Source organism: Schistocerca piceifrons, chromosome X, assembly GCF_021461385.2.
Source record: "Schistocerca piceifrons isolate TAMUIC-IGC-003096 chromosome X, iqSchPice1.1, whole genome shotgun sequence".
In the NCBI taxonomy this organism is placed as follows: Eukaryota; Metazoa; Arthropoda; class Insecta; order Orthoptera; family Acrididae; genus Schistocerca; species Schistocerca piceifrons.
Genome location: NC_060149.1, coordinates 526,177,560 through 526,321,738, shown reverse-complemented (window position 1 = coordinate 526,321,738; position 144,179 = coordinate 526,177,560).

Below are 144,179 nucleotides of genomic sequence, written 5' to 3'. Positions count from 1 at the left end.
TATAAACGATTTCTTCTACCAGATTCCGTAATTGTTTCAAATTTTCAGTAAAACTTAACGGAAAAATTTAGGTCTTGTCAGTGGCTGTGAATTTTCAGAACATGTGTCATATTCATATTTTAAGTTTTAGGACCATTCTTACACATAAATACATCTTTAAAAAGAATGTTGTGCATAAAAGACAACGAAAATTAACGAAATCCGTATATCTTTGTGTTGGTCATATATTACGCCCCTGTTTTGTAGTACATGTTATGGAAAATCCGTTGGTACTGCTAAGTTTAATTCGAATACGTACCATTACCTTTCATTTAGTTTCATTCAGGGGTATTTTATATTCCTTTTTCAGGGCACTATCTGTTCCATTCAACTGTTATTCCAAGTTCTTTGCTGTCTCTGACAGAACTGCAGTGTCACTGGTAAACTTCAAAATGTTTATTGCTTCTCCCTTATATTTAATTCTATTTACAAATTTATCATTGTATGCTTTACTGCTTGTTCAGTGTAGATGTTGAATAACACCCAGTGTAGCCTACCCGAATGTATCACTCCCATCTTCCCATTGCACAACTAGAAATTCATCGGATGGAGTAGCAGAATTTGTGCTTCAACAAGATTTGTTCTTTGATGGGATGGGGCTGTGAAATACATGTCCAGTCCCATTATACCTCTCTTCGTTTTACCTGAGGACAGCAAAATTCATATTTCAGTGCATACGCGGCAAAAATTCAAACTTTCATTTAGGACAACATGGATTCCCAAGGATTCACGTGTTACCAGTTGTGGAGGAACATATAGGAAACAGCGTCTCCCCTATTTCAGAACATTAAACTTTATTTTTGAAACTTCCAGAAGAGCAGAGTACATTGAGATAACTATATCTAGATCGAAAGGTAAGCCAGTTCCATTCGAACCAACTAGCGAGAACAAAGACAGAAGATGGTTGGAGATGCAGTAAAGGGAAATGTCGTTAGAGTATATTGTGGGATTAGAGAAGTGTGAGGAAGGAAAACTTTTGTATTGTATTCATGACTTTACATCTCTTATCTTCAGATATAATTTTTAAATGACGAATGGTGGCCAGAGGAAAGTTGCTACCTCACAGCATCCCTGGACAATAGCTTTTCATCTAAGTATAATTCGAGGCGTTTATGTAAAAGTGCAATTTCAGAAGCTTCTTTGTCCTGCGGCGCCTGACTCAAATCCTTTAACATTGTCATTGTCCATGTCAAAAGCAGGTGCCGTGCAGGTGATTTCTCCAGTTCTAATTCCTTGGACGCCGGTTTGAAGAGCTACAAAAATCCTTATGTTTTAAAAGCTATAAAATAAACGATTCCGTATAAGAATTACAGTAATAGAATTGCAAACACACCGTGAAAAGTTCTTTCATCAGCGTGATATCAGTTCCTTCATTTCTGGCTATTTCTCCCTTCTCAGACAGCTTTTCCCACAAAGACATTCTAATATTGTCAGCTGCTTATTCCAGCGACTATCGTTAGACTGGCACATTTATCTATCAAGAGCATTAAGAAAACAACTTCTCTTTACGTAAGTCAAGCTTTCTTTCGCCGCTTCAAAAGACCACGAACCTATGGACAATTGACGCGTATACAGGGTGAGTCACCTAAAGTTACCGCTGGATATATTTCGTAAACCACATCAAATACTGACGAATCGATTCCACAGACCGAACGTGTGGAGAGGGGCTAGTGTAATTGGTTAATACAAACCATAAAAAAATGCACGGAAGTATGTTTTTTAACACAAACCTAGGTTTTTTTTAAACAGAACCCCGTTAGTTTTGTTAGCACATCTGAACATATAAACAAATACGTAATCAGTGCCGTTTGTTGCATTGTAAAATGTTAATTACATCCGGAGATATTGTAACCTAAAGTTGACGTTTGAGTACCACTCCTTCGCTGTTCGATCGTGTGTATCGGAGAGCAACGAGTTACGTAGGAATCCAAAGGAAACGGTGATGGACCTTAGGTACAGAAGAGACTGGAACAGCACATTACGTCCACATGCTAACACCTTTTTATTGGTCTTTTTCACTGACGCACATGTACATTACCATGAGGGGTGAGGTACACGTACACACGTGGTTTCTGCGGCAGTACTGCGGCGTGTACGACATTCATTACGCCAGAGATTGCAATTGTGTGCAGCAAATGATGTCCACCACATTGAACATCTATTGGCCTGACATGTCGGGACACACTCAATTCCACTCCGTAATTGAAAACGGAAACCATAGCATATGGCTGGAACCATTCAATCGTGAATAATCATGCAGTGCAAAGGCAATGTAGTTACCGTGATCAGCCGTGTGCTGCATGTCTTTCAAAGTAGAGTGTTGGATACCTAGAGACATAAATCGTCTAAACAATTCTCTTAGAATATTACCGCACGTTTTTGGTTTATCTGAAAACTGAGTTGTAAAAAAATGCGAAATCTGAGAGTCCAGTCAATGAGACAGGAGACAGTAGATGTCAGATAATTGTTGCTTCTCGCACTGGATGTCCACATGTCTGTGTTTGCTGAGTATTCACCTTCTGTTATATGAGCAATTACCTCAGGCATAATTATATGTCGTAGGCTTTTAGCACTTTCTGCTACGTACCACCACACAGTTGTGGGGTGAGACATAATTGCCCTTGCAGTGTTGATAAACGTCTGAACAAGATCCATAAGACCTTCACATGTTATAGCTCCGTACGACCTTACGTCTCGTGCACATATAGCCGCGCATTTATCGACAGTTATCTCCCGAACAGGTTTAGGAAGACGTTTCTCGTCCACACAAGACCCTTGTTTATTAGACACACATGGATGGCGAGCAATGTGCGGAGTGCCACTTGACCCTTCAGCATGAGAGTAAATTTCATTGCACAGCGAACAGCACACAAAATGAACGCTTTTCCTAACGCCATCCACGACAAGCATTAAAAGGGTCCAAACCGAACATTTAAAATTTGCTTCAGGCTGTATGGTTCTCCACTCACCACTGATTATTTTTCCTTTTACTTCCCTCTTATTGACATGCGCACCTTCTTCTGCAAACCACTTTTAGTTTCCAAGCTCATTTTGTGCGTTACGAAAAAATGAAGAAATCCTACCACTCCACTAAACAATGGCTGTCTAAGGCGCAGCTGTCATGGACTGTGCGGATAGTCCAAGTGGAGCTTCGAGTCCTCCCTCGTTGGGTGTGTGTGTTTGTCCTTAGGATAATTTAGGTTAAGTAGTGTGTAAGCTTAGGGTCTGATGACCTTAGCAATAAAGTACCGTAAGATTTCTCACACTTTTGAACATTTGAACTAAACTCTGCTCTACTCACCGCTCGCAGCCCGTAGCTCACAACTGCGGTCAGTGCTTCTAACAGCCCGTAGGTAGCAGCACGCCAGCGTTTGCACACGGCACTGGCGCAGTGACGTCACGCGTTCGCTTAGTACGGAGCAGTGAGGCTGCAGCCCGTGGGCTGCATCTCCATGCGCGACTCTGCCGAGCCCGTGGCATACAGCTGTTTCGCAACAGCACTGCTCGGCCCCTGGGGTGACGTCAGGGACTCGCTCGGTCCGAGGCTGCTGTAGCCCAGTGCGGCCAGACGACTCTCCTGCGTGCGGCCCGTCAGACCTCAATGCGACTGCACCGGCTCAAACGGCAGCGCTAGGCAAGACTCGCACGGCTGTCCTGGCTGCGCTCCTCGACGGGCCACGCCTCGATGTCCACCTCAGCTGCAAACTGCACAACCAGAGCTCGCTCTCAGCCGGTTGTCACCGTCCAATTCACATCATACAAGCCAACTGCGACGTCACTCCAGCAGTGGCTGCATCAATTTCCACGGGCAGACACGCCCCTGAACTGACTTAACCTTGTGCACGACTTGATGACTAATCATTTAACAGCCAGTATCGTAGTCCAATATACCGTAGGAAAATGTAAGACACCGAGAAAATTTTTCTTTCTTTATGTTTATGAAATATTTGTGTACCAGAAAGTCCACAAATGTTAATAAGTACATGTAATACTCTCTATGATAATGAAGAACGTAGAAGCCTTCACATTTTTTTCTGCGACCAGCTAGGAGATGCCTTCCTGTTTCGTATCGTCCTTTGTTCTTCAGATTTCGCTATGTATGCATCTATCTTGTTAGCTCTTGTTGTTCTTGTTGTTGTGGCCTTCAGCCGAGAGACTGGTTATAAGCAGCTCTCCATGCTACTCTGGCTCTGAGCACTATGGGACTTAACACTCATGGTCATCAGTCCCCTAGAACTTAGAACTACTTAAACCTAACTAACCTAAGGACGTCACACAACATCCAGTCATCACGAGGCAGAGAAAATCCCTGACACCGCCGGGAATCGAACCCGAGATCAAGGGCGTGGGAAGCAAGAACGCTACCGCACAACCACGAGCTGCGGACTATGCTACTCTATCTTGTGCAAGCTTCCTCATCTCCCAGTACCTATTGCAACCTACATCCTTCTGAATCTGTTTAGTGTATTCATCTCTTCGTCTCCGTCTACGATTTTTACCCTCCACGCTGCCCTCCAGTACTAAATTGGCGATCCCTTGATGCCTCAGAATATGCCCTACCAACCGATCCCTTCTTCTAGTCAAGTTGTGCCACAAATTTCTCTTCTCTTTAATTCTACTCAGTACCTCCTCATTAGTTATGTGATCTACCCATCTAATCTTCGGCATTCTTCTGTAGCAGCACATTTCGAAAGCTTCTATTCTCATCTTGTCTAAACTATTTATCGTTCACGTTTCACTTCCATACATAACTACACTCCATACAAATACTTTCAGAAACGACTTCCTGACACTTAAACTTTACTCGATGTTAGCAAATTTCTCTTCTTCATAAACGCTTTCCTTGCTACTGCCATTCTACATTTTATATCCTCTTTACTTCGACCATCATCAGTTATTTTGCACCCCTAATAACAAAATTCCTTTACTACTTTAAGTGTCTCATTTCCTAATCTAATTCCCTCAGCATCACCCGAATTAATTCGACTACATTCCATTATCCTCGTTTTGCTTTTGTTGATGTTCATCTTTTATCCTCCTTTCAAGACACTGTCCATTCCGTTCAACTGCTCTTGCAAGTCCTTTGCTGTCTCTGGCAGAATTACAATGTCATCGGCGAACCTCAAAGTTTTTATTTCTTCTCTATGGATATTAATTCCTGCTCCGAATTTTTCTTTTATTTCCTTTACTGCTTGCTCGATATACAGATTGAATAACATCGGGGATAGGCTACAACCCTGTCTCACTCCCTTTCCAACCACTGCTTCCCTTTCATGCCCCTCGACTCTTACAACTTCTATCTGGTTTCTGTACAAACTGTAAATAGCCTTTCGCTCCCTGTATTTCATCCCTGCCACCTTCAGAATTTGAAAGAGAGTATTCCAGTGGACATTGTAAAAAACTTTCTCTAAGTCTACAAATGCTAGAATCGTAGGTTTGCCTTTCCTTAATCTATTTTCTAAGATAAGTCGTAGGGTCAGTATTGCCTCACGTGTTGCAACATTTCTACGGAATCCAAACTAATTTTCCCCGAGGTGGGCTTCTGCCAGTTTTCCATTCGTCTGTAAAGAATTTGTTTTAGTATTTTGCAGCCGTGGTTTATTAAACTGATAGTTCGGTAATTTTCACATCTGTCAACACCTGCTTTCTTTGGGATTCGAATTATTATATTCTTCTTGAAGTCTGAGGGTATTCCGCCAGTGACTTACATCTTGCTCACTAGACGTTAAAGTTTTGTTAGACCTGGCCCACCCAAGGCTGTTATTAGTTCTAATGGGATGTTGTCCACTCCCGGGGCTTGTTTCGACTTACGTCATTCAGTGCTCTGTCAAACTGTTCACGCAGTATCATATCTCCTATTACATCTTCCATTACTATAATATCGTCCTCAAGAACATTGCCCTTGTATAGATCCTCTATATACTCCTTGCACCTTTCTGATTTCCCTTCTTTGCTTATTACTGGATTTCCATCTGAGCTCTTGATATTCATGCTAGTCGTTCTCTTTTCTCCTAAGATCTCTTTCATTTTCCAGTAGGCAGTATCTAACTTACCCCTAGTGATGTGTGCCTCTACATCCTTACATTTATTCTCTAGCCATCCCCGCTTAGCAGTTTGGCCCCTCCTGTCGATCTCATTTTTGAGACGTTTGTATCCTTTTTTGCCTGCTTCATTTACTGCATTTTTGTATTTTTTCGTTTCATCAATTATATGAGGGGAGTTTCAAAAGTCCGTGCAAAAATAAATACTGCTTACATGTTTGGGGTAAACCTTTTTTATTTTTCTACATAGTTTCCTTTTAGACTTATAGACTTCGTCTACAGCTGTTCTAATTTGTTGATCCCTTCCGAATAATAGGAATTCTATAAGTCTGCAAAATAGCTAACAGTTGCTGAAATCACCTCCTCGTTTGAATAAAATCTTTGTCCCGCCAGGCATTTCTTCAAATTGGGGAACAAATAGTAGTTCGAGGGAGCCAAGTCTGAAGAAAAGGGGGGGGGGGGGGGTCGGATGCGAAACTAGTCGAATCCGTTTTCCACTAATTTTGCGACCACAACTGCTGAGGTGTGTGCTGGTGCATTGTCGTGATGGAAAAGGAAGGTCCAATAACGATGAATAATATTCACCTGTAATAGTTTTACCGTTTTCCAGATGGTCGATAATAATTATTCCTTGCGATTCTCAAAAGACAGTCGCCATAACCTTTCCGGCCGAAGGAATGGTCTTCGCCTTTTTTGGTGCAGAGTCTCCCTTGGTAACATATCGTTTAGATTGTTGTTTGGTCTCAGGAGTATAGCAATGTATCCATGTTTTATCCACATTGACGAAACGACGCTCAAAGTTCTGCGGATTCTTCTGAACACCTGCAAAACATCCTTGCAACACTTCGCACAATTCCGTTTTTGGTCAAGCGTGAGCAATCGCGGAACACATCTTGCGGATAGCTTTCACATGTCCAAATGTTAGTGCAAAATATTATGTACCCGTTCATTCGAGATGCCCACAGCACTAGCAATCTCACGCACCTCAACTCTTCTGTCATCCAGCACCATATTATGGATTTTATCAATGGTTTCTGGAGTGGTAACCTCCACAGGGCGTCCAGAACGTTCAGCATACTTGTGCCCATATGGCCACTCCTAAAATTTTGAAATTACTTATAAATTGTTCCGATCTAAGGCGCAGAGTCACCGTAATGTTTATCTAGTTTCTCGTTAGTCTCCTGAGGCGTTTTGCCTTTCATAAAGTAATGTTTAATCACAATATGAAATTCTTTTTCGTCCATTTTTGACAGTCACTCGACTTCCTTGATTGACGCGAATGCCAAACACAAAGGAATAGACTAATATTACTGAAACTTCGTGTGCGTTCTTCCCAAAGATGCTACTAACTAAACATGACCTCGATAGGTGCCGGTGGTGGCATGTCTCGGACTTTGCACGGACCTTTCAGACGCCTCTAGTATTCGAGTATATTTAAATTAATACCTTTCAAATGTATTAATTTAACAAACTAAACATATCTCTTTGTATTAATGTCTTTATCAGCTTTGTATACAGCTATTCCTGAAAGAAATGCAAAAGTGCTGACGTGGAGCCCGTCCGCCACTGGTGTGATCCAAACACTGATTAGCAATTTATCAGATTTTTTATGGTGCACCAAAGAACCTACAGTCTTTATGAAACGAAGTCCGATACTCAATTAACTACACAGCATAATTCGATTGACCGATCGCGTTATGCACTTGCCTTATGAAAATTACATTGGAGCCACATCTGTAACTGCGTTTCTCTCGAACACCAACCTGGAGTAATAGGAAACCCCAACAGGAATCATCGAGCACTGCTCGGTTATTTTCAATTGACATTACTAAGCTGACTACCTGCTGGTAAGTGATAGGTGATCACGACTATTTTCTTTGCATTGTCCGCAGCTCGTGGTTGTGCGGTAGCGTTCTCGCTTCCCACGGCCGGGTTACCGGGTTCGATTCCCGGCGGGGTCAGGGATTTTCTCTGCCTCGTGATGACTGGGTATTGTGTGCTGTCCTTGGGTTAGTTAGGTTTAAGTGGTTCTAAGTTCTAGGGGACTGATAACCATATCTGTAATGTCCCATAGTGCTCAGAGCCATTTGAACCATTTTTCTTTACATTCTCTATCTTCCTTCCACCTTCGCAAGCAGGCAAAGTAACAGTTACAGCTCAGAACTTCCACTTGCTCATCCACCTTCGAGAGAGCTTGTTTCCATTGACACTCCATGTATGGTGGCAGTTTAACGTCATTCCAGAGACACTTCTGTTTACATCAACAAAATAATACATGATCTCTTACATAAGTTGTTTGAATCGGCCAACAATGTGAGATAAATAACTCCCCAACACCCACATGCACACCCTTCTCTCCATTACCCAACTGACAATTCCTTGTTGCCTCAGGATATGCCCTATGAAACGAAGTCATGCATTAAGTTTCTTGTTTTTCCCGAGTTCGACTCGGTATCTTCTTATCAGTTATTCGATCTGCAGCGCCAGCACTAATTTTCAGCGCTACTGAGAAAATTGTGATTGTGATATCGATATAGCTATGATGCCACGGCGTAGGTGGAAGTTTTTAAGTTGGCACTACGACAGACAACGACGAAGCACCCTCTAACCGGTGCTGTGCAGGTCTACGAGCTCCGCGACAGATTCTGCCGATTTTGATCAAGAGCAGACGGCCAGGACATTTCGCTTGCTATTGAGACTATTTACTACTTACGACGGGTCTAAGGATTCGCAGCTCAGTGCAAAGTTATGTGTTCAGTTAATATTGTGATATAGTAAAACCATTTCTAAGAGCGGTACCGAGAGGGTTTCACCTTTTCCTGCTCCTACTCACTTCCGTCATTCGGCCAACCTTTAGTTTACAGGAGCAGACCCACCCGCCGCCTTCGAGGCGGGATACAAAACTTGGACACGAACTGGGATAAAAAATTTTATTTTCCTCTCCTCTCATTTCGTTTTTTGCTCGGTAATGCTTTAGCTTTTTTGTGATGTCCCCGTGTGGCTGATCGGGCATGATGTGTGTGATGTCCGTAGGATAGTTAGGTTTAATTAGTTCTAAGTTCTGGCGACTGATGACCTCAGAAGTTAAGTCGCATAGTGCTCAGAGCCATTTGAACCGTGTGGCTGAGTGACTGCCTATAAGTGTTCCCACCATTCGCTACAAGACTTTCATTTGTGGAAACCATGGCTCAGCAAATGACGCAGCTGCTTGCTGCCATAAATGGACTGGTCACACTACAAACTGCAGCTACTTCGGTGCCTCCGACGCCACCGCCTGTACCGACGCCGTCGCCAACGGAGTCGCCATTTCGTGCCTTCAATCCTGACGTTGAACGCTGGCCAGAATACATCCCACAGCTCGAGGCACACTGCGCAGCTTACAACATACCAGGTACAGAGGGGCTTACGTTTTTCATTGCCAATGCGGGTATTGTGTTGTACCGTGTGCTCGTGAAATTGTTTCCCACTAGCTGCCCAGAAACTAAAACTTACGGTGAAGTGCCGGCCGGAGTGGCCGAGTGGTTCTAGGCGCTATAGTCTGGAACCGCGCGACCGCTAGGGTCGCAGGCTCGAATCCTGCCTCGCGCATGGATGTGTGTGATGTCCTTAGGTTAGTTAGGTTTAAGTAGTTCTAATTTCTAGGGGACTGATGACCTCAGAATTTAAGTCCCATAGTGCTCAGGGCCTCTCGAACCATTTTTTTACGATGAAGTGATTGATGCTTTGAACTCCCACTTTCGTGATAGTGTAAATGTGGTAGCTGCACGCTACAAATTCCTTCGCCTCACTCGTGGCTCTAATCAGTCGAATAAAGCTTGGTTAGCGGGCCTTCAGGGAGTAACTTCTGATTGTGACTTAAATTGCTCTTGTGGACGCTCATATGCGGATGTAATGATTACAGATGCTATTGCGCAGATTGTGGCGGATCACCGCATCCGCGAACAATTCCTCAGATTTAAAAACCCGTCTTTGTAGGAAGTAGTGGACTTGCTAAACAGACAAGATACATTAGACATGGCTACATCCGCGTTTGACGTGACTCCGGGTGTGTGTACTGTTAGCGCGGCACAACACGTGCCCTCCCACCCGCCAGCACGTCCAGCCACGCCGCGCCCTCGCGCGCAAGTATACAAATTTCAAACCAGGCACCCACTAGGAAACTGAAATCATGTCCGAACTGCTTTCGTGCCCACCCACGGCACAGTTGCCCATCCCGTCAGGCACTGTGTTATTTTTGTAGTAAGAAATGACATGTCCAAGCTATGTGTAGTAAGAGAAACTCTAATTCTCCAATTCTCTCCCGTTCGCGTGACTCGCGTGGGACTCACCGCAACGCCAACCGCCATGACCATGATTCACATCAGCCTATGGATATTAAAGCCATTAATTCAAAGCCTTCTACTTCACGTTCTTCGACAGCTCGTCGTGTGAATCAGGTTTTACCAGACACTTCCTCTCACATTCAGGAAACTTTTGTCACTTTGCTCATTTGTGAATGTTCTGTTCGCATGCAGCTGGACACTGGTGCGTCAGTTTCTTTACTGAACAAATCGACGTATGACTTGCTTTATTCACTCCCGCATCTTCGTTCACATTCCACGCTGACTGCACTTACTGGACAGGAGATCACTGCTTCGCGTGTGTAGTTTGCTAGCCACATATTGTGCCACGATCCGTACAGTGTCTTTCCATGTGCTCTGCTCTAGTGATGCTACGAATATATTTGGCATGGACGCATTTGAACTTTCTGGTCTCGCAATTCAGGACAATGTACCTTGCATCAACACTATTGACCATGCAGAAACTGTTACCACACTATGCGATGATTTTGCTGAACTCTTTTCTAATGGCCTTGGTTGTGCCACAGACTTTGCAGCGCATGTTGTAGTTAAAGACAATGCCATGCCTATTTTCCGGCGTGCACGCCTGGTACTGCACGCTTGCGCGACGCCGTAGCTTCTGAACGTAAGCATTTTCAAGACATTGGTGTTACTGCACTTGTTTCTACTTCGCCATGGGCTTCGCCTATAGTGTGTGTGAAGAAACCAAACGGTCGTCTCCGTATTTGTGCTGACCTTAAGTCTACAGTAAAACCCTAGACAGTGGTAGCTACATTTCCCTTACTGCGTTCTGATTTTTGATAAGCTTGGTGCGGGAAAATTCTTTTCCACTTGCGGGACGCATACTTTCAGATTCCGCTTTAACAACGGTCGCAGCGTTATTTTGTGATACACACCCACCTTGGATTGCTGAAGTTTCGCCCCCGTCCGTTCGGTTGTGCTTCGCCTCCTGCTATTTTCCAGTCTTATTTGCAGCAGTTGTGGACCAGTGTCCCTGGTTGCTCAAATTATCTGGACGATATAGAGGTATAAGGCCACACCCCTCACGAACATTTGCAGAATGTACGTGCCTTAGTTATTGTACTTTTGCAGGCAGGACTAAAGTGTAAAAGAGGAAGTGCAAATTTTTGCAAACTGAGATTCAGTATTTAGGACATATGATTAACGAACAGGGTATCCACCCCTCGCCCTCAAATCTCAGTGCAATTAGAGACTTGCCAGCACCCAGGAACTTGAAAGAACTTCACTCTGCGTTGAGAAAAATTTCATATTATTTTCAGTTTATAACAAATGCAGCGCAGATTGTAGCGCCTTTGCATAGCCTTTGGCGTAAGAACGTTTCTTTCGTTTGGTCTTCGGTATGAGAGTCGGCTTCCCACGAGATCAAATCTGCTTTGTTGAGTAATCGCTGTTTGATTCCTTTCGATCCCTCTAAACTCGTTGTTTTAGCTGTCGATGCATCTTCTCACGCCATCGGAGCGGTTCTCTCACACCGCATGTCTGTCGATCGCCCGATAGCTTTTGCGTCTAAGTTGCTCAATTGTGCCCACCAAAACTATTCTCAAATCGAGAAAGAAGCTTTAACTATTGTATATGGCGTGACAAAGTTTCATGATTCTTTGTGCGGTCGCAAGTTCTATTTGGTCACCGACCATAAGCCTTTGATGTCGTTGTTCCGCCCGTCAAAGCCAGTTCTGACCCGTACTGTACAAAAGTTCCAACGCTGGTCTTTGTTTCTGTCTAACTACAATTACGAAATCTTGTTTCGGCCCATGGCCCGGCATGGCGATGCTTATGCTTTGTCTCGTCTACCTGTCGGTCCTGATGAAGTGTTTGATTCTTGCGAATTGTCCTGCATGTTTATTGATTCACAAGATAAGGAATTAGCTGATGGTTTACCGGTGGATTTTAGTCGCATTGCTTCCGCGACAGCCGCCGATGCTTCTTTGCAGATTATTTTGCAGTATATTCGTACTCAATGGCCTCCATCTGCTATGCTGATTCTCCGCTTGCTGTACGCTGGTCATTGGGGTATAGTGCGGATGAAGCAACTAAAGCATCGTCACTGCACTTGGGTCGGCATTGATAAACATATTAAGAATTTGCTTGATAACTGTTGCTCTTGCATGGAGCATCAATGTGCTCCTCGCCAGCGCTTCTTTGCGTGGCTGACTCCTACTGCGCCTTGGCAGCGCGTTGATATTAATTTTGCGGGTCCTTTCTAGGACACCTGCTGGTTAATAGTCATTGATGAGTACAGCAACTTTCCCTTTGTTGTACCTCTGTCTTCTTCTACATCTGCCAGGACTATTAAGGCTTTGACGTCTGTTTTCTGCATTGAGGGCCTCCCTGAAGCTATTGTCTCCGACCATGGCCCCCAATGCATGTCCTCAGAGTTTGAAGTGTTCTGTGCTGCTAATGGCATTCGCCATCTGACCTCAGCCCCATTCCACCCTCAGGCAAATGGCGAGGCTGAACGCTTTGTGCGTATGTTTAAGTCACAGATGAGCAAATTGCGCGCCACGTACTCTCGCGAGCAAGCGCTCTGGACTTTCCTTGCTTCATATTGCTGGCAGCTGCTCGGCACCCGTTCCCCAGCGGAATTGCTACATGGTCACGCCCATCGGTCGCTCCTGCAGCCGTTGCACCCGCCGCCGCGCGTTCCCGCTGCTTCGTGTCGTTCTGGCTTGGCGCCACATGATTTAGTGATCTATTGCGTTTACTCTGGTAGGCAGCGCTGGGAGCAGGGACGCATTCTTCGCCAGCTTGGCCGCGCCTTAGGTGTCATTTCTGGTTTCTCAGGCACTGATAAGCGACACCGGAACCAGATCCGTTTGTGCCATCCTCGGTTTTCTGCCGCTGGTTGGTGTCCGCCAGAACTGGAAGCTTCACGGATTCCGCCGCCTCAGCCCACGACTCCACCGAGGGCCCCTCCGCCACTCGCGCCCCCGCCGCGGGCGTGCCTGCCGTTGTCGAAGTCGCCGCTGCCAGTCCGGTTCCCCGCACGGGACGGCCGCCTCTCGCCGCCACCACGGCCCCATCTCCGGCCGCCGCCGCCGCCGCCGAGTTCCTCCGTAGTGCCGGTTCTGATGGACGCTGAGGCTGCCTCGTCACACACAAAATCATGTAGGTCTTTGCTCCGCCTCCTCATCCGAGCATACCCAGTGGCGGAGCGTGAAGTGGGCAGGTTTTCCATGGGGCGTTTTCCTCGTCCCTGTCGTGAGCAATTCGGGTTCGCGGGTGGTTAGCAAGCATCAGCAGTTCCGCAGTCCGCCCCCTCAGCTGCGCCCCTCTGGCTGCCTCCACCTGTCACCGGAAGCCACACTCAACGACAATGCATCGTTTCCGGGGGGAGAGATGTGGTACCGATAGGTACGATGCCACGGCGTAGGTGAAAGTTCTTAAGTTGGTACTACAACAGACACCGACGACAGCGCCTTCTAGCCGGTGCTGTGAAGGTCTAAGAGCTCCGTGACAGATTCTGCCCATCTTGATCAAGAGCAGATGGCCGAGAGACTTCGCTTGTTATTGAGACTATGTACTACTTACGATGGGTCTAAGGTTTCGCACCTCAGTGCAAAGTTATGTATTAAGTTAATATTGTGATATAGTAAAACCAAGAGATGTTCACCTTTTCCTGCTCCTACTCACTTCCTTCATTCAGTCAACCTTTCTGTTTACAGGAACAGACCCACGCGCTGCATTCCAGGTGGGATACAAAAGTGATATTGCCATGGCTGTTGCAAAAGACTTAGTTAGTGGGCCAGCTCAGGGCCGACTAAACACCATTTCGTCAGATGCACCAATGCCATTGGCACATTCCCACACATTCCCACTGCCATAACAACGACACAGCAGAAAGGCATTTGTAGGCCAGTTGCTACACATCCAATCAACAGACTTCTTATGGTCTATATGGTTGCGAGCTGTGATTTGCAAAGCAAGAACGGTCTGACCCAACATAAATTATAATTATTTTCAGTCAAAAGTGTCTCAGTCTGGTAGCTACTATTTACCAGGAGAGGTATATGCAGCTCCACGAGGTGACATGATACTACAAGCAGCCACCACGAGATTTGGCGTCCACTAACTGTGGGCCCCTGCTTCTGGTCTTAAGATCAGTGCTGTGGCTTAGTATCTTCCAGCCAGTGGGCCACCTTCAGGCCAACTACCAGGTGCAAACATCCCTCCGCCATAGAAGGCAGTCACTTGAGACCATGACCACCTGTTTCATCAGTTCCTTAACACTCGCTGTCTTCAGCACACATTATGGAGTACGTTGCACCACAGAATGTTCTAGTTTGTTCTTCAGCAAAATGTATGACTAATAGTGAAGTCTTTATGAGTAGCCATCTATCATCAACCCGACAACACTCCACCACCTCAACTCAGGCCTCCACATGTACATCTACATCAACATGGATACTCTGCCATTTCACATTAAAGTGCCTGGCAGAGGGTCCATCGAACAACCTTCACAATTCTCTATTATTCCAATGTCGTATAGCGTGCGGAAAGAATGAACACATATATCTTTCTGTACGAGCTCTGATTTCCCTTATTTTATCGTGATGATCGTTCCTCCCTATCTAGGTCGATGTCAACAAAATATTTTCGCATTCAGGGGAGAAAGTTGGTGATTGGAATGTCGTGCGAAGATTCCGTCGTAAATAGAAACGCCTTTCTTTTAATGATTTCCAGCCCATATCCTGCATCATTTCTGTGACAATCTCTCCCATATTTCGTGATAATACAGAACTTGCTGCCTTTCTTTGAACTTTTCCGATGTACTCAGTCAGTCCTATCTGTTAAGGATCCCACACTGCGCAGCTATATTCCTAAAGAGGACGGACAAGCATAGTATCCGCTCGTAGCGTAGTGTCCTCCTTAGTAGGTTTGTTACATTTTCTAAGTATCATGCCAATAAAACGCAGCCTTTCTTGAGCCTCCCTACAACAGCTCCTATGTGCTCCTTCCAGTTTAGGCTGTTCGTAATTGTGATGCCTAGGTATTTAGTTGAACATACGGCTTTTAGATTAGACTGATTTATCGTGTAACTGAAGTTTAAAGAGATCATTTTAGCACTCATGTCGATGACCTCACACTTTTCTTTATTGGAGGTCAACTGCCACTTTTCCCACAATTCAGATATTTCTTCAAAATCGTTTGGGATTTTGTTTTGATCTTCTGACGACTTTATTAGTCAAAAACGACAGTGTCACCTGGAAACAACCGAAGACGGCTGCTCAGATTGTCTCCCAAATCGTTTATATAGATTACGAACAGCAAAGGGCCTATAAAACTACCTTGGGGAACGTCTGAAATCACTTCTGTATTACTCGATGTCTTTCCGTCAATTACTAAGAACTGTGACCTCTCTGACAGGAAATTGCAAATCCAGTCACATAACTGAGACGATATTCCATAAGCACGCAATTTCACTACGAGCAGCTTGTGTGGTACAGTGTCAAAAGCCTTCTGGAAATCCAGGAATACGGAATCGATCTGAAAGCCCTTGTCAATAGCACTCAGCACTTCGTGTGAATAAAGAGCTTGTTGTGTTTCACAGGAACGATGTTTTCAAATACCGGCTTGACTGTGTGTCAATAGACCGTTTCCTTCGAGGCAATACATAATTTTCAAACACAATATGTGTTCTACAATCCTGCAGCATATCGACTTTAATCATATGAGTCTGTAACTTAGTGGATTACTCCTACTACCTTTCTTGAATATTGGTGTGACGGGTGCAACTTTCCAGTCTTTGCGTACGGATCTTCCTTGGAGGGAACGGTTGTATGTGATTGTTAATTAAGGAGCTAATGCGTCAGCATACTCGGAAAGGAATCTAATTGGTATACAGTCTGGACCAGAAGACTTGCTTTTATTAAGTGATTTGAGTTGCTTCACTAGTTCGAGGATATTTACTTCTACATTACTCATATTGGCAGCTGTTCTCGATTCGAATTCTGGGATATTTACTTCGTCTTCTTTGTGAAGGCATTTCGGAAGGCTGTGTTTAGTAACTCTGCTTTGGCAGCACCGTCTTCGATAGTAGCTCCGTTGTTATCGCGCAGAGAGGGGCATTGATTGTTTCTTGCCGCTTACGTACTTCACATACGACCAGAATCATTTTGTATTTTCTGCCAGGTTGCGAGACAAAGTTTCGATGTGGCAACTGTTGTAGGCGTCTCGCGCTATAGAGCGACCTTCTGTATGAGATCGCCAATCGTGGGGATTTTGCGTCTGTTTACGTTTGGCATGTTTGTTTCGTTGTTTCTGCAACAGTGTCCTCACCCGTTATTGTACCAAGGAGGATCAGCTCCGTCGTTTGTTTCAAATGGTTCTGAGCACTATGGGACTTAACTTCTGAGGTCACCAGTCCCCTAGAACTTAGAACTACTTCAACCTAACTAACCTAAGGACATCAGACACATCCATGCCCGAGGCAGGATTCGAACCTGGGACCGTAGCAGTCTCGCAGTTCTGGACGGTAACGCCTAGAACCGCTCCGCCAACCCGGCCGGCACAACTTTAGGTTCTTCGCAAAAATTTCGGCTGAGCTTATATCCGATTTTAGCGAGTTTTCAGTGCCTATAACGATTTGAACATCAGTGCTTTCTATTAGCACTTGGAGCTCTGGTACATTCCCAACACAGTTACGACAATTTACAACTGTTATACCAATGATTCATGTATCTACTTTCTTCCTGTGTTCAGCTTGCACCCTTTGTGACTGAAGCCCTTCTTGTGTTTTCCCGTGACCCTCTAACCTAAAAAACACAATCCACGCCACACTGCCCCTGCTACCCGTGTAGCCGCCTCCTGCGAATAGTGGACACCTGACCTATTCAGCGGAACCTGAAACCCAACCACCCGTTGGCAGAAGTCGAGGAATCTGCAACCTACACGGTCGCAGAGCCGTGTGAGCCTCTGATTCAGACCCACCACACGGCTCTGTACCAGAGGTCCGCAATCGGTCTTGTCGACTATGCTGCAAATGGTCTGCTCTGCTTTCATCTTGCAAGCAAGAAGGCAGCCTTTACCACTTCTGTTAGCCGCTCGAAACCAGAGAGAATCTCTTCTGGTCCAAAGTGTCACACATCACTAGCACCGACGTGAGCAACCACCTGCAGTTGGCTGCACCCCGTGCTCTTCATGGCATACGGGAGTACCCTTTCCACATCTGGAATGACTCCACCCGGCATGCACACGGAGTGCACATTGGATTTCTTACCCTTCTTGTCAGCCAAGTCCCTAAGGGGCCATATAACGCGCCTAACGTTGGAGCTCCCAACTACCAATTATCCCACCCTCAGCGATTGCCCGGATCTTTCAGGCTGAGCGGTTTAAGCACCTAAAGTAGTAGTCATGAGTAGACGCTCAAGCGAAGAAGTTAAGTTACAGTAAGTGTTAGGATAGAATTAAATTAAGTGTCCTTGCCATCGTACTGTTTTGTTCTCCTCCTTTGTTGTTTGCATTATTAGTGGGGGATACCATGGCGGAGAGGTTGCGAATTTCTGCTACCTGGACCAGATGTTCAGGGAAGTGCATGTGCCGATGATTTTTGTGTCCTGCAGAGTGCAACTGCTGACAGTAATTTTGTTGTAGATACTTAGGAGATTACTCAGAAAGCTATCAATAAGGCTGATTGTATTGCAGATGTTGCGGGTACAGAAATGGTACAACGCATTTAGTATTTCCGAAGGACGCAGATTCAGCTCCATCTGTGACGGCACTGCCTCCTCAGAACGTGGGAGGAGAAGAAAGAGGAAATGTATTTGTAAGGTTAAGGATCGAGCCGACAAGGCTTGTGCCAGTGGATCAGGAGATTGACAAAAGTGACAACACTTGCAGTGTAATGCGTGATGCAGGCGAAGGCTGCTGCGCAATTCTAGGGTTAGACTTTCTGATCAAGCATCATGCCGAAACTGATTTTCGATGAAGCGCCTTGGAACTCTGGGGGAAAATGTTCAAGCTGGATGAAGTTGTCACCAGTGAAATACTGTCGCAAGGTTCGTTTTTCATGAAGGACAAACGCGGGCAAAATCACTGAGGCTTAATTTGCATGATATAGTGCCACAATGCACTGGGCAGTTTCTTCAGGTGACAGAATATGTTGCTAACTTATACGATTTTGGTCTTCGCCTCCGATTCGGGAGTCGTCGCTGATTCCTCATCGTTCAGTGATTGAGAGCACTTCTCCTGTCTATACGCACGTTGAGAAGTTATCTGAATACCGACGTGTGGCTTGGATTTCGAGTTTGTTTTCTGTAGAATACAGAGAGGACAATATAGTATTAGATTATATTAGTCAGAGGACCGCCTTCTTCCGTCCTAGTGTTTAATGAGTTTTTTACTTTGTGGCTGGAGTTCTTCCATCGTCGCAGACGTGTACGAGAACCATCACTCAGTCGCACGCGACGCAGTACTTTCGGTGATATTGCTAATTGCTTCGGCTTATTAGGGTTACAAAGCTTAACAGCTGTGATCACGTAAGTTTCATTTCCACTGACGTTGCACACTACTGTAAATCTTTTTTGATAGTAGTGTCTTCTAGTGTTTGGGACATAGATGATGTCAGTCATGTCGCGTTATTTATAATTGATGGTGTAGCCATAATAAGGGTCAGTTCGGGCAGTTGATCAATAATATTAGTCATGAAATTCATTTGCATCTCTTTATGTCCACTGCACATCGTGATATATCATTTTCAGTGTCAATTAACGTCTGAACAAGATTCACAAGACCTTCACCTCTTGTAGTTCCATACGACCTTACGTCTCCTGCACATATAGCCACGCATTTATCGACAGTTATCTCCTGATCAGGTTTAGGAAGTCGTTTCTCGTCCACATAAGACAGTTGTTTATTAGACGCGCATGGATGACGAGAAATGTGCGAAGTGCCACTTGCGGATAGCTTTCTCATGTCCAAATGTTAGTGCAAAATATTATGTACCCGTTCATTCGAGACGCCCACAGCACTAGCAATCTCACGCCCCTCAACTCTTCTGTCATCCAGCACCATATTATGGATTTTATCAATGATTCCTTGAGTGGTAACCTCCACAGGGCGTCCAGAACGTTCAGCATACTTGTGCCCATATGGCCACTCCTAAAATTTTGTAATCACTCATAAACTGTTCTAATCGAAGACGCAGAGTCACCGTAATGTTTATCAAGCTTCTCCTTAGTCTCCTAAGGCGTTTTGCCTTTCATAAAGTAATGTTTAATCACAACACGAAATTCTTTTTCGTCCATATTTTGACAGTCATTCCATTTCCTTGATTAACACGAATGTCAAACACAAAGAAATGGACCAATATAACTGAAACTTGGTGTGCGTTATTTCCAGAGATGCTACTAACTAAACATGACCTCAATAGGCGCCGGTGGTGGCATCTCTCGGACTTTGCACGGACTTTTCAAACGCCTCTCGTATTCGAGTATATTTAAATTAATACCTTTCAAATGTATTAATTTAACAAACATAACATATCTCTTTTTATTAATGTCTTTATCAGCTTTGTATACAGCTATTCGTGAAAGATAGGCAAAACTGCTGAGGTGGAGTCCGTCCGCCCTTGGTGTGATTCAAATATTGATTAGCAGTTTATCAGATCTTTTATGAGGCACCAAAGAACATACAGTGTTTCAGAAACGAATTCTGATACTCAATTAATTAAACAGCATAATTCGATTGACCGATCGCGTTATCCACTTGCCCTAGGAAAATTACGTTGGAGCCACATCTATAACTTTGCGCTTCTCCGGAACACAAACCTGGAGTAAGAGGAAATCACAACTGAAAACAACAAGCACTGCTCGGTTAATTTCAATTGACAATATTGAGTTGACTACCTGCTGGTAAGTAGTAGGTGATCACGACTATTTTCTTTACATTGTCTATCTTCGTTCAACCTTCGCAAGCAGGCGAGGTAACAGTTACAGCTCACAACTTCCACTCGTTGCTATTGTTGGATATTGACCACTTATACTGTATGGTTGCAGATTAACGTCATATCAGAGACACTTCTGTTTACAACAGCAAAATAATATAAGAACCGCTACATCACTTGGTAGCATCGGCCAACAATGTGAGATAAATAGCTTTTCTCATACGAGAATGAGCAAGCCGTTAATTTAAAGCAATATAGAAACATCTTTTGCTATGTCAACAGCCGAGAGCGCTGAATCACACGAGATCTACCTTACTCATGAGTTCTCCCATTAAAGAACTTGCAAAATTGTGGACCAGAAGCCTACCTCTCCCTCCTGCCCCCTTCCTCAAAGTACTTGTTGTGGTCTTTAGTCTAAAGACTGACTTTATGCAGCTGCCCAAGCTAATCTATTCTGTGCAAGCCACTTCAGCGCTGCACAGCTAATGCAAAGTACATCAGTTTGAACCCGCTAACTGCATTCAAGAAATCGTCTCCCTCTACAATTTTAACACAACCCTCCTCCCCAATACCCACATATACATTCTTCTCTCCAATACCAAACTGACAAGACGTTAATGCCTCAGGATATGCGCTGTGAAACGAAGTTGTGCCATAAATTTCTTGTTTTCCTCACTTCGACTCTGTATCTTCGTATCAGTTATTCGATCTGTAATGCCACCACTATTTTTCGGCGCTACTAAGTAACATTGTGATGTTGCCCTGGATGTTGCAAAAGATCTCGGGAGTGGGCCATCTCAGAGCCGATCACACGCCATTTTGTCCGATGCAGCAATGACACTGGCAGATTCCTACATTGTGCTACAGGAAAGGGGCTGACACCGCCATAACGACAACAAGGCAGAAAGGCGTTGGTAGGCCAGTTACTACACATCCAATTAACAGACTTCTTATGGTCTACATGGTTACAAGCTTTGATTTGCAAAGCAAGAACGCTCTGTACCAACATAAATTACCATTATTTTCAGTCAAAGGTGTCTCAGTCTGGTAGCGACTATTCAAGAGGAGAGGTGTTGCTGCTCCACAAGGCTACATGAGGCTACAAGCAGCCACCACGGGATTTGGCCTCCACTAAATGTGGGCCCCCACTGCTGGTTTTAAGATCAGTGCTCTGAGCTTGGCATCTTCCAGCCTGTGAGCCAACTACGAGGTGCAACCAGCCTTCGGCCATAGAGAGCAGACTACAGAATATTCTAGTTTGTAGTACAGTAAAATGTATGACTAATAGTGAAGTTTTTATGAGCAGCCAACGGTCATCATCCCCGCAACAATCCAACCACCTCAACTCAGACCTCCACATATAGAGGTCATTAATCCTGGACCTCTACATTTTGATGTCAGAAGTGTGTGTCACGGCTAAATTCCAGTGGTAGGGGAAACTTACCAGCCACCCTCCCTGGAGACGATGACTCTCGACTACCTCAGGGTTGCAGTTTGGTCGACACACAGCATCAGTGTGCAGTGGGTGAGTGCACTGCTTTGTTCTATTTCTTCCCCTGCGAGTATCACGTCGAGTCAAAGCACCTTTTACCAGCTTTTCAGTTCTGTTTTCGTCTGTCACATGTGTAAAGTAAACTCAGACTGTGTTCTGAGGATGAGTAAATATGAACGTTATTTTTGCCTATCATGAATGAGTATGGCTCATTGTCTGGAAGTGTACAAGGTGTTAATCATGCGTAGCTTCCTGGGAGGGGAAGATGAGTTTTGCCGAGGGTTCGGAGTTTTGTGTTATTTTTCGCAGTTTTTAATGGGCAATGTATTTCATTTTGAGCAATAAATGTGGCTCACTACGTTAAAGCACGTGAAGTAGTAGTCATGAGTAGCCTCTCAAATGGAGAAGTTACGTAACAGTAAGTGTTACGATAGAATAAGATTAAGTGTCCTTGTCGTCATAGTGTTCTGTTCTCCTCGTTTGTTGTTTGCATAATTAGTGAGGTATACCCTGACGGAGAGGTTGCGAATTTCTGCAGCCTGGACTATATGTGGAGGGAAGTGTATGTGCCGATGATATTTGCGTCTTGCAGAGTGCAACTGCTGACAGTAATTTTATTGTAGATTCTTAGGAGGTGACGCAGAAAACTATCAATATGGCTGGTTATATTGCAGATGTTTTTGTCACTGAAATGGTATAAACGCATTTAGGCCGCAGATTCGGCACTATCTGTGATTGCACTGCCTCCTCAGAAGGTGGGAGGAGAAGAAAGGGGAAATGTGTTTGTAAGGTTTATGATCGGGCCAACAAAACTTGCGCCAGTGGATCAGGAGATTGACAAACTGACACACTTGCAGAGTAATGCGTGATGCAGACGAAGGCTGCTGCGTAATCCCAGGACTACACTTGCTCATCATTTTTGCCGAAACTGACTTTCGGTGACTTGCAGTGGATCCCAGGGGGATAATTTTCAAGCTCGGGGAAGCTGTCACCTGTGAAATACTGTCGCAGGGTTCGTTTATCACGATTTGACAAATGTGAGCAAAGTCACTAAAGCTTAATTTGCATGACATAGGGGCACAAGGCACTGGGAAGTTGCTTTAGGTGACCGAAGGTGTTGCTAACTTGTACGATTCTCGACTTCACCTCCGGGTAGGCAATCATCGTTGAGTACACAGCGCACAGTGCACAGTGATTGAGAGCACTACTCCCGTCTATACTCAAGTGGACAGTTATCTGAATTCCGTCCTTGCGGCTGGAACTTCGTTTCTTGTCTGTAGAATACAGAGAGGAACACATAGTAACAGATTATACTAGTCGGAGGACCGCCTTCTTCCGTCCTAGTGTTTAATGGTTTTTTTTTATTTTGTGATGGAGTTCTTCCATCGTCGCAGACGTGCACGAGAACCATCACTCCGACGCACGGGACACAGTATATTCGGTGATATTGCTAATTGCTTCTGCTTATTAGGGCTATAAAGCTAAACAGCTGTGATCACGTAAGTTTCATTTCCACTGAGGTTGAACACCACTGTAGATCATCTTTGAAAGTAGTGTCTTCTAGTGTTTGGGATGTAGATCACATCAGTCATCTCGCATTATTTATTTTAGACGCATTGCCATAAAAAGGGGCAGATTTGGGCAGTTCTTCAATAATTCATTTGTATCTCTTTATGTCCATTGCACATCGACATATAACAAATGTAATATATAAAGTGGTTTTAATTTACAACAAATGTATAAGCAGAAACAACATTTATTATTTAGAAGTTGCTAGTTCCCTTAATCATTCATTTATTTTTATGTTGTAATTTATATGTTAAGGGCAAGGTGGAGGAAATAATATCACCGTTAAGAGATCCTAAGACTTGCTTTAGGGGGTAGTCAGACAGGGCAAAACTTTCATTTTCGCGTTCAGTATTTTCCATTGCGCACATTCATTGTTACATCCGCCTGGAGTAGGATCATGGAAACAATACAAATACCTTCAAGAAATACTTCCTAACACTTAAATTTAAATTCGATGTCAGGAAATGCCTCTTTCTCATTAATACTTTTCTTGCTATAGCCAGTCTTCATTTTATATCCTCTCTACTTCGGCCATCAGTTATTTTGGTGCCCAATAGTACTTTTAGTGTCTCATTTCGTTATCTGATTCCCTTAACAACCCCTGATTTAACACTCGCAATACCAAGGGCGAGGGAAGGGATTCTTTTTGTCTACCTTTTCAGAATACTGTAATCTAGTCATGTATATTATACTTGAAAATTCTGAAAAAAATATATCTGTGATTTTAATGATTTCTTCTACCAGATACCATAACTGTTTTAAATGTTTCATTAAATTTTAATGCAAAAAGTTAGGTCTTGTCAGTGCATGTGAATTTTCAGAACAGGTGTCATATTCATATTTTCAGGTTTAGGACCCTTCTTACACATAAATATATCTTTAAAAAGTTTGTTGTGCGCAAAACACAACGAAAATTAACGAAATCCGTCTATCTTTGTGTTGGTCATATATTATACCTCCCTTTTGTAGTACACGTTATGGATAATCCGTTGCTACTGCTGGTTTAATTCGAATATGTTACATTACCTTTCATTTAGTTCCATTGAGGGTTAACTTATAATCCCTTTTCAGGGCACTGTCTATTCCATTCAACTGTTATTCCAAGTTATTTGCTGTCTCTGCTAGAACTGCAGTGTCACCGGTAAACTCCAAAATGTTTATTGCTTCTCCCTGATATTTAATTCTATTTACAAATTTATCTTTGTATGCTTTAATGATTGTTCAGAGTAGATGTTGAATGACATCGAGTGTATGCTACCCGAATGTCTCACTCCCATCTTCCCATTTCACAACTAGAAAACCACCTAATGCAGTAGCAGAATTTATGTGCTTCAACATGGTTTGTTCTTCGGTGGGGTGGGCCTGTGAAATACATGTCCAGCCTCATTACTCCTCTCTTCTTTTTACCTGAGGACTGCAAAATAAATATTTCAGTGCATATACGATAAAAATTCAAACTTTCATTTAGGACAACATGGACTCCCAAGGATTCACATATTACCAGTTGTGGAGGAACATGTAGGAAAGAGCGTATCTCCTATTTCCGAACATTAAATGTTGTTTTTGTAATTTCCAGAAGAGCAGAGTACATTGAGATATATATTTCTAGATAGAAAGGCAAGCCAGTCCCGTTCGAACCCACTATCGAGCACAAAGAGAAAAGACGGTTGGAGATGCAGTAAAGGGAAATGTAGTTAGAGTGTATTGTGGGATTGGAGAAGTGTGAGGAAGGAAAACTATTCTTTCGAATTCATGACTTTACGCCTCTTATCTTCATATATCGTTTTTAAATGACGAATGGTGGCCAGAGGAAAGATGCTACCTCACACTATCTCTGGATAGCTTTTCATCTAATTATAATTTGAGGCGTTTATGTCAAAGTCCAATTTCAGAAGCTTTGCTGTCCTGGGGCGCCTGACTCAAATGGTTTAACACTGTCATTGTCATTGTCAACAGAAGGTGCAGTGCATGTGATTACTCCAGTTCTAATTCCTTGGACGTCTCTTTGAAGCGCTACAAAAGCCCATATGTTTTAAAAGCTATAAAATAAACGATTGCATATGAGAATTACAGTAACAGAATAGCAAACATCGTGAAAAGTTCTTTCATCAGCATGATATCAGTTCCTTCATTTCGGGCTATTTGTCCGTTCTCAGGGAGCTTTCCGCACAAAGACATTCAAACATTGTGAGCTGCTTATTCCAAACACTATCGTTAGAATGGCCCAGTAATCTATCAAGAGCATTAGGAAGACCACTTTTGTTTACGTAAGGGAAGCGATCTTTCGCCGCAATTAAAAGACCATGAACTTATGGACAATTGACGCATATATACTCCGCATTAAAATTATTGGATAACAATGGACATAAATCATGTGAACAATTCTCTTAGAATGTTACAGTCCGTTTTTGGTTCATCTGGAAACTGGGTTGTAGAGAAAACGCGAGATCTGAGAGTTCAGTCAATAGAACAGGAGAGAATGCATGTCAGATAATGGTTTCTTCTCGCGATCGCGCTGGATGTCCACATGTCCCTAGTTGCTGAGTATTCGAGTTCTGTTATATCAGCAATTACCTCAGCCATAATTACATGTCGTAGGCATTTAACACTTTCTGCCATGTACCGCGGCACAGTTGTGGGGTGACGTATAAATGGCCTTTGCAGTATCGATTAAGGTCTGAACAAGATCCATAAGACCTTCACCTCTTATAGTTCCGTACGACCTTACGTCTCGCGCACACATAGCAACGTAATTATCGACAGTTATCTCCTGAGCTGGTTTAGGAAGTCGTTTCTCGTCCACATAAAACCTTTGTTTATTAGACACGCATGGATGGCGAGAAATGTACGAATTGCCACTTGACCCTTCAGCATGAGAGTAAATTTCACAGCACAGCGAACAGCAAAGAAAATGAACGATTTTCATAACGCAATCCACAATAGACTTTAACAAGGTCCAAACTGTACTTTTCAAATTCGCTCCAGGCTTCGTGGTTCTCTACTCACCACTGATTAGTTTCTTTTCTTGACATGTGCTCCTTCTTCTGCAAACCACGTTTAGTCTCCCGCTCTCATTTTGTGTGTTACGACAGAAATTAAGAAATCACATCACTCCACTAAACACTGCTCTACCCACCGCTCGTAGCCTGTAGCTCGCAACTGCGGCCAGTGCTACCAACTGTTCGTAGGTGCAGCACAGCAGTGCCTGAGCAAGGCACTGATGTAGTGACGTCACGGGGTCGCTCACGGAGCAGTGAGGTCGCTACGCGAGGGCTGCGTCTCCATGCGCAACTCTGCTGAGACCGTGGCATACAGGTTCTTTCGCAACAGCACTGCTCGGCCCTTGGGATGACGTCAGGGTCTCGCTCAGCCCGATACTGCTGTAGTCCAGTGAGGCCGCAGCTCGCGGTCCGATCCTCTTCGCTCGACTCTCCCGGCGGACCTCGATGCGGCTGCCGCGCCCGAACCGGCAGCGCGAGGCAAGGCTCGCACGTCTGCCCTGGCTACGGTCCTGGACGGGCCGCGCTTCGATGATCACCCCTGCTGCAAACTGCACAGCCAGAGCTCACACTCAGCTGGTTTTAACCGACCTATTGACATCATACAAGCCAACTTGAAGTCACTCCAGCAGTGGCTGCATCAATTACCACGGGCAGACACGTCCCTGAACTGACTTAACCTCTTATCCTCAGAACATTGATACCTCCCAAATTCTAAGTGTATCTTGTACAAATATCTCTCATGCCAATGTAAATGATTTGTAAAACTTTTCATTTAAAACATGTCAAATAGTGTATTGTTTTTCTTGTATACTCCTATCTTGTAATTTTATTGTACACGACTTGAATGAGTACTCGTTTATCACCCAGTATCGTAATAAAATGTCTCGTAGTCAGACGTAAGACACCAAAAAATTTTTCTTTCTTTATGTTTATGAAATATGTGTTGACCAGAGAGTCCACAAGTGTTAAAAAGTACATGTAATACTTTCTATGATGTTAAAGAACAGAGAAGCCTTCACATTCTTTCTGCGATCAGCTAGGGGATGACTTCCTGTTTCGTATCGTCCTTTGTTCTTCCGCTTTCGCTGTGTAAGCATCTATACTACAGGCCATTAAAATTATTACACCACGAACGTGCTACAGAGGCGAAATTTAAACGACAGGAGGAAGATGCTGTGATATGCAAATGCTTGCCTTTTCAGATCATGAACGCCGGTGGCGACACCTACAACATGCTGAAATGAAGAAAGTTTCCAACCGATTTCTCATACACAAACAGCAGATGAGCGGCGTTGCCTGGTGAAACGTTGTTGGGGTGCCTCGTGTAAGGAGGGGAAATGCGTACCATCACGTTTCCGACTTTGATAAAGGTAGGATTGAAGCCTATCGCGATTGCAGTTTATCGTACCGCGACGTTACTGCTCGCGTTGGTCGAGATACAATGACTCTTAGCAGAATATGGAATCGGTGGGTTCAGGACAGTAATACGGAACGCCGTGCTGGATCCCAATGGCCTCGTATCACTAGCAGTCGAGATGAAAGGCATCTTATCAGCATGGCTGTAACGGATCGTGCAGCCACGTCACGATCCCTGAGTCAACAGATGGGGACGTTTTCAAGACAACAACCATCTGCACGAACAGTTCGACGACGTTTGCAGCACCATGGACCATCAGCTCGGAGAACATGGCTGCGGTTACCCTTGACCCTGCATCACAGACAGGAGCGCCTGCGATGGTGTACTCAATGACGAACCTGGGTGCACGAATGGCAAAACGACATTTTTTCGGACGAATCCACCTTCTATTTACAGCATCATTATGGTCGCATCTGTGTTTGGCGACATCGCGGTGAACGCACATTGGATGCGTGGATTCGACATCGCCATATTGGCCATAATGGGATGGGTGCCATTGGTTACACGTCTCGGTCACCTCTTGTTCGCACTTTGGACAGTGGACGTTACATTTCGGATGTGTTACGACCCGTGGCTCTCCCCTTCATTCGATCCGTGCGAAACCTTACATTTCACCAGGATAATGCACGACCGCATGTTGCAGGACCTGTACAGGCCGTTCTGGATACAGAAAGAGTTCGACTGCTTCCCTGGCCAGCACATTCTCCAGATCTCTCACCAATTGCTAGTCATATATTGTGATACGATCCGTACAGTGTCTTTCCATGTGCTCTGCTCTAGTGATGCTACGAATATATTTGGCATGGACGCATTTGAACTTTCTGGTCTCGCAATTCAGGACAATGTACCTTGCATCAACACTATTGACCATGCAGAAACTGTTACCACACTATGCGATGATTTTGCTGAACTCTTTTCTTATGGCCTTGGTTGTGCCACAGACTGTGCAGCGCATGTTGTAGTTAAAGACAATGCCATGCCTATTTTCCGGCGTGCACCCCTGGTACTGCACTCTTGCGCGACGCCGTAGCTTCTGAACGTAAGCATATTCAAGACATTGGTGTTACTGCACTTGTTTCTACTTCGCCATGGGCTTCGCCTATAGTGTGTGTGAAGAAACCAAACGGTCGTCTCCGTATTTGTGCTGACCTTAAGTCTACAGTAAATCCCCAGACAGTGGTAGCTGCATTTCCATTACTGCGTCCTGAATACATTTTTGATAAGCTTGGTGCGGGAAAAATCTTTTCCACGATTGACTTGCGGGACGCATACTTTCAGATTCCGCTCGACGAACAGTCGCAGCGCTATTTTGTGATCAACACCCACCTTGGATGGTTTAAGTTTCGCCGCCTTCCGTTCGGTTGTGCTTTGACTCCTGCTATTTTTGAGTTTTGTTTGTGGCAGTTGTGTGTCACTGTCCCTGGTTGCTCAAATTATCTGGACGACATAATGGTATAAGGTCGCACCCCTGACGAACATTTGCAGAATTTGCGTGCCTTATTTATTGTACTTTTGCAGGCAGGACTAAAGTGTAACAAGGGCAAGTGCAAATTTTTGCAAACTGAGATTCAGTATTTAGGTCATATGATTAACGAAAAGGGTTTCCACCCCTCGCTCTCACATCTCAGTGCAATTAGAGACTTGCCAGCACCCAGGAACTTGAAAGAACTTCAGTCTGTGTTGGGCAAAATTTCATATTATATTCGGTTTATACCAAATGCAGCACAGATTGCAGCGCTTTTGCATCGCCTTCGGCGTAGTAACGTTCCTTTTGTTTGTTCTTCGAAATGTGAGGCTTCTTCCCACAAGCTCAAATCTGCTTTGTTGAGTAATCGCTGTTTGATTCCTTTCGATCCCTCCAAATCAGTTGTTTTGGCTGTCGATGCAACTTCTCACGCCATCGGAGCGGTTATCTCACACCGCATTAAGTTTGTCGATCGCCCGATAGCGTCTAAGTTGCTCAATTCCGCCCAGCAAAACTATTCTCAAATCGAGAAAGAATCTTTAGCTATTGCATATGGTGTGACAAAGTTACATGACTTTTTGTATTGTAGCAAGTTCTATTTGGTCACCGACCATAAGCCTTTGATGTCATTGTTCCACCCGCCAAAGCCAGTTCCGGCCCGTACTGCATAAAAGTTGCAACGATGGTCTTTGTTTTTGTCTAACTACAATTACGAAATCTTGTTTCGGCCCACGGTCCAGCATGTCAATGCGGATGCTTTGTCTCGTCTGCCTATCGGTCCTCACGAAGTGTTTGATTCTTGCGAATTGTCCTGCATGTTTATTGATACACAAGATAAGGAATTAGCTGATGGTTTACCGGTGGATTTTAGTCGCATTGCTTCCTCGACAGCCGCCAATGCTTCTTTGCAGATTATTTTGCAGTATATTCGTACTCAATGGCCTCCATCTGGTATGCAGATTCTCCGCTTGCTGCACGCTGGTCATTGGGGTATAGTGCGAATGAAGCAACTAGCGCATCGTCACTGCACTTGGGCAGCATTGACAAACATATTCAGAATTTGCTTGATAACTGTTGCTCTTGCATGGCGCATCAATCTGCCCCCCGCCAGCGCTTCTTTGCGTGGCCGACTCCTACTGCGCCTTGGCAGCACGTTCATATTGATTTTGCGGTTCCTTTCTCGGACACCTGCTGGTTAATAGCCAGTGATGCGTACAGCAACTTTCCTTTTGTTGTAGCCGGCCACTGTGGCCGAGCGGTTCTAGGCGCTCAGTCCGGAACTGCGCGACTGCTACGGTCGCAGGTTCGGATCCTGCCTGCGGCACGGATGTGTATGATGTCCTTAGGTTAGTTAGGTTTAAGTAGTTCTAAGTTCTAGGGGACTGATGACAATAGATGTTATGTCCCATAGTGCTAAGAGCCATTTGAACCATTTGAACCTTTTGTTGTACATATGTCTTCTACTACATCTGCCAGTACTATTCAGGCTTTGACGTCTATTTTCTGCATTGAGGGCCTTCCTGAAGTTATTGTCTCCGCTAATGGCCCCCAATTCGTGTCCTCAGAGTTTGAAGCATTCTGTGCTCCTCATGGCATTCGCCATCTGACCTCAGCCCCATTCCACCCTCAGACGAACGGCGAGATTGAACGCTTTGTGCATATGTTTAAGGCGCAGATGAGCAAGTTGCGCGACACTAACTCTCGTGAGCACGCTCTCTGTACTTTCCTTTCTTCATATCGCTTTCTGCCGCTCGGCACCCGTTCCCCAGCGGAATTGCTACATGGCCGCCGCCGCCGCCGCCGCCGCCGCCGTCGCCGCCGCCGCCGGCGCCACCGCTGTGTTCCTCCGCAGTGCAGGTACCGATGGATGCTGAGACTGCCTCTCACGCAGCCTCCGCCGTCGCCCATGGAGGTCGTTGCTTCTCCTCCTCATCCGAGCGTACCCAGTGGCGGTGCGCGGCCTGGGCAGGTTTTGCACGGAGCGTTTTCCTCGCCTCCTCTCGAGCAATTCGGGGTCGCGGGTGGAAAGTACGTCTTCGCAGTTCCGCTGTCCGCCCCCACAGCTCTGCGCACCCCTGCGTGCCTCCACCAGTCGTCGGAAGCCCTACACAACGACGGAGCATCGTTTCAGGGGGGAGGAATGTGGTATCGATAGCTACGATGCTACGGCGTAGTTGAAGGTTCGTAAGTTGGTACTACAACATACACCGACGACAGCGCCTTCTAGCCGCTGCTGTGAAGGTCTAAGAGCTCGGTGACAGATTCTGCCCATCTTGATCAAGAGCAAATGGCTGAGAGACTTCACTTGCTATTGAGACTATATATTACTTTACCATGGGTCTAAGGCTTCGCACCTCAGTGCAGAGTTATGTATTAAGTTAATATTGTGATATAGAAAAACCCTTTCTAACAGCAGCACCAAGATATTTTCACTTTTTCCTGCTCCTACACACTTCCTTCATTAAGCCAACATTTCAGTGTACAGGAACAGATCCACGCACTGCCTTCCAGGTGGGAACCAAAAGTGATATTGCCATGGCTGTTGAAAAATCTTAGTTAGTGGGCCAGTTCAAAACCGACCAAACACCATTATGTCAGATGCAGCAATGCCACTGGCAGATTCTCACATTGTGCCACAGGAAAGGGACTGTTACCGCCATAACGACGACACAGCAGAAAGGCGTTTGTAGTCCAGATACTACACATCCAATCAACAGACTTCTTATGGTTTAAAAGGCTTCGAGCTGTGATTTGCAAAGCAAGAACGCTCTGTGGCAACATAAATTACAATTATCTTCAGTCAAATGTGTCTCAGTCTGGTAGCTACTATTTACCAGGAAAGGTGTATCCCGCTCCACGAGGCAACATAAGGCTACAAGCAGCCACCACGAGATTTAGCCTCCACTGACTGTGTGCCCCTGCTTCTGGTTTTAAAATCAGGGCTGTGGCTCAGCATCTTCCAGCCAGTGGGCCACCTTCGGGCCAACCAACAGGTGCAAACAGCCTTCCACCATTGAAGACAGTCGCTTGAGACCATGGACACTTGTTGCATCAGTTCCTTAACACTCGATGTCTTCAGCACACGTTATGGAGGACGTTGCACCACAGAATGTTCTAGTTTGTTCTTCCGTAAAATGTATGACAATTGTGAAGTTTTATGAGCTGCCATCTATCATCATCCCGACAACAGTCCACCACCTCAACACAGGCCTCCACACGTCCATCTACATCTACATGGATACTTTGCAAATCACATTTAAGTGCCTCGCAGAGGGTTCATCCAACTACCTTCACAATTCTCTATTATTCCAATGTCGTATAGCGCGCGGAATGAATGAACACCTATATCTTCCCGTACGAGCTCTGATTTCCCTTATTTTATCATGGTGAACGTTCCTCTCTATGTAGGTCGGTGTCAACAAAATATTTTCGCATTCAGAGGAGAAAGTTGGTGATTCGAATTTCGTGAGAAGATTCCGTTGCAACGAAACACGCCTTTGTTTTAATGATTTCAAGCCCAAATCCTGTATCAGTTTTGTTACACTCTCTCCCATATTTCGTAATAATATAAAACGTGTTGCCTTTCTTTGAATTTTTTCGATGTACTCCGTCAGTCCTATCTGTTAAGGATCCCACACTACGCTGCAGTATTCTAAAAGAGGACGGACAAGCGTAGTATCCTCTTACAGCGTAGTGTCCTCCTTAGTAAGTTTGTTACATTTTCTAATTGTCCTGCCACTTCCTCCGACGTAATTCATAATTTTTGAACGCAATATGTGTTCTAAAATCCCAACGACTCTAATGATATGGGCCTGTAATTTAGTGGATTGCTCCTACTACCTTTCTTGAATATTGGTGTGACCTGTGCAACTTTCCAGTCTTTGCGTACGTATCTTTCGTGGAGCGAACTGTTGTATATTGTTGTTAAGTATGGAGCTAATGCATCAGCATACTCGGAAAGGAATCTAATTGGTACACAGTCTCGACTAGAAGACTTGCTTTTATTAAGTGATTTGAGTTGCTTCACTACTTCGAGGATATTTACTTCTACGATACTCATGTTGGCAGCTGTTCTCGATTCGAATTCTGGGATATTTACTTCGTCTTCTTTTGTGAAGGCATTTCGGAAGGCTGTGTTTAGTAACCCTGCTCTGGCAGCACTGTCGTCGATAGTAACTCCATTGTTATTGCGCAGAGAAGGCATTGATAGTTTCTTGCCGCAAACGTACTTCACATACGACCAGAATCTTTTTTGATTTTCTGCCAGGTTTCGAGACAAAATTTCGTTGTGCAAACTGTTATAGGCGTCTCGCATTGAACTCCGCGCTAAATTTCGAGCTCCTGTAAACGATCGACAATCTTGGGGATTTCGCGTCTCTTTAAATTTGGCATGTTTATTTCGTTGTTTCTGCAACAGTGTTCTAATCCGTTTTGTTTACCAAGGAGGATCAGCTCCGTCGTTTGTTTGTTTATTTGGTATAAATCTCTCAATTGCTGCCGATACGATTTCTTTGAATTAAAGCCACATCTGGTGTACATTTACATTATTAATTTGGAATGAGTGGAGATTGTCTCCCAGGTAAGCGTCAAGTGAGTTTTTATCTGCTTTTTTGAATATGTATGTTTTACGCTCATTTTTCGAGGATTTGGAGATTACAACGTTCCATCTCACTACGACAACCCTGTGGTCACTAATCCCTATATAGGTTTTGCTGCTCGTTATTAACTCAGGATTATTTGTTGCTAAGAGGTAAAGTGAGTTTTCACAACCGTTTACTATTCGTGTGGGCTCATGATCTACCTGCTCGAAATAATTTTCAGAGAATGCGTTTAGCAAAATTTCGGATGATATTTTATGCATACTTCCGGAATCAAACATGTATTTTCGCCAACATATCGAGGGTAAATTAAAGTCACCAACAAATTTTATCGTATGAGTCGGGTACGTGTTTGAAATCAAACTCAAGTTTTCTTTGAGCCTTTCAGCAACTGTATCATCTGAACTGGGAGGTCAGTAAAAGGATCCAATTATTATTTTATTCCGGTTACCAACAATGACCTCTGCCCATACTAACTCACAGGAAGTATCTACTTCAATTTCGCGACAAGTTAAACTACTTCTGACAGCAACAAACATGCGACCGCCAACGGTGTTTAGCCAATCTTTTCGGAACACCGTTAGCTTTAAAAATGGCTCTGAGCACTATAGGACTTAACATCAGAGGTCATCAGTCCTCTAGAACTTAGAGCTACTTAAACCTAACCAACCTAAGGACATTACACACATCCATGCCCGAGGCAGGATTCGAACCTGCGACCGTAGTACACTCGCAGCTCTGGACTGAAACGCCTAGAACCGCTGGGCAACGAGGCCGGAACACCGTTAGGTCCTTCGCAAAAATTTTGGCTGAGCTAATATCCGATTTTAGCCAGCTTTCAGTGCCTATAACGATTTGAGCATCAGGCCTTTCTATTAGCGCTTGGCGCTCTGGTACTTTCCCATTACAGCTACGACAATTTAGAACTGTTATACCAATGATTCCTCTATCTACGTTCTTCCTGTGTTAAGCTTGCACCCTCTGTGACAGAAGCCCTTCTTGTGTTTTCACGAGAGCTTCTAACCTAAAAAAAGCGCCCAATCCACGCCACACAGTCCCTGCTACCCGTGTAGCCGCCTCCTGCGTATAGTGGACAGCTGACCTATTCAGCGGAACCCGAAACCCAAGCACCCTTTGCGCAAGTCTAGGAATCAGCAGCCTACACGGTCGCAGAACCGTCTGAGACTCTGATACAGACCCACCACTCGGCTCTGTACCAAGGTCCGCAATCGGTCCTGTCGACTATGCTGCAAATGGTCAGCTCTGCTTTCATCTTGGAAGCAAGTCTGGCAGCCTTTACCACTTCTGTTAGCCGCTCGAAACCAGACAGAATCTCTTCTGATTCAAAGTGACACAGATCATTGGTACCGACGTGAGCAACCACCTGCAGTTGGCTGCACCCTGTGCTCCTCATGGCATCAGGGAGGACCATTTCCAGATCTGGAATGACTTCACCAGGTATGCGAGTGCGCATTGGATTTCTTACCCTTCTTGTCAGTCCAGTGCCAGAGGGGCCCCGTAATGCGCCTAACGTTGGAGCTCCCAACTACCAATAATCCCACCCTCTGTGATTGCCCGGATTTTGCAGGCTGAGTGGTTTCCCCTGAAACAGGACTGGTGACAGCATCTGACTCAGCGACAGCGTCAGCTACAGTCAGTACCTGGAACCTGTTTGTCAGACAATCCGGCCGTCTTTTGCCGCCTACTTTGCCCTGGGGCGACCTCTAGATTTTGATGTCAGAAGTGTGTGTCACCAGTAAATTTCAGTGAAGGAGGTACCTTACCAGCCAACCTTCCTGGAGACGATGACATCCGGCTACCTGAGGGTTGCAGTTTCGTCTACAGAAGGCATCAGTATGCAGTGGATGATGGCACTGACTGTCTTTTTTTTCCCGTGTGAGTATCACGTCGAGTCTTTGATGGGGTGGGGCTGTGAAATACATGTCCAGCCTCAATACTCCTCACTTCTTTTTACCGGAGGACAGCAAAATTCATATTTCAGTGCATATACGGAAAAAATTCCAACTTTCATTTAGGACAACATGCATTCACAAGGATTCACATGTTACCAGTTGTGGAGTAACATGTAGGAATGAGCGTCTCTCCTATTTCAGAACATTAAATGTTATTTTTCTAACTTCCAGAAGAGAAGATTACATGGATATAACTATTTCTAGATCGAAAGGTAAGCCAGTTCCGTTCGAACCCACTAGCGAGAAAAAGAGAAAGGACGGTTGGAGATGCAGTAAATGGAAATGTCGTTAGTGTGTATTGCGGGATTGGAGAACTATGAGGAAGGAAAACTATTGTATCCTTTTCATGACTTTACGCCTCTTATCTTCAGGTATCATTTTAAATGACGAATGGTGGCCAAAAGAAAGTCGCTACCTCACAGGATTTCTGGACAAATAGATTTCATCTAAGTATAATTTAAGGCGTCTATGTCAAAGTTCGATTTCTGAAGCTTCTCTGTACTGGGGCGCCTGTCTCAAATGCTTTAACATTCTCATTGTCCATGTAAACAGAAGGTGCAGTGTGGGTGATTTCCCCGGTTCTAATTCCTTGGACGCTGCTTTGCAGATCTACAAAAACCCTTTTGTTTTAAAAGCTATAAAATAAACGATTGCCTATAAGAATTACAGTAATCGAATAGAATACATAACGTAAAAAGTTATTTCATCAGCGTATTATCAGTTCCTTCATTTTGGACTATTTCTCCCTTCTCAGAGAGCTTCTTTCACTAAGACATTCTAGCACTGTTAGCTGCTTCTTCCGGCGGGTATCATTAAACTGGCTCAGTTATCTATCAAGAGCATTAACAAGACCACTTTTCTTTACGTAAGTGACGCGTTCTTTCGCCACAGTCAAAAGACCATGAAGGTATGGACAATTGACGCATATATACTCCACATTAAATTTATTTCGTAGCCCTGTATTTAGCATATGACAGAAACAATTCAATGCTGAATAATCAAGCAGAGCAACGACAATGTTGGTACTTCGATCAGTCATGTGCTGCATGTCTTTCAACGTAGAGTGGTGGATAGCAAGAGACATATATCGTCTAAACAATTCTCTTATGATATTACAGATCGTTTATGGTTCATCTGGAAAGTGGGTTGTAAACAAAATGCAAGATCTGAGAGTCAAGTCAATAAAACAGGTGACAGTACGTGTCAGCCAATGGTTTCTTGTCGCTCTAGAAGTCCACATGTCCGTAGTTGCTGAGTATTCACCTTCTGTTATATGAGCAATTACAATAGGCATAAATATATGTCGTAGGCTTTTAGCACATTCTGCCATGTACCGCGACACAGTTTTGGGGTGGGACATAATGGCCTTTGCAGTGGCGATTAACGTCTGAACAAGATCCATAAGACTTTCACCTCTTATAGTTCCATACGACCTTACGTCACGTGCACACATAGCCACTCATTTATCGACAGTTATCTCCTCAGCTGGTTTAGAAAGTCGTTTCTTGTCCACATAAGATTCTTATTTGTTAGACACGCATGCACGGCGAGGAATGTCCGCCGGCTGGGGTGGCCGAGCGATTCTAGGCGCTTTAGTCCGGAACCGCTCGACCGCTACAGTCGCAGGTACGAATCCTGCCTCGGGCATGGATGTGTGTGATGTCATTAGGTTAGTTAGGTTTAAGTAGTTCTAAATTTTAGTCCCATAGTGCTCAGAGCCATTTGAACCATTTTTGAGAAATGTGCGAAATGCCACTTGACGCTTCAGCATGAGAGTAAATTTCACTGCACAGCGAGCAGCAAAGTACATGAACGCTTTTCCTAACGCCGTCCACGACAGGCTTTAACATGGTCCAAAGTGATCCTTTAGAATTCGCTTCAGGCTGTGTGGTTATCCACTCACCACTCATTAGTTTTCCTTTTACTTCCCTTCTTATTGACAAGCGCACCTTCTTGTGCAAACCACATTTAGTATCCGCGCTCATTTTGTGCGTTACGAAAAAAAATGAAGAAATCCCACCACTCGACTAAACTCTGGCGGTCTAAGGCGCTGCAGTGATGGGACTGTGTGGCAAGTCCCAGTGAAGGTTCGAGTCCTCCCTCAGCCATGGGGGTGTGTGTTTGTCCTTAGGATAATTTAGGTTAAGTAGTGTGTAAGCTTAGGGTCTGATGACTTTGGCAGTTAAGTCCCATAAGATTTCACACACATTTGAACATTTGAACTAAACTCTGCTCTACTCACCGCTCGCAGCCCGTAGCTCACACCCACGGTCAATGCTACCAACAGCACGTAGGCCGCAGCACGCCAGCGCTTGCGCAAGGTACTGGTGCAGTGACGTCACGGGACCGTTCAGTGTGGAGCAGTGACTCCGCGCCCATTGGGCTGCGTCTCCATGCGCGACTCTGCTGAGCCCGTGGCATACAAGTTGTTTCGCAACAGCACTGCTTGGCCCTTGGGGTGACTTCATAGACTCGATCTGCCCGAGTCTGCACGACTCGGCACCGTGCGGCTCGTCGGACTTCCATGCGGCTGCCCCGGCTGAACCGGCATCGCTAGGCAAGGCTCGCACGGCTGTCCTGGCTGCGCTCCTGGACGGGCCGCGCCTCGATGCCTATCTCTGCTGCAAACTGCAAAACCAGAGCTCGCTCTCAGCCGGTACTCACCGTCCGATTGACATCATACAAGCGAACTGCGACGTCACTCCAGAAGTGGCTGCATCAATTCCTACAGGCAGACACGTACCTGAACTGTCTTAACCTTGATGCACACGACTTGAATGACTACTGATGTAACAGCCAGTATCGTACAAGCGAGGCAGTGAGGCCTGAGAGCTGTAAACAACATCGAACGTAAGCTCCTGGAAACACCAGGCGGGTGGTCCGCGGCTTAGCGGGAGCCACGTGGTCGAGGACAAGGAGAAGACACAGGGGCTCGATCACAAAACGCGTGGCGGCGTGTAGGTGGTTTTCCGAACGGCCGGAGCAGAAGCTTCTGGAACAGTCTGGAAACTTCTAGAAGCTTTGGTCGAATGCAAAACTGAGATTGGTCGGCGCTGGGAAACGAGCGCCTTCCAGCAACATGACTGGCCACACACATTAAAGTGGGGAAGAAAAAAGAACAGGAGCTACGGAAAGCCTTGCGACTGTGAAACATTTGTTCCTGGGGCGTCGAGGAAAGAGGTTGGTCCTGGCGAGGTGTGCGACCTAGTTACTGGGACAGAGTACTTGTAGCGAGAGCCTGAGGATCGTTTGGTGTTCCACGGCAGCCGTGGAGGTGCCTACGGAAGCTTTTGGTGAGGTAGAATTCATGTTATCTCGCTGAGGCGAGAACCTTTGCAGCGATAAGCGTTAGATCACGGTAGTGGTCGTGCATTCGCAACGGCGGTTAGGGAAGTAAAGTAAATTGCTGATCACTTGTCTTTTTCGTTCTATGCTGAGGCTTCACGTTGCTAGTCGTGAGTATAGTTCTAAATGTAATTGCAATTGCCATAGCTGATGTCAGTATTCCGCGCTTGAATTAACAACCGCGAATATATATTACAGGACAGACGATTGCCAAATGTGACTAGGCAGAACTAAAATGTTGCTCGTACTGTGTAATCTTGTATAGGGTGAATAGCAGAAGAGTAAAGAATTTAACACTACTAAGTGTATCATTTCATTGTTAGTACTTCCCTTTGTCATTTTATTATCTCCTTATTTGTGTATTTCATGTTTGCAACCCCCTGGTGAAGGTAGTGTTTGTAGGTCAGCACATCTCAACATTCTAGCATATACTGAGGATATTGTTAGAAACCAACCAGATTTGCATACGACTAGTTGATGTCACATATAGAGCAATGTACAAGCCTACCATTCTGGAAAGCGTATCAGTGTCAGAGCGACTAATCGGCGTTATAAAATCCGTTGTGCAAAATTTTTCACTTATACGTTCGGCTCGCAGGATTACCCATCAGCAGGAAAAACCAAAAAGATGCGGTAGCATACAGTGTCCTAGTCGTCGTACTGTTTTGTTCTCCTCGTTTGTTGTTTGCGTAATTAATGAGGTACACCCTGGCGGAGAGGTTGAAAATATCTGCAGCCTGGACCAGATGTGGAGGGAAGTGCATGTGCCGATGATTTTGGTGTCTTGCAGAGTGCAACTGACGACAGTAATTTTCTTGAAGATACTTAGGAGGGTGCACAGAGAGCTATCAATAAGGCTGATTGTATTGCAGATGTTTTGGGTACTGAAATGGTACAGACGCATTTAGTATTTCCGAAGGACGCAGATTCTGCACCATCTGTGACGGCACTGTCCCTCAGAACGCGGGAGTGGAAGAAAGAGGAAATGTGTTCGTAAGGTTAATGATCGGGCCGACAAGGCTTGTGCCAGTGGATCAGGAGATTTGCAAAGTGACAACACTTGCAGTGTAATGCGTGATGCAGGCGAAGGCAGCTGTGCAAATCCCAGGACTAGACTTTCTCATCAAGCATCATGCCGAAACTGACTTTCGATGACGAGCAGTGGAACTCAGGGGCATAACATTCAAGCTGGGGGAAGCTGTCACCATTGAAATACTGTTGCAAGACTAAATTGTTAAGGCTTTCGTGGCCACTTGTTGACAAACTACCTATTGGCTTCTGTCTCGGGTTCGTCGGCCGAAGAACCCGAGACAGAAGCCAATAGGCAGTTTGTCACTGTTGCAAGGTTCGTACATCGTGATAGGACAAATGCGGGCAAAATCACAAAGGCTTAATTTGCATGATATAGTGCCACAAGGCACTGGGATGTTGCTTTAGGTGACAGAAGGTGTTGCTAACGTTTACGATTCTGCACTTCGCCTACGGGTAGGGAGTCATCGTTGAGTACGCAGCGTTCTGTGATTGAGAGCACTTCTTCTGTCGATACTCACGTTGACCCAACAAAATTCCGTCCTTGTGACTGGGAGTTCGCGTTTCTTGTGTGTAGAATGTAGAGAGGTGAAGATAGTAGTAGATTATACTAGTCAGAGCACCGCTTTGTGCCGTCCTAGTGTTTGAATGAGTTTTTTATTTTGTTGCTGGAGTTCTTCCATCGTCGTAGACGTGTACGAGAACCATCACTCTGACGCACCGGACGCATTACATTCGGTCATATTGCTAATTGCTTCGGCTTATTAGGGCTATTAAGTTGAACAGCTGTGATCACGTGAGTTTCATTTCCACTGAGGTTGCACATCACTGTAGATCAACATTGAAAGCAGTGTCTTCTAGTGTTTGGGACGTAGATAATGTCAGTCACCTCACGTTATTTATATTAGATCGCGTAGCCAAAAAACGGGCAGATTTGGGCAGTTGATCAATAATATTAGTCAGGAAATTCATTTGTATCTCTTTATGTCCATTCCACATCGACATATAAACATTTGTAATAAATAAAGGTGTTATAATCTACAATAAATGTATAAGCAAAAACATTAACATTTAGTAGTTACTAGTTCCCTTAACATTCATTTATTTTTATGTTGTGATTTATACGTTAAGAGCAAGAAGGAGGAAATAATATCACCATTAAGAGATCCTAAGATCTACTTCAGGGGGTAGTCAGACAGGGCAAAATCTTTATTTTCGCGTTCAGTGCTTTCCATTGCGCACATTCTTTTTTGCTCCCGCCTGGAGCAGTATCTAGTAAACCACACAAATACCTTCAGGAAATACTTCCTAACACTTAAATTTATATTCGATGTTAGAAAATCCCTCTTTTTCATTAATTCTTTTCTTGCTATAGCCAGTCTTCATTTTATATCCTCTCTACTTCGTCCATCATCAGTTATTTTCCTGCCCAATAGTCCTTCTAGTGTCTCATTTCGTAATCTGATTCTCTTAACACTACCTGATTTAAACCCTCGCATTACCAAGCGGGAGGGAAGGGGTACTTTATTCCAACGTTTCCAGAACACTGTAATCTAGTCACGTACAATATATTATAGAGCAATACAGAAAAGTGTTTTGCCATGTCAACAGCCGAGGGTGCTGAATCACACGAGATCTTCCTTACTCATGAGTTCTCCCAGTGAAGAACTTGCAAAATTGTGAACCAGGTAGCCTACCTCTCCTACCCGCCCGCTTCCCCAATTTTTTTGTTGTGGTGTTCAGTCTGAAGGCTGGTTTGATGCAGCTGCCCAAGCTAATTTATTCACTGCAAGCCTCTTCAGCGCTGCACAGCTACTGCAATGTGCATCAGTTTGAACCTGCTACCTGTATTCAAGACTAAGTCTCCCTGTACAATTTTAATACCCCCCCTCTCCCCAACATCTACATATACACACTTCTCTCCATTACCAAATTGGCAATTCCTTGGTGCCTCAGGATATTCCATTTGAAACGAAGTCGTGCCATAAGTTTCTTGTTTTCCCCAGTTAGACTCACTATCTTCATATCAGTTATTCGATCTGCAGCGCCACCACTAATTTTCGGCGATACTGAGTAAAATGGTGACTGTGTTATCGATAGCTACGATGCCACGGTGTAGGTGAAAGTTCTTAAGTTGGCACTACGACAGACACCGGCGACAGCGCCCTCTACCCGGTGCTATGGAGTTCTACGAGCTCCGCGACAGATTCTGCCCATTTTGATCAAAAGCTGACGGCCAGGACACTTCGCTTGCTTTTGAGACTATGTACTACTTACGACGGGTTTAAGGCTTCGCAAGTCAGTGCAACGTTATGTATTCAGTTAATATTGTGATATCGTAAAGCCATTTCTAATAGCAGTACCGAGAGATTTTCATCTTTTCCCGCTCTTACTCACTTCCTTCATTCAGCCAACCCTTCAGTTTGCAAGAGCAGACCCACGCGTTGCCTTCCAGTCGGGGTACAAAACTTGGCGACCAACAGGGATTAATTTTTTTTCCTCTCCTCTCATTTCCGTTTTTGCTCGGTATTACTTAAGCTTTTTTGCGATATGCCCGTGTGGCTGAGTTACTGTCTTTAAGTGTTCCCACCATTCTCTAGTAAGACTTTCATTTGTGTAAACCATGGCTTCGCCACAGGAACAGGCTTCGCTGTCCGATCTTGTACGTTTTCGGGCTCAGCAAATGACGCAGCTGCTTGCTGCCATAAATGGACTGGTCACACTACAAACTGCAGCTACTTCGGTGCCTCCTACGCCACCGCCTGTACCGACGCCGTGGCCAACGGCACCGCTATTTCGTGCCTTCAATCCTGACGTTGAGCGCTGGCCAGAATACATCCCACAGCTCGAGGCACACTGCGCAGCTTACAACATACCAGGTACAGAGCGGCTTGCTTTTTTATTGTCATCGCGGGTGTTGTGTTGTACCATGTGCTCGTGAAATTGTTTCCCACCGTCTGCCCAGAAACCAAAACTTACGGTGAAGTGATTGATGCTTTGAACTCCCACTTTCGTGATAGTGTAAATGTGGTAGCTGCACGCTGAAAATTCGTTCGCCTCACTCGTGGCTCTAATCAGTCGAATAAAGCTTGGTTAGCGTGCCTTCAGGGAGTAACTTCTGATTGTGACTTAAATTGCTCTTGTGGACGCTCATATGCGGATGTAATGATTAGAGACGCTATTGCGCAGGATGTGGGGGATCACTGCATCCGCGAACAAATCCTCAGATTTCAAAAGCCGTCATTGCAGAAAGTAGTGGACTTGCGAGGCAGACAAGATGCATTAGACATGGTTACTTCCGCGTTCGACGTGACCCCGGGTGTTAGCGCGGCACAACATGTGCCCTCCCACCCGCCAGCACGGCCAGCCAGCCACGCCGCGCCACTCGCGCGCAAGTAAACAAATTTCACGCCAGGCACCCACAAAGAAACTGAAATCATGTCCGAACTGCTTTCGTGCCCACCCACGGGACACTTACCCATCCCGTCAAGCACTGTGTTATTTTTGTAATAATAAAGGACATGTGCAAGCTGTGTGTAGTGTAAGTAGGCTGTCTAGTTTCTTTTATTGGTAACGCCACGTAGCGCTCTTTATGAAAATCACTGGCTGTGCTGTGTGCAGTCTGTGGCTGGTTTGCATTGTTGTAATATTCGCCACTGTAGTGTTGGGCAGATGGCTGTGAACAGCGCGTAGCGTTGCGCAGTTAGAGGTGAGCCGCCAGCAGTGGTGGATGCGGGGAGAGAGATGGCGCTGTTTTGAAATTTGTAGGACTGAATGTCATGAACTGCTATATACATTATGACTTTTGATCACTGTTAAGGTAAATACAATGTTTGTTCTCTATCAAAATCTTTCATTTGCTAACTATGCCAATCAGTAGTTAGTGCCTTCAGTAGTTCGAATCTTCTATTTAGCTGGCAGTAGTAGCGCTCGCTGTACTGCGGTAGTTCGAGTAACGAAGATTTTTGTGAGGTAAGTGATCTGTGAAAGGTATAGGTTAATGTTAGTCAGGGCCATTCTTTTGTAGGGATTATTGAAATTCAGATCGCGTTGCGCTAAAAAAATATTGTGTGTCAGTTTAAGCACAGTCATGTATAATTGTTCAAAGGGGACGTTTCAGTAGTAAGAGAAACTCTAATTCACCAATTGTATCCCGTTCACGTGACTCGCGTGGGCGTCACCGCAACGGCAACCGCCATGATCATGGTTCACATCAGCCTATGGATTTTAATGCCATTTATTCCAAGCCTTCTTCCTCACGTACTTTTACAGATCGTCGTGTGAAACAAGTTTTGCCAGACACTTCCTCTCGCATTCAGCGCGATGCGAGGAAACTTTTTCTGACTTTGTTCATTTGTGGACGTTCTGTTCGCATGCAGCTGGACGCTGGTGCGTCAGTTTCTTTACTGAACAAATCGACGTATGACTTGCTTTATTCACTCCCGCTTCATTGTTCACATTCCAGCTGACTGCATTTACTGGGCAGGAAATCTCAGTGCTTGGCGAGTGTAGCTTGCTAGCCACTCATGGTGCCACGAGCCGTACAGTGTCTTTCCATGTGTTTTGCTGTAGTGGTACTACGAATATTTTTGGCATGGACGCATTTGAACTTTCTGGCCTCGCAATTCAGGACAATGTACTTTACATTAACGCTATTGACCATGCAGACAGTGTTGCCACACTATGCGATGATTTTGTTGAGCTCTTTTCTGATGGCCTTGGTTGTGCCACAGACTTTGTAGCGCATGTTGTAGTTGAAGAAAATGCCATGCCTATTTTCCGACGTGCACGCCCGGTACTGCACGCATTGCGTGACGCCGTAGGTTCTGAACTTAAGCATTTGCAAGACATTGGTGTCATTGAACCTGTTTTTGCTTCGCCATGGGCTTCACCCATAGTGTGTGCGAAGAAACCAAACGGTCGTCTCCGTATTTGTGCTGACTTTAAGTCTACAGTGAATCCCCAGACAGTGGTAGCTACATTTCCCTTACTGCGCCCTGAAGACATTTTTGATAAGCTTGGTGCGAGAAAATTCTTTTCCACGATTGATTTGCGGAACGCATACTTTCAGATTCCGCTCGACGAACAGTCGCAGCGCTATTTTGTGATCAACTCCCACCTTGGATTGTTCAAGTTTCACCGCCTTCCGTTCGGTTGTGCTTCGGCTCCTGCTATTTTTCAGTCTTATTTGCTCAAATTATCTGGACGACATAGTGGTATCAGGTCGCACCCCTGACGAACATTTGCAGAATTTGCGTGCCTTATTTATTGTACTTTTGCAGGCAGGACTAAAGTGTAACAGGGGTAAGTGCAATTTTTTTAAAACTGAGGTACGGTATATATGACATATGATTAACGAACAGGGTATCCGCCCCTCGCCCTCATATCTCAGTGCAATTAGAGACGTGCCAACACCCAGGAATCTGAAAGAACTTCAGTCTGTGTTGGACAAAATATCATATTATATTCGGTTTATAACAAATGGAGCGCAGATTGCAGCGCTTTTGCATCGCGTTTTACGTAAGAATGTTCCTTTTGTTTGATCTTCGGATTGAAAATATCATATTATATTCGGTTTATAACAAATGGAGCGCAGATTGCAGCGCTTTTGCATCGCGTTTTACGTAAGAATGTTCCTTTTGTTTGATCTTCGGATTGTGAGGCTGCTTTCCACAAGCTCAAATCTGCTTTGTTGTGTGATCGCTGTTTGATTCCATTCGATCCCTCCAAACCAGATGTTTTGGCAGTCGATGCATCTTCTCACGGCATCGGAGCGGTTCTCTCACACCACATTGTCTGTCGATCGCCCGATAGCTTTTGCGTCTAAGTTGCTCAGTTCTGCCCATCAAAACTATTCTCAAATCGAGAAAGAAGCTGTTAGCTATTGTATATGGTGTATGAAGTTTCATGAATTTTTTTGTGCGGTCGCAAGTTCTATTTGGTCACCGACCATAAGCCTTTGATATCATTGTTCCACCCGTCAAAGCCAGTTCCAGCCAATACTGCACAAAAGTTGCAACGTTGGTCTTTGTTTTTGTCTAACTACAATTACGAAATCTTGTTTCGGCCCACAGCCCAGTATGGCAATGCTGGTGCTTTGTCTCGTCTGCCTACCGGTCCTGACGAAGTGTCTGACTGTTCCGAATTGTCCTGCATGTTTATTGATCACGAGATAAGGAATTAGCTGATGGTTTTCCTGTGGATTTTCGGCGCATTGCTTCCGCGACAGCCGCCGATGCGTCTTTGAAGATTCTTTTGCAGTATATTCGTACTCAATGGCCTCCATCTGCTACGCAGGTTCGTGATACACTCGCTCGACGTTACTTTGCGCAACGTCACAGCTTGTCTGCACACCATGGTTTTATCTTGTTACGAACTGCCAGCGATCAGTCTCGTGTGGTTGTACCTCGTTCGTTGCAGTCGTAAATACTCTGCTTGCTGCACGCTGGTCATTGGGGTATAGTGCGGATGAACCAATTAGCCCATCGTCACTGCACTTGGGTCAGCATTGATAAACAGATTGAGAATTTGCTTGCTAACTGTCGCTCTCGTGTGGAGCATCAATCTGCTCCCTGGGAGCGCTTATTTATGTGGCCGACTCCTACTGGGCTCTGGCAACGCTTTCATATTGATTCTTCAGATCCTTTCTGGGACACCTGCTGGTTAATAGTCACTTTCCTTTTGTTGTACCTATGCCTTCTTCTACATCTGCCATTACTAATCAGGCTTTGACGTCTATTTCGTGCATTGGGGGTTTTCCTGAAGTTATTGTCTCCGACCATGGCCCCCAATTCATGTCCTCAGAGTTTGAAGCGTTCTGTGCTGCAAATGGCATTCGCCATCTGACCTCAGCCCCATTCCATCTCCAGGCGAACGGCGAGGCTGAACACTTTGTGCGTATGTTTAAGTCGCAGATGAGCAAGTTTCGCGCCACGCACTCTCGCGAGCACGCACTCTGGACTTTTCCTTGCTTCATATTGCTCGCAGCCGCTCGGCACCGGTTCCCCAGCGGAATTGCTACATGGCCGCGCCCATCGGTCGCTCCTGCAGCTATTGCAACCGCCGGCGCGCGCTCCCGCTGCTTCGCCTCGTTCTGGCTTGGCGCCCCATGATTTAGTGTTCTATTGCGTTTACTCTGGCAGGCACCGCTGGGAGCAGGGACTCATTCTTCGCCAGCTTGGCCGCGCCTTATATGTCATTTCTGAAAGCTCTGGCGTTGACAAGAGACACTGGAACCAGATCCGTTTGTGCCGTCCTCGGTTTTCTGCCGCTGGTTGTTTTCTGGTAGAACTGGAGGCTTCACGGATTCCGCCGCCTCAGCCCACCAATGGCCCCTCCGCCAATCGCAACCCCGCTATGGGCGACCCCCCCAGCCTTCTTCGAAGTCGCCGCTGCCAGTCCGGTTACCTGCATGAGACAGGTGCCTCCCGCTGCCACCACGGCCCCACCTCCGCCAGCTGCTGCCACCGCTGCCGCCGCCGCCGCCGCCCATGGAGGTCGTTGCTCCGCCTGCTCATCCGAGCATACCCAGTGGCGGTACGCGACCTGGGCAAGTTTTCCACGAGCAATTTGGGGTCGCGAGGGGACAGCACTGCTCAGCAGTTCCGCTGTTCGCCCCCTCAGCTGCGCCCTCCTAGCTGCCTCCATCTGTCGTCGGAAGCCACACTCAATGACGGTGCATCGTTTCAGGGGTGAGGGATGTGGTATCGATAGCTACGATGCCACGTCGTAGGTGAAAGTTCTTATGTTGGTACTACAACAGACACAGATGACAGCGCCCTCTAGCCAGTGCTGTGGATGTCTACCAGCTCTGTGACAGATTCTGCCCATCTTGATCAAGAGCAGACGGCCGGAAGACTTTACTTGCTATTGTGACTATGTACTACTTACGATGGGTCTAAGGCTTCGCACCTCAGTGCAAAGTTATGTATTCAGTTAATATTGTGATATAGCAAAACCATTTCTAAGAACAGTAGCGAGAGATTTTCACCTCTCCCTCCTCCTACTCACTTCCTTCATCCAGCCAACCTTTCAATTTATAGGAACACACAAACGTGCTGCCTTCCAGGCGTTATACAAAAGTGATATTGCCATGGCTGTTGCAAAAGACTTAGTTAGTGGGCCAGCTCAGAGCCGACCAAACACCATTACGTCAGATGCAGCAATGCACTGGCAGATTCCCACATTGTGCTCCAGGAAAGGGGCTGGCACTGCCATAATGAAGACACAGCAGAAAGGCGTTTGTAGGCCAGTTACTACACATCCAATCAACAGACTTCTTATGGCCTACATGGTGGCGAGCTGTGATTTGCAAAGCAAGAACGCTCTCTCCCAACTTAAATTACCATTATTTTCAGTCAACAGTGTCTCAGTCTGGTAGCTACTACTAACGAGGAAAGGTGTATGCCGCTACTCGAGGCGTCATCATGATACAAGCAGGCACCACGAGATTTGGCGTCCACTACCTGTGGCCCCCTGCTTCTGGTTTTAAGATCAGTTCTGTGGCTTAGCATATTCCAGCCAGTGGGCTACCTTCAGGCCAACTACCAGGTGCAAACAGCCTTCCGCCATAGAAGGCAGTCACTTGAGGCCATGGCCACGTGTTGCGTCAGTTCCTTAACACTCGCTGTCTTCAGCACACGTTATGGAGGATGTTGCAGCACAGAATGTTCTAGTTTGTTCTTCAGTAAAATGCATGACTAATAGTGAAGTATTTACGAGCTGCCATCTATCATCATCCTGACAACAGTCCACCACCTCAAGTCAGACCTCCACATGTACATCTACATCTACATGGATACTCTTCAAATCACATTTAAGTGCCTTGCAGAGGGTTCATCGGCCCACCTTCACAATTCTCTATCATTCCAATGTCGTATAGCGTGCGGAAACAATGAGCACCTATATCTTTCCGTATGAGCTCTGATTTCCCTTATTTTATCGTGATGGTCGTTCGTCCCTATATTGGTCGGTGTCAACAAAATATTTTCGCATTCTGAGGAGAAAGTTGGTATTTGGAATTTCGTGAGAAGATTCCGTCGCATCGTAAAACGCCTTTCTTTTAATGATTTCCAGCCCGAATCCTGTATCATTTCTGTGACATTGCCTCCCATACTTCGTGATAATACAAAACGTGCTGCCTTTCTTTGAACGTTTCGATGTACTCCGTCAGTCCTATCTGGTAAGGATCCCACACTGCGCAGCAGTATTCTAAAAGGGGAGGGACAAGCGTATTATCCACTCATAGTGTAGTGTCCTCCTTAGTAGGTTTGTTACATTTTCTAAGTGTCCTGCCTTTAAAACGCAGCCTCTCTTTAGCCTTCCCCACAACATTTTATATGCGCTCTTTCCAATTTAAGTTGTTCCAGTTTAAGTTGTTCGTAATTGTAATAACTAGGTATTTAGCTGAATTTGCGGCTTTTAGATTAGACTGATTTATCGTATAACCGAAGTTTAAACAGTACATTTTAGCACTCATGTGGATGACCTACCACTTTTTGTTATTTAGGGTCAACTGCCACTTTTCGCACCATTCAGATATTTTTTCTAAATCGTTTTGGATTTTTTTTTGATCTTCTGATGACTTTATTAGTCGATAAACGACAGTGTCATCTACAAATAACCGAAGACGGCTGCTGAAATTGTCTCCCAAATCGTTTATGTAGATAAGGAACAGCAAAGGGCCTATAACACTACTTTGGGCAACGCCTGAAATCACTTCTGTATTACTCGATGACATTCCGTCAGTTACTACAAACTGTGACGTCTCTGACAGTATATCGCAAACCTAGTCACATAACTGAGACAATATTCCATAAGCACGCAATTTCACTACGAGCAGCTTGTGTGGTACAGTGTCAAAAGCCTTCTGGAAATCCAGGAATACGGAATCGATCTGAAATCCCTTGTCAATAGCACTCAGCACTTCGTGTGAATAAAGAGCTAGTTGTGTTTCACAGGAACGATGGTTTCAAAACCCATGTTGACTGAGTGTCAATAGACCGTTTTCTTCTAGGTAATTCAAGTGGTTCAAATGGCTCTGAGCACTATGGGACTTAACTTCTGAGGTCATCAGTCCCCTAGAACTTAGAACTACTTAAACCTAACTAACCTAAAGACATCACACACATCCATGCCCGGGGCAGGATTCGGACCTGCGACCGTACCAGTCTCGTAGTTCTGGACTGAAACGCCTAGAACCGCTCGGCCACACGACCGGCACACTGTTAGGTTCTTCGCAAAAATTTCGGCCGAGCTTATATCTGATTTTAGCCAGCTTCCAGTGCCTACAACGATTTTAGCATCAGTGCTTTCTATTAGCGCATGGAGCTCTGGTACTCTCCCAACACAGCTACGACAATTTACAACTGTAATACCAATGAATCCTGTACCTACGTTCTTCTCGCATTCGGGAGGACGACGGTTCAATCCCGTCTCCGGCCATCCTGATTTAGGTTTTCCGTGATTTCCCTAAATCGTTTCAGGCAAATGCCGGGATGGTTCCTTTGAAATGCACGGCCGATTTCCTTCCCAATCCTTCCCTAACCCGAGCTTGCGCTCCGTCTCTAATGACCTCGTTGTCGACGGGACGTTAAACACTAACCACCACCACCACCACCACCACCTACGTTCTTCCTGTGTTCAGCTTGCACCCTTTGTGACTGAAGCCATTCTTTTGTTTTCCGAGACCCTCTAACCTAAAAAGAAACCGCCCAATCCACGCCACACAGCCGCTGCTACCCGTGTAGCCGCCTCTTGCGTATAGTGGACACCTGACCTATTCAGCGGAACCCAAAACCCAACCACCCGTTGGCACAAGTCGAGGAATCTGCAGCCTACACGGTCGCAGAACCGTCTGAGCCTCTGATTCAGACCCACCACTCGGCTCTCTAAAAGAGGTCCACAATCGGTCCTGTCGACTATGCTGCAAATGGTCAGCTCTGCTTTCATCTTGCAAGCAAGACTGGCAGTCTTTACCACTTCTGTAAGCCGCTCTAAACCAGAGAGAATCTCTTCTGTTCGCAAGTGACACACACCATTGGTACCGACGTGAGCAACCACCTGCAGTTGGTTGCACCCTGTGCTCTTCGTGGCATCCGGGAGGACACTTTCCAGATCTAGAATGACTCCACCCGGTATGCACACGGAATGCACATTGGTTTTCTTACCCTCCTGTCAGCAAGGCCCTAAGGGGCCCCATAATGCGCCTAACGTTGGAGCTCCCAGCTACCAGTAATCCCACCCTCTGCTATTGCCTGGATCTTGCAGGCTGAGTGGTTTCCTCTAAAACAGAAAAAGCGACAGCATCCGGCTCAGCGACAGCGTTAGCCCCAGGCAGTGCCTGGAACCTGTTTATCAGACAAACTGGGGTGGCCTTACTTGCGGTCGCTTGGGAAGTCTTTTGCCGCCTGCTTCACCCTGGGGCGACCTCTACATTTTGATGTCAGAAGTGTGTGTCACCACTAAATTTCAGTGACAGAGGAACCTTATCAGCCACCCTCCCTGGAGACGACGACTGTCTGATACCTGAGGGACACAGTGTCGTCGACAGACAGCATCAGTATGCAGTGGGTGATTGCACGGACGGTTATTTTTTCCCCTGCGAGTATCGCGTTCAGTCAGTCCACCTTTTACCAGCTTTTCAGTTATGTTTTCTTGTGACATGTGTCAAGAAAACTCAGACTGTGTTCTGAGGATGTGTAAATATGAACGTTATTTTTCTCTATCATCAATGGGTGTGGCTCATTGTCTGGAAGGGCATAAGGTAATAACCATGTGTGGCTTCTTAGGAGGGCAACATGAGTTATGTTCAGAAGTCGGAGTTTTGTGGTAGTTTACGCGGTTTTGAATGGGGAATGTACTTCATTTCGAGCAATAAATGTGGCTCACTACGTTTAAGCACGTTAAGTAGTACACATGAGTAGAAGCTCAAGTGGAGAAGTTAAGTTACAGTAAGTGTTAGGATAGAATTAGATTAAGTGTCCTTGTCGTCGTACTGTTCTGTTCTCCTCGTTTGTTGTTTGTATAATTGGTGTTGGATACCCTGGCGGAGGAGTTGCGAATTTCTGCAGCCTGGACCAGATGTGGAGGAAAGTGCATATGAAGTGTTGGCAGAAGAGCCAACACCGTGTTGCTAGAGGAGGTCGAAATGCACGCGTTTATTTACACGCAGACTGGCGTGAGGTCTGGAACAGGTCAGAGAAATAAGACTGGCAAAACAGGAGGTACTGGTAGAATACTTAACTTTAATCCACAATCGGTGCACATCTCTCTTTACTGTACATAATTTCCATTTCAATATACAATGGTAATGGCGCCTTGCTAGGTCGTAGCAAATGACATAGCTCAAGGCTATGCTAACTATCGTCTCGGCAAATGAGAGCGTATTGGTCAGTATAGCTTCGCTAGCAAAGTCGGCTGTACAACTGGGGCGAGTGCTAGTAAGTCTCTCTAGACCTGCCATGTGGCGGCGCTCGGTCTGCAATCACTGACAGTGGCGACACGCGGGTCCGACGTATACTAATGGACCGCGGCCGATTTAAAGGCTACCACCTAGCAAGTGTGGTGTCTGGCGGTGACACCACATTCCTCCCCCGCAAATCGGCGTACGGTTGTGTTATAAGGCTCCCGCCCGCCGTGGGGTGGACCCCATGTTGCCGTATGCGACGAGGTGGGGAGCCAGACAACAGGCGAGGCTGTGCCACCCGCACCCGGCCATTTGGTCCGAGGGGAGCTAGGAAACGCCTGAAAACCTAGTCCAGGGTGCACGCCAACATGCGGTGTATGCGCCCGTAAAGAGACAGGAGGGCCCAAAAGGTCGACCTCCATCGGGGCGGGGCAGCCGACGGGCGAAGACGACATCTGGTCCGGAGCGGGCAAGAGTTCCATGTCGGAGGACAGCTGGTCACGGGAAGCGATCGGTGGCGCGTGACCCAGGGAGGCGCCCGGCGGTGGCAGCGACGCGTCCACTGCGGCCGGCCCCGGCGGGAGAACAGGTGGCAGCGGCGGCGGCGGCGGCGGCGCGTTGCCATGGGGCAAAATGGAAGGCAGCGTTGGTAACGTCTGGGGATGAGGCGAGCCAGTAGATGGGTCCCCAGGGCGCTGACCAGACGGCACCGTCGCTGTAAGCAGACGGGGAGCGACAGAACCCGTGCGACGACAGAGGCACAGCTGATTGAGATGCCGACGCACCTCACCAGAGACCCCCATAACCAGATACATAGCGCGGCCGAGGCAGCGAAGAATGCGCCCTGCGAGCCAACGCCGTGAACCGCGATAGTGGCGATAGTACACAACGTCGCCTAGAGCAAAAGCAGGTGGCTGCCGCTGCACAGAAACCTGATGCGGCGGATGCAGCAAAGACATCAAGGTTCGATTAGGACGACCGTGGAGCAACTCAGCCGGCGAGCGACCATCTCGGGGCTGAGAGCGATATGAGGACAAAAAGAGCAATAATGCGTCCTCCCGAGAATGCGACTCCTTCAACTTCAACATCTGTGACTTGAAAGTCCGGACCAATCGTTCAGTGGCACTGTTTGACTGAGGCGAAAATGGCGCGGATGTCAGATGTTGAATACCATTGGCGTTGCGGAATGACTGAAATTCTGCGGATATGAATTGTGGGCCATTGTCGGAATCAATAGTCTGTGGAAGACCTTCAATACAAAAGATAGCGGATAACGCTTGGATGGTGGCAGATGACGTCGTGGAAGACATCCGGACAACAAAAGGAAAATTACTGAATGAATCGACCACAACCAACCATCGAGCAATCCAGAATGGACCAGCAAAATCGATGTGTAAGCGTTGCCAAGGGGAAGTGGCTTTCGGCCAAGCAAAGAATTTCCGCGGTGGTGCGGATTGTTATTCGGCACACGCCATGCAAGAAGAGCACATATTCGTAATCGCAGCATCGAATCCGAACCAAGTACAGTGCTGACGAGCAAGTTGTTTCGTTCGCACTATACCCCAATGTCCCTGGTGGAGAAGCCGTAAGACATAGGACTGTAATGAACGTGGGACCACGACCCTGGACATCATTATCAGAACGCAACAGCAAAACATCACGTCGAACAAACAGTCTCTCCTTGTGAGCAAAAAATCGGCGAACCAACGGATCCTCGATCCGTGACTTTGACAAGGGCCATTGCGTAGCAACAAAGCGCAAAACTGTAGCAAGGACAGGGTCAGCAGCTGTGGCCGTAGCTACACGACGGAAACCAATCGGAAACGATTCGACCACATCATCGGTTTCCGAATCAATGAACATGCAAGCAAGTTCGGAAGAATCGAATGCTCTATCTGCAGCAACAGGCAAACGGGACAACGCATCAGCGTTTCCATGCTTAGCAGTGGACCGATACAAGATATCGTAGCGGTACTGCGAGAGGAAAATTGACCAGCGAATAAGTTTCTGCGCTGTACGTGGAGGAACAGGCTTGTTCAGATGAAAAAGGGATGTCAAAGGTTTGTGGTCTGTGATGATGGTAAAGTGACGACCATACAAGAAATCATGAAACTTTGTAACACCAAATACGAGAGACAAAGCTTCTTTCTCGATTTGTGAATAATTTCTTTGCGCAGACGAGAGCAATTTGGGCGCAAAGGCAATAGGGCGATCATGCGATCCATCTTTGTGCGCAAGCACAGCACCGATCGCGAAATCCGATGCATCTACCATCAACAAAAGGGGTTTCTGGGGATCGAATGGCGTAAGGCAAGTATTAGAAAGAAACGCCGATTTCAACTGGCGAAAGGCGCGTTCTCATTCCGTCGTCCAGACGAACGGAACACCTTTATGGCGTAAGCGATGAAGCGGAGCTGAAATGGAAGAGGCTTGGCGCACATATTTCTTATAGTAATTTAGTTTTCCCAGCACACTCTGTAGCTGCTGCAAATTCTGCGGCGAAGGCAAGTCTTGTATGGCACGGAGGTGCTCTGGACTGGGATGTATGCCATGGGCATTGAGTACATGGCCCAGATAGGGTAAGTCCCGAGCAAAAAACACACACTTGTCCTTCCGCAAGCGAAGACCATTTTGTCGCAAGACCTGAAATAATGTTCTGAGATTGGCTAAATGTTCTTCTTCCGTCTTTCCGGAGATCACAATATCGTCCAGATAGTTTGCTGCAGTAGGGACCGATGCACAAACAGTTTGCAGATATTGCTGAAACAATGCAGGGGCGGATGCACACCCAAATGGCAGTCGTTTGTATCGGTACAAACCAAGATGCGTGTTAACCACCAAAACGCGCTGGGATTCTTCGTCCACCGGTATTTGCAAGTACGCATCTGCTAGCTCCAACGTCGAAAAATATTTACCCGGGCACAGTTTGGCAAAAAGATCTTCCGGGAGGGGTAAAGGAAAAGTTGCAGTTACTAGCTGGAGATTCACTGTGGCCTTGAAGTCCACACAAAGTCTCAATTTTCTGGAAGGCTTTTGCAAAATTACTAAGGGTGATGCCCAGAGAGAAGCCTGCACACGTTCAATCACACCTTGTGATTACAAATCGTGTAATGTTCTTGCGACCTCATCACGCAATGCGTAGGGAACATTGCGCGCTCTGAAAAATTTCTGTTGCGCGTTGACTTTCAGTTCCAAATGTGCTTTATAGTTCTTAGTGCAACCTAGGCCCGGTGCAAAAATGTCTGCAAATTCTTCACATTGATGAGAAACACTGGCTGAAGGCACAGTCTGGTTCACTGATAGGACCTGATTGACAATAGACAAGTTAAACAACTGAAATGAATTAAAACCAAACAAGTTCACTGCAGAAGAAGAACGAAGTACGTAAAATTACACAAGTTTTGTTTGTCCCTTGTGTGTTGCAAGAAGGCTGCACTGTCCTAACACAGGGATATTCTGACCGGAATAACTATTTAACTTAACATTTGTGGCACACAACGGAGGTGTGCCCAGTTGTTTGTACGTGTCCTTATTGATCAATGAAACTGCAGCTCCGGTATCGACCTACAATGGGATCACGTTGCCATGAATGTCCAAATCTACAAAAAGTTTATTGTCCTGCTGACGACAAGAGCGACTGTCTCGTGCAACGTGAACCGACACTGGTACAGAATCACTTTCGACTTGACGGGATTTCCTGCGATGTCAACGCACACTATTTGTGGGACGAACACTGTCACTGTTAGAAAGAGTGGCACTGGGTGGAGTGGAATGAACGACATGAATTTCCATGGGCAAAGGTTCACAAGCCTGAGTATTCTTGGTTCGATTCCGATTCCGGCGCGAAGCAAAGGGCCTGGAATGGTTGTGAGTGATCGATCTGAGCTTTGTCTGGCAAACACACTGAACATGTCCTTTTTTATTACAGAAAAAGCAAATAGCTTGGCGCGATGGGCAATTGTCACGCGAATGACTTGTAACACACCAGGGCATGATTCAGCACTGCATTTGCCTGCTTGCGCGGCACACTTAGCGGAGAGCTTGGCGGCAGCTGCGCAGACGGGCGCGAGGGCTGTTTACTGTTCCATGCAGCTCGCCCGGCAGGCCGGTTAATGTGACACACAGCCGGCGAAGTTGCAAATGATTCCTGAGCAAAGTCAAGTGTGTCCTGCCTATCCAACATGTCTATCACTTGTTGAAGGGAGGGATTGACTAGTTTCAAAATCTGTTCTGTTATACGAACATCAGAAACGTACTGTGCAATTGCATCACGTACCGTAGTATCTGAATAAGGGAGTCCACATTCACACTCAAAAGCACAATCCCTAGTAAGGCCTTGCAAAGTTGCAACCCACTCCCGATTAGTCTGACCGGCCATACGTTTTGTACGAAAGAACGTATACCTTTTTGCAACGACATTGATTGAAATATGCATCTAAGGCCGACAAAATTTCGTCGTAGGACAGAGTTTCTACGTCGCGTCGGGGAAATAATTTCACTATCACTCGGTACGTGTGGACGCCTACACAGGACAATAAGAAAGGCTGCCGCTCGTTACCTTGAATTCTGTAGGCGCCGAGATGGAATCCAAATTGGCGTGACCACTCCGTCCAGCGTTCCAGTGCCACATCAAAAGAACGAAAAGGTGGTGCTACAGCATGTTGTGGCTGCGGGAGCGGTGGAGCGGCGGCGGCCGCATCGGTTTGCATTGCACGTTGACCCTGGACAAGCTGTCCAAGGGCATCCAATAAGGTCTGCGTCTGCTGATTCTGCAAGCGATAAAATACAGACAGTACATCTGGAGATTGTGGCGAAGCCATGACACAATGAAATCAGCCTATCAACAAACACAAAATCCTCGGCGCCATGTGAAGTGTTGGCAGAAGAGCCAACACTGTGTTGCTAGAGGAGGCCGAAATGCACGCGTGTATTTACACGCAGACTGGCGTGAGGTCTGGATCAGGTCAGAGAAATAAGACTAACAAAACAGGGGGTACTGGTAGAATACTTAACTTTAATCCACAATCGGTGTCCATCTCTCTTGACTGTACATAATTTCCATTTCAATATACACCGGTAATGGCACCTTGCTGGGTCGTAGCAAATGACGTAGCTGAAGGCTATGCTAACTATCGTCTCCGCAAATGAGAGCGTATTGGTCAGTGTAGCTTCGCTAGCAAAGTCGGCTGTACAACTGGGGCGAGTGCTAGTATGTCTCTCTAGACCTGCCGTGTGGCGGCGCTCGGTCTGCAATCACTGACAGTGGCGACACGCGGGTCCGACGTATACTAATGGACTGCGGCGGATTTAAGGGCTACCACCTAGCAAGTGTGCTGTCTGGCGGTGACACCACAGCATATAACGATGATTTTTTTTGCAGACTGCACCTGCCGACAGTAATTTTGTTGTAGATACTTAGGAGGTTACACAGAAAGCTATCAATAAGGCTAATTGCATTGCACATGTTTTAGGTACTGAAATTGTAAGGACGCATTTTGTATTTCCGAAGAAAACAGATTCGGCACCATCTGTGGCGGCACTGACTCCTCAGAAGGTGGGAGGAGAAGAAAGAGGAATGTGTTTGTAAGGGTTATGATCGGGCCGACAAGGCTTGTGCCAGTGGATAAGGGGATTGACATAAGTGAGGACACTTGCAGTGTAATATGTGATGCAGGCGTAGGCTGCTGCGCAATTCTAGGGTTAGACTTTCTGATGAAGCATCATGTCGAAACTGACTTTCGATGAAGCGCCGTGGTACTCAGGGGGATAATGTTCAAGCTGGTGGTAGCTGTCACCAGTGAAATAGTGTCGCAAGTTTCGTTTGTCATGAAGGACAAATGCGGGCGTAATCACTAAGGCTTGATTTGCATGATATAGTGCCACAAGGCAATTGGAATTGGTTTTAGATGACAGAAGGTGTTGCTAACTTACACGATTCTGGACGTCGCGTCCGGGTAGGGAATCGTCGTTGAGTACGCAGCGTTCAGTGATTGACAGCACTTCTCCTGCCTATACCCACGTTTAGACGTTATCTGAATTCCGTCCTTGTGGCTGGGAGTTCGCGTTTCTTGTCTGTCGTACACAGAGAGGAGAAGATAGTGATAGATTATACTAGATAGAGGACAGCCTTCTGCAGTCCTAGTGTTTAATGAGGTTTTTATTTTGTGACTGTAGTTCTTCCATCGTCGCAGACGTGTACTAGAGCCATCACTCCGACGCAGGGGAAGCCGTTAATTCGGTGATATTGCTAATTGCTTCGGCTTATTAGGGCTATAAAGCTGATCAGCTGTGATCATGTAAGTTTCATATCCACTGAGGTTGCGCACCACTGTAGATCATCTTTGAAAGTGGTGTCTTCTAGCGTTTGGGACGTAGATGATATCAGTCATCTCGCGTTGTTTATATTAGATCGCGTAGCCATAAAAAGGGGCAGATTTGGGCAGCTGATCAATAATATTAGTCAGGAAATTTATTTTTATGTCTGCATGATCATTGCACATCGACATATAAACGTTTTTAATATATAAAGGAGTTTTAACCTACAACAAATGTATAAGCAGTAAAAACATTACAAGTTACTAGTTCCCTTAATCATTCATTTATTTTTATGTTGTAATTTGTATGTCAAAGAGCAAGAAGGAGAAAATATCACCGTTAAGAGACCCCAAGACCTGCTTCAGGGGGTAGTCAGACAGTGGAAAACCTTCATTTTCCCTTTCAGTATTTTCCATTCCGCACATTCCTTTTCACACACAACTGGAGCAGCATCTTGGAAACCATACAAATACTTTCAAGAAAACTTAAATTCATATTCGGTGTTAGCAAATCCCTTTTTTCATTAATACTTTTCTTGCTATAGTCAGTCTTCATTTTATATCCTCTCTGCTTCGGCCATCATCAGTTATTTTGCTGCCCAATAATCCTTTTAGTGTTTCAGTTTCGTCATCAGGCCGGCCGGCGTGGCCGTGCGGTTCTAGGCGCTGCAGTCTGGAACCGAGCGACCGCCACGGTCGCAGGTTCGAAAACTGCCTCGGGCATGGATGTGTGTGATGTCTTAGGTTAGTTAGGTTTAATTAGTTCTAAGTTCTAGGCGACTGATGACCTCAGAAGTTACGTCGCATAGTGCTCAGAGCCATTTGAACCACTTTTTTTTTCGTTATCAGATTCCCTTAACACTACCAGATTTAACCCTCGCAATACCAAGGGTTAGGGAATGGGTGCTTTATGCCTATCTTTTCAGAAAACTGTAATCTAGTCATATACATTATATTTTAAAATTTTGAAAAATATATATTTGTGATTTTAATGATTTCTTCTACCAGATTCCGTAATGGTTTTAAATTTTTCAGTAAAACTTAACGCAAATATTTAGGTCTAGTCAGTGGAAGTGAATTTTCAGAACAGGTGTCATATTCATATTTTCAGGTTTATGACACTTCTTACACATAAATATATCTTCAAAAAGCATGTTGTGCGTAAAAGACAACGAAAATTAACGAAATCCGTATATCTTTGTGTTTGTTATATATTAGGCCCCCCTTTTGTAGTACACGTTATGGAAAATCTGTTGGTAATGCTAGGTTTTTTCGAATACGTTCCATTACCTTTCTTTTAGTTCCATTAAGGGTTATCTTATAATCCCTTTTCAGGGCACTGTCTATTCCATTCAACTGTTATTCCAAGTTCTTTGCTGTCTCTGACAGAATTGCAGTGTCACTGGTAAACTACAAAATGTTTGTTGCTTCTCACTGATATTTAATTCTGTTTACAAATTTATCCTTGTATGCTTTACTGCTTGTTCGGTGTAGAAGTTGAATGACATCGAGTGTAGGCTACCCGAATGTCTCACTCCCATCTACAAATTGCACAACTAGACATCCAGCAGATGGAGTAACAAAATTTATGTGCTTGAAAAAGATTTGTCCTTTGATGGGGTGGGGCTGTGAAATACACGTCCAGCTTCATTAATCCTCTCTTCTTTTTACCTGAGGACAGCAAAATTCATATTTCAGTACATATACGGCAAAAATTCAAACTTTCACTTAGGAGAACATGGATTCCCTATTATTCACTTGTTACCAGTTGTGGAGGAACATGTAGGAATGAGCATCTCTCCTATTTCCAAACGTTAAATGTTATTTTTGTGACTTCCAGAAGAGCAGCGTACATTCAGATAACTATTTCTAGATCAAAAGTAAGCCAGTTCCGTTCGAACCTACATGCGAGAACAAAGAGAAAAGACGGTTGAAGGTGCAGTAAACGGAAATGTCGTTAGTGTCTTGTGGGACTGGAGAAGTATGAAGCAGCTCGCTTCTCAGATAGCTTTCCGCACAAAGATATTCTAACATTGTCAGCTGCTTATTCCAGCGAGTATCGTTAGACTGGCTCAGTGATCTATCAAGAGCATTAAGAAGACCAGTTTTCTTTACGTAAGTGACGCATTCTTTCACCGCAGATGTTATGGTGCTCCCTTATTTCCAAGTCCGTATCGACATTAGTGCTGAGTTTTCACTCAGACGGCGCTTTGGCACTAGCCGGTTGTTTTCCGTGTGTGATCGCTGGCCAGATCTTAGCTGGAGGCGTGAGAGGAGGAAAGAGGGCCGGCCGTAGTGGCCGAGCGGTTCTTGGCGCTTCAGTCTGGAACCGCGCGACCGCTACGGGACTGCTACGGTCGCAGGTTCTAACCCTGCCTTGGGGATGGATATGTGCGATTTCCTTAGGTTAGTTAGGTTTAAGTAGTTCTAAGTTCTAGCGGACTGATGACCTCAGATGTTAAGTCCCGTAGCGCTCACAACCATTTGAACCATTTTTGAGGAAAGAGGGCTGCCTTGGCGTGGAGACAGTTTGGCTCGGCTGGGGTTGTTTGCGTCTGGACGCCGAGTGGGGCCCGATGGGAAGGTCGGACCGTGATTTTACGGTTATTAGTGAGGACAGCGGCGTGGTGTGCCGTTGAACTTGATTGGCAAGGGGAGCAATATCTCGCCTGTTGTCGTTTGTCGAGCCTGAGAATGAAATAACTTCTATGTTCGGCGGGATGCCTTTTCGTCCTCCTGTCTCTCCGTCGTTGGGATAACTATCCTCGTTTACCGTCCCATGGATGTATATCGATGGGGTACGCTGCTCTCCGTACTCTGCTAGACGCTGGTGATGGAAGTGTGTCGGTCAGCGGCACGTTAGTCTGGGTGCTTTAAGTTTGATCTTCAAATGCATAGTCTTCGAGTGGCACTTCTTAGAGTGTGTCTTGCGCAGTTAGATTGGAGTTTATTTTGTCTTGTGGTGCTTCCGCTTTTCGTTAACGAAGGTTAAGCTTGATTCGGTACTCCGTACGACGCTTGGCTCCTCAGCAGGCGGGTCCGAGCACCTCCGCGACTAAACGGAAGCCTTTGGACTGAGAGGTCTTGTGTTTTGCATATTGTTCATAAATTGTTGTTTTGGTATTAAGCTGGCTTAGCTTTCTTATGGAGTTCCCGGCATTTGGTCTGTTGTCCGGCCCGGTCTAGGTCTCGTTATTTCAAAAGTTGGTCCTTGTTTTGGCTTAGTACGATTTTAAATTACTGCCTGGTGGTTCTGGTAGTACGACAGGTGGCTGTGGTTGTGTTGCATTTTGTACGGGGCTGTCTGCTCCGACCATGGAGAACCATTTGTGTGAACTGCTTCGCTGTGGAGTACTGATCGGGCAATTCTTGGTCCTCTGCTGTATTAATTAATTTTATTATTATTTTAAAGTAACATTATCACTTAAATGATTTAATTCTTGTTGCGTTAGTTGCACTTGGGCACTGAGAAATGTAGTGGTGTACTTACGGAAGATTTAATAGTGGCACATGTCCTTTACCTGTTTCATAATCTGTTAATTACCGAAAGACCTTAAGCTCATAGTCTTATGATGTGAGTTTCTTAAATTATTGTATATTTATGCCATGTTATTGTTTTTTTTTTTAATTTGCTGATCACTGGTGTACTGGTCCAAGTATTAAAATGTTTCAGGTAGCTATTACTAGTGTGGAACGTGCGGAACCGCAGCAGAGAGGGTAGAAGCGTGCCTGACGTGTCCATTGTTGGCGCGGCCTGGGGTCCGTTGTCTGCTTTGGTGCAACTGAGCTAAGTATTGTTACCTCCTCCCTTGCCGCCCCTTCGTGTTCTTCTCATAAACATTTCCTTCAAGGCACTTTAGTTAATTTTATGTTAGTATTATTTTAATTTCTTACATTGGTAAAACCGATGAATATATTTCTGTTTTGGCGCCGTCATGCTTCCTTTCTTGTCCCTGTTGATACGCTATCATTGTACTTGTGTTGGTAACCCACATCAGCAGTCCAAAGACCATTAACGTATGGACAATTTACGCATACATCCCCCACATTAAAATTTTTTCATAGCCCTATATTTAGCATATGGCAGGAACAATTCAATCGTGAATCGCGCAGTGCAACGACAATGTTGGTACCTTGATCAGTTGCGTGCTGCATGTCTTTCAAAGTAGAGTGGTGGACACCAAAAGACATAAATCATCCAACAATTCTGTTAGAATGCTTGCGCCCGTTTTTGGTTCATCTGGAAACTGAGAGTCCAGTCAATAAAACAGGAGACAGTACATTCCAGATAATTGCATCCTTCTCGCACTGGATGTCCACATGTCGGTAGTTTCTGAGTATTCAACTTCTGTTGTATGAGCAGTTACCTCAGGCATAATTATATGTCGTAGGCTTTTACCACTTTATGCAATATACCGCGACACAGTTGTGGGGTGAGAAACAATGGCCTTTGCAGTGTCAATTAACGTCTGAACAAGATCCATAAGACCTTCACATCTTATAGCTCCGTATGACCTTATGTCTCGTGCACACATAGGCACGCATTTATCGACAGATATCTCCTGAGCAGGTTTGGGAAGTCGTTTCACGTGCACACAAGCCCCTTGTTTATTAGACACGCATGGCTGGCGAGAAATGTGAGAAGTGCCACTTGACGCTTCAGGATGAGAGTAAATTTCACCGCGCAGCGAACAGCAAACAAAATGAATGTTTTTCCTAACGCCATACACAATAGGCTTTAACATGGTCCAAGCTAAACTCTTAAGATTCACTTCCGGCTCTGTGGTTCTCTAGTAACCACGGATTAGTTTTTCTTTTACTTCCCTTTTCCTTGACATGTGCTTCTTCTTCGGCAAACCAAGTTTAGGTTTCGCGCTCATTTTGTGCGTTACGAAATAAATGAAAAATCCCACCACACCACAAAACTCTGGCGGTCTAAGGCGCTGCAGTCATGGACTGAGCGGTTGGTCCCGGTGGAGGTTGTAGTCCTCCCTCGGGCATGGGTGTGTCTGTGTTTGTCCTTAGGATAATTTGGTTTAAGTAGTGTATAAGCTTAGGGACTGATGACCTTAGCAATTAAGTCCCATAAGATATCACACGCATTTGAACATTTGAACTAAACTCTGCTCTACTAACCGCTCGTAGCTCGTAGCTCACAACTTCTGTCAGTGCTACCAACAGCCCGTAGGCCTCAGGACACCAGCGCTCGCGCACGGCACTGGTGCAGTGACGTCACAGGCTCGCTCAGTGCGGAGCAGTGAGGCCGCGGCCCGTGGGCTGCGTCTCCTTGCTCGACTCTGCTGAGCCCTTTGCATACAGGTTCTTTCGCAACAACAGCACTGCTTGGGCCTTGGGGTGACGTCAGGGACTCGCTCGGCTGCCCTAGAGTGCTGTAGTACAATGCGGCAGCACCTCGCGGGCCAGGCGTCTGTGCACAACTCTGCACCTTGCTGCCTGTTGGACCTCGATGGGACTGTACCGCTTGAACCGGCAGCGCGAGGCAAGGCTCGCACGTCTGTCATTGCTACTGTCCTGGACGGACCGCGCCTCAATGCCCACTTCTGCTACAAAGTGCATAACCAGAGTTCGCACTCTGCCGGTTATCATCGACCGCTTGACATCATACAAGCCAACTGCGACATCACTTCAGCAGTGGCTGCATCAATTCCCATGGGCAGACACGTCCCTGAACTGACAAGACCTCTTATCCTCAGAACAATGATTCCTCGGAAATTTTAAGTTACTATATCTTGAACAAATATCTCCTGTGCCAATGAAAATGATTTGTCAAACTGTTTATTTAAAACATGTCAAATTGTGTATTGTTTTTTCTTGTATACACCAATCTTGTAATTTTGTTGTACTGACGACTTGAATGACTACTCATGTAACAGCCAGTATCGTAGAAAATGTAAGACACCAAGAAAAATTTTCTTTCTTTATGTTTATGACATACGTGTGTAATAGAAAGTCCACAAATGTTAGTAAGTACGTATAATACTTTCTACGACAAAGAATAATAGAGAATCCTTCCCAAAAGGCAGCCGCCATAACCTTTCCGGCTGGAGGAATGGTCTTCACCTCTTTTAGTGCAGATTCTTCCTTGGTAACCCATTGATTAGGTTATTGTTTGGTCTCAGGAGTATATTAATGTATCCATGTTTCATCCGCAGTGACGAAACGACACTCAAAGTCGTGCGGATTCTTCTGAACAGCTGGAAACCATCCTTGCAATACTTCGCACAATTCCGTTTTTGGTCAAGCATGAGCAATCGCGGAAAGCATCTTGCAGATACCTTTCTCGTGTCCAAATGTTCATGCAAAATATTACGTACCCGTTCATTCGAGATGCCCGCAGCACAAGCAATCTCACGCACCTTAGCTCGCCTGTCATCCATCACCACGTCATGGATTTTATCAATGATTTCCGTAGTCGTAACCTCCACAGGGTGTCCAGAACGTTCAGTGTCAAATAGCTCTGAGCACCATGGGACTTAACTGCAAAGGTCATCAGTCCCCTGGAACTTAGAACTACTTAAACATAACCAACCTAAGGACATCACACACATCCATGCCCGAAGCACGATTAGAACCTGAGACCATAGTGGTCACGCGGTTCCAGACCGTAGCGCCTAGAACAGCTCGGTCACCCCCGCCGGCTCGTTCAGCATCACGTGTGATCATATGGCCACTCCTAAAGTTTTGAAATCACTAATAAACTGTCCTAGTGGAAGGCGCAGAGTCACCGTATGTTTATCTACCTTCTGCTTAGTCTCCTGAGGCGTTTTTCTTTCATAACGTAAAGATTAATCGCCACACGAGATTCTTTTTTGTCCATTTCTTGACAATCACTCGACTTCCTTGAATGCCAATCACAAAGGAATAGACCAATATGACCAACTTTTTGTGCGTTCTTTCCAAAGATGCTACGAACTAAATAGTACCTCGATAGGCAATGCTAACGTGGAGCCCTTCCGCCATTGGTGTGATCCAAATACTGATTAGCAATTTATTAGATCTTTCATGGTGCACCAAAGAACCTAGTCTTTCAGGAACGAAATCCGATACTCAATTAAATATACAGCATAATTCGATTTACCGATCGCGTTATGCACTTCCCTTATGAAAATTACATTGGACCCATATCTGTAACTTTGTGTTTCTCTCGAACACCAACCTGGAGAAATAGGAAATCACAACAGGAATCAACAAGGACTGCTCGGTTAATTTTAATTGACATTACTGAGCTGACTACCTGCTGGTAAGTGGTAGGTGATCATGACTATTTGCTTTACATTCTCTATCTTCCTTCCACCTTCGCAAGCAGGAGAGGTAACAGTTACAGCTCACAACTTCCACTCGCTCATCCACCTGCCAGAGAGGTTGTTCTTATTGTGTGGTTGCAGTCTGACGTCATACCAGAGACACATCTGTTTACAACAACAAAATATACAAGTACCACTACATCAGTTCGTTGGATCATATAATAGTGTGAGATAAATACGTTTTTTCTCATACGAGAAAAAGCAGTGCCGTTAATTTAAAGCAATAGAGAAACGTCTTTTGCCACGTCAACAGCCGAGGGCGCTGAATCACACGATATCTACCTTACTCATGAGTTCTCCCAGTAAAGAACCTGCATACTTGTGGACCAGAAGCCTACTTATCCCTCCCGCCCCCTTCTCCAATGTTGTTGTTGTGGACTTCAGTCTCAAGACTGGTTTGATGCAGCTGCCCAAACTAGCCTATTCTGTGCAAGCCTCTTCAACGCTGCACAGCTAATACAATATGCATCAGTTTGAACCTTCTAACTGTATTCAAGACTTTGTCTACCTCTACAATTTTAACACCCCCACTCCCAACACGCACATATACACACTTCTCTCCAGTACCAAACTAACAAGTCTTTGATGGCTTAGGATATGCCCTATGAAACGAAGTTGTGCCATAAACTTATTGTTTTCCCCAGTTCGACTCAATATCTTATTATCAATTATTCGATCTGCAGTGCCTTCTCTATTTTTCGGCGCTGCTGTCTAAAATTGTGATGTTGCAAAATGTCTTGGGAATGGGACAGCTCAGAGCCGACCAAACACCATTACGTCAAATGCAACAATGCCAATTGCAGATTCCCACATGGTGCTCCAGGAAAGGGGCTGGCACCGCCATAACGACGACACAGCTGAAAGGCGTTGGTAGGCCAGTAACTACACATCCAATCAACAGACTTCTTATGGTCTACATGGATACAAGCTGTGATTTGGAAAGAAATAACGCTCAGTCCCAACATAAATTACGATTATTTTCAGTCATAGGTGTCTCAGTCTGGTAGCTACTATTTAAGAGGCGGGGTGTTGGCGTTCCAGGAGGCGATATGAGGCTACAAACAGCAACGATGGTATTTAGCCTCCACTAACTGTGGGCTCGTGCTACTGGTTTTAAGATAAGTGCTGTGAGCTTAGCATCTTAGAGGGTGTGGGCCAACTACCAGGTGCAATCAGCCTTCAGCCATAGAAGGCAGTCGTTTGAAACCATGGCTACCAGTTGCATCAGTTCCTTAACGCTCACTGTCTTCAGCACACACTATGGAGGATGTTGCACCACAGAATGTTCTGGTTTGTTCTGCAGTAAAATGTATGACTGATAGTGAAGTTTTTATGAGCAGCCATCGATCAACAACCCGAGAAGAATCCACCACCTCAACTCTGACTTCCACGTGTAGATGTCATCCATCCTGGCCCTCCACATTTTGATGTGAGAAGAGTGTGTCACGTCTAAATTTCATTGATAAGGGAACCTTACCAGCCACCCTTCCTGGAGACTATTAATTTCGACTACCTCAGGGTTGCAGGTCGTCGACACACAGCATTAGTGTGCAGTGGGTGAGTGCACTGACTGTTCCATTTTTCTCCTTGCGGGTATCACATCCAGGAAGTGCAATTTTTAGCAGCTTTCCAGTTCTGTTTTCATGTGTGATATGTGGCAAGTAAACTCGGACTGTGTTCTGAGGATGCGTAAATATGAGCGTTAATTTCTCCTATCCTAAAAGAGTGTTGCTCATTGTCTGTAAGTGTGTAAGGTGTTAACTATGCGTTGCTTCTTAGGAGGAAAAGGTGAGTTTTGTCGTGAAGTCGGAAGTTTGTGGTACTTTTCGCCATTTTGAATGGGCAATGTATTTCATTTTGAGCAATAAATGTGGCTGACTGTGTTTAAGCACGTAAAGTGGTAGTCATGAGTAGCCGCTCACATAGGGAAGTTACAGTAAGTGTTAGGATAGAATTATATTAAGTGCGCTTGTCGTCATACTTTTTTGTTCTCCTAGTTTGTTGTTTGCATAATTAGTGATGTATAACCTGGCGGAGAGGTTGCGAATTTCCGCAGCCTGGACCAGATGTGGAGGGAAGTGCATGTGTCGATGATTTTTGTGTCGTGCAGAGTGCAAATGCCGACAGTAACTTTGTTGTAGATACTTTGGTGACACAGAGAGCTATCAATAGGGCTGATTGTATTTCAGATGTTTTGGGTACTGAAATGGTGCAGACGCATTGATATTTCCGAAGGATGCTGATTGGGCAATATCTGTGACAGCACTGCCTCCTCAGAAGTTTGGAGGAGAAGATGATCGGGACGACAAGGCCAGTGGATCAGGAGATTGACAAAACTGACGACACTTGCAGTGTAATGCGTGATGCAGGTGAAGGCTGCTGTGTAATCCCAGGTCTGGAATTTCTCATCAAGCATCATGCCGAAACCGAGTTTCGATGACGAGCGGTGGAACTCAGGGGGATAATATTCAAGCTGGGGGAGCTGTCACCACTGAAATACACTGGCAAGCTTCGTTTGCCATGAAGGACAAATGCTGGCTAAATCATTAACGCTTTATTTGCATGATATAGTGCCACAAGGCACTGGGAAGTTGCTAACTTATACGATTCTGGACGTCGCGTCTGGGTAGGGAATCGTCGTTGAGTACACAGCGTTCAGTGATTGAGAGCACTTCTCCTATCTATAATCAAATTGAAACGTTATCTGAATTCCGTCCTGTGGCTTGGAGTTCGCGTTTGTTGTCTGTAGAATACAGAGAGGGGAAGATAGTATTAGCTTATACTAGTCAGAGGACCACCTTCTGCTGTCCTAGTGTTTAATGAGTTTTTTATTTTGTGGCTGGATTTCTTCCATCTTCACATACATGATCGAGAACCATAACTCCGACGCATGGGATGCAGTACATTCGGTGATATTACTAATTGCTTCGGCTTTTAGGACTATAAAGCTAAACAGCTGTGATCACGTAAGTTTCATTGCCACTGAGGTTGCCCATGAAAAGGGGCAGATTTGGGCAGTTAATCAATTATATTAGTTAGGAAATTCATTTGTATCTCTTTATGTCAATTTCACATCGACATATAGACATTTGTAATGTATAAAGAAGTTTAATCTACAATAAATGTAAAAGCAGAAACATTAACATTTAATAGTTTCTAGTTCCATTAATCATTCATTTAATTTTATGTTGTACTTTATATGTTAACGAGCAAGAAGGAGGAAATAATACCACCGTTAAGAAATCCTAATATGTTCAGGGGGTAGTCAGACAGGGTCAAATCTTTACTTTCGCGTTCAGTATTTTCCATTGCACACATTCATTTTGACACCGGCCTGGAGCAGCATCTCGGAAACCATACAAATAAATTCAAGAAATACATCTTAACAGTTAAATTTATATTCGATGTTGACAAATGCCTCGTTTTCATTAATACTCTTAAAGCTACAGTCAGTCTTCATTTTATATCCTCTCTACTACCGCCATCATCAGTCATTTTGCTGCCAATAGTCCATTTAGTTTCTCATTTCGTAATCAGATTCCTTAACACTACCTGATTTAACCCTCGCAATACCAAGGGAGATCGAAGGGGCACTTAGGGCTACCTTTGCAGAATACTGTAATCTAGACATTGTATTTTAATTTTTGAAAAAAATAGATGTGATTTTTATAGATATTTTCTACCAGATTCCGTAATTGTTTTAAATTTTTCAGTGAAACTTAACGACAAATATTTAGGTCTTGTCGGTTGATGTGAATTTTCAGAACAGATCTTATTCCTATTTCCAGGTTTAAGACCCTTCTTACACTCAAATATATCATTAAAAAGTATGTGGTGCGTAAGAGACAACGAAAATGAACGAAATCCCTCTTTTTCTGTGTTGGTCATATATTATGCCCCCCTTTTGTAGTACACATTATGGAAAATCCGTTGGTACCGCTAGGTTTAATTCGAATATGTTCCATTACCTTTCATTTAGTTCCATTGAGGGTTACCTTATAATCCCTTGCCAGGGCACAATCTATTCCATTTAATTGATATTCCAAGTTCTTTGCTGTCTCTGACAGAATTGCAGTGTCACCAGTAAACTTCAGTATGTTTATTGCTTCTCCCTGATATTTAATTCTGTTTAGAAATGTATCGTTAAATGCTTCACTGCTTGTTCAGTGTAGATGGTTAATGACATCGAGTGTAGGCTACCCAAATGTCTCACTCCCATCTTCCCATTGCACAACTAGAAAACCAACAGATGGAGTAGCAGAATGTATGTGCTTCAACAAGATTAGTTCTTTGATGTGGTAGGGCTATGAAACACATGTCCAGCCTCATTAGTCCTCCCTTATTTTAACCGGAAAACAGCAAAATTCATATTTCAGTGCATATATGGCAAAAATTCAGACTTTGATAAAGGAGAACATGGATTCCCAAGGATTCACATGTTGCAAGTTGTGGAGGAACATGTAGGAATGAGCGCCTCTCTTATTTCTGAACATTAAATGTTATTTTTGTAACTTCCAGAAGAGAAGATTACATTGAGATAACTGTTTCTAGATCGAAAGGTAAGCCAGTTCCGTTCGAGCCTACTACCGAGAACAAAGAGAAAAGACGGTTTGAGATGCAGTAAAGGGAAATGTCGTTAGAGTGTATGTGGGATTGTAGAAGTATGAGGAAGGAAAAGTATTATATACTTTTCATGATGTACACCTCTTATCTTCTGATATAATTTTTAAATGATGAATGGTGGGCAGAGGAAAGTTGCTACCTCACAGTATCTCTGGACAAATCACTCTTCATCTAAGTAAAGTTTGACGCATTAATGTAAAAGACCGATTTCAGAAGCTTCTCTGTCCTGGGGCGCCTGACTCAAATGCCTTAACATTGTCATTGTCCATGTCAACAGAAGTTGAAGTGCAGGGGATTTCTCCAGGTCTAGTTCCTTAGATGCCGCTTTGAAGAGCTATAAAAACCCTAATGTTTTAAAAGCTATAAAATAAACGAGTGTGAATAAGAGTTACAGTAATAGAATAGTATACATATCAGTGTGATATCAGTTCCTTCATTTCGGGCTGTTTCTCCCTTCCCAAAGAGCTTTTTGCATGAAGACATTCTAACGTTGTCAGCTGCTTATTCCAGCGATTATCTTTAGACTGGCTCAATTGTCTATTAAGAGCATTAAGAAGACGACTTTTCTTTTTGTAAGTGACGCGTTTTTCCACCGCAGTCAAAAGACCATGAACTTATAGACAACTGCCGCATATTTACTCTGCATTAACATTGAGTGGCAGCCCTGTATTTTGCATATGACAGGAACAATTGAATCCTAATATATCGCGCAATGCAACGACAATGTTGGTAACTTGATCAGTTGTGTGCTGCAAGTCTTTCCAATTTCTTCAACTTCTTGTTTTATACATTCAATAATATTTTTTATGCCAATTTGGTCCTCCATATACAACAGGATCTTTATAATTTCCTTTTATATATTTAATATAACAAGAAAATCCACTTTGTTCATGTTTTTGCTATTTCAAAAAATGGTTCAAATGGCTCTGAGCACTATGGGACTTAACATCCTAGATCATCAGTCCCCTAGACTTAGAACTACATAAACCTAACTAACCTAAGGACATCACACACATCCATCCCTGAGGCAGGATTCGAACCTGCAACTGTAGCGATCGTGCGGTACCAGACTGAAGTGCCTAGAACTGCTTGGTCACACCGACCGGCTATATTTCAAAGTATATGGTTTTTCTGGATGTGGTTCACAATTATCCATTTTTAAAAGTAAACTTTCAAAATCATCATAAATAACAAATGCTGCTGCAAACATCATCGAACTGTTCATGCAGATGGTTGTTGTCCTTCAAGTAACCCCATATGTTGATTCAGGGATCAAGACTTGGCTGCACGATCCGTTACAGCCATGCGGATAAGATGCCTGTCATCTCGACTGCTAGTGAAACGAGGCTGTTGGGATCCAGCACGGCGTTCCGTATTACCCTCCTGAACCCGCCAAATCCATATTCTGCTAACAGTCATTGGATCTCGACCAATGCGAACAGCAATGTTGCGACACGATAAACCGCGATCGCGATAGGCTACAATCCGAACTTTATCCAAGTCAGAAACCTGGTGGTACACATTTCTCTTCCTTACAAAAGGCGTCACAACTTTTCACCAGGCAACACTGGTCAACAGTTGTTTGTGTATGAGAAATCGGTTGCAAACTTTCCTCATATCAGCACATTGTAGGTGTCTCCACCGGCGCCAACCTTGTGTGAATGCTCTGAAAATCTAATCGTGTGCATATCACAGCATCTTCTTCCTCTCTGTTAAATTTCGCGTCTGTAGCATGTAATCTTCATGGTGTAGCAATTTTAATTGCCAGTAGTGTAATATCTAGTTCAAAATTATTTTTACCAGCAATTTTTTCAGTTGGAAGTTCATAATAAGAAATTGGAATTTTAGGATTTTTAATATTTTCACATTGTTCAAGTTCGTAATTTGATTTATATTAAACATCAGGTACACGAATTTCCATAGATTCTATAATAATTTTTCCTTCTTTTGGTAGGGTATCTTCTATTTCAACACCAGCATCATTTATATCAAATCAACATAAAATTGCATCTCCAGAAGATGAACTAAGTGTTAAAATTACAGTTAAGTTTCCTTCACACATAATAAAATCCACCAAGTTATGATAATGGATAAAGTAGTTAATTTTTTGTTTTTTAATATTTATCTTTCCTCTATTAAGAATATGACCTATAAACTTATTTTGTCAGTAACAGATGTTAACAGTAAGTTAAATGTAGTAAAACTGAAAAACAAACAATTTATTTACATAATTAACAATTAATTTTTTATTTGATTTTCCATAATCTGTACCGTCATTTCCAATAATACTAAAATTCATGTATTATTGTGCATGATTTGGATGAAGCCAACCATCATTAATATTTATTTCAATTTCTGTATCTTTGTTAGGATAATTTTAGTTATTTTTAGTATTATCATTAACAGGAAATGAAAATCTGAAATCTTTAAATTTTATTAATGATTGCTATAGCAATTATTTATTTAGTAAGGAAAAATTTAACAAGATATTTTTGAAATAACTATTGCTGTAGCACCATTTAAGTCAATTATATTATCATTTTCAACAATTTTAGTAAGTTCTAAATCTTGAATTGTATCAAAAACGGTAGCATTTACAGGGTAATTTTGTTCATAAATTATTGGTCCACCAATTTCTGCATTTTGTTTAAATGAAGCAATTATGATATTTTCCTTACGAAAATGATCATCATGTTTTACATACATTCCATCAGCAAGATTTAAATTCAAATTTTTTAATTCAAAAGGAATTGTCTTAGGAACATCTTTCGCTATAGCTTTATCATTAGCTTGACCAATTTAATTATTAAATCCAGCTAAATTTCCAACATTACGTTCTATACCCATGTATAATTTTACATCACTTTAATATCACTCCTTTTCAAAATTTCGTCTGCTTGTACATGTACATTGGGCTTTTGTCAAGTGTATATTTTTTAAATTTTTAAACTATATTGACCTAAAGGAAGTTCTATTGTTTCTGCATCATAGTAAAGTTCATCATTTTTGTTGTATTATTTGTGTTAAAGAAGTTGAATAAAAACCAACTAATGAAATATTAGTATAATTATCACATATTGGAACAGTTAATCTTTTTCAAAGTATAGGAGATATATCACTAAGCTGAAATATTCTAATCATTTGCTAATGAAAAATTACTAATAAATGTAAAAATTATTAATAAATGAAAAAATATACATAATACGTAAAAATATAAATAAATGCCAAAATATAAATAATTGAAAAAATTATTAATAAATGAGCAAAACAAAATTGGAACCTAAAGTAAGAATTTCGGAAAATTTTAAACTTTTACCAAATTCTGTAAGATGTGCGATAATTGGACCAAGTGGTTGTGGAAAAACGAAATTAATGATTGATAGTTATATTGTAGGTTGAGGATGGTTTAATTGGAACGATATTAAACATTTATATGTTTATTCAAAAACTTCGGAACAACAAAAGTATCAAGAATTTATAAAAAAATGCAAAAGAAATTGAAGATAAAATTTATGACAACATTGCTAGTTTTATTGAAAATAATGAAGAAATTATTACTTTAGACGAATGTGAATATAATTCAGTTGTTGTATTTGATGATTTTGTATTGGAAAATCAAGATATTGTTTCAGAATATTTTACTAGAGGTAGCCACAAATATATAGATTGCTTTTATTTAGCTCAGTCTTATTCAAAAAGACCAAAACACATAGATGGAGAAAATTTAAATTTTTAAATTATTTTTAGACGAGATGATACAAACTTAAATCATATTTATCATTTATTTGTTGGTGGAGATTTAAAGTACAGTAATTTTAAAAAATGTGTAGTAAATAGTGGTATGACGAATTTGGTTTTTCTAACAATAGACATTAATAGACAATTGAATGAAGGTAAGTTTAGAAATAAAATACAGCATTTCTTAACAACTTAAACACTAAATAAAAACATTAAACATTAACTATAACATAAACATAAACATAAACATAAACATCAACACAAACATAAACATAGTTAATAGTTTTCTTGATTAATATATGTTTGCAAAGTATGATGAAAAAGTTGTTAAACAAGCTAAACAAAACATTAAAAAAATGAAGAACTAAAAGAAAAACTTAAACTTCAGAAAAAGCAACCAAGAACACAATATGAAAAATATAAAAAGGAAGATCAACCTGTTATTGATGCTATTGAGAAAGTAAAGCTAGGTATTTAAGCTTTAGGTGATACTGTTATAAAAGCAGTTGAAGAAAATAGGGAAGTTGAAAAGCAAATAACTCCATATAGTCATCATACAGAAGATTTTGAAGACTTATCACCAAATTAAAAATTAACAGATTAGTGTAATGTTACTCCTGGAGAACGCAAATATACATAAAGCGAAATAGAAATTAATGATATATTTAATAAATATGAAGAGAAAATAAAAGTAAAAATATAAATAAAAATAAAAGGTGAAATATAATTAAAAATAAAATTAAAAATGTAAATGAAACAGAAAAAATATATTTTACCGAAAAAATGTTAAAATATATTAATCATACTGAAGATAAAGAATTTGGATTAAAATCAGTTGGTATGTTTAAATACGTTGAAGAATTTAATGGCGATAAAAATCGGTAAAGAAACATATGGAGGTACTCATAAATTAAAGGGAATTTTAACAGAAAAACAAAGTACTATAGATGATTTAAATGATAAGATTGATGGTGTATATATATGAAATAGTACAGATATATTATTAAATTCAGAAGCATTATATAATGATAATTATCAAAATAAACTTTGATCAAGTGAAGGTAATAAGTATTTATATTTTAAAACCTATTGTTTATGATTATTTTCCAAATTTAAGGAGACAAACTATTGTTTCTTCAGATTTTATTTTTCCTGAAAAGCAAAAACAAGCTAAAGGTTTAGTTACAAAATATACAGATAAATCAAATGAATAGGTTTGGTTAAATAATTTTAGACCATTAATTGATTGATTAGCAGTAATTCTAGGTGAAATATTAGCTGAAAAAATTATCATAATAAAAATCCAAATGCAATTCCATACCTACTTATATTTTAAATAATTTTCCACATACATTTAGGAAAAGTGACAAATATGGTAAAGGATTAGTAAATACTTTAATTAACGAATTACCATTGTAAAGCATCTTCCAGGTTACAATTATTGCAGCCCAGGTACAATATTAGAAGAAAGATTAGCTAAAGGTGTTAAAGGTATAAATCCATTTGATGAATCTTGTAAAAAAACATGATATTGCTTATAGAGATAATAAACATTTAGAAAATAGACATATAGTTCATAAGGAAATTCGATAAGCTGCAAAAGAAAGAATTTATGCAAATGTTGCTTCATTTGGTGAAGGAGGTGTAGCAACAGCTGTTAGAGGAATAATGTATGGAAAAAGAAAATATAATATGGGAATGAATGTTCATGTTGATGAAGATGTTAGGGATTGTAAAATTGTTAAATAAATTTTTAAGTATATAAAAATGTTTAGAATAATTTTTAATCTATATAAATAAACCTTTATAAATTTTAAACTATAAAATAGTCTTAATACATTTTTTATCTATATAAATAACTTTATACATTACTAACCTATATAAAAAATCTTTATTAAATTTTTTAACTACATAAATGTATAACTTTACAATTGAGTATGGTTTGGTACCTAGTGGCATACAAAACCAAAAATAAATTAGAGTTAAATAATGACCAATTAAATGCAATTGAACCATTTCTAACTCAAGGACAAAATCGTAAAAAACACAAAATTGTTTGAAATTTACTTATTAATTAGGTATTCAAATTGTTAAAAAATTATTGAATATCTATCAAAAAAGAAAGATGATGAAGGATTAACACATGAAGGTGGAGTTTTTCCATAACTATTAGCTGCTTTCCCTTATTTAGCAACAACTGGTTCATGAAGAATTAAAAGAAAAAAATGACATGACTGAAATGGAAGTAAAAGTTGGTAATGGAATAAGGAAAACAAAAAAAATTCAAAAAGTAATTGACAAATATCCTAATGCATTAAGTAATTTTGATACAGAAAAACTAACTAAATAATTAAAAATTGGAACTGTCGTGGTGTATACATGATTTTCCAATCATTAAGTATACCATTAAAAATTGAAGATGGTATAGTAAATTTAGATACATGTGATAACCCTGGTATTCATTGGATTTGTTATTATAGCATTATGATAAAAACGTTGTTTTTTATTCATTTGGTGGTGATACACCAAAACAAATTTGTTGACTATTTGGGATAAAATGAACTACACTACAGTACAGTACTGACCACTATGTGGTCATCTACGTATATTTGTTTGAAAATTGCTTTGTGAGAATTATGGTTTTAATGGTATTTTAGATATCATAAATGGACATTTTTGGAAATGAGATATATCTAACTAAAGAAAATAAACAAGTAGTTCATATACCTACATTTAATTTAGAACTGAAAAAATTGACAAGAGTAATAAACAGCTACAATCATATGGAAAGATAACTAATGCAATTCTACAATTTCAAAAGGATTTTAATTATATTTTTAAAAGAACTAAAAGTTATATTGGTTTATAAAATAGATGACTTGGTAATGTAAATAATCCAATTGATGAAAATATGTAATTAACAAAAATTATTTTGATAGTTCATTATGAAATTTTGATACAAAACCAAAATACACAACCATTTTACCACATTCCAATAATTATTTTACAAGTAAAACTCCATCTTTGATTGACGTAAGAGCCTTAAAGAAAAAATAAATGTTAAACAAATAATTGAATTATAACAAGTGGGAACAAAAAATGTAAAATTTTGTATGTGATTTCAAACTTAAAAGTGTTTATTGTTGTTGGTAAAACTACATATATAGGTTTAAACTTTGATGATTTTGATATAACAGTAATTGCAGGTGATAAGCTATATCAATGGTATAAAATAATCACTCAATAATGGTACACAAATCAATTTTATGACTAATATTGAAAGATTCTGTTAACACTTTTCCTGTATATATAAATATAATTCTACTTGGTGAAATAATTTAAATTTAAAATTTTAATCTAAATAAGTTTTTTTATATATATATATAAATGGAAAATCAGCTTCACATGACTATCATATTTATTTTTTAAAGTGTAAAAACTTTACTGAAAACATAATGCTTATAAGGTATAAAAAAAATTTGAAGACAAAGAATTGAAGCTATTTGCACAATTTAAAAAAAACGTAAATAAGCTAAAAATTTGTAAATAATGAATATTTAAATATTAATATTCTTGTAATTTGAAAGGAATTTGAAATAGAAATAACGATTATATAATAATTTATTAACAATGATTGATGATTTTTCGAAATTTGCATTTGCTGTTCCTATTAAAGGTAAAAGAGATAAAAATATTGTTGATGCTATTGAAAAAATTATGGTTAGAAAACAAAATAATTTACAAGCAGATAAAGAATTTTATAACATAGAATTTAAAGAATTAATAAAAAAATATAAATTTAAAACATCTGTTGTTGAACAATTTAATGCAACACTTAAACAAAATGTGGAATAAATTGCTTTACAAGGAAATTATAAATGGTTAAACATCTACTTGATTAATACAATAATACAAAATAACATACAATAACAATGAAACCAATAGAAGTAAATGAAAAAAAAATTAAAGTAAGTAATAATGTATCTAATCAAGAAACTAAGTAAAAAAGGTGATAAACTTAGAATTAGTAAAGTTAAAAATTTTTTTGAATACGGATACACAGCTAATTGGTCAACAGAGATAATTGAAATTTTAGATATTTATTCCAATCCAACTACATATAAATTAAATAATATATATAAGGATGTTTTTAAGAACTACATAAAACAAAATATTCTGATTTATACTTAGTTGAAATGATTTCAACAGCAAAGATAATGAAGTTTATGTTAAATGGATAGTTTTTGATAATTCTCATTGCAGTTCGTTAAAATAAGATAAATAGATGTTGTAAAGATAAAGTAATTTTCTGATGAAATAGTTAACTATTTAGTTTAACAATTAATTATTTTATAAACAATAAGTGTGTTACAAAATTTAGTTTCATATTTAGTTTAACAATCAATTAGTTTTTATATAAGTATCAAGTATTTCCACCAAATTTTGACTTTGAACAACTTGTACTTTAATTATGTCATCTTTTAGTTTAATTCTTTCATCCTTTAGTTTAATACTTTCAGCTTTCATTTTGATCCTATCACATGTAATTTAATTATTTCATTGTTTATGTTATACAATATTTGTCGTTTTTGTATACAAAAATGTATGTGTTTAATCTGAGTTTTGTAAAATTTGAATTGATCTTTGTTAAAAGTTTCCAATTATATAGAAAGTTTTATATTTAAAATAATTTTAATAATTTTGTTTGGAAATAATTTTACTAATTTTATACAAAATTGTCTTATTAATAGTAATAGAAATAATTTCATAAATTTTAAAACTTACTATATCATAATGTATCTATTTTATTTTCAAATTCATATCTTGTATTATTGTGAGGACTTCACTCTTTTTTGGTTATTGAATTATACTTATTTCATGTTTTTTACTTTTAATTAAATTAATTTTTCTGTATTGTTCTATATTGTTAAACAATCTATCTTTGTAATCTGCTAATATTATTTAGTTTTTAAAAACACATTTTTTATAGTCCTTTAAATTTTTTCTGTATTTCATCACCAACTTTATAGGCATACATTTTTGCTCTTAAACCAAAAAATTCTTCAAATACTTTTCCATTACATTCATCTTTCATTTTACCAACAACATTTTGTTTATATATGGATTATATATATATTATCAGTTGGATAATCACCTGTATCAAAATAATCGATAATTATTTTTTATCTTCATAGGGATGTTCAATTTTAAAATTATAAATATAACTATCTGTATCTTGATAACATAATTCAATATACTTCATATTTGGGTACCATAGTTCGATAGTGAAAAATCGTACATTAATTCCTTAGATAAATCAAGTTAACTTAATACTACATAAATAGATTTATCAAATGCTATATTAGTTTTATTCATATTAACAGCATCCAGATTTTCATTAAATATAGCCCTACATTTAAAGTCTGCCTTAGCTTTATGTTTAAAACATATTTTACTATTTGAAACTAATTTTTTATCATGTCCATTTTTATATTTTACATTGTTTCACCAAATACAGTATTATTCATTGAATTGTAGAAATATTTTTCAAAATTGTTTGTGGCTTTTGTTCTTAACTGTGTTGCAATCTATATACATTTTTAACCACTGAAAGTTGTATGTATTTTTTTAAGTTGCATTCCTACAGATAAATATACAGGGTGTTACAAAAAGGTACGGCCAAACTTTCAGGAAACAATTCTCACACACAAATAAAGAAAAGATGTTATGTGGACATGTGTCCGGAATTGCTTAATTTCCATGTTAGAGCTCATTCTAGTTTCTGCCACCTACGCTCAATGGAGCATGTTCTCATGATTTAATACGGGATACTTTACCTTTACCTTTACAAGAAGAGAATAGAAGCTTTCAAAATGTGGTGCTACAGAAGAATGCAGAAGATTAGATGGGTAGATCACATAACTAATGAGGAAGTATTGAATAGGATTGGGGAGAAGAGAAGTTTGTGGCACAACTTGACCAGAAGAAGGGATCGGTTGGTAGGACATGTTCTGAGGCATCAAGGGATCACCAATTTAGTATTGGAGGGCAGTGTTGAGGGTAAAAGCCGTAGAGGGAGACCAAGAGATGAATACACTAAGCAGATTCAGAAGGATGTAGGTTGCAGTAGGTACTGGGAGATGAAAAAGCTTGCACAGGATAGAGTAGCATGGAGAGCTGCATCAAACCAGTCTCAGGACTGAAGACCACAACAACAACAACAACTTTACCTGTGCTGCTAGAACATGTGCCTTTACAAGTAGAACACAACATGTGGTTCATGCATGATGGAGCTCCTGCACATTTTAGTCGAAGTGTTCGTACTCTTCTCAACAACAGATTTGGTGACCAATGGATTGGTAGGGGTGGACCAATTCCATGGCGTCCACACTCTCCTGACTTTAACTCTCTTCACTTTCATTTATGGGGGCATTTGCAAGCTCTTGTCTATGGAACCCCGGTACCAAATGTAGAGATTCTTCGTGCTCGTATTGTGGACAGCTGTGATACAATACGCCATTCTCCAGGGCTGCATCAGCGCAGCAGGGATTCCATGTGATGGAGGGTGGATGCATGTATCCTTGTAAACGGAGGACATTTTGAACATTTCCTGTAACAAAGTGTTTGAAGTCATGCTGGTACATTCTGTTGCTAAGTGTTTCCATTCTATGATTAATGTGATTTGAAGAGAAGTAATAAAATGAGCTCTAATATGGAAAGTAAGCATTTCCGGACACATGTCCACATAACATATTTTCTTTATTTGTGTGTGAGGAATGTTTCCTGAAAGTTTGGTTGTACATTTTTTAACACCCTGTATTTTAAGATTTCTATAATGTACTACATAATTATGTTTTTTACCTAAAGCACTTATTAATTTACTTTCGTTTCTACCTGGAACAAGTTTTGATTCAGGAGCTAATGTTAAATCTCTATGTAAATCATGTAATTCTTTTTGATGTTCTGAATCTACTTCAAATATATACCCATTTTCACAATTGATTGAAATATCATTTATTTTTGTACAGTTAAAAGTATTTGGTTATCCCATTGAAATGCACAATACATTAAATATAGAATCATAGCACAACAGTTTAAATTATTTGCATCTAGATACATTATATAATTTGATATTTCTTAATTACTAAAATCTTTAAAATATTTATTATCTGCCTTTATATGTCTGTGATAACATTGTGAAATTCCTCCTCTTATTCCTTTTTTAGCTATTAGAAGCATATCATAATCATTTAATAATTAAATTTCTTGTTCAGTAATTTTTAACATTGCATTCCAAGACAAACCAGGAGCTGTGTAATACCAAGAAGGATCTAGATTTATGTATTTATACATGTTTTTCTCAAATTTTCAAAATATTAGTTGCCAATAATGCATTAGTTTTAATTTATAAATCATGAGATTCACCAGGTTTTTTATATTAAATTGTTCCCAAACTAATTTTTCATGTTCATAATCTTCATCAGTTACATTACTATCATTTAATTTATTTTAAAATTTATCTTTTTTTGGTAATTGAGTTTCTTCAAATTTCTTACGAGAATCCATGTAATCATTTGGATAAACACTATTTCTAATTACTAAATTAAATAATTTTGGAGAAAAATAGTTTGTTATGTTTTTTAACTGCTTTTACTTTAAATCTCCTGAAAGTATCAAGTGAAGATGCTATAAATTTAAATGTATCAAGAAATCTGATTTTCAAATTTTTTGTATGTTTACCAAAAATTATGTATTTATTTTCATTGTTCGGTATTATTTCTATTTCTTTATTATCATAACAAAGTTCTTATACAAACAGATGAGAATCATTACCAGATACATTATGTACAATGATTACATTTATTACAATTATTGCTCAATGGACCAATATATATTTCAGTTACATGTTCATCATGACAGAGTTTTTTATTATATTTTGTATAGTTATATTTATGTAATGTACAAAATTTTGAATTATTATGAATTTTATTTTCCTCAGTTGTAAGTGGTTCCTTTTCTTCAACTTAAGAATAAATTTTTCCAATTTCTTCAACTTCTTGTTTTATCCATTCAATAAATTTTTATGGCAATTTGGTCCTCTATATACAACAGGATCCTTATAATTTCGTTTTATATATTTAATATAATAAGAAAATCCACTTTGTTCATGTTTATGATATGTCAAAGTAATGGTTTTTCTGGATGTGGTCCACAATTATCCATTTTTAAAATTAAACTTTCAAAATCACCATAAATAAAAAATGTAACTTTTTGTGTATATTGATAATTATTAAAATATACACTTTCTCCTTTATTTGGCATTTAGTCGTTTTTTAGTTAATCAATTTGATGAATGTTTATCTAACTTTTCTTTACTATTGAAATGTAGTGAACATAAAACAGAAATAAAATTTAATGTTCCATGTTTGGTGATTCGACTTGATACAAGTCTAGATAAATTTTTTTTATAACAATAGTGTGAATATTATCTTTCTTGAAATAAAGAAAGTTTACAGGTTTTTCCATTTTACATTATGTAAGTTTCAATGGATACACTAGATATTTTTCATTTTCAGCAAATGAATAAACATTAATAGATACATAAATAATATTTGCTATTTAAGGAATCTGATCAACTAATACCGGAAATTCAAAGTTTCAAGCTTTTTTACCAAGATCAAGACCAACATCCTTATATTTTGTTATTTTTTCAGCATTTTAATCTACAGGTAACAAATCTGATTTTATATAAGATGAAAAGTATATTTCATCATTATTTTTTGCATTAATAGAAGCTATTTTGTTTTTCGTTACTTCAGGTAAATCAATATAAGATGATCGTTTTAGTGGAATATATTTATTAATTACTAGTTGTAAACCAATAATTTCCATCCTGATCCACGTGCTTGAAATTTCGAGATTTTTTTTATAAAAAATCTCTTTTAGCTTTTTTAAATATTTTACTATAATCTTTTTCTGTTAAAGTAGAATAGTTTCGTGTTTGTTGCCCTAATTCTGATACTTTTTCATTTACTTCATTTGCTTGTAGTCTATATTCACAAAATAAATAAATATTTATCTTTAAATCATTATGTACTTTTAAACTATCTTTTACAATATTTAACATTTTTGTATTTACTACAGATAAAAAATGTTTAGGATCATGTATATCTATACTATTTTCCAAATTTTAAGTTTATAATCTATTTTCAAATGCTTTTTCAACTCAGTAATCTTCATTTGTTTCTCTATCTTTTTGTTTCGGTTTTACAATTATATTTGTAGCAAATAGAAATATTATTTTTGAAGTTTTATCTTCGTTAGTTGCAAAAAAACACATAATAAATATAATATGGTAACGCTTTCAAATATTTTTCACTTACTTCTGCAAGACCTGTAGTGGGTCTTAGAAGTGCATTCACATTGTTTATTATTTTTAACATATTTATTTGATTTTCACATAGTTCTTCAGGTGTACAGATTTTAACAATATTTGTTTAATTTTATTACTTCAGTTATATAATTCTCATAATTTTCACTTACTTCGGGTGTATTATTTCTAAAATTATTTCTATTATTTAAAATAATAAATTTAATTAAATATGCTTCACAAAGTTTGATTATCCTTGTAAATTAATTATTTTACAAATTTCATGTAGTATCTCGTTAGTGAATTGTTCTAGCTGACTGGAAATATATCTCTCCATTTTGCTCTTTTATTTATTACAGAAAAAAGTATTTCTTAATAAAATAATAATTATTTAATAGATGGATAAGGATTATTATTTAATAGTTAATTACCAAAAAGCAAACTAGTTTATTATTTAGTTTAACAAATACTTTTTAAATGAATTAGTTTACTATTTAATTTAATAATCAATTTAATTTAACAATCAATTAGTTTTTAAAGGATTATTTTAATGATTTATTTAATTAATCAGGAAGAATTCTTCTTCTTTAATAGATAATTGTTCATAAAATTCAAGATGCTTCTTCTTCTTTAGCTTTCTGATTCTTAATATATTCTAAACTTCTTTTATTACATTTATTATTATGTTTATCTTTATGTGATTGATTTGAGTAAAAGCAATTTAAATCATTAATTTCTTGACAACTTTTAAATTTCTTTGTAGATATAGATGTTTCTTTAGCTACAACTCCTTCATTATTCATTGTTAAAATAATTTTTGTATGTTCTTCACTTAGATTTCGAACTAAATGTTCTTCGAAATAATATTTAGCAACACTTTTGCCACATACACAAGGAATTCGACTTTTGTTGTAAAATTTCACATGATTTTTATTTATACATTACCTACATATAGTTCTATAACCATCTTGTGTATATTTTGTTAAGTAAATAATCAATTGATTTCTCTGTATTACAATAATTTCAAAATTAAGTTTTCACACTATATTATTGTTGAAATTGCTCAATTTACATATAAAAAATTTATTAGCTTTGTAAAAAAGTAAATTTTAATTATTTTAACAATTTTTATAATTTTTACAACTTAAATATATAATTAATCAGAATTATATCCATAATTATATGCTGGTTCATCAAAAGATAATGCTTCAAAGATAGCATTAATATCAATTATCTCAATTTCTTCTGGTTCTTTATAATTAATAATACTTCTAGAAAGTGGACAATTTTCTTTTTCCTTTAACGACTTATCATTACATTCATTATGAAATATATCATTACAATATATTATAACAAATTGATTATTATTTTCATCACTTAAACAAATAGGACAATCAATATCTTTTTCACATAGCTCAATTATTTCATAAGTATCTTTTTGTTTAGTTTGCCTTTCTTTTCTGTTCTCCATTTGTAAGAGATAATTTTTTATTATATTTATAAAAAAAATTAAAAAAGTATATTTTTCAATTAGTGAATTAGCTATAAGTTAATGAAAATATATTATTTTAAATAATTTTACTTTGAGAATGTAAGTAAATAATTAAAATGTATTATTTATTAAAAGTACACTATTTTAAATAAACACATTGTGAACTCTGTATCATGAAATTCAATATTTCTGTTTTTGAGATTCTTCATTCCTTTATATGTCAATTTGATTTGTCCTTTTATAATTATTTCAAAAATAAGGTCATCAATTAATTTAGAAAATCTATTTGGTAACATAGTTTTCAAATCATTATTAAGTTCTAGACTATGTTGTTCTCCAAAATAGTATTTAAACATTCACAGTTTGTAATATTATATAAAACAGTTATCTCTACCTAATTATTTTTCTAATTCCTTCAGAAATACATAAATTATTTAGCTTCTTGATTAAAGTAGTTTCCTTTGATACAGGAAAAATTTTATCTAGTTTTACAAACATACATTTATACAGTAGTTCGTATTAAACATTTTTTTGAAAGTTGTATTTTTTGAACTTATATATTTTAATTAATTTACTTATATTCACAGTGTAAAATGTTTAATAATAGTGTACTTTGTTAACTAAATCAATTTAATTAATTTATTTACTGTCACAAACTTCTTTTTTAATATAATGTACTTTTTAACTAATATATTTTAATTAATTTACTTACTTATTTATTTACTTGCTAATTAATTATTTATTTACTTCTTTATTTAGTTAACATTAATAAAATTTGTTGATTTAATTAAATATACTGAATTTTAAAAATCAGTTGCTTTATATATAAAATGCAGAATTTACTTTAACATTGAGTTAGTGTGCCAGAACCTACAAAAACAATCTGCTCATGCTGGTAAATGCCTTTCACCGATCATTCATCACACCCACAGCTTGCCATTGGATAGCTACATTGTGTACCATGATTCGTCACTCCACACAACGTTTTTCCACTGTTCATCGTCCAATGTTTACGCTCCTCACTCTATGCGAGGCGTCGTTTGGCATTTACCGGCGTGATGTGTAGCTTATGAGAGGCCGCTCGAGTATGAAATATAAGTTTTCTAACCTCCCACCTAACTGTCATAGTACTTCCAGCGGATCCTGATGCAGTTTGGAATTCCTGTGTGATGGTCTGGATAGATGTCTGCCTATAACACATTATGACCGTCTTAAACTGTCGGCTGTCTGTCAATTAACAGACGAAGTTGGCCTGCACACTTTTGTGCTGTATGTGTCCCTTCATGTTTCCCCTTCACTATCACATCGGAAACAGTGGACCTAGAGGTGTTTATGGGTGTGGAAATCTCGCAAACAGGTGTATGAGACAAGTGACACCCAATCACCTGAGCACGTTCGTAGTCCGTGAGTTCGGCGCAGCGCCCCATTCTGCTCTCACAATGTCTAATGACTACTGAGGTCAGTGATATGGCGTACCTGTCAGTAGGTGGCAGCACAATGCATCTGATATGAAAAACGTATGTTTTTGCGGTTGTGCGGGTACTTTTGATCACATAGTGTATATTCATGTGAACAATGCAAGGGATTTATAAGCAACTATGCGATATAACATATTCGTTCTTCATTCAGTCATGTTGTATTATATGCAGAATGTCACACAGAGAACGAAGCCTCAGCATGGACGCCTTAAAAACGTGCAAAATGTGTCTTTACATCGTGGGTGGAGGAGGAGGAAACAGTCGATAAAGTTCCCATGTATCTGCTGATGGGAAAACCAGTTGGGGACAGTGGGTTCTGAAATGGTGGAAGTCGAGAGGAACAACTTGTTGCAGACTGCAGCAAGTGGGAACAGAAGTTCTATGTACACCTGAGTCTAGTGTCGCTTGCAAGAGCGTATTTAGTGGAGCTGAACTTTTCACTGTGGTCAAACGAAACTGAGTAACTATGGAAAATGTGAATGACCTACTTTTGGCGCACTCCAATACTATTGTAAGTTTCAGATACATTAGCATAACATCCTATTTTCTTATCATAAATCTATAATGTCTCAATTTCCTGTTTAAGGTATAAAATTATTCAGAAGTTCGTTACAGCGCTACGAGATGAAAGATATTCCTCTATTTACTTGAAGCAAGAAAGTTTTCAGTAAACTACATATGTCCTTATTGTCTGAAATTTGTGTTCCTTGATTACTTTTTTGCCTTGTGATGACTGGTTGTTGTGTGCTGTCCTTAGGCTAGTTAGGTTTAAGTAGTTCTAAGTCCTAGGGGACTGATGCCCATAGATGTTAAGTCCCATAGTGCTTAGAGCCATTTGAACCATTACTTTGTTTTTAATTTTGAAAATTATGTTTGCACCCAACGAACATTTCAGTGCCGTGTCGTACAAGTGTGCTGCCATGTAGATATTTTTGCACATACCAAAGAACAGTGTTTCCTAAAGCTTTCATGAAAATCTGATGTATGTGGACCCCACCTTACAAAAGGAAAAGATACTTACTGTAACATCAAATGGTTTAATAGCCATAATGCTTTTATATCGCTTTGCATTTCAGTTGTTCCACATTAAAAGGACTAATGAAGACTTTTCGACAATGGCTTGGTGTACTATGCAATATATAAACATTTTACACATTTATGTTAACGTACAAGTTTTGATCATGGTGTGAACTGGTTCAATCCTTCCTTGGAATGCGGTGAGCGGGATCCGCCTGCTTTGCACGTCGCATAGCTTTGAAATAAGGAACCACAGAAGTTAAAGAAGGTCTCAAATTACTTTCGCTGAGAAGTTTGTGTCTGCATTTATTTTTTATATTAGTGTAAGATTGAAAAGGCTTTTCACACGAGTATGTGGACGATATAGGTAATAAATTTGTTAACGCTGTATTTGAAAACATTGGAAACTACATTTTTAGGTTTTACCAGAAACTTATCGGTGACAAAGATTTTTTTTCTGTAACTGGAAGTTTCGTGTATTTGTTCGTCTTAATTTACTCTTCACTTAATGTCTGTTCCAAGCGATTGCGAATCCAATTGTTGTTACTAGATAGAGTGGGGAAACGGTCTCAGAAAGCTTTTCCAAATCCGTTCAAATGTTTCCTAGTTATGTTCTTGACATTTTCGTCCAAAGTCAGCTCAATTTCTAGCATGAAATAGTTAAGGGTATCGAAGCACTGAACTTGACTGGATTTTAAACAGATTTCTCAAACAGTAAAATTTTTAATGAACGATTCTCTATGGTATTGCACGTTACACAGGTTTGTGTTTGGTCCCAGAAGTACAGAAGTAATAAATTTAAACTGTTAATTTTTAATAAAATGTCTGCGAAATAAGGCACAGTCTAAAGCCAGACTTTTCCTTGGGAAGGGTGCACCTGACGAGAAGAAATTAAATTTCACTCAATATTAGAACGGGCCTGCCGTGGTATAACCATCTAACTTCCATGTGTATCAATAGAAACTTTTAAATACTTGCCATTTCCTCATACAGTACTATAGAAATTCGATAATTAGTAGGGTGAACTTAAATCAACTATTTTCATTGCATCATAGGGTACAGAGCTTTTTTCACGTGCACGTAACAATCAGTTGATTCAACAAGTACAAGCAACGTTCGAGATTAAAATAACCATCTTGCTCATGATGTTGCAGCCACCAGTTATTTCATTGCAATACCGGAGTTGAGGTACTCTCGTGGTAAATGCTGTGCGAAGTGAAACATTGCCTGCAAACGTGCCCAGAAATTTCTTTCGGCGCCCGCAACAGTGTGATGCCTCGAAGGCGCGCGACTTGAGCATCCGAGCCGCACGGCTGGACTCGAACTGTGTGCCTCGGTGCACCTCCACCAGCTGAATGGGCAGTGCGAGTCGAGGATCGTTCGCATGTCACGGGTCCCGGGAGGGCTGCGCAGTCTCGGTGCACTCCTCTGGGTTTTAAGATCCGTTTTCAGTGACTTCCTAACAACACTGAGCGATAAGTGCTGACGCTCAAGACTAGCGTCGAGCAATTTACTCTCACGTGACAAGCTACAGGGCGTCAATATTTGCAATAAGCCAAAGACGAAGCCCTGTTTTCCGTTTGGAAAGGACGTGTAAATTCACTGTAAAGCGAAACCCTTCAGCTGACTGCACCTCGACACGAAGTCTGCCGTAATAAATTGCACTAAATTCAGAGTAATTGTCGCTCTGTCGAAGCGATGTTAACCGTAAATATATAAAAACTATAAAGTTGACATGTCGGCATCGCTCTCACATCGTGAAATCTGCATCAGTAAGGGTCAATCAAGTGAACTGGATTTTCGGATAAACTTTACAAAAGGTCGTCCATGCGCTTTGGTTTTTGGCGGTGTAAACTGTGACACTGTGTCGAACTAGAGACAGCCACTGGCAGGACAGTATGTGGTAGCCAATGGGCAGCTGTTAACCAAATACGTCTTTATGCAGCTAACATAGAAGCTGGACACATTTGGTTGACAGACTCTCCTTCACATTCAGGTTTTGCTATATATGTATATCGTATTTGCACCTTTTCTGTTGAAATGCTGTTAATAATTTCGTCTGAAATTCGAATCTTTATTGTTATAACAAAACGATAAGAACCACTCGCGTTGTGTGAACGGCCCTTTCTTCGTTTTCTGGTTTTCCCGCTCACAAACCTTTCGTCTATTGATATATTCGAAACTTGCCTGCTACACCTGGTGCAGAAGTATGAAACCGGAATTTGGTTGCAATAATTACACGTCTGTTGTTTGAAACTGACAAACAATATTTTAATATTTTACTCAAAATAATCTGCATTGCTGTTTATACAATTCTCCCACCTCTCCAGCAGGGTATGAAAAAAAAAAAAAAAAAAAACCAGTTCTTCTTTTGAAGTGAACCACTCAGCGAACCATTTTCTACATTTTCATACGAATTGAAGCATTGTTCAGTGAGAGAGTGTCCCGGTGCTGCAAATAGACAGCCAAGTCTGGAGAATAAGCCGCATGGTCTAGTACACTCCTGGAAATGGAAAACAGAACACATTGACATCGGTGTGTCAGACCCACCATACTTGTTCCGGACACTGCGAGAGGGCTGTACAAGCAATGATCACACGCACGGCACAGCGGACACACCAGGAACCGCGGTGTTGGCCGTCGAATGGCGCTAGCTGCGCAGCATTTGTGCACCACCGCCGTCAGTGTCAGCCAGTTTGCCGTGGCATACGGAGCTCCATCGCAGTCTTTAACACTGGTAGCATGCTGCGACAGCGTGGACGTGAACCGTATGTGCAGTTGACGGACTTTGAGCGAGGGCATATAGTGGGCATGCGGGAGGCCGGGTGGACGTACCGCCGAATTGCTCAACACGTGGGGCGTGAGGTCTCCACAGTACATCGATGTTGTCGCCGGTGGTCAGCGGAAGGTGCACGTGCCCGTCGACCTAGGACCGGACCGCAGCGACGCACGGATGCACGCCAAGACCGTAGGATCCTACGCGGTGCCGTAGGGGACCGCACCGCCACTTCCCAGCAAATTAGGAACACTGTTGCTCCGGGGGTATCGGCGAGGACCATTCGCAACCGTCTCCATGAAGCTGGGCTACGGTCCCGCACACCGTTAGGCCGTCTTCCGCTCACGCCCCAACATCGTGCAGCCCGCCTCCAGTGGTGTCGCGACAGGCGTGAATGGAGGGACGAATGGAGACGTGTCGTCTTCAGCGATGAGAGTCGCTTCTGCCTTGGTGCCAATGATGGTCGTATGCGTGTTTGGCGCCGTGCAGGTGAGCGCCACAATCAGGACTGCATACGACCGAGGCACACAGGGCAAACACCCGGCATCATGGTGTGGGGAGCGATCTCCTACACTGGCCGTACACCACTGGTGATCGTCGAGGGGACACTGAATAGTGCACGGTACATCCAAACCGTCATCGAACCCATCGTTCTACCATTCCTAGACCGGCAAGGGAACTTGCTGTTCCAACAGGACAATGCACGTCCGCATGTATCCCGTGCCACCCAACGTGCTCTAGAAGGTGTAAGTCAACTACCCTGGCCAGCAAGATCTCCAGATCTGTCCCCCATTGAGCATGTTTTGGACTGGATAAAGCGTCGTCTCACGTGGTCTGCACGTCCAGCACGAACGCTGGTCCAACTGAGGCGCCAGGTGGAAATGGCATGGCAAGCCGTTCCACAGGACTACATCCAGCATCTCTACGATCGTCTCCATGGGAGAATAGCAGCCTGCATTGCTGCGAAAGGTGGATATACACTGTACTAGTGCCGACATTGTGCATGCTCTGTTGCCTGTGTCTATGTGCCTGTGGTTCTGTCAGTGTGATCATGTGATGTATCTGACCCCAGGAATGTGTCAATAAAGTTTCCCCTTCCTGGGACAATGAATTCACGGTGTTCTTATTTCAATTTCCAGGAGTGTATTTCCCAACTGAGCGCTTCGGTCGTTTCCCTAACCCGTTTTGCTGTGCGCGATGGGACGTTATCATGGAGCAATAAGACTCTGTGTTGGTTTTTTCCATATTCCTGTCGTTTTCACGTAATGGTCCATTTAAATCGGTCATTTGCTGTTGGCAGCGATCAGTGTTAACGGTTTCATCAGGTTTTAGCAGCTCTTAATAGATGGCACCCTTCTAACCCCACCAGAGAGCATTGTCTTCTATCCAAAGCGCCAGCCGGCGTGGCCGAACGGTTCTAGGCGCTTTAATCTGGAACCGCGCAACCGCTCCGGTCGCAGGTTCGAATCCTGCCTCGGGCACGGATGAGACTGATATCCTTAGGTTAGTTAGGTTTAAGTAGTTCTAAGTTCTAGGGGACTGATGACCTCAGATGTTAAGTCCCATAGTGCTCAGAGCCATTTGAACCATTTCATTTCAAAAGCGATTTGGTCTTGCCGTGGATGTCAATGGTTTGCCTGGATTCAACCATGATTTACAACGCTTAGGATCCATTATTCGTCACCTGTCACTGTTCGATGGAGAAATGAGTTTCTTTTCCATCTGGCGAGTAGCATTTCACAAGTGGTCTTCCGATTTGCCTTCTGTCTTTCTCTCAGTTCATGCGGAACCCATTTTTCCCACTTTCTGCACCTTTCCCATAGCTTTCAACCGAAGTGAAACGGCTTTCTGCGTCACACTCAATTGTTCCGCGAGTTCCTGTTGAGTTTGAGTATAATCTTCATCCAATAAGGCCTGCAGTTCGTTGTCTTCGAATTTTTTCGGTAGTTTCCCGCGCTCGTCGTTTCTCAAATCAAAACCACCACTTCAGATTGTTTTAACCCCTCGGAACACTGTATTTTCCCAAGAGCATGTTCGCCGAAAGCTTCGACAAGCATTCGATAATATTCTGCAGCAGTTTTCTTCAAATGATATCAGAAAACCAATGCTGCCCGCAAGTCGTAGTTCGTAGGCACAAAACTCGGAATGTTTATGGGTTTGAAACAGATACCGATGTGTTGAACTTGGATTACTGTGTGTTGGCATTCGTCGTCAGCCGTTACAGGAATCAGATGGCGCTGCAGACGCGGTCTCACGGGTTCTACACTGACGACTAGTACCATTATAGGGAAATTCCGGTTTCGTTCTTGTACACCTGGTAAATGTTGAAATATTATTAACGAATGCATCTCAAAGGCGGAAGCTAGTCTGTGGCGACAGACTGATCTGTAGCGCAACCTCGGATCTAGGTTGAAAGTACGACACATTGATACACGACGTCACATACTGCATTCGATAGTGCATAAGCAATACTTTTATCGACATATGCTTGATTGTTCTTTTTTTTTCTACTGGTGGCTTTTGTAAACTAATTACGCTGTTATCTATAAGTAGTGTGCCGTTTTTGTAGTATACTGGAGTACTACTCGTCCACGTAAAGGAATCAACAATCAGAAATGTTAAAATACACTACATCAATGGAGAACAAGAAAGGGCTAATAAAAGATAATTAGTGTGTTCGGAATGTTTTGTAGACTGATGGGAGTGTCACAAACAACATACTAGAAATGCTGACTAGTTGACAGATGGGTGTGGGGGTGGAGGGGTGTTGAACGTCACTTTTGTACTTGAATAACTGAAACTGTGCCAATCAAAAACACATACCCAGAACAAAATTTAACTACATTGCATTTCCTACGAAAACATCCCGTTCATTTTTTTCTCTAGGACTAATACATTACTGGCCATTAAAATTGCTACACCACGAAGATGACGTGCAGGAGTGCTAGTTCTGCAAGGTTTCGCAGGAGAGCTTCTGTGAAGTTTGGAAGGTAGGAGACGAGGTACTGGTGGAATTAAAGCTGTGAGGAGGGAGCGTAAGTCGTGCTTGGGTAGCTCAGTCGGTAGAGCGCTTGCCCGCGAAAGGCAAACGTCCCGAGTTCGAGTCTCGGTCCGGCACAGAGTTTTAATCTGCCAGGAAGCTTCATATCGTTGCTAATTTAATATTGTAATTCACGGGCCAGTCTTCCAATTTGTTTTTAGGGTTCAATACACTGTGTTAGCTTACATGCTTTGTGGGCAGTGAATTTATCTAAGGCCGATTATCTCAAATTTGTTCCTTATCCGATTTCTTTGTTGACCTATAGTACCATGTAGCTGAGTATTAGCTACGAGTTCTGTGCATTTTTATCATTTCAAAATTCGTTTGAATTATTAAAGCAGTTATTCACCAAATCAAAAACCGATAATTGATACCTACATCGCTCTAAACCAGTGGTTCCCAAGCTTTCTTAGACCATTACCCCTTAGTGCAATCAGACCTTAGCTAGTACCCACGTCCTCACCCCTCCCTGTCTGCCATCTGTTATCCCCTCCCCCACATTATCACAAACTTAAGCAACTAACTAAATTGTAGAATGAAAGACTTTTCTTGGAAAACTTTTCTTTTTAAAATTGTGAAAGATGAATTGTATTTAGAATGAATCATAAACAAATTCGTGGTACATCGCAAGTGCTGCCCACAACTCCTTCTCAGATAAGTAAGCCAACTATCCACAGTGAGGATAGACACTTGTTACAAAAAATACTTCCCATGAATTACCCCTCCACCTGACGTGCACACTGCAACCCTATTTAAAATGAAACAGGTTCAAATGTGTGCACTATACTTATTTTTTGTGAATCATTTAATTGCTGCACTCCTTACTTCTGAACCGGTAGATATTGGACGGCTTCACGCTGTTAATGCTTTGTATCTAACCGCTCTAATAATAATAATAATAATATCACTGTTTACAGCACTAGAGAAACCCATATGTAGTTAGTGCTGTGTCTTACTGCCAATTAATTCATGTATGTGTCTCAACGAGAATAATGAAGCAATTTCTGGACGACAGCAGTCTACAACTATGAGAAGACATTTCCTTTATATATTTAGCATTTGTTACGTATACGTTTCACTTTCATCATCAGCGATGTGCGAGACAAAGCACAACATGAGTGTGTAGTGCGTGGACTATGTGACGAACCTCCACCGCATTAATGACTCTAATTGAGAAAAAGTAGGTATTGAAAACTTATATAATCAATATTAAAGTCTTACAAAATTGTGATAATAGTAATGATCTTTTAAAAATAACTTAGTTTCGTGACTGAAACGGAATCGAATTGTTTAATTTTTACCTCTCAGAAAATTTCGTTTTACCCCTCAGGTGGTAAATACCCATAGTTTGGGAACCACTGTTCTATACGTTGCACATAGAACCTACTTGGTTTTTTAAAATTTGGTAGTGTAGATCAACAAAACAAATAAGCTTATTTTATTCTTCAATGCTTCCCATTTGCCTGTCAGCAAATTTCGCTATCACTCGATGAAATTATATTTCATTCTTTTAATATCGCCTACTGTCTAACCGCAGTATTGTATCGTATTTGTCCACTAGATCGGCAGAGAAACGAAGACACAAAAGGGAACCGTTGAGCTACAACACGTTATACGACAATAGTTCACCAACAAGAAAGTAACCTTCACTCTAGACGGCTCGTATCAAAGGTACTGTAAGACAGGTAATAGCTACACTGTAGAAATGATTAACGACTGTAATAATACACTTACAAAAATAAATACGGTATGATTTGTTACTTCCTTATTTGTCATCAATAGAGCCCTCTCTTATTGATCGGGTTCTTACGACTACCTCGAGCTACATCAGGGAATTCCCCTGCAGGTTTTTCAGTGTTGTCAATTACAACACTTAATGTATGATTTGGCCAATTAACATTGTTATTGCTCACTGTAGCTTTGGACGCCAGCGTCTTTCCATTGAACGGTAGGTAGAAGACCAATCACACCTAGCGACAGATGTTTGTACACGCTGGAGCGGCGCCCCCTAATGCGCGGGGCACGTATCATTGTCTAACTCCTGCTAAGTGACTAATCCGGCACTGCTTAAGAGCTATCAGCACTTGTTCATCTTCGCTACTATGAAACACATGTCTTCTGTGAACAAGTGTCGATATCTCTTAAAATTAGAGCCCGTTCTTAATGGCTACTTTTTTTCTTGTTTTGGTCCATACTACTACCTCTGAACGTTGCCTACTCTACAGTCTCGGCAACAACAATACCGGTACATGTATTCCACTGTCACAGGTATCAGAACGATTTTCGCTTATAATTTTCGGCTCGGTCCTTTATGAAGCACGGTCCCTTACTCATATTGATACTCGCATCATTCTCCATCATCCCAGAATGTTTATAAGATCATCACGAAATAACCTTACATATAACGGGTCTCTCTCCTAAGAGTCGTTAGGCGCTTTTTCTCTGGTGTTTCGGCAGATATTTGCAATTTCGTGTTAGCACTGTGTAGCTGGACTCAGCTCTAATAATTACTGTTCGTCACGGCTTTCAGGCAAAGCCCAGCGTCAACAGAAAGCATCGATTTGTTTTCCATTAAAATTAAATTATTTTTAAATCGGAATTTTACATACTCATTAGATAAAGCGCTCCCGAATTAGTCTTGTGCGATATTTGTTTTATCGATGTACCGGTTGGTTACAATAAACCTTTCCCTATTTAATACGTTATAACACGGAAACCAACTGCCGTACGGGACCAAACTTAATAGCGTTAATGTCAAGGGCATGGGGAAGATAAATAATGCAGAATCAGTTCTGCCGAAACACTTTTAATGTGCTGCTACGATACATTATACCATTACATAGCGATACCATTACTGGCACAAAATGGGCTCAATAGGGCGCCCATCAGTGTCCAGGAGAATCTAAAAGCGCAGGATTCCGTTCTGCACAGCTGGACGAAGCACATCCGTAGGTATGCTGGCTACCTCTCTCGATATGCTGCACCTTCGATCAGCACGTGTATGAATGTCCCCTGGTTAACCCTCTCTTTCAGGTATCCCCATAATCAGAAATCACAAGGAGTGAGATCAGGTGATCGTGCCGGCCAAGTATTTGGGAACGATCGGCTGATAATTCGATCGTTTCCAAATGTGTTTCGGAGAAGCAGGTGAGCTTCACGAGTGACGTGCGGTGGCGTCCCATCTTGCATGAAAACTGTAGAGTTCAATGCGTCTCTCTCCTGTAGTGCTGGTATGACATGCTGGCGAAGCATATCGCAGTAGCGCTGGTCAGTCACACTGCATGTCCTTCTCATCTACATATACATTTACATCATACTCCACAAGCCACCTAATGGTATGTGGCGAAGGGTACTTTTGTTACCACTGTCTGATCCCTCCAACCCAGTTCCACTTACGAATAGTGCTTGGGAAGAATGATTGTAGGTAAGCCTTTGTATTGGCTCTAATTTCTCGAATTTTCTCCTCGTGGTCAATACGTGAGATGTATGTGGGAGGTAATAATACGTTGTCCGACTCCTGAAAAGTTCTGTCCCGAAATTTCAATAGTAACTCTCTCCTTGATGCACAATGCCTGTCTCGTAACGTCTGCCAGTGAAGTTTGTTTAGCATCTCTGTAACGCTTTCTCGCCAGCAAAACGATCCCTTGACGAAACGCACCGCTCTTCGTCGGATCTTGTCTATCCCCTCTATCAGTTCAACTTGATAATGATCCCAGATGACTGAACAGTGCTCAAGAATCGGGCGAACAAACGTCTTATAAGCCGCTTCTTTCGTGGATGAGTTACATTTCCTCAAGACTCTTCCAGTGAATCTGAGTCTGGTTTCTGCTTTTCCCATTATCTGTTTTATATGGTCATCCAACTTAAGGTCGCCCTGGATAGTTACACCTAGATATTTTACGGCAGACGCTGTCTCCAGCTGTTTGTCATCAATAGTGTAGCTGTACAGTAGTGGATTTTTTTCCCTATGTGTGTGCAAGATGTTACATTTATTTACGTTCAGGGTCAACTGACAGAGCTTGCACCAATCATCAATTTTCTGCAGGTCGTTCTGCAAATTCTTGCTATCTTCTGGCGTTGATACTTTGGTATAGGCAACTGCATCTTCTGCGAATAGCCTTAAAGAGCATCCGACGCTTTCTACTAGATCATTTATATATACTGTAAACAGTAACTGTCCTGTCACACTTCCCTCTGGTACTCCGGCTGTCGATTTTGTTCCGTTAAGAGCGACGTGTTGAGTTCTATCTGCAAGAATGTCTTGAATCCAATCGCAAGTCTGCTCCGATACTCCGTAAGCTCGTATTTTATTCATTAAATTGCAATGTGGGACGGTGTCAAATGCCTTACTGAAATCAAGGACACGGCATCAACCTGAGTGCCGTTGTCAACTGCGCTGTGTATCTGATGGAGGAACAGAGCGAACTGAGTTTTGCAGGACGTCTGTTTGCGAAATCCATGTTGATTTTTATAGCGGAGTTCATTTTCCGAAAACTTCATAATTCTTGAGCATAAAACATGTTTCATAATTCTACAACAGGTCAACGTCAACGATATAGGTCTATAATTGTGAGGATCTGTCTTACGCCATTTCTTAAAAACGGAAATGACCTGCGCTTTTTTCCAGTCCTTAGGTTCCTTTCGTTGCTCAAGCGATATGCGATAAATTACTGCTGGAAGGAGAGCAAGTTATTTCGCATAATCTTTATAGAATCTTATAGGTATCCCATCTGGTCCTGACGCCTTTCCACTATTAAGTGATTGTCGCTGCTTTTCAGTTCCACTGTCGGCTATCTCAATATCTGCCATTTCGAAGTTCGCACGACGATTGAAAGGAGGGACAATGTTACGATCTTCCGCGGTGAAACAGCTTCGGAAGACCGAATTCAGTATTTCGGCCTTCTCTCTGTTATCTTCCGTTTTGGTGCCGATGTGGTCGCTGAGAGAATGAACAGATGATTTTGACCCATTTACTGAATTTGCATCTTCGGGTTTTTACTCAGGTCGGTCGACAACGTCTTACTTTCAAAATCATTGAACGCTTCTGTCATTGCTCTCCTTACGCTCATTTTCGCTTCGTTCATCTTTTGTTTGTCAGCTAGTTTTTTACTTATCTTGAATCTGAGATGAAGTGCTCTTTGTTTACGTAGCGCTTTTCTAACATGGCTATTAAACTATGGTGGGTCTTTCCCATCCCTTAAAGCCTCACTCGGAACATAATTGTGTAGGGGATATTGAACTATGCCTTTGAATTTTTTTCCATTTGTTCTCCACATCTTAGTTCTCATGACCGAATACTTGATGCTGACTGCTGAGATAGTCTGAGATTTGTATCCTGTCATCCTTGCTGAGCAAATATATCTTCCTACTTTTCTTAACATTCCTTGTAGGATCGGTCGTCATAGATGCTGTCACACCCTTATGATCACTGATACCTTCCTCTTCGTTAACTGATTCAATAAGGTCAGGTCTGTTTGTTGCCAGTAGGTCTAAGACGTTACCCTCACGAGTTGGTTCGCTAACTATCTGCTCAAAGTAATTTTCGGACAAGACATCCCGAACAATTCCACACGAATCCGACACTTCCTCTGGCACTAGTTTTGATAGCATAACACTCCCAATTTATACCTGGTAAGTTGAAGTCACCCACTATTACAACGGCATGATCAGGAAAGTTACGAATGATATTCTGCAAGTTTTGTCTGAAGCGCTCCACAACTACAGATCCTGACCCACGTGGTCTATAGAAGCACCCGATCACAATTTTTGACCGTTCTTTGATACTCAATTTTACCCACATTAATTCACATCAGGAATCCGTGATAACTTGCTATATTTTATCGAATTTTTTACAGTAATGAACACACCGCCACCATTGGCGACTGACCCGTCCTTACGACAAACAGTACAATCTGAACTTAGGATTTCGTTCTCACTGACATCTGGTTTCAAGCAGCTTGCTGTTCCCAATACTATCTGTGCATTATAACTTTCAGTAAATAATACTAATTTTGGGTCCTTTTCTTGGATGTTCCTGCAGTTTATTGAAATCATATTGATCTTTTCTATCTCTGATTTACGAGGACCAAGATTCTCTAAGGTGACTGTGGCTGATTTAGCAGGCACATCGTCTTTGGTCATAAGGGAGGGGTTCTCTAACCTAAAAAATCTCGATGTGCACGCCATACGTACTCCGCTACCCTAGTAGCCGCTTCCTGTGTGTAATGCACGCCTAACCTGTTGCGGGTGCCCTACAATTCTGCACCATACAGCAGAGGTCGAGAAATTCGCATCCTAAACCGTTGCAGAGTCGTCTGAGCCTCTGGTTTAGATCTTCCTCTCTGCTCCAAACCAGAGGACCGCGATCAACCCTGGATACGAAGCTACAAGTAGACAACTTAGCCTGCACCCCGCGTGCGTTGCTAGTTGCCTTCACCAAATCAACCATCCACCGAAAGGAGCCGTGGATGGCCTGACAACCCAAGCAGCAGGCGTCATTCGTGCCGACATGCGCCACTATATGCAGCCGGTTGCACCCAGAGCGCTCGATAACCGCCGGCAGGGCCTCCCCCACATCACGGATGAGACCTCCAGGCAAACATACAGAATGCATTCTCGAATTCTTTTCCGCCTCGCCTGCTGAGGGGCTCCATCACCCGCCTAACGTTGGAGCTCCCAATGACAAGCATACCTACAATCTCTACTTATCCGGACTGGGCAGGAAAAGTGACCGCTTGCCCAAGGGGCCACCAGGGGTTCAAGTGGCGCCGCGACGTCACCGCAACTTCGAGCTTTAGCTAGATGCTTGCCGACGGTAGCCAACGCAGCTTCCAGCTGTTTTTGGACAGCAGCTAACTCTCCTTGTGTCCGCTCACAACAAGCACAGCCCCTAGCCGTATCGTACTGTGTATAAAACAGATATAAGGTCTCAAATGGCGCTACTGAGTTTGAATTGTATACAAAATATACCAAAGGAGAATAAAGTTACACTAAATGTTGCTGTGCAGATTTCTCACTGTACTCTGAGCCTGCAAGCTATTAAACAGAAGTAAATTTCTCTACTGAAATTGATGTTTTTACGGATACTTGTTATTAGAAATCCTGTTTACCGAAAAGTTACTGCACGATATAGACATCCATACTAGAATGCACTGATCTAAGCTGTATGCTGTCTACTAGCACAAAATAAAAACTTTGTGGCATGATGAAGTCACCCTACATTCACTAGACTCACGCTAAAACAAAAACTACGATTAATTTTCTAACCACTGGTCTACACAGTAAAATACACCCGTATAATTCACTTCTTTGCAGAAGCGCGTACAAAAAACAAAGACTAAATTAATTTTCTGTTTATCAAACAGCTGCTGCTGCTACTGCGCGTCCTTTCGGCTCGGCGGCTGCCGTCCTTGAGCGCCAACCTGTTCAAAAAAGAAATGGCCAGTACCATACGGTGATACGTTGATCATACAGAGGAACTTCATACGGAGTGACTGGAGGTGAAGATCCCCACACTCGGTCATTCTGTGTGTTCACCTCACCTGTCATAGAAAAATGAGCTTCGTCTGTCCATAGGATGGTCGAGGGGCAGCCTTCGTCAACTTAAATCCTTGCGTGAAAGTGGAGAGCGAAATCAACACGTCGTTGTGCGTCCTATGGTGCAAGCTGCTGTATGATGTGGATTTTGTACGGATACCACTTGAGAATGGTTCGAAGCACCTTCCACACAGGGGACCACGGGATGTTCAACTGCCGGGGCACAGCACGCGCACTGCCTGACGATCGGGAATTGCTCTCAGAGTTGTCTGCCATAGCAACAGCCTATGGTGCAACGGTCGTCGGCCTTGTCCCGGAGTGGCACCCAGTTCCGCAGTTGATTCGGACATCTTCATCATGCCCCGCACTGCAGGTGGAGAAAGAGGACCCTTCCGTAATCTTTTCAGCCGGCGATATTATCGAAGTGCAGCTGCAGCATTACTGTTGTTTTGATAATAGAGGTTCACCAATAATGCCCTGCTCCTTTTGTCCTATCTCATATTGACACAGTAACAAGTGCACTGTGACTGGTCAGGTGTGTGAGACTGTGGAGCACGATGACTAATCGTTGTACCTTGTGGCCATAGTTGGAATTGGACGGTAGTGCTGTGACTCATGGAAATCATGCACTACATACTGTGGTTATTAATCCTACCAAGTTTGGTATTCGTACGTTAGATAGAATACGTGTTATAACGTGTTAAATATGGAATGTTTAATTATAACTACCCGGTATATTAAATGGGACAGTAAAACAAGAACGAGCAGTAATCCAGCAGCGGCCGAGTAGCGCTGCATGCTTGGCGGTAGCAGTCAGCCCGAGCCAGGACAGTGCTTTCTGGAGTACTGACCTCACGATCCTTAGGAGATTGGGTGGTTGGTGGATTTGGGGGAGGGGCTAAACAGCGAGATCTTTGTTCCCAACGGATGTAGAGAAATATGCGGAAGGAAATCGGCCATGCCCTTTCAAACGAACCATTCCGGCATTTGCCAGTAGCGATTTAGGGTAATCACGGAAAATCTAAATCAGGATGGCCGGATGCGGGTTTGCACCGTCGTCCTCCCGAATGCGAGTCCAGTGTGCAAACCACTGCGCCGCCTCACTCGGCTCGTTAGGAGAAATACCCTGCATACACAGATATGGCAGAAACCAGAAAAAAGTACTGCTACATTGTTAACTAAGTGTTCGTGTGTATTTGCTCCTGTAAACCGACTCCTCTTTCAAATCAGAATGTTCACATTCTAGCAATTTGTATGTTAGGGTTGTTGTTGTTTAATATGGTTGCCGTGATCTAAGTGGAACTATCATTATATCATCGGCTATACAAATCGGCTTTTCCGCTATCGTTGCCGGCCGGAGTGGCCGAGCGGTTCTAGGCGCTACAGTCTGGAACCGCGCGACCGCTACGGTCGCAGTTTCGAATCCTGCCTCGGGCATGGATGTGTGTGGTGTCCTTAGGTTAGTTAGCTTTAAGTAGCTCTAAGTTCTAGAGGACTTATGACCTCAGAAGTTAAGTCCCATAGTGCTCAGAGCCAGTTTTTTGCATGTCTTTCAAAGCAGAGTGGTGGATACCAGGAGACGTAAATCGTCTAAGCAATTCTCTTAGAATGTCAGCGACGGTTTTTGGTTCATCTGGAAACTGAGTTGTAAACAAAATGCGAGATCTGAGAGTCCAGTCAATGAAACATGTCAGATAATTGTTTCTTCTCCTGCTGGATGTCCACAGTGCGTAGTTGCTAAGTATTCACCTTCTGTTACATGAGCAGTTACATCAGGAATAATTATATGTCTTAGGCTTTTAGGGGTTTAGCACTTTCTGCCATGTACCGCGACACGGTTGTGGGGTAAGACATAATGGCCTTTGCAGTGTCGATTAACGTCTGAACAAGATCCATAGACCTATACCTCTTATAGTTCCGTACAACTTTACGTCTCGTGCACACATAGCCACGCATTTATCGACAGTTATCTCCTGAGCAGATTTAGAAAGTCGTTTCTCGTCCACATAAGACCCTTGTTCATTGGACAAGCAAGGATGACGAGAAATAAAAGATTTTCCTAAGGTCATCCACGATAGGCTTTAACACGGTCCGAAGTGAACCTTTAAAATTCGCTTCGGGCTGTGTGGTTGTCTACTCTCCACTGATTACTTTTCCTTTTACTTCCCTTTTTATTGACATGCGCACGGCGTTCATTTTGTGCGTTACGATAAAAATGAAGGAATCCCACCACTCCACTAAACTCTAGTAGTCTAAGGCGCTTCAGTCATGGACTGTGCGGCTGGTCCCGGTGGAGGTTCGAGACCCTCCTCGGGCATGGGTGTGTGTGTTTGTCCTTAGGATAATTTAGGTTAAGTAGTGCGTAAGCTTAGGGTCTGATGACCTTAGCAGTTAAGTCCCATGAGATTACACACACATTTGAACATTTGAACTAAACTCTGTTCTACTCACCGCTTGCAGTCCGTAGCTCACAACTGCGGTCAGTATTACCGACAGCCCGTAGGCTGCAGCACGCCACTGCTTGCGCAAGGCACTGCTGCAGTGACGTCACAGGCTCGCTCAGTTCGGGTAGGCTGTGTCCCCATGCGCGAATCTGCCGAGCCCGTGGCATACAAGTTCTTTCGCAACAGCACTGCTCGGCTCTTGGGGTGACGTCAGGGACTCGCTCTGCCCGAGACTGCTGTAGCCCATTACGGCCGCACGACTCAGCACTGTGTGGCCCGTCCGACGTCCATGCGGCTGCCCCTGCTGAACCGGCAGCGCTAGGCAAGGCTTGCACGGCTGCCATGGCTACGGTCCTGGACGGGCTGTGCCTCGATGCCCACCTCTGCTGCAAACTGCACAACCAGAGCTCTCTCTCACCCGGTTGTCACCGTCCGATTGACATCTTACATGCCAACTGCGACATCACTCCAGCAGAGGCTGCATCAATTCCCATGGGCAGCCACGTCCCTGAACTGACTTAACCTTGCTGTAAACGATTTGAATGACTACTCATGTAACAGCCAGTATCGTAGTCAAATATATCCTAGGAAAATGTAAGACACAAAGAAAATTTGTCTGTCTTTCTGTTTATGAAATATGTGTGTACCAGAAAGTCCACAAATGTTAATAAGTACATGTAATACGGACCTATAATGAAGAACAGAGAAGCCTTCACATTTTTTCTGCAATCAGCTAGGAGATGCCTTCCTGCTTCGTATCGTCCTTTGTTCTTGAGCTTTCGCTATGTAAGCATCTATCTTGTTAGCTCATAAGAACCACGAATATACGAAGGTCGTTTTAACAGTCATTGCAAAAATAAAAACTGCTTACATGTTTGGCGAAAACCTTTTTATTTTTTCAACATAGTCTCCTTTTAGACTTATACACTTCGTCCAATGCTGTTCTAATTTGTTGATCCCTTCCAAATAGTAGGAATTGTCTAAGTCCGCAAAGTAGAAAATAGTTGCTACAATCGCCTCCTCGTTTGAATAAAATCTTTGTCCCTCCAGCCATTTTTTCAAATTGGGGAACAAATAGTACCCCGAGGGAGCCAGGTGTTGAGAATATGGGGGTGGGGGATGTGAAACCAGTTGGAATCCTATTTCCATTAATTTTGCGACCACAACTGCTCAGGTGTGTGCTGGTGCATTGTCGTGATCGAAAACGACGGTCCAATACCGATGAATAATATTCACCTGTAATAGTTTTACTCTTTTCCAGACAGTCGATGAGGATTATCCCTTGCGAATCCCAAAAGACAGTCGCCATAACCTTTCGGGCCGAAGGAATGGTCTTCGGATTTTTTGGTGGAGATTCTCCGTTGGTAACCCACTGTTTAGATTGTTGTTTGGCCTCAGGAGTATAGTAATGTATCCATGTTTCATCCACAGTAACGAAACGACCCTCAAAGTCCTGCGGATTCTTCTGAACAGCAGCAAACCATCCTTGCAACACTTCGCACAATTCCGTTTTTGGTCAAGCGTGAGCAATCGCGGAACGCATCTTGCGGATAGCTTTCTGATGTCCAAATGTTCATGCAAAATATTATTTACCCGTTCATTCGAGAAGCCCACAGCAGTATCAAACTCACGCACCTTAACTCTCCTGTCATCCTTCACCATATCATAGATTTTATCAATGATTTCTGGAGTCGTAACCTCCACAGGGCGTCCAGAACGTTCAGCATCACTTGTGCCCATACGGCCACTCCTAGAACTCATAAACAATTCTAATCGAAGGCGCAGAGTCACCGTAATGTTTATTAAGCTTGTCTTTAGTCTCCTGGGGCGTTTTGCCATTCGTAAAGTAAAGTTCAATCACCACACGAAATTGTTTTTCGACCATTTTTTGACAATCACTCGACTTCCTTGATTCACACGAATGCCAAACACAAAGAAATAGACCAATATGACTGACACTTGGCGTGCGTTCTTTCCAAAGATTCTACTAACTAAATATTACCTCGATAGTCGCCGTCGGTGGTATCTCTCGGACTTTGCACAGACTTCTCAAACGCCTCTCGTATTTAAGTATATTTAAATTAATACCTTTCAGAAGCATTAATTTAACAAATTACACATATCTCTGTGTGTTAATGTCTTTATCAGCTTTGTTTACAGCTATTCGTAAAAGAAATGCAAAACTGCTGACGTGGAGCCCGTCCGCCATTGGTATGATCCAAATACTTATTAGCAATTTAGCATACCTTTTATGGTGCACCAGAGAACCTACAGTCTTTCAGAAACGAAGTCCAATAGTCAATTAACTATACAGCATAATGCGATTAACCGATCGCCTTAGGAAAATTACATTGGAGCCACATCTGTAACTTTGCGTTTCTCTCGAACACCAACCTGGAGTAATAGGAAATCACAACAGGAATCGACAAGCACTGCTTGGTTAATTTCAATTGGCATTAATGAGCTGAATACCTGCTGGTAAGTGGTAGGTGATCACGACTATTTTCTTTACATTCTCTATCTTCCTTCCACCTTCGCAAGCAGACAATGTAACAGTTACAGCTCACAACTTTCACTCGCTCATCCACCTTCGAGAGAGGTTGTTCCTATTGTTGAATAGGGACCACTTATACTGTGGTCACGGTGTATAGTTGCAGTTTAACGTCATACCAGAGACACTTCTGTTTATAAGAACAAAATAACACAAGAACCGCTTCCTCAGTTCGTTGCATTGGCTAATAGTGTGAGATCAACAGTTTTCCCATACGAGAATGAGCAGCGCCGTTAATTTGGAGCAATATAAAAACGTCTGTTGCCATGTCAACAGCCGAGAGCGCTGAATCACACGAGATCTATCTTACTCATGAGTTCTCCCAGTAAATAACTTGCAAAATTGTGAACCAGAATCCCACCTCTTCCTCCCGCCCCTTTCCCCAATGTTGTTGTTGTGGTCTTCAGTCTGAAGACTGGTTTGATGCAGCTGTCCAAGCTAGTCTATTCTGTGCAAACCTCTTCAGCGCTTCACAGCTAATGCAATGTACATCAGTTTGAACCTGCTAACTGTATTCAAGACTTTGTCTCCCTCTACAACTTTAACACCCTTTCCCCTACCCAACACCTACATATACACACTTCTCTCCATTACTCCATTACAAAACTGACAATTCCTTGATGCCTCAGGACTTGCCCTATGAAACGAAGTTGTGCCATAAGTTTCTTGTTTCCTGTATTCATAATGCTTATGTCTCTGTGTGTGTGTTTATATTTCTCTCTCTCTCTCTCTCTCTCTCCCTCTGTGTGTGTGTGTGTTTATATTTCTCCCTCTCTCTCTCTCTCTCTCTCTCTCTCTCTCTCTCTCTCTCTCTCTCTCTGTGTGTGTGTGTGTGTGTGTGTGTGTGTGTGTGTGTGTGTGTGTGTGTATGACGGCTGTGGCCAACTGCTACATTCTATTAATTGTGTCTGTCTGTAACGTGATGTGTCTTTTTTATGGTAATTAGCAGTCTTTCTTTTCTTACATTTTTTATGAATTTGTTTTTAAAATTTAATCTAAAAGAAACTGATTTTTCCCTCAGGTGGGTTCTTTAAATTAAAATTTTATGGTTAACTGATTATCAATCATTTTCATATTCATCTAAAATTTATGATCCTTCTGATATTTTATTTATTTTATATTCGGTTAAAATTTACATTTTTAATGATACTATTTATTTTTGTTGATAAGATTCGGTTTTTTATTTAATTTTTGCCAAAATAAATATTCTATAGTGGAAATTGATTTGGAACTTAGTTGATTATAGATAGAATCTACTATTTCTGTGATATATATCCCAGAAAATTAGGGCGTTTTAGAGACCTACCATTAGTCTATGCTCCTGTTTCTGTTTACCTTCACAACTGGAAGAAGAAAGGAATGAAAGGACCGCAATGTGATTGCAGAGTGTACATATGAATATTTTTCATAACATGGTTGGAAAGACGCTGAAACAGCAAGTCCTTCGAAAATCCTTTTTCGTAACGTGTCCACACATGCGAAACAAAAACTGTGTTGAAATATAATCCCGGATTACAGTTACACTCAGTGACAAAGTATTTACTTTCTGTGACAGAGAAAAAGAAGCTGTTGTACATTTCTACTTCTGTGCATAGTCATCCGTCAGTGGTTGAAAACTGACATTCCGTCATTCCCAGAGAATGATGCCTCCATCTCGCAGATCACAAAGTAAACAAATTTGCTCACTGGTCTGTGGAACGTGTGACCAAATCGCGTCTGCAGACAGCGTGGGGATTGCGTGCTGACCGTTAACGTTTTCACTGGCGCAGCGTTCCAGGGCATCCGCTCATTTTGCCGTAAAAACCCGGTGCTTGCGGAAGGTACTGCTGTTGTCTTCCGGAGAAAAGTGTCACAAAAGCACAATGGGATTCTGCATCCAGTACCTATACTGCGTATTTGCTTTGAAAATTAAGTGGGTTCGCATCAGAAGCAGGATGGTGGCAGTTGTCGATACCAGATGCTTGCACACAAGATAAGCATGTTTTAGTCTGGCGATATCGTCTAAATATCGTCAAAATACCACAATATAGTCAAGTTTGGATCTTCTACAGGGTGTTTCGCTATGTTTTGACGATTTCAAATTTGAATACCGCACACTAAAAACAAGATTCAGCGATGGTAACACCGTCTATTAGTTGTGTGAAGAGTCAAGTTTCATCCGAGATACAGATCAGTAATCATGTCGAAAGAGTCGAAGCACATCGTGCTTTCGCAGAGGTGTGCTATTTTCGCTAAGGCGAATCTGTCGTGCGCGTGCAACGTGCGTTTTTTCGGCATGTCATGATTCACCCGAGGTATCTAATCCTTGCTCGTAGAACAATACTGAGTTAGGTAAGAAACTTGTGTACAACTGCCAGTGCATTGGGTCGAAAGTCAAATGGCCCTCGAAAAACAGTCGGAACTGCCGAGAACATAGAATGTTTGCGCCGGCCAGGGTGGCCGAGCGGTTCTAGGCGCTTCAGTCCGGAACCGCGTGACCGATACGGTCGCAGGTTCGAATCCTGCCTCGGGCATGGATGTGTGTCATGTCCTTAGGTTAGTTAGGTTTAAGTAGTTTTAAGTTCTAGGGGACTGATGACCTCAGATGTTAAGTCCCATAGTGCTCAGAGCCATTTGAACCATAGAATGTTTGCGTAGCAGATTACAAGCAAACCCTCGTCATAAGTTAGGGAAATTTTTTTCAAAACGACGGTGCGACATGCCACACATTCGAGATGACCTTGCAAATTCTCTGTGAAGCGTTTGGTAATCACAAAATTTCCAAACGCGCTTGTATCGAATGGCCGTCCCTATTGCGCGATTTAACCGTGCCATGCTTGACCTACGGTGTTATTTGAAGACGAGAGCGTACTCCGACAGGCCGAGAAGCTTGCAACAGTACAAATATCGAATTCACGATGAAATTTCCAGAATTTCTCCGGCAGTTACGAAAGATGTGTCCAAAAATTGTGTGAAACGCCTCGAGTATTGTGTAGCAGACAATGGTCGCCATTTATCCGATGTAGTATTTCATAAATAAACTTTAATAAATGTTGTAACTCGTGTAAAATGTTCAACTTTGTTTCGAGATTATTTTGTGTGTTATTTAAATTTGAAACCGTCAAAGCATTGTGAAACATCCTGTATTTCAGTTTCGTCTACTTTCAGTAAATCTGTCGTCAGACTAACGTCAACCGGACGTTCTCCATACCTCTCTGTCCTGAGCATCATCCTTAATTTTCTTTTAACTTCTTCCTCTCTTCACATATATTAGTATTCCAAAGGTTTTTCCTCCTCACTCTGTCTTTCCTTCTGCTTTCTCCGCCATGATTATCTGTAGTAGACAATACCTACGCAATATGTGTCCCATCCAAAATGTTTTCCTCTTCTGTGTTATCCTCATAAAGTTTACTTCCTCTCCTACCTTGCTCAGCACCTTGTTGCTCGCTCTACAGATCTATTTCACTTCATCCATTCTTCTCCATAATTACGTATCAATACATTCTAAATATCTTTGTTGTTTCTGTCTGACTATCCAAGTTTCACAGCCATGTAACAGATTCCACAGAAAACATTTGGCGAATCTCTTGCTAAATGTAGTGGGTATGCTTCTGCAGTCAGCAAATCTTTCACTCGCCCGAAAGTAATCTTTCCTAGGGAGATTCTGTGTTTCACGCTCTCTGTACGACTTCCACTGCATATACTGCAATAAGTGAACCGGTTCTAATCTCATTCCACCTACTGATATATTAATCGTCAGTATCCTTTTCCGATTCTTTTCACTTTGGTCTTGCCAACATTCAGCTTCACACCAAACTCTTTACTCTCACTAACAATGCTCTTCATCATTACTTGGAGCTCTTCCTCCGTTTCTGCTAGCACAGTCATATCAGCAGCGTACTGGATTTTTGTTATTTATCTTCCTAATAAAAGTCCTTTTGACTTTTCCAAGGCGTTATTGATTAGCTCTTGACCACGTAGTGTTGGTGAAATATAGTAACCTTGACTCACACCTCTTCAGTATCATCTTCATCTATTCCAACTACCGCCTCTGTCCCACATAGAGTTGGTGCATCATTTTCTGTCGTTCCAGTTTATAACAGTGTCTTTCAGAGTCTTGTACAGCATACACTAGTAAATTTTGACAAATGCTTTTTCCTAGTCGACAAAACAAATATAAATTTCTCTATTCATTTCCAAACATCTTTCTTCCATCATTAACAGACACCAAATTGCATCGCTGGACCCTCTTCCTTTTCTACATCCGAACTGATCTTCTCCTGTATTCCCCTCGCGTTTCCTTTTCCTCTCTGCACTGTGCTAGTCACAGCCTTGGTTACATTGCACTTACACTGAAGAGCCAAAGAAACTGGCACACCTGCCTATTATCGTGTAGGGCCCCCGCGAGAACGCAGAAGTAGCGCAACACGACGTGCCATGCACTCGACAATTGTCTGAAGTAGTGCTGGAGGGAACTGACACCATGAACCCTACAGGGCTGTCTATAAATCCATAAGATTATGAGGGGTGGAGAACTCTTCTGAACAGCATGTTGCAAGGCATCCTAGATATGCAAAATAATGTTCATGACTGAGGAGTTTGGTGGCCAGCGGAAGTGTTTAAACTCAGAGGAATGTTCCTGGAGCCACTCTGTAGCAATTCTGGAAGTGTGGGGTGTCGCAGTGTCTTGCTGGAATGGCCCAAGTCCGTCGGAATGCACAATGGACATGAATGGATGCTGGTGAGCAGACAGGATTCCTACGTATGTGTCACCTGGCAGAGTCGTATCTAGACGTATCAGGGGTCTCATGTCACACGCCCCACACCATTACAGGGCTTCCACCAGCTTCAACAGTCCCCTGCTGACATGCAGGGTCCATGAATTCATGAGGTTGTCTCCATATCCGTACATGTTTATCCGCACGATACAATTTTACGCGAGACTCGTCCGACCGGGCAACGTGTTTCGAGTGATCAACAGTCCAATGTCGGTACTGACGGGCCAAGGCGAGGCGCAAGGCTTTCTGTCATGCAGTCATCAAGGTTACACGAGTGGGCCTTGGGCTCCAAAAGCCATATCGATGATGTTTCGGTGAATGGTTCACACGCTGACACTTGATGGCCCAGCATTGAAATGTGCGGCGATTTGCTGAAGGATTGCATTTCTGTTACGTTGAACGACTCTCTTCAGTCGCCGTTGGTCTCATTCTTCCAGTATCTTTTTCCGACCACTGCAAGGTCGGACATTTGATGTTTTACCGGATTCCTGATATTCACGGTACACTCGTGAAATGGTCGTATTGGAAAATCCCCACTTCTGCGCACTCTCGGAGAGGTTGTGTCCCATCCCTCGTACACCGACTATAACACCACGTTCAAACTCACTTAAATCTTGATAACGTGCCACCGTAGCAGCAGTAAAAGATCTAACAACTGGGCCAGACACTTCTCTTCTACAGGAGTTTCCAACCGCATCGCCGTATTCTGTTTGATTGCATATCTCTGTATTTGAGTACGCTTGAATGTACCAGTTTCTGTCGTGCTTCCGTGTAAAACTAATTGTCCTTAAATCTGTATACTGATTGGCATTCCGTTTGTTTGAAAAAGAAACCATGATGGTCGTAAGGAGATCTTCAGGCCAGCTACCTTTGTCATATATTCTACTGATCAGATTTGTGATTCTAGTTATAGAATTATTCCCTAAGGCATTCTGTGCCTCAGATTATATTTTATCACATCCTTTTCCTTTCCTTAATAGCTTGGATCGCTTTCTCCACCTCTCATTTTACTGTTATTGGTCCCCAGCAATTTTCGTCACAGTCTTCTTCATCCTCTCCCAGTCTTCATGATCAGCCATAGAATCATATCGATCTTCGGTGTATGGTTTCTATACACATTTGTTTGCTGCAGTATTCGTTGTTACCTTTCCCTGCTTGTTAAGCATTTCTTGTTTGCTAATTTTTCGCGCTATTTTCATTGTTATACACTTTGAAGCTCTGTATATTTGAGGACCTTTTCCTTCTCTTTCTAATTTTATACTTCCCTACATTGATTTTACATCCAATCCTCTCATGCTTTGTCAGTAGTCCTGCTCAGCTTCTTTGCCTTAAGTTTCCAGCATTGCATCTCAGACACATAGCTTATTCGGAGTCATGTTTCCCATATTTTCTCCCATACTATTGGTAAATCGAACGGCTTCTTCATTTTTCAGTTTCGCTAGACTCCACTTCTTCACAAGTTGTTTCTTTTTAATGCGTTTCAGTCTCGTTCTTATGTCTGCTGCAAGGAAGTTGTGACCTCTACTGGCATCTGCTCCAGGGAAAGTTTAAGACATCCTGGTGCTGTTTTTAAATTTTTGATTGGTTAATATGTGATCTATCTGGTACCTGGCTTTATCACTAGGACTATTCCATGTATACAGTCTTCGCTTATGATTCCTGAACTGGGATCTGGCTGTGAGCACATCACTCCGGAATATTTCTTCTCAGAAACATACATTCAGTGAAGGGTTTTGTCCAATGTGAATCGGAATACCACAATGGTCTTGAATGCTGTGGTTTCACATTACCTTCCGCATCCTATGCCGTTGACCTCCAATACATTCTTCCTTATTTAAAATGATTTCTCATTTCAAGGGTGTGAAGGTGCCCTGAACTTTTTAAGACCCAAGAAAATTTTTCTTACTTTATGTTTATGAAATATGAAATGTAGGGACCAGAGAGCCCACAAATGTTAAGAAGCACTTGTAATACTTTCTATGATAGTAAAGGAATACTTCACATTTTTTCTGTGCATAGCAAGGAGATGCCTTGCTGTTTCGTGTCGTCTCTTGTTCTTCAACTTTCGCTGTGTAAGCATCTATCTTGTTAGATCTTAAGAACTGTGACTACATTTACGTTTTCTTAAATTCGCATCTTTAAGATGTAATTATTTAATACCCCAACATATCCTTTTCCATTAATCTCTTGTAATTAGCACCTTTGTTTGCAGCTATTCGTGAAAAAAATGCAAAAGTGCTGACGTGGAGCCCATCCGCCGTTGGCGTTATCCAAATACAGATTAGCAAATTGTCATATATTTTATCGTGCACCAATGAACCTTCAGTCTCTAAGAAACGAAGCAGACACTCGAATAACCATACAGAATAACGCAATTGACCGATCGCGATATGCACACACCTTTCCAAAATTGCGTTGTGGCCACGTCTGTAACTTTGCGTCTGGTGATATAGGAAATCACAACAGGAATGCTGAGGAGGCAATGGCTGTTGCACTCTCGGTTCAAAAGAGAACGCGCAAATGACAGAGAAAAGTTCATAGAAATTCGTGTGTCTGTAAAAAGATCGATGCGTGGAGCTAACAATAACTACCACCGTCATACCGAAGAAAAGATCTGGTCCAGAACCCGAGAATGATCTAGTCCAATGTAAAATCGCTAGTAGGAGCTATGGCATCCATCCAGACACCCGTTGACCAGTCTGTTGTGGCTGTTGAAGATAGCAAAACGAAAGCCGAAGGTTTAAATTCGGCACGAAATCGTTCACGCACGAAAATCGGCCAAACATTCCGTCGTTTGATCACAGCAAAGAGACCCGTATGAGCGACATGGTAATAAGAATTCCTGACGTAGAGAAACAAATGAAAGCGTTGAAAACAAGTAAGTCGCCAGGTCCGGACGGAATTCCAATTCGGTTTTTCAAAGAGTACTCTACGGCACTGGCCCCTTACTTGGCTTACATTTATCGTGAATCTCTCAACCAGCACAAAGTGCCAAGCGACTTGAAAGAAACGCAGGTGAGTCCTCTGTACAAGAAGGGTAAAGGAACGGAACTGCAAAATCCTATTGATTTGCTGCAGAGATCTAGGACATATACTGAGTTCGAATACAATAAATTTCCTGGAGACCGAAAAGCATATGTCCACCAATCATCAGGGTTTTAGAAAGCCTCACTCGTGTGAAAGTCAGCTTGCTCTTTTCTCACATCATATACTGTGAACTATGAAAGAAGGGAAACAGGCATATTCCATATTTCTAGATTTGCGGAATGCATTTGACACGGTATCTCACTGAAGACTATTAACGACAGAATCCAGTATGTTGTCCTCGACAGCGAATGTTCATCTGAGACAAGGGTATCGTCTGTAATGCCCCAGGGAATTGTGTTAGTACCGCAGTTATTTTATACATACATAAATGATTTGGTGGACGGGGTAAGCAGCTGTCTGTGGCTGTTTGCCGATGATGCTGTTATATATGGGAAGGAGTCGTCATTGAGTGACTCTAGGAGGCTGCAATACGACTTAGAAAAAATTTCTAATTGGTGTGATGAATAGCTGCTAACCCTAAATATAGAAAAATTATGTTAATTCAGATGAGTTGTAAAAACAAACGCATAATGTTTGAGTACAATATCAGCAGGCGCTGTTTGACACAATAACGTCGATTAAATACCTAGGAGTGACTTGCAAAGAAGTATGTAATGGAAAGAGCACATAAATACTGTAGTAGGGAAGGCGAATGGTCGACTTCGGTTTATTGGGAGGATACCGCAAATAGGACGTTGGTACGTCCTATTCTTGAGTACTGCTCGAGTGTTTGGGATCTGTACGAGGTCGGTTTAATGGAAGACACCGAAACAATTCAGAGACGGGCTAATATAGATTTATTACCGGTAGGTTCGAAACACCCAAGTGTTACGGAGATGCTTCGGGGACTCAAGTGAGAATCGCTGGACAGAAAGCGACGTTCTTTTCGAGGAGCACTTCTCAGAAAACTTAGAGAACCAGAATTGGAGGCTGACTGAAGAACGGTTCCACCGCCGCCAACGTACGTTTCGCGTAAGGACAACGAAGATCAGATTAAAGACGTTCGGACTCGAGCGGAGGCATACAGATCGTTGTTTTTCTCTTGCTGTGTTTGCAAGTGTACCAGGAAAGGAAATGACCAGTAATCGTACAGGGTACCCTCCTCACGCACTAGACCCTTGTTTGCGGATTATGTGTGTAGATTTAGAATCAACAAGCAATACTTGGCTAATTCAGTTAACATTGCTGTGTTGACTTCCTGCTGGGAAGTGGTAGGTGATTACAACTAGCAGTACGGAAATACTTGAGGTAAGAGAAGAATTAGTATTGCGCTTCATTGCTAAAATTATCGAGTGCTAGGCTGCTTTTCTTACGCTTTTATTCAGAAATTCAGCAGTACATTATTCTTCCTACCTTAGGTGGCTACATATTTTCACATTATACGGTTTACAGCTAACAACAGCGAACGCAACAATACGCATTTTAGCTGATGTAAGAAGTACGACTTTTACCCATCTCGCGCATAATAGCGCGTTCCATTATTGAAGCAAAAGGTAGTTGTGCTTTAGTCATCCTTCAACGATAGTATTAATATTTTCCGCTGTGAGTTAACGCTATTTAAAGCAAAAAACGCTTCACTGCATTTTGTTAATTTCTAAACATTATGGTGAAGATGAGGCAGAAACAAATAATGAACGAAGCAAATCTTAGTAATATACACTCCTGGAAATTGAAATAAGAACACCGTGAATTCATTGTCCCAGGAAGGGGAAACTTTATTGACACATTCCTGGGGTCAGATACATCACATGATCACACTGACAGAACCACAGGCACATAGACACAGGCAACAGAGCATGCACAATGTCGGCACTAGTACAGTGTATATCCACCTTTCGCAGCAATGCAGGCTGCTATTCTTCCATGGAGACGATCGTAGAGATGCTGGATGTAGTCCTGTGGAACGGCTTGCCATGCCATTTCCACCTGGCGCCTCAGTTGGACCAGCGTTCGTGCTGGACGTGCAGACCGCGTGAGACGACGCTTCATCCAGTCCCAAACATGCTCAATGGGGGACAGATTCGGAGCTCTTGCTGGCCAGGGTAGTTGACTTACACCTTCTAGAGCACGTTGGGTGGCACGGGATACATGCGGACGTGCATTGTCCTGTTGGAACAGCAAGTTCCCTTGCCGGTCTAGGAATGGTAGAACGATGGGTTCGATGACGGTTTGGGTGTACCGTGCACTATTTAGTGTCCCCTCGACGATCACCAGTGGTGTACGGCCAGTGTAGGAGATCGCTCCCCACACCATGATGCCGGGTGTTGGCCCTGTGTGCCTCGGTCGTATGCAGTCCTGATTGTGGCGCTCACCTGCACGGCGCCAAACACGCATACGACCATCATTGGCACCAAGGCAGAAGCGACTCTCATCGCTGAAGACGACACGTCTCCATTCGTCCCTCCATTCACGCCTGTCGCGACACCACTGGAGGCGGGCTGCACGATGTTGGGGCGTAAGCGGAAGACGGCCTAACGGTGTGCGGGACCGTAGCCCAGCTTCATGGAGACGGTTGCGAATGGTCCTCGCCGATACCCCAGGAGCAACAGTGTCCCTAATTTGCTGGGAAGTGGCGATGCGGACCCCTACGGCACTGCGTAGGATCCTACGGTCTTGGCGTGCATCCGTGCGTCGCTGCGGTCCGGTCCCAGGTCGTCGGGCACGTGCACCTTCCGCCGACCACTGGCGACAACATCGATGTACTGTGGAGACCTCACGCCCCACGTGTTGAGCAATTCGGCGGTACGTCCACCCGGCCTCCCGCATGCCCACTATACGCCCTCGCTCAAAGTCCGTCAACTGCACATACGGTTCACGTCCACGCTGTCGCGGCATGCTACCAGTGTTAAAGACTGCGATGGAGCTCCGTATGCCACGGCAAACTGGCTGACACTGACGGCGGCGGTGCACAAATGTTGCGCAGCTAGCGCCATTCGACGGCCAACACCGCGGTTCCTGGTGTGTCCGCTGTGCCTTGCGTGTGATCATTGCTTGTACAGCCCTCTCGCAGTGTCCGGAGCAAGTATGGTGGGCCTGACACACCGGTGTCAATGTGTTCTTTTTTCCATTTCCAGGAGTGTATTATCGAACTAAGAAAGCAGTGAAGTGGAAAGCAACACCATTATGGAAGACATTAATGTTTCAGCGTGTGAAAAGATTACGCCAGATGAAAATAACATAGTTCAGCTACATACTGAAAGATGACAAATGCAACGGTTCCACCTTTAGCTGACCTGCATTTTGTTAAACATATAATTGTCTAACGAAATAAAAAAAGTACTTCTGTCACACGAAAGATTCGAACATACAGCCTCATGCGCCATAGTAATACACGCAAGCTCGGAGCCACACCGACGCCAATGTTTTACTTGGTGCAATGTGCAGGCACTCTAACGGCGAGATTAGGATCGACAAGCACAACCATTGCACATGCGGCGAGGTACATCATCTGCGGACGTCACGTGTTCAATATTTGTCGTCAACTTTTCGGGTGTTTCCGACATTTGCGGCCCCATGTGTCTCATGTTTAGTTGCTTGTCTCAGCGTCATCTACGTCGCTTCGTGGGTTTTTAGAATGCTAGTAAGACTCACAGATATACAGGGTGTAATAATCAAGGGATCACCAATTTAGTATTGGAGGGCAGCGTGGAGGGTAAACATCGTAGAGGGAGACCAAGAGATGTATACACTAAGCAGATTCAGAAGGATGTAGGCTGCAGTACGTGCTGGGAGATGAAGAAGCTTGCACAGGATAGAGTAGCATGGAGAACTGCATCAAACCAGTCTCAGGACTGAAGACCACAACAACAGCAACAGTAACCCATGTGCTTGCAACGGTCGTACTGATCGCTGGAACAGTTGATGTTACCTATAATCAAGCAATGACATACGTCGCATTGCAAAGGAAACACGTAAAACATAACACTGGCGGTGCACAACGTAACCAGACGTCAGGAAGTGAGCATGTTCCCCATGAGTCTAAAGTTCAGTCATTTAAAAATTCAAAATTATTTTGAAAACCAGTGTACATAAATCAAACGTACGCAAAAAAACCTGCAATAAACGAAAACGTTTCCATCAATATATACGACGGAGAAGGGATGTTAATGTTCGAAAAGAGTTTCAGCATACTTTTTCACTCATTTGTCTCCGATAGAGTTACTACAATTAAAAAGATCATCAACATGTCTGTAGCTGAAAGTGATCGACTTAGGCTGAGTAAAAAATCAGTATAACTAAAATTTCTCTCAGAAGCAGACAAAATGCATGTATACACAATGCTTCTCCGGCGACTTTCTGAAGAGAAGGAAACTTTTGGCCGCTCGTTTTCCAGTAAGAGGCCACATTTTCTTCCATTTTGCAGTTCTCATTTAAATTCCTTTCCGACACGTATATTGGAGCAATACTATCATCGACATCTGCCCACAAAGGAAACTTATTTACTTTCTCTGATAATTGAGTTCTTGTGGAATTTGATGAACGAATTCCCTTTTCGTGGCTCATCCGATGGTAAAAGTACAAAAGCTCTTTAATACATCATTTTGCAAACAGCACCAGTGTGATCCCCACTCTAAATATGAAAGTTTATTGAAACTAAAACCAGAGGTCCTGTCGCTGAAGGTATTTAAACTATTTTATTCAGTTTCAGGGCTCCACCAAGGTCTCTCACAGATTCGATCGGTCGATCTCACAAAGTATTCTCATGTATTCGGCTATGCTTTAAGGGAAGGAACATCGACTCTGAACGTATGAGGCTTGAACTTAATTCTATGACCGACCTCGGGAGTCGTCAGTTCTCTTTGGAACTGGCCACTGATGAGCTATTACCATAGCAATAAATGGATTCTACATCTTACCTCTGCCATTACTTTACGCCTCTTACCTTCAGATATCATTTTTAAATGACGAATGGTGGCGAGAGGAAAGCTGCTACCTCACAGAATCTCTGTACAAACAGCTCTTCATCTAAGTTTAATTTGAAGCGTTTATATAAAAGCCCGATTTCAGAAATTTCTCTGTCCTGGGGCGCCTGACTCAATTGCTTTAACATTGTCATCGTCCATGTCTACAGAAGGTGCAGTGTAGGTGATTTCTCCAGTTCTAATTCCTTGGACGCCGCTTTGAAGAGCTACAAAAACCCTTATGTTTTAAAAGCTATAAAATAAACGATTGCGTATAAGAATTACAGTAATAGAATAGCATACATACCATGAAAAGTTCGTTCATCAGCGTGATATCAGTTCCTTCAGCTCAGGCTATTTCTCCCTTCTCAGAGAGCTTTTCACACAAAGACATTCTAACATTGTCAGCTGCTTAGTCCAGCGAGTACCGTTAGACTGGCTCAGTGATCTATCAAGAGCATTAAGAAGACCACTTTTGTATACGTAAGTGACGCGTTCTTTCGCCGCAGTCAAAAGGCCATGAAGTTATGGACAACTGTCGCATATATAATCCGCATTAAATTTATTTCGTAGCACTGTATTTAGCATATAGCAGGAACAATTCAATCGTGAATAATGGCGCAGTGCAGCGACAATGGTGGTACCTTGATCAGAGGGACAATTGAGGCGTGTATACTGCGCATTAAAATCATTGGATACCAAGGGACAGCCGGCCGGAGTGGCAGTGCGGTTCTAGGCGCTACAGTCTGGAACCGAGCGAGCGCTACGGTCGCAGGTTCGAATCCTGCCTCAGGCATGGATGTGTGTGATGTCCTTAGGTTAGTTAGGTTTAATTAGTTCTAGGTTCCAGGCGACTGATGACCTCTGAAGTTAAGTCGCATAGTGCTCAGAGCCCTTTTACCAAGGGACATAAATCATGTAAACAATTCTCTTAGAATGTTACCGCCCGTTTTTTGGTTCATCTGGAAACTGGGTTGTAAAGACAATGCGAGATCTGAGAGTCCAGACAATAAAACAGGAGACAGTGCATGTCAGATAATTGTTTCTTCTCGCGCTCATGCTGGATGTCCACATGTCCGTAGTTACAGAGTATGTGCCTTCTGTTATATGAGCAATTACCTCAGGCATAATTATATGTGGTAGGCTTTTAAAGCTTTCTGCCATGTACTGCGACACAGTTGTGGGGTGAGATATAATGGCTCTACTCACCGATCATAGCCCATAGATCGCAACTGCGGTCAGTACTTCCAACAGTCCGTAGGCCGCAGCGCACCAGTGCTTGCACACGACACTGTTACAATGACGTCACCGGCTCGCTCAGTGTGGAGCAGTGAGGGCGTGGCCCATGGCCTGCGTCTCCATGCGCAACTCTGCTGAGGCCATGGCATACAGGTTCTTTCGCAACAGCAATGCTCGGCCCTTGGGGTGACGTCAGGGACTCGCTCGGCCCGAGACTGCTGTAGTCCAGTGCGGCCGCAGCTCTGCACCCTAATGCCCGTCGGAACTCGATGCGGCTGTCCCGGCTGAACCGGCAGCTTGAGGCAAGGCTCACACGTCTGTCATGGCTACGGTCCTGGACGGATGCCCAGCTGTGGTACAAAGTGCACAACCAGAGCTCGCGCTCAGCCGGTTGTCACCGACCTATTGACATCATACAAGCCAACTGCGACGTCACTTCAGCAGTGGCTGCATCAATACCCCACAGGCAGACACGTCCCTGAACTGACTTAACCTCTTATCCTCAGAACAATGAGTCCTCTGATATTTTTAGTTATTCTATCTTGTACAAGTATCTCCTGTGCCAATGACAATGATTTGTGAAACTGTTTATTGAAAACATATCAAATTGAGTATTGTTTTTTCTTGTATACACCAATCTCGTAATTTTTTTGTACTTACGACTTGAATGACTACTCATGTAACAGCCAGTATCGTAGAAAATGTAAGACACGAAGGAAAATTTTCTTTCTTTATGTTTATGAAATACATGTATACCAGAAAACCACAGATGTTAGTTAGCAAGTACTTGAAATACCTTCTACGACTATGAAGAACTGAGAAGCCTTCACATTTTGTCTGCGATCAGCTGGGAGATGCCTTCCTGTTTCGTATCGTCCTTTGTTCTTCAGCTTTCGCTATGTATGCATCTATCTCGTTAGCTCTTAAGAACTATGGATACACGACGGGCTTTTGAAAAGTCCGTTCAAAAATACAAATTGCTTACATGTTTGCTGTAAACTTTTTTATTTTTCAACATAGTCTGCTTTTAGACTTATACACTTCGTCCGACGATGTTCTAATATGATGATCCCTTACGAATAATAGAAATTGTCCGAGTCTGCAAAATAGCTAATACTTGCTGCAATCACCTCCTCGTTTAATACAATCTTTGCCCCACCAGACATCTCTTCAAATTGGGGAACAAATAGTAGTCCGAGGGAGCCAAGTCTGGGGAAAAGGGGGGGGGGGGGGGGCGGGCGGAGTGAAACGAGTTGGAATTATATTCCCATTAATTTTACGATCACAACTGCTGAGGTGTGTGCTGGTGATTTGTCGTGATGGAAAATGATGGTCCAGTAACAGTGAATAATATTCACCCGTAATAGTTTTAACATTTTCCAGACAGTCGATGAGGTTTATCCCTTGCGAATCCCAAAAGACAGTCGTCATAACCTTTCTGGCCGAAGGAATGGTCTTCGTTCTTTTTGGTGCAGATACTCCCTTGGTAACCCATTGTTTAGATTGTTGTTTGGTTTCAGGAGTGTAGTAATGTATCCATGTTTCATCCACAGCGACGAAACGACGCTGAAATTCCTGCGGATTCCTCTGAACAGCTGCAAACCATCCTTGCAACACTTCGCATAATTCCGTTTTTGGTCAAACATGAGCAATTGTGGAACGCATCTTGCGGATACCTTTCTCGTGTCAAAATATTCATGAAAAACTTTACATACCCGTTCATTCGAGATAACCACAGTACTAGGAATCTAACGCATCTTAACTCTTCTGTCAGGCGTCACCATTTCATGGATTTTATGAACGATTTCAGGAGTCGTAACCTCCATTGGGCGTCCAGAACGTTCAGCATCGCTTGTGCGCATACGGCCACTCCTGAAATTTTGAAATCACTTATAAACTGTTCTAATCGAAGACGCAGAGTTACAGTAATGTTTATCAAGCTTCTCTTTAGTCTCCTGGGGCGTTTTGCCATTCGTAATGTAAAGTTTAATCAACACACGAAATACTTTTTCTTCCATGTTTTAGCAATCACACGACTTCCTTGATTCACACAAATGCCAAACACAAAGAAATAGTCCAATATGACTGAAACTTGGTGTGCGTTCTTTCCAAAGATGCTAGTAACTAAACAAGACCTCGATAGGCGCCGGTGGTTCCATCTCTCGGACTTTGCACAGACTTTTCAACCAACCCTCGTATTTAAGTATATTTAAATTAATACCTTTCAGATGTCTTAATTTAACAAACTAAACATTGTATTAAGGTCTTTATCAGTTTTGTATACAGCTATTCGTAAAAGAAATGCAAAACTGCTCACGTGGAGCCCGTCCAAAATTAGTGGGATAAAAATACTGATTAGTAATTTATCAGATCTCTTATGGTGCACCAAAGAACCTACAGTCTTTCAGAAACGAAGTCCGATACTCAATTAATTATACAGCATAATACGATTGACCGATTGCGTTATGCCCCTGCCTTAGGAAAACTACATTGGAGCAACATCAGTTACTTTGCGTTTCTCTCGAACACAAACCTGGAGTAATAGGAAATCACAACAGGGATCAACAAGCACTGCTCGGTAAATTTCAATTGACATTACTGAGCTGACTACCTGCTGGGAAGTGGTAGGTTAACACGACTATCTTATTTACATTCTCTATGTTCCTTCCACCTTCGCAAGCAGACAATGTAATAGTTACAACTCACAACTTCAACTTGCTCATCCGCCTACCAGAGAGGTTGTTGGTATTTTTGGGTAGGGACCACTTATACTGTGGTCACTCCATGTGTGGTTACAGTTTAACGTCGTACCAGAGACTCATCTGTTTACAACAACAAAATACTTCAAGAACACCTACATCAGTTGTTTGAGTCGGCCAATAGTGTGAGATAAATACCTTTTCTCATACGAGAACGAGCAGCGTCGGTAATTTGGAGCAATATAGAAACGTCTTTTGCCATGTCAACAGCCGAGGGCGCTGAATCACATTAGTTCTACCTTAATCGTGAGTTCTCCCAGTAAAGAACATCACATTAGTTCTACCTTACTCGTGAGTTCTCCCAGTAAAGAACTTCTAAAATTGTGGACCAGAAGCCTACCTCTCCCTCCTACCCACTTGCTCAATGTTGTTGTTGTGGTCTTCAGTCTGAAGCCTAGTTTGATGTAGGTGCCCAAGCTAGTCTATTCTGAGCAAGCCTCTTCATCTCTGCACAGCTAATGAAATGTGCATCACTTTGAACCTGCTAACTGTGTTCAAGACTTTGTCTCCCTCTATAGTTTTAACACCCCTCCCTCCCTCAGCACACACATATACACACTTCTCATCATTACCAAACTGACAAGTCCTTGATGCCTCAGGGTATGTGCTATGAAACGTAGTTGTGCGATAAATTTCTAGCTTACCCCAGTTCTTATCAGTTATTCGATCTGCAGTGCCACCACTATTTTTTGTGGCTACTGAGTAAAATTGCGTATTTGCAATGTGTGTTGCAAAAGATCTTGGGAGTGGGCCAACTAAGAGCGAACCAAACACCATTACGTCAGGTGCAGCAATGCCACTGACAGATTCCCAGATTGTGCTCCGGGAAAAGGGCTGGCACAGCAGAAAGGTGTTGATAGGTCAGTAACTACATATCCAATTAACAGACTTCTTATGGTCTACATGGGTACAAGCTGTGATTTGCAAAGCAGGATTGCTCTGTCCCAATATAAATTATAATTATTTTCAGTCAAAGGTGTCTCAGTCTGGTAGCTACTATTTAAGAAGAGAGGTGTTGCCGCTGCACGACGCGACATGAGGCTACAAGCAGCCACCATGGGATTTGGCCCCCACTAACTGTGGGCCCCCACTGATGGTTTTAAGATCAGTGCTGTGAGCTTAGCATCTTTCAGCCCGTGGGCCAACTACCAGGTGCAACCAGCCTTCAGCCGTAGAAGGCAGTCGTTTGACACCATGGCTACCTGTTGTGTCACTTTCTTAACACTCGCTGTCTTCAGCACACACTATGGAGGACGTTGCACCACAGAATTTTCTAGTTTGTTCTTCAGTAAAATGTATGACTAATAGTGAAGTTTTTATGAGTAGCCATCGATCATCATCCCGACGACAATTCACCACCTCAACTCAGACTTCCACGTGTAGAGATTATGCATCCCGGACCTCCACATTTTGATGTCAGAAGTATGTGTCACGTCTAAATTTCAGTGACAAGGGAACCTTACCAGCCACCCTCCCTGGAGGCGATGACTGTCGACTACCTCAGTGTTGCAGTTTCGTCGACACACAGCTTCAGTGTGCAGTGGGTGACTGCACTGACTGTTCTATTTTTCTCCCTGCGAGGATCACATGCAGGAAGCCCACCTTTTAGCGGCTTTCCAGTTCTGTTTTTGTATGTGACATGTGGCAAGTAAACTAAGACTGTGTTCTGAGGATGTTTAAATATGAACGTTATTTTTGCCTATCAACAATGAGTGTGGCTCATTGTCTGGAAATGTATGAGGTGTTAACCATGCGTAGCTTCTTAGGAGGGGGAAATGAGTTTTGTCGAGAGGTCGGAGTTTTGTGGTAGTTTCTGCCGTTTTTGATCGGCAATTTATTTCATTTTGAGCAATAAATGTGGCTCACTGCGTTTAAGCACGTAAAGTAGTAGTCATGAGTAGCCGCTCAAGTGGAGAACTTAAGTTACAGTAAGTGTTAGGATAGAACTAGATTAAGTGTCCTTGTCATCGTACTCTTTTGTTCTCCTCGTTTGTTGTTTGCATAATTAGTGAGGTATACCCTGGCGGAGAAGTTGCGAGTTTCTGCAGCCTGGACCAGATGTGCATTGAAATACATGTGCCGATGAGTTTTGTGTCATGCAGAGGGCTACTGCCGACAGTAATTTTGTTGTAGGTACTTAGGAGGTTGTACAGAACGATATCGATAAGTCTGATTGAATTGCACATGATTTGGTTACTGAAATGGTACAGACGCATTTAGTATTTCCAAAGGCCGCAAATTCGGCACCATCTGTGACGACACTGCCTCTTCAGAAGGTGGGAGGACAAGAAAGAGGAAATGTTTTTGCAAGGTTTATGATCGGGCCGACAAGGCTTGTGCCAGTGGATATGGAGATTGTCAGAAGCGACATCACTTGCAGTCTAATGCGTGATGCAGGCGAAGGCTGCTGTGCAATCCCAGGGCTAGAGTTTCTCATCAAGCATCATACCGAAACTGACTTTCGCTAATATGCGTTGGAACTCAGGGGGATAATGTTCAAGCTGGGGAATGCTGTCACCACTGAAATACTGTCGCAAGGTTTGTTTGTCATGACGGATAAATGCAGGCAAAATCACTAAGGCTTCATTTGCATGATATAGTGCCACAAGGCACGGGGAAGTTGCTTTAGGTGACCTAAAGTGTTGCTACGTTATACTATTCTGGACTTCGCCTCCGGGTAGAGAGTCGTTGTTGATCACGCTGCATTCAGTGATTGAGAGCATTTCTTTGTCTATACTTACGTTGAGACATCTAAATCCCGTGCTTGTGACTGGGAGTTCGCGTTTCTTCTCTGTAGAAAACAGAGATGAGAAGATAGTATTAAATTATACTAGTCAGAGGACCGTCTTCTGCTGTCCTAGTGTTTGAACGAGTTTTTTATTTTGTGGCTGGAGTTCTTCCTTTGTCGCAGACATGTACGAGAACCATCATTCCGACGCACGGGACGCAGTACATTCGGTGATATTGATTGCTTCGGCTTATTAGAGCTATGATCACGTAAGTTTCATATCCACTGAGGTTGCACACCACTGTTGATCATCTTTGACAGTAGTGTCTTCTAGTGTTTGGGACATAGATGATATCAATGATCTCGCGTTATTTACATTATATCGCGTAGCCATAAAAAGGGGCAGATTAGGGCAGTTGATCAATAATATTAGTCAGGAAATTCATTTCTATCTGTTTATGTCCATTGCACATTGACATATAAACATTAGTAACATATAAAGAGGTTTTTATCTACAATGAATGTATAAGCAGAAACATTAATATTTAGTAGTTTCTTGTTCCCTTAATTATTCTCTTATATTTATGTTGTGATTTATATGTTAAAGAGCAAGAAGGAGGAAATAATATCACCGTGAAGAGATCCTAAGATCTGCTTCAGGGGGGAGTCAGACAGTGGAAAATCTTCATTTTCCCTCCCAGTATTTTCTATGGTACTTAACTTTTAAGGTCATCAATCCCCTAGAACTTAGAACTACTAAAACCTAACTAACCTAAGGACATGACATCACACGCATCCATGCCCGATGCAGGATTCGAACAAGCGACCGCAACGGTCGCACGGTTCCAGACTGAAGCACATAGAACCGCTCATCCACTCCGGCCGACGTGTGCTGTATGTCTTTCCACGTAGAGTGTGGATACCATGAGACATTAATCGACTAAACATTTCTCTTAGAATATTACCGACCGTTTTGGTTCATCTGGAAACTGGGTTGTAAACAAAATGCTAGACCTGAGAGTCTAGTCAATAACACAGGAGACAGTACATGTCAGCTAATAGTTTCTTCTCGTGCGAGACGTCCACATGTCCGTAGTTGCTGAGTATTCACCTTCTGTTATATGAGCAATTACCTCAGGCATAATTATATGCCGTAGGCCTTTAACACTTCCTGCCATGTACCGCAACTCAGCTGCGGGGTGAGATATAATGGCCTTTGCAGTGTCGATTAACATCTGAACAAGACCCATAAGACCTTCACATCTAACTGCTCCGTATGACCTTACGTATAGTGCACATATAGCCACGCATTTACCGACAGTTATCTCCTGAGCAGGTTTAGGAAGTCGTTTCTCGTCGATACAAGACCCTTGTTTATTAGACACGCATGGATGGCGAGAAATGTGCGAAGTGCCACTTGACCCTTCAGCATGAGAGTAAATTTCACCACACAGCGAACAGCAAACAAAACAACCGTTTTTCCTAACGCCATCCAAAATAAGCATTGACACAGTCCAAACTGAACTTCTAAGATTCGTTTCAAGCTGAGTGGTTCTCTACTCATCACTGGTTGATTTTTCTTTTACTTTCCTTTTTTTTTTTTTTTTTTTTTTTACATGCGATCCTCCTTCTGCAGACCAGATTTAGTTTCCGCGCTCATTTTGTGCGATACCAAAAAAATGAAAAAATCCTACCACTCCACTAAACACTGCTCTACTGACCGCTCGTAGCCCGTAGCTCGCAACAACGGTCAGTGGAATGCAGCACACCAGTGCTTGCGCACAGCACTAGTGCACTGACGTCACGGTCTCGCTCAGTGTGGAGCAGTGAGGCCTTAGCCCGTGGGCTGCGGCTCCATTCGCAACTCTGCTGAGCCCGTGGCATAGAAGTGTTTTCGCAACAGCATTGCTCGACCCTTGGGGTGACGTCAGGGACTCGCTCGGCCGCCCTAGAGTGCTGTAGTACAGTGCGGCCGTAGCTCGCGCGCCGGGCCTCTGTGCTCGACTCTGCACCGTGCGGCCCGCAGGATCTCGATGCGGCTGCCCCAGATGAACCTGCAGCGCGAGGCAAGGCTCGCACGGCTGTCATGGCTACGGTCCTGGACGGGCCGCGCCTCGATGCCCACTTCTGCTACCAAGTGCACAACCAGAACTCACACCCCGCCGGTCGTCACCGACTGATTGACATCATACAAGCCAACTGCGACGTCACTCCACCAGTGGCTGCATCAATTCCAACGGGCAGACACGTCCCTGAACTGACTTAACCTCTTATCCTCAGAACAATGATACCTCTCAAATTTTAAGTTAGTCTATCTTGTACACATATCTCCCATGCCAATGAAAATTATTTGTCAAACTGTTTATTTAAAACATGTTAAACTGTGCATTGTTTTTCCTTGTATACACTAATATTGTACTTTGTTGTACTGACGACTTGAATGACTACTCATGTAACAGCCAGTATCATAGTCAAAATGTAAGACACCAAGAAAATTTTTCTTCCGTTATGTTTATGAAATATGTGTGTATCAGATAGTCCACAAATGTTAATAAGTACATGCAATACTTTCAACGATGATGAAGAACAAAGAAGCCTTCACATTTTTTCTGTGACCAGCTGGGAGATGCCCTCCTGTTTCGTATCGTCTTTTGTTCAGCTTTCGTTATGCATGCATCTATCTTGAAGCTCTTGTTGCTGTTGTTGTGGTCTTCAGTCCAGGGACTGGTTTGATGCAGCTCTCCATGCTACTCTATATTGTGCAAGTTTCTTCATCTCCCAGTACCTACTGCAACCTACATCCTTCTGAATCTGTTTAGTGTATTCAACCCTTGGTCTACCACTACAATTTTTACCCTCCACGCTGCCCTCCAATACTAAATTGGTGATCCCTTGATGCCTCAGAATATGCCCTACCAACCGATCCCTTCTTCTAGTCTTCTCCCTAATTCTATTCTATACCTCCTCATTAGTTATGTCATCTACACATCGTTTTTCAGCATTCTTCTGTAGCACCACATTTCGAAAGCTGCTATTCTCTTCTTGTACAAATTATTTATCGTCCACGTTTCACTTCCATGCATGGCTACACTCCACACAAATACTTTCAGAAACGACTTCCTGACACTTAAATATATACTCAATGTTAACAAATTTCTCTTCTTCAGAAACGCTTTCCTTGCCATTGCCAGTCTACATTTTATATCCTCTTTACTTCGACCATCATGAGTTTTTTTCCTCCCCAGATAGTAAAACTCATTTACTACTTTAAGTGTCTCATTTCCTAATCTAATTTCCGCAGCAGTACATTCCAATATCCTCGTTTTGTTTTTGTTGATGTTCATTTTATATCCACCTTTCAAGACACTGTCCATTCTGTTCAGCTGCTCTTCCAGGTCCTTTGCCGTCTCAGAGAGAATTATAATTTCATCGGCGAACCTCAAATCCTTTTTTTTTTCTCCATGGATTTTAATTCCTACTCCGAATTTTTCTTTTGTTTCCTTTACTGCTTGCTCGTTATACAGATTGAATAACATCAGGGATAGGCTACAACCCTGTCTCACTCCCTTCGCAGCCACTGCTTCCCTTTCATGCCCCTCAACTGTTATAACTACCATCTGGTTTCAAGACAAATTATAATCAGCCTTTCGTTCCCTGTATTTTACTCCTGCCACCCTCAGAATTTGAAAGAGAGAATTCCAGTGAACATTGTCAAAAACTTTCTCTAAGTCTACAAATGCTAGAAACCTAGGTTTGTCTTTCCTTAACCTATTTTTTAAGATAAGTCGTAGGGTCAGTATTGCCTCACGTGTTCCAACATTTCTACGGAATGCAAACTGATCTAAATGAACGTTCAAAATGGCTCTGAGCACTATGGGACACATCTGTGGTCATCAGTCCCGTAGAACTTAGAACTACTTAAACCTAACTAACCTAGGACATCGCACACATCCATGCCCGAGGCAGGATTCGAACCTGCGACAGTAATGGTCGCACTGTTCCAGACTGTAGCGCCTAGAACCGCTCGGCCACTACAGCCGGCTCCGAGGTCGGCTTCTACTAGTTTTTCCATTCGTCTGTAAACAAGTCGTGTTATTATTATGTCGCAGCCGTGGCTTATTAAGCTGATAGTTTGGTAATTTTCACATCTGTCAACACCTGCTTCCTTTGGGATTGGAATTATTATATTCTTCTTGAAGCCTGAGGGTATTTCGCCTGTCTCATACATCTTCCTCACTAGATGGCAGAGCTTTGTTAGGCCTGGCTCTCCCAAGGCTGTCATTAGTTCTAATCGGATGTAGTCTACTCCTGGGGCCTTGTTTCGACTTAGTTCTTTGAGTGCTCTGCAATACTCTTCACGCAGTATCAAATCTTGTATTTCATCTTCATCTACATTCTCTTCCATTTCTTTAATATTGTCCTGAAGAACATCGCCCTTATATAGATCCTCTATATATTCCTTCCACCTTTCTGCGTTCCCTTCTTTGCTTATTACTGGATCTGAGCTAATGATATTCATACAAGTCGATCTCTTTTCTCCAAAGATCTTTTCAAGTTTCCTGTAGGCAGTATCTATCTTACCTCTAGTGATATGCGCCTCTACATCCTTACATTTGTCCTCTAGCCATCCCTGCTCAGCCATTTAGCACTTCCTGTCGATCTCATTTTTGAGATTATATTCTTTTTTGCCTGCTGCATTTACTGCATTTTTCTATTTTCTCCTTTCATCAATTAAATAATATACATGGGGCGTTTGAAAAGGTCGTACAAAAATTAAAAACTGCTTACTTGTTTTTACTTTTCAACATAGTCTCCTTTTAGCCTTATACACTGCGTCCAATGCTGTTCTAATTTGTTGATCCCTTCCGAATAATAGGAAATGTCCAAGTCTGCAAAATAGCTAATAGTTGCTGAAATCACCTCCACGTTTGAATAAAATCTTTGTCCCACCAGCCATTTCTTCAAATTGGGGAACAAATAGTCGTTCGAGGGAGCCAAGTCTGGAGAACTGGCGGTGGGGAGTGGGGGGTGAATCTAGTTGTAATCCTATTTCCATTAATTTTGCGACCACAACTGCTGAGGTGTGTGCATTGTCGTGATGGAAAAGGACGGTCCAACAACGATGAATAATATTCACCTTTTCCAGACAGTCGGTGAGGATTATTCCTTCCGAATCCCAAAAACCGTGGCTATAACCTTTCCTGTGGAAGGAATGGTCCTCGCCTTCTTTGGTGCAGATTCTCCCTTGGTAACCCATTGTTTAGAATGTTGTTTGGTCTCAGGACTATAGTAATATATCCATGTTTCATCCACAGTGACGAAACGACGCTCAATGTCCTGCGGATTCTTCCTGAACAGCTGAAAACCATCCTTGAAACACTACACACGATTCCGTTTTTGGTCAAGCGTGAGCAATCGCCGAATGCATCTTGCGGATAGCTTTCTCATATCCAAATGTTCATGCAAAATATTATGTACCCGTTTATTCGAGATGCCCACAGCACTAGCAATCTCACGCACCTCAACTCTTCTGTCATCCATCACCATATGATAGATTTTATCAGTGATTTCCGGAAGTGGTAACATCCACAGGGTGTCAAGAACGGTCAGCATCACTTGTGCCCATACGGCCACTCCGAAAATTTTGAAATCACTTATAAACTTTTCTAATCGAAGGCGCAGAGTCCCCGTAATTTTTATTAAGCTTCTCTTTAGTCTCCTGAGACGTTTTGCCTTTCATAAAGTAAAGTATAATGGCCACACGAAATTCTTTTTCGTCCATTTTTTTGACAATCACTCGACTTCCGTGATTCACACGAATGCCAAACAGAAAGAAATAGAACAATATGGCTGAAACTTGGTGTGCATTCTTTCCAAAGATGCTACTAACTAAAGATGACATCGATAGGCGCCTGTGGTGGCATCTCTCGGACTTTACACAGACTTTTCAAACGCCTCTCGTAGTTGAGTATATTTAAATTAATACCTTTCAGATATATTAATTTAACAAACTAAACATATCTCTCTGTATCAATGTCTTTATCAGCTTTGTATACAGCTATTCGTGAAAGAAATGCAAAACTGCTGACGTGGAGCCCGTCCGCCATAGGTGCGATCCAAACACTGATTAGCAATTTATGAGAACTTTTATGGTGCACCAATGAACCTACAATCTTTCAGAAACGAAGTCTGGTATTCAATTAACTATATAGAATAATTCGATTGACCGATCGCGTTTCTCTCGAACACCAACCTGAAGTAATAGGAAAACACAACAGGAATCAACAAGCACTGGTCGGTTAATTTCAGTTGACATTACTGAGCTGACTACCTGCTGGTAAGTGGTAGGTGATGACCACTATTTTCTTTACATTCCCTATCTTTCTTCCACCTTCGCAAGCAGGCGAGGTAACAGTTACAGCTCACAACTTCTACTCTCTCATCCACCTACCAGAGAGGTTGTTACTATTGCTGGCTGAGGAGCACTTATACCGTGGTCACTCCATGTATGGGTGCAGTTTTGAGTCATACCAGAGACACTTCTGTTTACAACAACCAAATAATACAAGAAGCGCTACCTCAGCTCGTTGCATCGGCCAGTAGTATGAGATAAATAACTTTTCCCATACGAGAATGAGCAGCGCCGTTACTTTAGAGAAATATAGAAACGTCTTTTGCCATGTCAAATGCCGAGGGCGCTGAATAACACGAGATCTACTTCACTCATGAGTTCTCCCAGGAAAGAACTTGCAAAATTGTGGACCAGAAGCCTACCTCTCCCTCCCACCCACTTGCTCAATGTTGTTGTTGTGGTCTGCAGTCTGAAGGCTAGTTTGATGCAGCTGCCCAATCAACAGACTTTTTATGGTCTACATGGGTACAAGCTGTGATTTGCAAAGCAGGAATGCTCTGTCCCAACATAAATTACCATTATTTTCAGTCAAAGGTGTCTCAGTCTGGTAGCTAGTATTTAAGAGGAGAGGTGTAGGCCGCTCCACGAGGCGACATGAGGCTACAAGCATCCACCATGGGATTTGGCCTCCACTAACAGTGGGATCCTGCTGCTGGTATTAAGATCAGTGCTCTGAGCTTAGCATCTTACAGTCTGTGGCCCAACTACCAGGTGCAACCAGCCTTCGGTCATAGAAGGCAGTCGTTTGAGGCCATGCCCACCTATTGCGTCAGTTCCTAAACACTCGCTGTCTTCAGCACACACTATGGAGGACGTTGCACCACTGAATGTTCTAGTTTGTTCTTCAGTACAATGTGTGAGCAAAAGTGAAGTTTTTATGAGCAGCCATCGTTCATCAACCAGACTACAGTCCACCACCTCAACTCAGACTTCCCTGTGTATAGGCCATCCATCCTGGACCTCCACATTTTGATGTCAGGAGTGTGTGACCTCTATATTTCAGTGACAGGGGTACCATACCAGCCACGAAGACTTTCGACAACCTCAGGATTGCAGTTTCGTCGACACACAGCATCAGTATGCAGTGGGTGAGTACACTCATTGTTCTTTTTTCCCCCCTGCGAGTATCACGCCGAGTCAGTGCACCTATAAGCAGCTTTTAAGTTCTGTTTTCGTGTGTGACATGTGGCAAATAAACTCAGACTCTGTTCTGAAAATGTGTAAAAAATGAACGTTGTTTTTGGTTATCATCAATGAGTGTGGCTCATTGTCTGGAAGTGTATAAGGTGATAATCATGCATAGCTTCTTAGGAGGGAAAGATGAGTTTTGTCGAGAAATCGGAGTTTTGTAAAGTAGCAGTTATGAGTAGCCTCTCAAGTGAAGAAGTTAAGTTACAGGAAGTGTTAGGATAGAATTAGATTAAGTGTCCTTGTCGTCATAGTATTTTATTCTCCTCGTTTGTTGTTTGCATAATTAGTGAGGTATACCCTGGCGGAGAGGTTGCGAATTTCTGCAGCCTGGACCAGATGTGGAGGGAAGTGCATGTAACGATGAATTTTGTGTCTTGCAGAGTGCTACTGCCGACAGTAATTTTGTTGTAGATACTTAGGAGGTCACACAGAAAGCTATCAATAAGGCTGACAGTATTGCAGATGTTTTGGGTACTGAAATGGTACAGACGCCTTTGGTATTTCCGAAGGCCGCAGATTCGGCACCATCTGTGACAGCCCTGCCTTCTGAGAAGGTGGGAGGGGAAGAAAGAGGAAATGCTTGTGCCAATTGATCAGGAGATTTCCAAAGTGACAACACTTGCAGTGAAATGCATGATGAAGACGAAGGCTGCTGTGCAATCCCAGGGCTAGACTTTCTCATCAATCATCATGACGGAACTGACTTTCGAGGACTAGCGGTGGAACTCAGGGGGACAATGTGCGAGCTGGGGGAAGCTGTCACCATTGAAATACTGTAGCAAAGTCCGTTTATCATGATAGGACAAATGCGGGAAAAATAACTAAGGTTTAATTTGCGTGATATAGTGGCACAAGGCACTGAGAAGCTGCTTTAGGTGACCGAAGGTGTTGCTAACTTATACTAATTTACACTTCGCCTCCAGGTAGAGAGTCGCTGTTGAGTACGCAGCGTTCTGTGATTGAGAGCACTTCTCCTGTCTATACTCACGTTGAGACGCTATCTGACATTCGTCTTTGTGGGTGGGATTTCGTGTTTCTTGTCTGCAGAATTAAGAGAGGAGAAGATAGTAGTAGATTATACCAGTCAAAGGACCGCCATCTGCCCTCCTAGTGTTTGAACGTGTTTTTAATTTTGTGGCTGGAGTTCTTACATCGTCGCAGACATGTACGAGAACCATCACTCCGACGCACGGGACGCTGTACATTCGGTGATATTGCTACTTGCTTCAGCTTATTACGTCCATAAAGATGAACAGCTGTCATCACGTAACTTTCATTTCCGCTGAGGTTTCACACCACTGCAGATCATCTTCGAAAGTAGTGTCTTCTAGTGTTTGGGACGTAGATGATCTCAATCATCTCGTGTTATTTATATTAGTTCGCGTAGCCATCAATAGGGGCAGATTTGGGGCAATTGATCAATAATATTAGTCAGATAATTCGTTTGTATCTCTTTATGTCCATCGCATATCGATATATAAACATTTGGAATAAATGAAGGGGTTTGAATCTACAATAAATGTAAAAGCAGAAACATAATTAATATTTAGTACTTACTAGTTCCCTTAATCATTCATTTATTTTTATGGTCTAATTTATATGTTGTAGAGCAAGAAGGAGGAAATAATATCACCTTTAAGAGATCCTAAGATCTGCTTCAGGGGGTAGTCAGACATGGCCAAATCTTTTTTTCGGGTTCAGTATTTTCCATTGCGCACATTCATTTTTACACCCGCCTGGAGCAGCAGCTTGGAAACCACACAAACAACTCCAAGAAATACTTCCTAACACTTAAATTTATATTCGATGTTAGCAAATTCCTCTTTTTCATTAATACTTTTCTTGCTATAGTCAGTCTTCATTTTACATCCTCTCAACTTCGGCCATCATCAGTTATTTTGCTGCCCAATAGTCCTTTTCGTGTCTCATTTCGTAATCGGATTCCGTTAACACTACCTGATTTGACCCTCGCAATACCAAGGGAGAAGGAAGGGGTACTTTTTGCCTACCTTTTCAGAATACTGTAATCTTGTCATGTACATCATATTATAAAATTTTTGAAAATAAATATATTTGTAATTTTAAGTGATATCTTCTACCAAATTCCGTAATTGTTTTAAATTATTTAGTAAAACTCAGCGCAAAAATTTGTGTCTTGTCGGTGGATGCGGATTTTCAGATCGGGTGTCATATTTATATTTTCAGGTTTAGAACCCTTCTTACACATAAATATATGTTTAAAAAGTATGTTGTATTAACGAAATCCGTATATCTTTGTGATAGTCATACACTAGGCCCCCAATTTGTAGTACACATTATGGGAAACACGTGGGTAATGCTAGGTTTAATTCAAATACGTTTCATTACCTTTCATTTAGTTCCATTGAGGTTTATCTTATAATCCCTTTTCAGGGCACTATCTATCCCATTCAACTGTTATTCCAATTTCTTTTCTGTCTGACAGAACTGGAGTGTGACCAGTAAACTTCAAAACGTTTATTGTTTCTCCCTCATATTTAATTCTGTTCATAAATTTATCCTTGTATTCTTCACTGCTTGTTCGGTGTAGATGTTGAAATACATCGAGTGTAGGTTACACGAATGTCTCACCCCATCTTCAAATTGCACAACTAGAAATTCAGCAGATGGAATAACAGAATTTATGTGCTTCAACAAGATTTGTTCTTTGATGGGATGGGGCTGTGAAATACATGTCCAGTCTCATTACTCCTCTATTCTTTATACCAGAGGGCAGCAAAATTCATATTTCAGTGCATATACGGTAACAATTCAAACTTTCATTTAGTACGACATGGATTCCCAAGGATTCACCTGTTACCAGTTGTGGAGGAACATGTAGGAATGAGCGTCTCTCCTATTTCCGAACTTCTTATGGTCTACATTGTTGCAAGCTGTGATTTGCATAGCAATAACGCTCTGTCCCAACATAAATTACCATTATTTTCAGTCAAATTTGCCCCTGCTTTTGGTTTTAAGATCAGTTCTGTGGCTTATTATCTTCCAGCCAGTGGGCCACCTTCAGGCCAACTACCAGGTGCAAACATCCCTCCGCCATAGAAGGCAGTCACTTGAGACCATGGCCACCTGTTGCATCAGTTCCTTAACTCTCACTGTTTTCAGCACACGTTATGGAGGATGTTGCACTACAGAATATTTTAGTTTGTTCTTCAGTAAAATGTATGACAAATAGTGAAGTTTTTATGAGCAGCCATCTATCATCATCCTGACAACATTCCACCACCTCAACTCAGACCTCCACATGTACATCTACATCTACATGGATACTCATCAAATCACATTTAAGTGCCTGGCAGAGGGTTCATCGAACCACCTTCACAATTCTCAAATTTTCCAATGTCGTAAGTAGGGGGACAAGGGGGTGTCAAGTCACTCTGCATTGTTGCCAAATTTATTCAAGATGGCGGCGATGACGTCATCCAAGATGGCGGCATGTAGACTTGGCAACATCGCATGACGTCATCCAAGATGACGGTTTTTGATGGGAAAGTAGGTCAATTGTGCTATGTCCACTAACCTAACCTCAAGAAAAAATGGCGGCAATTTTGAATTTTGGCGGGAAAATAGCCCAATTGTCCTACGGCCACTAACCCAAGCCTTCAGAAGAAAAAATGGCGGGAAGTTTAATTCCAACACGATAATGCATGCAAAAACCGTACTTGTCTTTATTAGTATTGATTATCTTTTATTAACATTCATTATCATTTATGATTATTTATTATTATTTATATCATGCACGTGTGAATGCAATCCAACTGTTTTAGTTCATACCCTTGCCCCCAGAGAGCGCCACCAAGACGTTTTTAAAGATGGTTGATTTTGGTGGGAAGAAAGCCACTTGTGTTACCTCCACTGAACTACCATTACCGTTCTCCTGCACATTCAGTCTTCGCTGAGCTGTCGCTGCCATGTGTTCGATCATAGTGATGGATGTGGGTGATAGAGCAGCCTTCAATAACTACATTTCATGTATACATTCGAGGGAGGACTGTAGCCACAGTTCACTACATGAGGTGTGGAGGCGTATGATAATGGAGGAGTGTCGGAGCAATAAGTACAAGAATTCTGTTCAGCAGATTTCGGCATGCAGAGGGATGGAGCCAGGATGCATCCCGTAACCAGCATATGCTCATGCGCATGCGCAAACTGCAGGCTTATTTACCATGAAACATTCACTCTTCCAAAACGCAATAGACGTTCAGTTGACACCAATTCGCTTCGGCGTAAGCATATTCGTATACAACGTATATACCATTGAAAACCATCCTGCAGAATGTGTTCTATCGATGTGTTATTGGTGTTTGACCTCGAAGAGTTTAACAGCAGTGTAGTTTGCAAGCATACAGCCGAGGACTGCCCCCATAACCTCCTACATGCTGAATGGAAACGTGCATTAATCCTGGAACATATGAATAAGAACATGAACACAGTCCTCCAAATAAATTCCCTCCAACGAAATGCTTTAAAAATGCATTACCCATCTCATGGAAACATCTGCTACTGTTGGAACAGTCTACCTTTTCTAAAGCCCACATATAAGCTCCCAGCCCCCAAGAGATGACTGCCTCCGATCGAGCAGAGCGACGAACTGATCTAGTTCACGAGTTCTCTGCTAGAGGGCACTTCGATAGGTCACGTGTTCACGTCATTCAACCAATAGCAGCACAGCATCATGATGACGTAGTTGGCTTCTATATAAGGAGCACTCAGCAGCTCCTCCATCTCTGTTCCAGTCGGTCAAGATGAAGCGTCAGTCACCACCACAGCAGAACAATAGGAGGTGCAAGCAGCACCAGTAAAGTAAGTCCCCAAATTATCATTATTATTATTGCTCTTATTATTATTTCTCTACCAACATCACATCATATCTTATGGATATTCGTCTTGGTCCTCCAGCAGCTCCACCCATGACGCCGGCATCAGCGGGTCCCAGCATGTCCCGGTCCACGCACGTGAAGGCCTCGGACTCGTCCACGCAGGATCCTGTAGCTCAGCTTCTCAGCATGCTGGAGCACGATAGCCAGGTGTTAATGTCGGTCGGTGCCAGAGGCTGTCTTTGACGGGGCTTCACAGTACTGGGCTCCTTCATACGCGCCGTCCACTGATCATAATCTCACATGGGACATCCCACAATCAGTGCAAGAACAGCAGGCTAACAGCGCTGGTGTGGATGTCGTGGATGAGAAGATACCGACCGCCCCTTCACCTCATCCTTTACTATTCGCCTCAAGCTATATGTTAACAGTTAGTGGTTCAAAACGTATCCATGTAGGACTTGAAGTTTCACAATACGGTAGCCTCTCAACTGTTTTAGTGCTGGAAAATGTGCTCAAAAATACTAAAGTGATATATTCTGACTACAAGTGGGATGAACTGTGTCGTTTAAAAACACACATCAAGAATCATATGACTACCGAATATTATCCATCCCACTCCTACCAGGACATGTACTGTGGCAGTCTAACTGTGAGTATTCTATCAATGTATGATGATGCTACACTAAAAATTAAAAGTGCTGATAGTTATAGTATTTTCATGCATCAACCCACTGTTGATAACTTGTTCAATTTAGACATGGCTCTAACTAGTACGATAGAGAGACTAAATGGATGGTGCCCATATGTTCAGGCGGTGTACACCGACATCATTAACTGGCTTCACAAATGCAGCATCCACATAGATGATATAGAACATTGTTTTAGTATGTGTATAACACCAGTGCCCAAGTCTTGTGCTATTCCTCGAATAAGTGTTGAAAATGTCGAACTCAAATTGACTGACGGAATACCGGACTATTGTAATTCACCCATAACATTACGAGATATACGTGCTGAATTTCAAGCATACAAGAAGCAGCTATTTTCCAAATACTGTACTGCTGCTGCACCGCTTAAAAAATAATGTACTGATTTTTTCTCATGCTGATCATATTTGTAAATATTTTAATAAGTAAATATATTATTTTATGATATAAAATTCGTCATTGCGTGTTTTTTATTTGTCAAGACAAAATGTCACCTACGTTAATCTATGTGACAGCCTTCCCTTTAAATATACCACCTCTAGTTCATTCTATTGTGTAGCCGTTGTAGCTCAGTTGGTAAGGTGACTGCGCTATAGTGACTACACACAAACACATATTTTTAATCATATAAAAGCGTATTCCACACCTTGACGTACCACAGTAGGTATCATGGCGGGCTGGGTGAAACACCCTCGCCTCAAGGGCTTTGTTGTAGGTGACTGGTCCTGTGCTGATGACCAAGACCAGATGACCAACAAGAATGGACCAACCTTCCTGACAGCATACGAGCTATAATTGTAGGTCGATCCAGCTGTAGTAAGACAAATGTCTTCATGGCTCTGTTAACGCACATAGACGGAGTCCAATTCGAGCACCTTTTCGTCTTCTCCAAAACACACTTTCAGCCCAAGTACCAGTTACTGAAGAAAATATTGTATGGAGTAGGCGGTGCAACGTACAGAGCCTTCAGTGAAAGCGACGACGTCCCCCCACCTGAAGTGGTAAAGCCTAACACCGCCTTCATATTTGACGATGTCGCTGTTGAAAAGCAAGATCAAATCCGTAAATATTTCTGCTTTGGCCGTCATATGGGTGTTGATGTATTTTATCTGAGTCAAACGTATTCCAGGATCCCAAAACAGCTGGTGAGGGATAACGCAAATCTCATTATAGCATTCAAACAATACAATCTCAATTTAAAGCTCATTTACCATGCTCACGTACGGACCGACATGTCATACAATGAATTTGTAAAGATATGTGCTGATTGCTGGAACCACTCCCAATACGGCTTTCTCGTTATTGATAAAACCCGTAAACTAAATGACGGTAGGCTTAGCCGGAACTTCCAAGACTTTCTCCATATATAAACGTACGAAAATACCTTATCCCATCAGTTAACATTTCACAATGGACAAATTGGCACGCATGGCGGACGCTCAGTCTGAGAGATTAGGTGTGCAAAGACAGAGTGCCCGAATGTACACCGATATCAAATTTAAAAATCTTGAGTCCAGACTAGTTAAAGTGGCAAGGGAATTAAAGGACACTCAGAAACTTCTTGCCATTAACCAAAACCGGATAGAGAACAGAATTAGCGCAATTGAGGGCATGATAGAAGCCGAGGGCGTTGTTATTGAAGAAGGTGGTGTAGGAAAAAAAGGAGAAGTACAACAAAGCATATATAAAACCACGTGATATTCAGATCTCTGATTAGTATCCTTCGAGATGTCGACAAAGCATAAAGTCATTCAGGCGCGCTAAGCAGTTCGAGAAAAATTACGTTTGCTGAAGTTGGGGAATATAGATCGTGAGCAAACACTAAATGAAACTTTTGAACCTGTTACCGAATCTATCACCAAGATAGCTTTGCATAATAATGACCCAATCGCAGAATTCACCAACCAGTATCCGACCGTTAAGATAGATAGAACATTTGGTGTCATCAGGGCGAGACCGTACATGCCGGGCTCTCAAACTATAACTTTATCCGATAGCACAATACGCATCGGGGATACAGAGTTTAAAAGAACACCTGCCTTAATGAACCTAATCTTCCTAAGGCCATCAAAAAACTTAAAATACTCAGCCGATGATGGCAAAGTCTATCGGGAGATACTTAACTTGACTGATCTGTACAAAAATCCCGACAGAACACTGAAAAAGCCTGAATACTCTAAATACACTACCATTATACGAGTACAACCTTTGCTCAATTAGCAAGCTAAAAGTGTCGATGAGGGTGTAGAATTTCAGCATAAAGGAGTGAGCAATCAAGTCCCACAGTATATATATTACGATGACCCAGATGAACTAATAGACAGACTTCGGCTGTTGATGGCTTCGGCTGCTGCAGGCAATACAGCTCATTCGAATGAGGTTGTATCCATAATCTCAGAGCTTCGAGAGAGAGGTATCATCGAATAAGTATGGATACCGTGGCTCGAGAACTGCACAAGCCAGCACGCAAAACATACCATCGTAGACGTATCATGATTAAAGGGCTGGATGACCTCTGGCAAGCTGATCTTGTAGATATGAATCGATATTCACCTCATAATAATAGATTCAAATACATTTTAATGGTTATTGATACATACTCTAAATTTGCATGGGCATTACCTGTGAAAACGAAAACCGGTAGAGATATTGATGTGGTGTTTGAGCGTCTGCTGCAGACAGGAACGAATCGATGCCCGGCCAATCTTCAAACCGATCACGGTGGGGAGTTTTACAATGACCATTTCAAGACTGTGATGGCGCGGTATGGCATACACCACTACTCCACGTTTACCCACCTTAAAGCTAGTATCGTCGAGCGGTTGAACAAAACAATCAAAGCTCAAATGTGGATGCAGTTTAATCTACGCGGTTCGTACAAGTGGGTAGATATCCTCGCACAGATAATTGCAAAGTATAATCGAACCAAACATAGTACAATAAAAATGAGACCGATCGATGTTCGCGATCATTCACTCATGGACACAGTATATTTCCGGATGAAAATGCTCGACCCTCGCAAACAGAGGTTCAATATAGGCGACTTAGTATGTATTTCAAAACACAAGACAGCGTTCGAGAAATCGTACTTACCAAATTGGTCGGCTGAGATATTCACAGTATCCAAAGTGCAGCGAACCAACCCTAGGACATATATCTTAAAGGACGGCAAGGGCGAAGAAATTGCAGGATGCTTTTACACGGAGGAATTGCAGAAGAGTTCTGAACCAGATGTATTTCTTATCGAGCGCGTGATAAGACGTCATGGGAATAGAGCACTGATTAAATGGCTAGGATTTCAATCATCAGAAAACAGTTGGATCGAACCTGACATGTTAGTATATAACAGGGAGAGTAGACCTCTATCTCCTCAGTAGTGTACCATGCACGACAGGAAGCACACCATAATAAGAGGTGGAGGTGGTGTTCTCGACAAGTTGCCTGTTGAATGGCACATTCCCGGATATAACTTCTGTGGGCCTGGAACAAAGCTTCAGAAGCGCCTGGCACGAGGCGATAAAGGTATTAACCTACTAGACGAAGCCTGCCTTGAGCACGACCTCGCATACGCAGCAAATAAGGATCTCCCAGCACGCCACGTCGCCGACCGGATATTAGCAGATAAAGCCAAGCAAATAAGGCGAAGAAAAGATCTCGGAATAGGCCAAAGCGTTGCTGCATTCGTGGTTGATAAAACCATGCATGGAAAAATTAAGTTGGGCTTGGGTGTGATGAATTTCAAACGAATTATGAAAGCAGCGCGAACAGCTTTGCGAGCGAAGAAGAACAGGAAGAAGAACAACAAACCCAGTTGTTTGAAAAACTGTATTCTCACCTCGATGTCTGCAGCTAAACATGTGTTGAATGGTGGGAACAAGAATAAAAACACGGCTTCAATTAAACCACCTAGGGTCCTACCACTACCAAAGACTTCGGGCAGAATTATCCCGTTCCTCGTTCTAGCCCTAGCCGCCCTGTCCGCTGTAGGTTCACTCACAGGCGGGGCCGCAGCTGTCGCCAAAACGGTCAAACCGCACAGAATGCACAAGCCCAACTAGAGGAAACCAGAAGACATAATCGCGCTATGGAGGCAGCAACTATCGGAAAAGGCCTCTACTTGAAACCATACAGGAAAGGACTAGGTCTCTTCACAAATAAAAAAAAAAAGCCCGTTAGTTATCCTACCCGACCGAGAGCTCACGAATAAAGATCTAGTTAAAATTCTTAAACAAAAACTTCACATTCGTGGATTCCGTGGCGTCTTTATGCGGAATACATTACCGAAGACCATATGGTGGACTAATGAGTGCGGAATTGTAAATTTAGATGTTGCTGGGGGTCCAGGGACCCACTGGGTTGCGTATGTTAAGAAAAGTCCAAATACAGTTCAGTATTTCGATTCATTCGGCGATTTATAGCCACCTGAAGAATTAGGACGCTACTTCACCAGCAAAAGACGCGTCTTCTACAATGTCTGGCGATATCAGGACTTTAACACATAACTCTGTGGTCATCTCTGCGCTATGTTCCTCATCACAGCGACGGCGAACCCCCTCTAGAATGCGTCATCGTCAGATCTTTTGCGCGAGATATAAAAGAGCTGTCATTGAACACATGACCATCATTTGATGTTTAGATGCAATGTCGTACACTCTGACTTTAAAAGAGCGAGGATCAGTATTACGCGCAAATTACTTTCCGCCGATTGATTTAAGTGCAGGGGACTGGAGTATTGCACTGATTGGTCTAGAGACGTATAACAGCATTCCAAATATTACACAGAGCAACAATAAACTACATCTTGAAATTGACGGCCGGAAGGAGATTCTACAAATACAACCTGGTGCCTACGATATTGATGATTTAAACGAACTCTTAAAACAGCCAGAAAAAGGTATTGAACTACAGGCAAACATTAATACCCTTAAATCTGAAATACGGACAGAGAGTGCTACGATTGACTTTACACAGAGACATTCAGTTGGTCCACTACTAGGTTTTGCGAAGGATCGTGTTTTGGTGAAGGACGGAAGTAAATTTTACGCATCAGATCATGCTGTAGATATACTCCCAGTGAGTACATCCACGTTGAGTGTAATATTGTCACAAACTCATACCTGAACGATAAATTGATTCACTCAATTTACGGATTCTTTCCTACAGTCGGCACAGGGTATAAAATAGTTCAAGCCTCCACAAATGCTATATATCTCCCAGTGAC